General features: G+C 36.8%; 1 protein-coding gene across 1 annotated transcript; it reads right to left on the reverse strand.

Moving 5' to 3' along the window:
* Window positions 1-21,488: 21,488 nt before the first annotated feature.
* Window positions 21,489-106,410, reverse strand: GLRB (glycine receptor beta). Its single transcript, XM_056118896.1, has 10 exons — window positions 106,129-106,410; window positions 104,415-104,565; window positions 81,506-81,612; window positions 79,719-79,786; window positions 62,215-62,444; window positions 62,026-62,108; window positions 59,792-59,932; window positions 54,150-54,302; window positions 35,357-35,649; window positions 21,489-23,924 (listed from the first exon to the last, which is right to left on the reverse strand). Exons 2-10 carry the CDS (start codon window positions 104,534-104,536, stop codon window positions 23,628-23,630), a joined length of 1,494 nt encoding a protein of 497 aa, XP_055974871.1. The 5' UTR covers window positions 104,537-104,565; window positions 106,129-106,410; the 3' UTR covers window positions 21,489-23,627.
* Window positions 106,411-144,179: the final 37,769 nt, after the last annotated feature.

The following is a 144,179-nucleotide window of genomic DNA, read 5'->3' on the forward strand; positions in this document are numbered from 1 at the left end:
TTTAACTAACATGCATGTCAGAGAAAACATAAGTCATACTTTGATTTGGGACCTATTAAGACAGCTAGGACTTACCAGGAACGTATCATGTGGATGCTATTAAATAATAGGAGTAGGGATAAAGGATGCAGAAACAAGAATATACACCAAAATAGAGGTAGAGTATGGAATAAGATTAATTCTAACAAAGGAGAAATTATATTACTCTATACACAAAATACACTTTCTCTCTAATCATTAAACGTATTTGGTTGTTTAGAATTTGTTATGAATAGAAGAAAGTTAAAGACAGTACAGCAACAGATAGGGGATTTGTCTCCATACAGCAGAAATGGGTCAATACTGGGTACCATATAAGGACCCTCGAGCAAGGCTGAGAGCAATCCCTGAGCACAGAGCCAGCAATAATCCCTCAGCACAGCTGGGTGTAACTCAAATTTTTTTTGCTATGAACATAATATAAGATCCGACTCATTTCAAGACTGTGCCTTGACTATTGTATAAATTCTGCTAATGCTATAAACTCACTTGGAAAAACATCATTTGCTACTGCCCATACAACTTAAGAGAATTTCAAGACCATGAAAGAATTTGGAGGCCCATATAAACTTTACCTATATTGAATACCTACTCTGTTTTCAGCAGTTTTATAACATCATAAATATTTTTTTGTGTCTGATACTGCTAATGAGTTCCATACAAGAAATTTTAGCCCACAAAATCCTGGTTCAGTCTTTTCTTTTGGGCAACATTAATTAAGATTTTTTTTTTTAAAAATGACTACGCTAAATCATTTCATGGTTAGACAGCTATTTTTAAAACTGAAATAAACATAATTTTATTATCAGCACAAAAAAGCCAAGTTTGTTGTTGTTACTATGAGTTTTTTTTTTGTTTGTGTGCTGCCTGTCTCCCTTCCTGACCCACCCGCCCCCAGCCTTAAATTAGTGGAGTCACTGGTTTAGTACCTGTGACAGCCTTTTTGCCTCTCTGTATCCTGGAGGGATGAATGTGTTATACTTGTAATCCCCCAAATGTTTTTCAGGTGAAGACATTAAAGTAAAACTTAAAATTAGAAGACATCATATTTCATCTCTGGGTCAAAGTTACTTATTGAAATAAAGAAAAGAAGCCTCCAAAAAACTTACCAACCACCTGAAATTTTGAGAACCTAATTATAAATGAGAACAGTCTTATAATTCATGATGAATTTTAGAAAAATACTTCTGTCAGATTATACACAAGAGTCTAATTGAGATGTGCCATTAGCATTCCTTTGCACTGGAATGTATTATAGAGTATATCTTAGTGACAAGAATCCCTGGTACCATTAGTGGCAAGATAATTTATAGAGATAAATAATTTAGAATTTTCTTCCTCTTATAGGAGAATCTGAAAGAATGAGAACTATTTTCTGTCTACCACTCAAACCCTTTGAAATGTTTTTGCTGGGCTCTGAGTCCTACAGGCAGAAGAATTCCTTTGCCCTGAGGATCAGATATAATGGGTTTTGGATTAAATTGTCAAAATGAAGAGTGTAGTCCTGAAGTCAGAAATTTAAGGCAAAAAAAAAAAATCTAAACCTGTTAAATGTGTCTTTAAAGGGTAGAGATGGGTGTTGTGCTCAGTTTAGTTATTTTCATAAGATTTATTCTTCACAAAACATAAAATTGGAAAGAACTAATAGATCACAGAAGATACAGAAGACAAAATGGGTGGTCTGTGCTCAACCCAATACCTCAGCCCTCACACTTACACAGAAGAATGAAACTGCCCACTTCAAAAGAACAACATAGCTCAGAAAATGACCTGAAGCACTGGAGACTGTCATTCTTTGCCCAATTTTCTAGAAATTATTGAAATTCTCAGAAGTGATGTGGCCCTAGAAAAGTTTCCTCAAGATATGAATTCTTATCTGGGGAAGCAAGGGTGTAGTCAGATACAATTTAATTTAGTAAAACAAAGTCAGATACAAAAAACCTTCCTCATACCTAGTAATCTTAGACTCTTTAACTTTCTTACACCTTATAACTTATCCTACCTGTGGGCCATGCTACAACATGACCAGCATCAAAAAGGAAAAGTCACTTTCAGTTGCCATATTTCTAAAGATAATCTAAAAGATAAAATGACGTACCAGTTCAAACTTGAAATAGAAAACAGAAAATGAATCCCCAGACTAAAATGTTTCTATGAACATTAGAAATGTCTTTAATGTTAAAAATGAAATAAAAATAAATTTATTATATTCAGATAAAAAATAATCACGGACTCACATAACGGCTACTTTATTAGAATAGCTGGATTTAGAACAGCTTTACAAAGTAGGGGTCAAAGGAACCATACAAACAGAAAACTTCTCAAGTAACGTTTTCCACAAGTGCAGACATTCCTAGAAACTAGTTAAACTACTTGCTTCCAATTATGGCAAAGACAAAGTACTGAGAAAGGCTAACATTAGTTAGAATAAAAATGATACAGCTCAAATTTCTCCTTAGATTAGTAAGAGAATTTGGATCTAAAGGCATCACACATGTTCGAAGCAGTCTTTAAATAGTGCTTCTCTACTTACTGTTTGGTATGTTTAGTGGACAAATTCCAAAGACACCTTTAAAGCCCAGCAATATTTCGAAATGATTTCGTAAGTTGTGAAAGGATTAGGAGTAATATTATTAATTTTAATTATTAATTTTAGCAAAACTATGTATTCGATTTACAGGACAATCTCATCTCTGACATATCATTTTAAAGACATGAAAAATAATTTTGTATTCATATTGGGGTATGTAATTGCATACTGCATGAAAGTAATGCAATTTGCTCCAGTTATAGCAAAAAAGTAAAAGACATTTTCTAAAGGTTCTGAAATGGCCATCTTTGAATGGTTTCTTTATGAACAATTAGACTTAACGGTGATTTAGGACAGAGATGTAGGGAGTGGGGTGGAGGTGGCTAGTTTGGGAACCACACCCATCTGTGCTCAGGTTTTCTCCTGGCTCTGCATTAAAGGATCACACCCAGTAGTGCTCTGAGGACCATTTGGAGTATTGGAGACTGAATCCAGGTGATCCTTGTGCAAAACAAGAGCCCTGCCCACTGTACTATCCCTCCCACCACATAATGGTGTTTTAAAGAGTAATAAACTGGACATGAACATTAAGTATTTCATGGCCATTATGGGACAGACCAAGGACATAAACATAGAGTGTGTCTAATTCTTACAACTGCAGACAATTTACTGTTCTATGTGGAAAATAAATAATAGTAATGAGGAATAATGTCTGATTCTCAGTTTCTGAATTGCATCATTTTTGGCATAGAGTAGACCTCGCACATGCTTCTTTTTATTATTTTATCCATGATTTACTGTTTTAACACATTTGTTGATCTCCCTTTTTGTGCTAGGCAATTGATGTCAGAATTATAATGATAAACAAGGCAGTCATGGTTCTTTTTTGTGGGGGGCATTTTAAGTGATATTTTCATATCATTAGGAAGATCAAGAAAGACAGGAAATATGCAATCATACAAGATAGTTATATAATGTGACAAGTAGAAAGAATTAAACAAGCAAAGTGCTCAAGAGAATTGTATCTTAAGGAACAGTTATCAAAGAAGCTAATTTGAAGTTGTGATTTGAGGGAACAGAAGGAAGAACTGTACCTTCTTTGAACTCAAATTTAAGTGCTCAGTGAGAAGCACGCTCCAAATGGACAATCATCATTCCAAGATAACACAGAAAACCCTCGTGTAGTAAAGTAATGTGCTGTTTCTCTGACCACATAACTACAGAATCTCCTTCTGACTTCTAAATGAAATAGAAAGGAAAATGACAGTGTATCTTACATATAGACTCTGTAGCAGAGACCATGGAACGGATTTTATCTGTTTTACATGTAAGCTTCTCTACACAGTGGGTGTAAGAAATTGAGTGGGATCCGTGGTGGGAGGAAATGGGCACTGGTGGAGGGATGGGTATTTCATCATTGTATAATTGAAACCCAAGCACAAAAATTTGTAAGTCTACAACTGTACCTCATGATGTCTCACTAATAAACATTGAAAAAAAAAGAAATTGAGTGGTAAAATGGAGAGATATGCCATCATTTACTGATTTCTTTTGTACTAAAAGTTAAATATTTTAGACTTAAGTTTGGGGGCCAGTGAGGTAGTACACCAGGTTAGGTAATTGCTTTGCATGTGACTGACCTGGATTCAGCCCCCAGAACTCCATATGGTCCCCAGCGCCTGCCAAGAGTGATCCCTAGAAGCTGAGCCAGGAGTGAGCCCTGAGAACTTCCAGGTTTGGCTCCCCCAAACAATAAATGGACAAAAGATTTAGAGTAGTTTCTCTAGGTTAGAGAGCTAGTACAAAAAGTTTAAGTCACTTGTCTTGCATGCTGCTGACCTTGATTTGATTCCTGGCATAGCATATGGTCCCCTGAGCATCACTGAGATTGATCCCTGAACACAGAGTCCGGAGTAAGCCCCAAGCATAGTTGTCCTCAAAACAAAACAAACAAAAACCTACACTCACTCTCACCTTGGGCTGGAGCAATAGCACAGCAGATAGGGCTTTGCCTTGCACATGGCTGACAAGGGTTCGATTCCTCTGTCCCTGTCAGAGAGCGCTGCAAGCTACCGAGAGTATCCCACCTGCACGGCAGAGCCTAGCAAGCTCCCCGTGATGTATTCGATACGCCAAAAACAGCAACAAGTCTCACAATGGAAACTTTACTGGTGCCCGCTTGAGCAAATCAATGAATAACAGGAGGACTACTCTCATCTTAAAACTCTTAAAACATCTTACTCTCATCTTAAAACTCTTAAAACAGTACTACTCTCATCTTAAAACTCTTTCCTTCCTCATCATATATTGGTTCTCTGTTCTTTCATGATTATTTAAGAATGTAACAAGCAAGCAGTTCTGCAGATCAAATCTATGCATTTCCTAAACCCCCTATGATCTTTTCACTCATTTCTTGAGCTCATCTTTCAGCTATGATGTGATTTTTCCTCTAAAAGAAGGTGCTGAAGACTATTTCCTAAGGAGGCTCTTGAGCACTGGTGTGGAGGACATGACAAGGGTAATGTGCTGGCACCGAGCACTGCCGCCATCACTCTGAAGTAGAGCGTTAGTTCCTGAACTTCCCAAGACATCCGCTGGATTTCAGACTACCTGAAGTTGGGCCGTTCCGGCTCCCATGCTCATTCCCTCCCTGACATCTCTAGGCATCTCTCTAGACTCCTTGGGGTTATGTCATCAATTTCTTGCATTTGAATCTGTGGCCAGGTTTTGATACCAGAAGTTTGGCTTAAGTTCCTGAAGTAACAATGCTTGATTCCTCCTATCTTTCTGGAGAACTTTCATGTCTCAGAGAAGAGATGGCAAATGGGTTGCATCCACTCCCCTCTAACTTTTGTTACTGGTACTAATGCCACCTGTCTTGAAGAACTCAGCTGCAATGTCATAATTCTATACCATGGGCTTCAGAAACCAAGAAAACTCTGGTTTACGATCAGGCAAATGGGTTCTAGATGACCAGATAATTATAAAACTCTAAGTAGATAGGCATTTAATTATGAAATTCTCTGTGGGGAATCTCAAGGAAAAATTAAATCCATTTATGTAACTGCTTTAAAATAGAACATTGTTGCCAGTTAAGAAGTTTGGAAAATGAAGGCATGTATCTTCCTAGGTTTGGACTTCATGAATAATTGGGCATTTGTGTGTGTGTGTGTTCAGGTCTTGTACACAAAAACCGAGAGATGGCATGTTTTCTGACACCTGACGACATGGTTAATGTAATAAGAAACTGCCTAATGTGCACAGGGAAAGAATCAATAGTTGCAAACCTGATTATATTCAGTTCCAACCAGTGAGGCCCCAGGGATCTGCAAGTAGGTTTTAACTGGCCTTGGCATATATTCTTTCTATACTTTTCTGTTCTTTTTTTTCCTAGTCATGAAAAGTGAGGGACACATTTCCATATTATTTTTTCAGTTTTTTAACATGTGGCAATGTATAAGTGAAACTATTTTCGTGATATTAAACGCAGTCACAAAGCTGGCGACTATCAGTCCCATGTATTTTCACTGTCTGTTGTGAAAAACTGAAACTCTAGGGCCAGAGAGATGAAGATGGTTGCCTTACCCACAGCTGACTTGAGTTCCACAAACCCCACTTGGAGTGATTCCAGAACAGGAAGCCTGGAGAAAGCCTTAGCCCCTTCAGGTGTAGCCCACAAAATATACATACATGCATACATGCATACATTTTATTTAAGTACTGTCCTCGCATTGTTCTTTGATTTGCTCGTGTGGGCCCAGTAATGTCTTCATTTTGAGACTTGTTGTTATTGTATTTGGCATATCAAATATGTCACGGGTATCTTGCCAGGCTTTGCCGAGTGGGCAAGAAACTCTCGGTAGCTTGCCAGGCTTTCCGAGAGGGGTGGAGGAATCGAACCCGGCTCAGTGGGCTGGCTGCGCGCAAGGCAAATGCCCTACAGCTGTGCTATCGCTCCAGACCTACATACATTCATAAAATGGAAACTCTATATCTGTTAACAATAGCTCCTCATTTCTTTAATCCATGTCCTGACATCATCATTCTAATTTCTGACCCTATTGCTTTGCATGGTCATCTCAGTAATTATACTACTAGGAGTGATCCCTAAGAGATGCATCAGGAATAATCCTGAGGAACACCATATACAGCTTAAAAACAAGCAAACAAAACATGTATTCTTCCTTTTTTTAATAGCACTGTAGCACTGTCCTCCCGTTGTTCATTGATTTGCTCGAGCAGGCACTAGTAATGTTTCGTGAAACTTATTGTTACTGCTTTTGGCATATTGAATACACCACGAGGAGCTTGCCAGGCTCTGCCGTGCAGGCAAGATACTCTTGGTAGCTTGCAGGGCTCTCCGAGAGGGGTAGACATATCAAACCTGGGTCAGCAGCATGCAAGGAAAGTGCCCTACCCATTGTGCTATCACTCCTGCCCCCCTTTTTAGTACTAAATAATATTCCATAGTATGTATAGAACATGCTTTGCTTATCTACTCACTGTCAATAAACATCTGATTGCTTTCACATTTTTCTTATGAATGTGGGTGTATAAATAGATATATCTGGGATCTTTCTTTTAAATCCTTTGGTTTGTAGCAAGAAATAAAAATGATGATTGTATCCTATAAATCCTCCAAAATTAATTTGGATTGGGAGAAGATTAGCATTTTGTGTATTTACAACATTGATACCATTTTACATTCCCATCAACGGTGCACAAAATTCTGATTTCTTCTCATCCTCAGAGATACTTGTTTCTGTTTTCTATGGAAGACATATACTAATGGCTATGGGTTGAAGTCCATTGCATTTTCTTAATGATTTGTGACCCTGGCCATCACTTTCTCATATACTTATGGACTTTTCTTGGATAAATAATCTATTCTGAGCTCATTTTGAAATTGTTTGCTTTTTTGTTTTTTGTTGTGTCCTATGCTTTCTATATATCGGATATGAATCCCTTATTCAATATTTAGCTTGCAAATCTCTTCCATTCTGTGAGTTGCCCATTTTAAGGTTTTCTTTTATTGTTAGAAAAAGCATTGGGAAATACAGAAGTTTGAAACACATTTTCTTATTTTTCTCTAAATATATTTAGTTATTTTTTATAAAAACAGCAACAACAACAACAAAATCCACACCAAGGAGCAACCATTTACCTGTGAACAAATAAGAAAGAAAATAGCAGTAGAGATAGTGCAGTGGGTAGGACTCTTGCCTTGCAAGCAGCCTATCAGGGTTCCATCTCCAACGTCCTATATGGTCCCCTGAGCACTGCCAAGAATAATTCCTGAGCACAAAGCCAGGAGTAAACACTGAGTATAGTCAGGTGTGGCTTCAAAACTAAACAAAACAAAAACCCAAACAAACAAAAAGAGAATAGAAATTTGTGAACCTAGCGCATTTTAAATTTATAATACAATAGAAAAAGTAGTTACTATTTAATACTAGTAATGAGAACAATTAGAAACTATTAGATTAGCTTGAATATTTTAATGATATGGTCATCAGTTCTTTGGGTCAATAGGACATTTTAATTTTAAAAAAAGAGTGATTGTGAAAGTACAATAAGTGGAAATCAGGAATAGTGGTGGAAAACTGAATAAGAGCTATCAGGCACTCACTGGTGACTGATACTGGGAAATTTTTGAACTGAATTTGAATTTCATTTCTAAATAAGAGAAAAATTTATTTTTTCTAGAGAAATAGCAGTATAATAGGAATCCTGTTGACACATGAGTGATAGTAATGAACTTCAATTGCCATTTTAAGGAAGGGAATTGGGGGAAAATTTTGTCAAGCTAAGAATTTTGATAAATCACATAATCAGTAGTGAATTCTTGCTAGTGTTCACTTGATTGATTTTCTACTCCAAGAGCATGAGTTATTGAATAATACACCACAGTGTGTTTACCTGAAATTTACATAAGTCAAAGTTACTTCCATTTTTTTATGTAGGGAGCCTCCCAAGTAGTGCTGAGAGAACTATGTCCAGAAATATTTAGTCAAATGCACAGTGCTAGGGTCCGAGGATGTGACGCAGCTTTGACCCTGTGGTGCTGGGAACCACCAGGACCACTGAATGGTGATTTTTAGGCTACACTATGTCAATTTTAGGATCAAACTTGGACATATGCAAGGCATGTGCCCTACCCACTGCACTGTCACCTCAACACCCAAAGAACTTTAAAAGAAACTTCAGTTATCACATTATTAACATCACTATTTTGACTATTACTGGGATTTATAGTATTTTAAAGATGTCATTTCTAAATTTGTTTTATAAAGACAATGTATAAATATATAGCTATGATGATCATACTTTATAGCATACATAGTTAAATAATATTAAAGTAAGCAGTGAAATAAATAAAGTTTGGTTTCACACATGTAATAGAGATAGGGTGACAAAGAACTTTTATGGGAGTACTATGGCAGGCGTAGGCTATGGCAACATTTTATAGCATCAAAGGCAAATAATGTTATCTGAAAAAGATGAAAGGCCAGTCAAGGTAAAGTTTTATATAAAAAAAATTTAACACTAGCTAAAGTAAAATATTAGAAGCGTAAGTGAAGATACAAAATGAGGCTAAACAGAAAAATTAATACCTATACAAAATTAATGCCAAATACATTTTTCACTAGAAAATGTCAGTCTGAAGAAGTACATTTGAAGAAAGAGATAAAAAAATTAAATGTCTCAATGATGTGAAAGAGAGAGAAAATGAGAGAGAGGAGGGATAGAGCAATTGTACAGGGGTTGGTCACTTCCCTTTGGCTGACCTCAATTCAATTCTCTGGCACCACAAATGGTTTCCTGAACATTGCTAGAAGTGATCTCTGACCACAGAGAAGTACTCGGCCCTTGACTTTTGTCAGGAGTGGCCCTCCAAAAGAGACTGGCATGGAGACTTCGGCATTTGGAGCTTCAGTGTCAGTGCAGAATAATACATTTTTTGAAATAAGCTGAATGTTATAACTGAAACCCAATCTAGCTTGAATAGCAAAAGGTTGATCTAATTTCAGGCTAATTGAATAGGAAGATGCCTGTGATAACAAGATGAAAATGAGCAAGATATGTGAATTGGTCTCTGCCATTCATACATCACACAAAGCTGCTAAAGTCTTTATAATTTTCTAAGTGATAGGATCACCAGAAGCAGCATCATGGATTTTTTTTTAACTCAGTACAGGTTCATTCTTGTACCTATCACCTTCCCACGGAATACGTACTTCCCCTAGTCAGCACCCCTATAAACTGCACCTCTAGTTTCTAAACTTCTGCCATAAGAGATTTTAGCACAGACAGGACAGGAATATCATTTGACTTATACTTTTAAATTTTGTTGGAAAAACTGGGTAGCTAAACAATTAAAAACAAAAACATGTTTAAAATGAAACTGCAACCAGATCTCAGACCATTAGAAAACGTTAACTCAAAGTTAAACGAGCTCAGACTAGTTCACCAACCATCTATATCTGCCCTGCGCCTTTACCCATTTGTCATCTGGCAGGAACCCTTTTCTACAATTTCGACCCAAGAGCCTGACACACAACTTCTGTGTCTCTTAAAATTTCTGGCATGGTAGGATAGTATTTTAATTTAGTGAGGTGACTCTGGGTAGGTAACCTTCCGATGACTCTGGTCTATGGCTATTCACTGGCAATACCAACCTGGGAAAAAAATTTGCATCTTTCACCTTCTACCCCCAGTCAATTCTCTTGTTATATATTCCTATAATAAGTGGGTACTTGTAAGTTGTAATCCAGAGTTCTGATTCCTTATCACGATGACCATCCTGTTATTCGTCGATTGCCTTGAGCAGGTCCCAGTAACGTCTCCTTCATCCTAGCCCTGAGATTTTTAAGAAAGTGCTGTATTCAAGGCTCTTTAAGAGAATGAGACCCATCATTGTTACTGGTATTTGGCATATTGGATACGCCACGAGGAGTTTGCCAGACTCTGCCGTGTGGGCAGGCTACATTTGATAGCCTGCAAGTTTGTCCAAAGTAGGAATGAGATAATAAGATGTCATAATAAGATGTCAGGAGCTGGTATTTATAGTCTCTGAGTCTTGGCCATTGAGGGGATTACATGGCGCCAGGGGGCCAGTTGGTGGGTGTGACCCCCGCCTACTGGAATTTGGAGGATCTGGGTGGAGGATGCTCAGCCCCGATCCGAGTAGGCTTGGAGATCTCAGTCCTGGGGCCCGCTTGCCTTTGTTCCTCTGCCGGTACCTTCAGGTGTGCGGAGAGTGGTCTCAGCATGATGGTGGCTGGTCCTGGAGGTCTTCGGCTGCTGGAGCCCTGGTCAGGGTGGGGAGGAAAGCTCAACCCGCTCCCCTCCAAGCAGCCCCAGCAAGGACAGCCAGGCGCGGGAGCAGGAGACTGCACTGTTCTCTTCCGGGAGCTAGTATTTATAGTCTCTGAGTCTTGATTCCTTAACAAATTAATTGTATTTAAAGGGGGAAGGAGTAATGATAACCATTTGGACAAAAGTGGGTAACCTTAGGACATACCATTTGGAAGTGGAATAAGAAATTGGAGACAGTATTGAGGTATAAGTTCTTGACTTTTGGGGCATGATGCTTTTATGTGATTGATAATATTAGAAGTAAGTTGAATTGGTTTTTTGGTCTGAGGAAGACTGTGCACGTATTGAAATTTGGTCCAGGAATGAACAATAATACTAAATTCAATTTATGAATATATTTAACCTTAATTTACAAATAATAGAGTATGGATGGCAAAGAAAAGATAATCTACCAATCTTAATACTTTAATATTTTATTTTATATGTTAGTTCACAATATTTGATTACACTTAATATTCAAACACCCATCCCACCACCATGACACCTTCCCACCACCAAATTTGGGATGTTTTCATCCCAAGCCCCAAACCCTGTCCCAAACATAACCAAAATAATGTATTTTATATTGTCTGTTATGAAGAACTGCTGAAAATGCATACAAAAACATATTCATATAGGAAACAGTGAGGAGATTGTTCTATTTTGGCAGGAGCCATTAAGACATTCTATAGGATATCACTAAAATGTTTTAAAGTTTGAGTGATGTGAGCTTTGGTGTACATATATGAATATATATATTTTCCTCTATGATTTGTTGCCTACTACCTGAACCCCATCAAATGTGGTGTGATAATTATGGAGAATGGGTAGGGAGTGTCTTATGATGTGTCACGGCCATGTGGGAAGCAGCCTTGAGCGTGGCAACAGTTGGGTTGTGGAGTTTTTTGGCTGCTAGAGTTGGGTCCCTTGGGGCAGGGAAGGCTCTCATGCTCTGGGGTGCCCCATGTGAAACATCCTGGCACAGAGTCTGGTTACATGGTTATGGGGGCCTCATGTTATGCTCCCTTTCGTGAGAAGCATCTGCGAGATCTGGAGGTGGCCGACAATGAGATTATCTGTCCTAATTTACCAATCTTATAAATAAAGATACAGAAAACGTATACATCTCTTAAAAGACAGTACTCAATATCATAGAATCAATACATCACAGACAAAAAAATAGTTTATTCCGTGAATGCCAATATTTAAAATAGGAAGTTTGGGACCACAGAATTAGTACAGTAAGGTAGTTGCCTTGTATGTAGCTCACCCAGGCTTAATTCCCAGCACCCCATATGATCACCCAAGATAGACAGGGGTGATACCTAAGCGCAGGGCCAGGAGTCATCCCTGAGCACAGCCAGCTGTGGCCCCCAAGCAAAAAAAAAAAAAGTTAGAAATATTTTTAATATAGTAGCTGCACCGCGGGTAGGGCATTTGCCTTGCACGCGGCCGACCCAGGTTCAATTCCTCCATTCCTTTCAGAGAGCCCAGAGTATCCCACCCGCACAGCAGAGCCTAGCAAGCTCCCCGTGGTGCATCCAATACACCAAAAACAGTAACAACAAGTCTCACAATGAAGACGTTACTGGTACCTGCTGGAGCAAATCGATCAATAACGGGACAACAGTGCTACACTGCATAGTAGCTGCATTATAATTTATAGAAGAGAAGCAATGCATCATTTCAACAGTGAAAGTCTGAGATAGATGAGGAAACTTGAAGGACTTAATCGCATGCTTTGTGTGAGGGAGGCTCAGGTTTGATCCCGGGCGCCACAGGTTCCCTCAAGCGTGGCAGAGAGGCTGCTAAACACTGAATCAAGATAAGCTACAGGTCACTGCTAGGCTCTGCCTGCAAACAGTAGAAATGGCAAGGCCACAGAGGTAGCAGAGGGAATAGGAAGTTTGCCTTGTGGCTCACCAACCCTGGTTCAATTTAGCACTTTATATGTTCCCCTGATCACCACCAGGGGTCACTTCTGAGTCCAGCGTCAAAAACAGCTCCTGAGGATTTAGGGTTTGGTTCTCCAAACCATAAACTGGTCATAATGGCAACTTTTAGAAATGAGTATTTACCACTTCCAACCTATTTTTAAAAAGTATCAAATTCTGGCTGTATTGGTTATTGAATTAATCATATTAACTAATTCCCTTCATATTAATTTGAGAGGTAATATAAATTTATAGTATTAATTTTAGAAAATTTTTGAACTTACAAAGAGGACCCTGATATTTTAATACCACGGGGATTCTACCTGTAATTCTCTCTTACAGGAAATCATTCCCATGGCCAGTAATTGCTAACATATATACACAAAGATGTTTATTTCAGCACAGAAATAAGAACAGTTAAAAAGCAGACATTTATAGGATGGAATAACCAGGCTATCTATGCAAATAGCTCTTCCTAAAAATAAATATTGCAAATGATGTAATATTATAATAATTTCCTAAATTTAAAAAAATTAACATGGATGTATTTTTTAAAGATAAAATTTGGAGGGAATGCCAATAAAAATATAAGTATACTGATAACCATAGCAACTTCTAGGTACAACTACAGAGAATTAAGATACAGAAATGGTTATGATGAGTATTTTGAATTTGGATATATATTTTATGAGACATTAGATAACATAGGGACATTTATATGTATATATACATATATATGTATCAATTGATGACAATTCTGGAATACAAAGTGAACACCTATTTTACCATAAATTAATCCTCTTTAACTCACAATCATTCTCTGGGTTGAAAAATAATTATTACATTTCCTTCACCAGTTAATTTTTTTCTCACTCCACTCCATCTCTTCTTCTCTCTCTCTTTCTCTCTCATAGATACATATGCATTTAGATATTTAATATAGGAAGATAACTTGAACTTTAAAAAGAGGAACGCTTTTATAATGCAATGATCTGGCTGATTGCACTGGCCAAAATTCATGTGTTGAAACTCTGATCCCAGTGCCATAGTTCTTGTAGGTGTGGTCTTTGGGATAGAATTAGGTCATGTGGAAGGAATGCTTGTGAATGAGATTAGTGCTGTTATAATTAGAGGCCAGATGGTGAGATATCTCTCTTTCTGGCATGTGAGGACACTGCAAGATGGTTCTCTATTAACTGGAAAGTAGATATTAACCAAGAACCTAACCAGGCTAACACCCTATCTGCATTTACCAGCTACCAGAATTGCAAGTAAATGATTGTTGTTCAAGAGATGTAGTCTATTGTAGTTTGTTATAGCTACTCAAACGGATTAAGAAACAGAGGACTATAAAAACTCAAAAACATGATTAAGGCGCAAGAAAATTGTGATCCAAATGCCATACCCTTGCACAGTAAAAGAAAAGAAACAATAATCGCTCTTTAAAAATAAAGTTTCTGGGGTTGGAGCGATAGGGCATTTGCCTTGCGCGTGGCTGACCCGGGTTAGATTCCCAGCATCCCATATGGTCCCCCTGAGCACCGCCAGGAGTAATTCCTGAGTGCAGAGCCAGGAGTAATCTCTGTGCATTGCCAGGTGTGACCTAAACAGCAAAATAAATAAATAAATATATATATATATAAATATAAAAAAATAATAAAGTTGCTATTTAGTTTTGGGTTGAACATCTCACAAACAGTGCAAACAGTTTTCAGAGAGTTCAGATTAGTATCAGGCAAGAGCGAGGAAGGAATGAAACTCATAAAAGGCTTCACAGGGTTTGAGGCGATACGGCCAGGTTTAGAGCAACTGGACCAACCTGCATTTGATCAGGAAGCTACTGTGGGCTCCTGAGTCTCTGATGTAGCCTTGGAGGCCACTAAACAGTCCAGGGTAGCCCCTCCCAAAACACTCCCAGTTAGTTGGTGCCATATCACTAGGAGTGGCATCCTGTGAGTACTGCTTGAGGTATAATGTTAGGGGCCTTTCAGAAGACACAGAGCAAAAATGAAAAGGCCATTCATTAGCAGAGCATTGTCTTGGGAGTGGGAGTAAGGAAAAAGCAGTTGGAATTTGGATCAAGAATGAAAGCTCATGGATCCTGGGATGGGATATCCTAATAAGATATGATACCCTCCAAGCCAAACGCCCCCAGGGAAAGGAGCGACTTGGCTTATGCGGAAGGAGTTAGGTTCGGGATGAATGATGTTTAAGTTTACAAGAATTGACTAACTGAGGGACTAGAGAGGTTGCTAGTGTGACTTTTCTTTCAGAACAATTTGGCGTGTAGAAACACCAGGAGTAGCTCTTCATATACAGAATTATGAAACAGGGTAAGGTGAAGTTCACTTTATGAAGTGGGGCAACATGAACCTGGGTTATGCACAAGAATGGGAGTGCTTTTCAGTGAATAAACATACAAATAAGTAAATGGAACAATGTGCTGAGATTGTTTTTCTCCGCAGGCCATCTGGTTCATATTAATTAGCACACTCTTATTTTACATGATCTTTAAACAAGATTTCTTTCAAAGAGTTCCTAATGTAAACTTAATGTCAAACTTTTCCATATATAAATAAAATAGGGATCCTGTAGGACTTCCAAAGAGCAAAATTACAGTATTACTAGCTTCAAATAAAACACTTGTAGTTATTATACAATACATACATGTTTGCATATGTACATTCATAATATGAATGTATGTGTGGACAGATGTATGTGTATGCAAATATAATATATCAATATATAATTATATCTTCTCAGAATAATACTTGTTATGTGTCAAGTGTTTACTAAAGGTTTCAGGAAATTGAATAAACATGGTGACTATAACATGAAATATATTGCCTTAAAGTGAAATAAATAGTTTTGTAAAGGTTAACTTCATAGATTTTAACATGAGTCCAGCATACAACATATTTTATTTACATATAATTAGGCTAATTGAATATTTTGATCAATTAGGGATAGCAATTAGTTCAATAGTCAGATTAGCAATCTTTCAAGAATTGAAATATAAATAAAAGTACTAATATTATAAATCTATTCAACATAATTTAGTATTCCCTTTGTGTTTGAGAGCTTCAGAATCATGCATTTTTCTGGAAGAGTTATTTTTTATTACTTTATTTGCACTTTATTTTATTAGTACTTTATTTGTCTTTCAAGCACTACCAAAATGTTTAGTTACTTATTTTAGGATAAATATAGAAAACAATCATTAAATCCATTGATTTTGATTTTGATAATGTTATATTATTTTGCCCCTAAGCCAATTTTTAAATTTTGGGGCCACCAAGTATTATTCCAAAGACTCCTTAAAAGAATTTGTAATATGCACTTTATCTAGTTTTCTCATTCTAATTTTATCATGGCAGAGCCTGGAAAACTCCCCGTGGCATACTTGATATGCCAAAAACAGTAACAACAAGTCTCACAATGGAAACATTACTGGTGCCCGCTCGAGCAAATCGATGAACAATGGGAGAACAGTGCTATAGTGCTCCTGATCTAAATGATTATAAGTGTTATGATATCTAAAGGAAATAGGTAATATTTATGCATTTCCATGATGCCAGTGTATATTTCAGTCTAAAACCCATTGCTATTTGGGGTGGATCAGAGAGGTTGGACCAAAGTCTGAGTTCTCAAGAGACTTTATATGGTGCTGAAGATTGAACTAGGGTCTACTACATATAAGTGCTTTCCCCTGTTCTGTCTCTCTTGCCCCAATACCCATGACTTTTATGAAGAGAATCTGAAAAAAATAAAAGACTGTGGTAAACAGTTTTGTATCAGAAATACTATGGCAGGAACATCAAAAGTAGCAGAAGTAGTAAGAGGTAAAACGAGAGAACCATACTTTATTGCATATTTTTTAGGAAATGTCACATGCTTTTTAATATTTAAATTAACTTATTCAAAAATCTGAAACCTTCCTGGATGCTAGTAAACTGATTGGAAACCCTAGGGATTTTTCAATAAAAGAACTTTTGAGCACAAAACTACATGAATCAGAAAAAAAAAGTAGCTGTTTTTGCAGAGGCTCTACTGCAATCAAGCAGAATTAGGTAGGTGGTCCTTCTTAATGACTTCTGTACGATATCCTGTTAATGTTAAGGAACATCTTTGTAGCTGACAAGCCTTAAGATTGGCTAGCATTTAATTCATATTGCTTCAGCCTCTTTGAAAAGCATTTCTTTTCTCTCCATGTAACTGTCCTAAATTTGTCCTCAAGAGGAGATTCCTAATAGCTCTATGGTATGAGTTGGTAGTTCTCAAAAAGAAGCAGACGGGTACTCACAATTGTTAAATATCATGCTTCCTCCAGCCACATTTTCAAAGTAATGAACTCTTAAAAAAACATTTCTTGAGAACATACAATAAGCTGAGCTGAATTTCTCAAAGTCTAACACCATTTTTCTCTTCATCTTGTTTACCGTTTCACAAAAGGCATTTCTGTTCGTGTTATCCATGGCACAGGGCGAGGCAATACTAATTGGCTAATAAAATTCCTATTTGATGATGTAATTGGTAAAAGAACTGGTAGTTTGACTACAATTCTTGCTTACCCTTGCAAAGTTATCTCATTCTGAATTGATATAAATTGAACTGCAAACGCCTCAGGCTGCGAATTGGAATTTTGTGAAAATTGTTTCCAGTTTTCACTGTTTCAAGGATTACAATCAGATAGAAGTTTTCATTAATAAACATTAAGGGAAGTGTGTGACATCATCAGCTTAAAAATTTGCCTTATTGCTCGTTATTTCCTCAGCACTGTTAAGTAGGAAATAAATTTTTTACAATTTAGACTTTAACAGTTTTTACTGCAATGTATATGTATTTTACAATTCTTAACTTTCTTTTAAAGTCTAGCTTTAAAATTCTATGACATTTAGTAAAATAATTTGTATTTACCTGTATTTAAGTACTTATTCTTAAGATGAAATTTTAAAACAATTATTTGTTCTTTTAACCTAACAAAAGGCATCTTGCTCTGGTTTGTATTATACTGGTTTGTTAATTTGAATATTTTTCTTCTGATGTTATTGACTCTCATCTAAGAGCCAATGTTTAAATCATCTTTACAGATTTGGGATAACAAGACCTTTTTACATATTAAAGAATTTACTGAATTACAATATGTTGCTTAAAATTTTACTTTAGAGATGTTAGAAAGAACTGCTTTAAGTGTCATATGGGAAGTTAGAAAAATTTTAAAATATTCTTGAAGTGGATATACATTGACATTTTCGTACTCCCAAATTTCAGTTCTAACAATGAAAAAAAATCATGAATTTTCTCATCATTTTGGGTAATTTAAGATAAATAAAATTACATGAAAGATAAAAATTGTCTAAATATATTCAATTACCTGCATCTATATGTATACATGTAGAAAGCAAAGTAACTTACATATAAAATGTCTCAATAATATATTTATGTGGGGCTGGAGCGATAGCACAGCGGTAGGGCGTTTGCCTTGCACGCAGCCAACATAGCCGACCCGAGTTCGATTCCTCCGCCCCTCTCGGAGAGCCCGGCAAGCTACCGAGAGTATCTCGCCCGCACGGCAGAGACTGGCAAGCTCCCCGTGACGTATTCGATATGCCAAACACAGTAACAACAAAGTCTCCAATGGAAACGTTACTGGGCCTGCTCGAGCAAATCGATGATCAACGGGAGGGCCTTTACTTTTACTTTAATAGAGTATAAAACCAAACTAGAATATGACATGCGGACTATCCATTAATTTTCATTAACAATAAAGCCTAGACAGTATTTTTATATTCCAGATATCTGTGAGGCTTTGGAAGTACTTGACTTCAATCATTTAAAAGGTTAATTTATAATAAACTATTTTTCATCAGAAAAGGGGGAAACAGTAAGTTAGTGACTGCTAAATTACTTACATTTCATATATATGTGCTTTAATTAAAAATGTATTGAAGTTTGTTTTTCTAAAGAAAAGTAAAAATAATCTGTCAAGAAAGACATTATTAAAATAAAAAGTATTTCAAACAATTCTTTGTATATCAAATTATGATATTTTAAGATTTTACATCCAACAGAGTTATTAGTAATATTCATAATGAGTAGCACTGTAGCACTGTTCTCCCGTTGTTCATTGAGTTGCTCAAGCAGACCCAGTAACGTCTCCATTGTGAGACTTGTTGTTACTGTGTTTGGCATATGGAATACGTCACGGGGAGCTTGCTAGGCTTTGCCGTGCTGGTGAGATACTCTCCGTAGCTTGCTGGGTCTCCAAGTGGGGTGGAGGAAACAAACCTGGGTCAGCCGGGTCGGCCGCAGGCAAGGCAAATGCCCTACCCATGTGCTATCGCTCCATAACTTGTGTATGTAGTAAATATGACTGAATGCTTTTTAGACCTGCTTAATTTGAACACTAAATATAATGGCAAGTTTAACTTCAGTGTTCAATAGAAATAAAAACCATCTCAGCAAAATCACTCACTACTTAATAAAAATGTATTAATTAAATTGAGTATGTGAAGAAACTATACTCCAGGCTCCAGGACTGGTTTATTTAAAAGGAATAGTGAAAAAAGATTAACCAATTGTCTCAAAGGAAAGGCACCTTGCTAAACTTATCTGAAGATCAAAATCAGTTTGGTTGCCTTTTAAGATGTGAGCAGTGGGTAGGTGGAGATGGAAACCCTGCAGAGAGAAGCTGAAGAATTTGAAGTCAAATGGAAGAGTCCCCACCGCTTCCCTTTTTGTTATTATCAGGGAGTCAGGATTCATGTTCTTGACTGTGAAACCTGCCAGAGATTGCCCACTTTGAGCACACACGCACACACACACACACACACACACACACACACACACACACACACACACTCACAGTTATTTAGGGTGGGTATGGTGCTGAGCACAGACAAACACATCATCAAGAGGATAAAATCTGCCCTTTGAGTTCAAGGCAGGCCTCCTCCCACTAAGTTATATCTCTGTACCCAAAGAACATATTAATTTTATTTGGCTTGGGGGCCACACTTGCAGGTGCTTAGGGTTTACTCCTGCCTCTGTTCAGGGATCACTACTGGAGGTGCTCAAGGGTCCCTATGTAGTGTGGTGGGGTGGGGGTGGGGGGTTAAAGCAGAGCTGGACATGGGCAAATCAAGGGCATTAACCCTTTTATTCTTTTTGGCTTTGGTTGGTTTACTCTCCCCCCCCCCCCCCCCCCACACACACACATCTGGTGGTACTCAGAGCAGTTAGAAAATTTTCAGCTTAGTTCTTAGGCAATGTAAGGTATTAAATATATTTGAACAGAAGGCTATGGTCAAAAACTTATTTAAAATAAGTGCCATCACTTAAGTCCAATATGTGACATTGTATTATATCCTGAGCCCAAAAACATCTGCATATATAATAAATATATAATTATGATGTAGTTATAAGTTGTTTTATATATATGTATATATATCACGGTCACAGTCCTCCCATTGTTCATCAATTTGCTCAAGCGGGCCCAGTAACGTCTCCATCGTGAGACTAGTTGTTACTGTGTTTGGCATATCGAATACGTCACAGGGAGCTTACCAGGGTTTGCGTGAGATACTCTCGGTAGCTTGCCAGGCTTTCCTGAGAGGGGCAGAGGAATTGAACTCGGGTCAGCCATGTTGGCTGCGTGCAAGGCAAATGCCCTACGAGCTGTGCTATCGCTCCAGCCCATCTATCTATCTATCTATCTATCTATCTATCTATCTATCTATCTATCTATCCATCTATCTATCTATGTATGATTACTGGTAGGAAGAAATTGGCATAATTTTGTCGATTTTTTTTTTTTGCTTTTGCTTTTTGGGTCACATCCAGCGATGCTTCAGGGTTTACTCCTGGCCCTTCACTCAGGAATTACTCCTAGCGGTACTTGGGGGACCATATAGGACTCTGGTGATCAAACTGAGGTTGACTATGTGCAAGGCAAATGCCTTACATGCTGTAGTATTGCTCTGGCCCTGAAACTGGCATAATTTTGGTACAACATCTAAATTAAGGTATTTATCAAGGCAATTTATCTCTTTTTTTCTCTTTTATTTTGGTTTTTGGCCATACCTAGAAGTGCTCGAGGGTTATTCCTGTCTCTGTGCTTAGTTATCACTCCTGCGGGCTGGGGGATCTAACAAGATGCATGCAAGGCAAGCACCCTATTGGTCGTACTATCTCTTCATTTTCCCTCCACACTAATTTCATATACTCTATATTTACAAATTATAAATGCAATAATTTGGCCCACATGGGTACAAAATATTGGTCTTCTCTAGAAAAAGGAGTTTGAAAGGAGAGGTTATTATAATAATATTAAATAAGGGCTGTTAATACATCTGTTTTCCCACATATTTCGGTATTGCACTATTAAATAACACAGTTGAAAATGGGTTCCACTGAGCACTTGATTGTCCACTGGTGTGACAGACTAAGAAAATAGGCAATAAACCGAGACTACTGCCCACAGAAACTAAGAAAGGGTGGGAATGTATGAGGGAGGACCTATGGATCTCAGTGCTTGAAAGGTTATACAGTTTCAGAATGGAAGAATGATTTCCGTGGGTAACTGGAGTAGTGATATCATTAACCAAAATAGAAAATAAGAGAATCTATTGATTTGTGAGAAGAGTTTTTATTTCGTAGACATTGAATTTGAGTTACTGATATTCAGGTTGATATACTGCCAGTCTCCTAGAAACACAAAATATTTAAAGTATTCAGACCACAGCAATTCTGGAGGTAAGTGGCTAAATCTTTAAGATTACAATTATAAAGGAAATGTTAGTGGACATTGATAATACTTTTTTTTTAAGATCACTAATGTTCCATTTGTCATTTTATATATAGGTACTTAATGTTGGGATTGGTATATATATATATATGCTCATATATCTTTATGTGTATTAAAATTGAAGAGGCTAAAATACTATATTACAGAAAGTCATTCACATTATTTTCAACAAATAAATTCCTATATAAGAAATATCTTCCATTTGTATGTCTTGTACTTAAAACACTGCCTTAAAATCAAACTCCCTAATAAGAATATTGCAATTTTGCAAAAATAAAGGATATAAATTAGCAAATATTTTTAATATAAATAAAAATTTGTATAGGCTTAAATCCTATTTGAGACATTTTTTTTCAATCACAGTTCCATTAAAATGATATTGCTCCAGGTCTTTGCAGAATATTAAAGTCCATCAGCAGAGTTACTGTGGCATTATAAAACTGTTCACAGCTAAACTTTCATAACTAGAGTGCTGAAGGATCACAGAGTATTAAATTACAGGTTATTATTTTAAAAACTAGCAATGTGGAAGAATATTTAAAAAATGAAACTCTTAAAAAAGAGCACTGAGTTACATATGCCAATTTGCATCAATAATATCTGACCACATTTTATCAATGAGTTGACCACACAAATACTCAGCTGCAACAAAAGACTCCAAATCATGTAAATATACTTGTTTGAACGTATGTTCCTATTTTTTGAACCACGGATAATGCTATTTTAGCTAATGCATAAATAAAAGGTACACTGACTGCGATATTATTAGGTAACGCAAGTCTTACAGAGCAGAAGGTGCCTATTTTCAGTTTGGAACAAGATCAAAGTAAATGTATATAGTCTAGACTTTTAGCAGGAAAGAAACTATAGAGTTAATGAGGTTTAACACAAACATCATTTAATCTTTAAATGTCTTAAGCAATTTTTAAAAAATAATAAAATAAACAAGAAAAATTCAGAAAAAATCAGTCTTACTTAAAAAAAACTTTTTAATAAATTAAAGAAGTAAAATTCTTAAATGCTTATGGTTTTACCAACTTGTTATTGGTAGTAGCAGGAGACTTTTTCCTCTTGATTTCTTAAATAATATGAAAATCACATATTCATTATCATATTTCAATTTTAAATATTTATGACTTTTTAAGGCACAATTAATTTGTATGCTATATCAACAAATAAAATTCATGAAAATATATTTGATTTTAAAGGTGGGTTAAATAGAATTTTTTTTATCAGAAATAGTTATTCAATATAACTCTCCCTTGTTATGAGACACTAAATTTCAGTATGTATTTAAGTAAATCCAAATTTTCCATTGTTTCAAAAATGCTTGCCGTGTATTTAGTCATCTGGCATTTTGATTACATGGGGGCACACTTCAAAATGAGTTGATTTTACAAATTAGCAATTTTTGGAACTTTATTTCTCCACAGAGCTCACATATTTATAACTGATATTTTTACTACTTACAAAGTTAAAATAATATTTAATATAATTTTGCTAAATCCATGACAATGCCATCTAAAGTTATACAAGAATAGAATGGCTTTCTCTGAATGTTACAAGGAAGAAAATTTGAAATGCTACATATTAGGATGGTGATCACAACAGGATTTGGCGTGCACATCATTTTATTATCTAAATTATCTGAAATAATTGCAATTTACACTAACTGAAGAAAATCGTTTGGATTTATATTATGCAGTATGCTTATATTTCATTAGCAATGAAGTGCTTATATTTCAAAGCAATATGTTTTCTATACATATATACAGCTTTATTAAAGCACAGACATAACAAGATCATGCCATTCAAAATTAAGGTGCCAGGTTTTTGTTACAATCAAATGGCATCCAAAATGCAATATATTGCTATGAAAATGCAAAAATTTCTGCAGATTGGCATTTATGAATGAGGCTGGTCACAATGAGATGAGATTGTATCAAATGGAAAATATTTATCATAAATATATAGACCAATATATAACATTGAAGAACAAGAAGCAGAAAGGAAACAGTGCTCTTGCATAAAGATCAATTCTCTTCGCTGCCGTGGGAATGACAGGTTTGGCAGGTGGAGGCTTCTTGTTGTTCTTCGCCTGAGATTTCCCAAGTCCATTGTTGACTTCAATAGGTTTACCATAGCAATCGTAATTTGATAATTCAAAATCTCTTGGTAAGCTCCCAACAATGCTGAAATCATTCGATCTCAAATCAGACTTGGAAGTGCAAACCTTCTTGCATCGGGTTTCACCAACCTGAATATAAAAATTAAAGACAGAGTACATTAGAATATTTGTTTTTTTAAATTTTTATTAGCTAAACACCATGAAGTACAGTTGTACACTTACAAATTTTTGTGCTTGGGTTTCAGTTATACAATGATCCAGTACCCATCCCTCCACCAGTGCCATTCTCCATTATTTACATTTTTTAAAAATTTTTGTTAATGAAACACCATGAGGAACAGTTGTAGATTTACAAATTTTTGTGCTTGGGTTTCAATTGTACAATGATCAAACACCCATCCCTCCACCAGTGCCCATTTTCCACCACCACGGGTCCCAGTATCCCTCCCACCCCCACCCCCACCCCCATCCCACCCTGCCTCTGTGGCAGGGTATTCCCTTTTGTTCTCTCTCTCCTTTTGGGTGTTGTGGTCTGCAAAAGAGACATTGAGTGGCAATCATGTTTGATCTGTAGTCTACTTTCAGCAAAAATCATATATCTCTTAAAGGTTATTTAGAAGTAAATCTGATGGTTCATTCAGTGAATATTAGAAATAATAGTCAAATATTTTGATCTTCAGATTGCCTTAACCTTTAGGAATCTAAAATTATAACTATATAGGAAGGCGCTTATGGAATAAACTTTTGAGAAGCTATATTTATAATTATAGTAGATTTATATTATTGTGTTATTATTATATTATTGTGTTACTTTATATTTTATGTTGAGGTAACAGATGACAAATCAGACCTTAATCTCATTGCTTCAGGACCTGCTCTCCGTTGAAATAAAAACCCTTTATTTAACCATGACACAGATAATATTACTCTAATATAAGGACTACAGAAATATATTGGTATTTCTAACCTTTATTTTTATGTGGATTTTATTTTCAAATATGTCTTTAAACCACACAAATATGTACTAATTATAGTCACTATGGGCTGGGGCAGTAATACAGTGGGTAGGGAACCTGCCTTGCATGAGACTGACCCCAGTTTGATTCCTCTGCCCCTCTCGGAGAGCCCGGCAAGCTACTGAGAGTATCTCGCCTGCACAGCAAAGGCTAGCAAGCTACCCGTGAGGTATTTAATATGCCAAAAACAGTATCAACAAATCTCACAATTTGTTGTGAGACGTTACTGGTGCCAGCTGGAGCAAATCGATGAACAACGGGAGGGCAGTATCAGTGACAGTGACAATAGTCACTATGATCCTATGATGCTATGATCACAAATCAAATATTTACTCGTGAAAGACATCTCTAGTTTGTTGGATCACTGTATCACTGTATCACTGCCTTTTCGTTGTTTGTCAATTTACACGAGTGGGTTCCAGTAATGTCTCTATTACTCCCAGTCCTGAGATTTGAGCAGCCTCTCTTTACTCATCTTTCTCAAAGATTGGAGGGTCTTTAAGGGTCAGGGGAGTGAGACCTATTATTGTTACTGTTTTTGGCATATCAAATAAGACACGGGGAACTTGCCAGGCTTGACCCATGCGGGTGTGATACTCTTGGTAGCTTGTTGGGCTGTCCGAAAGGCAAAATATATATATGTATATATATGTATATATATACACATATATACAGATACATAAATATATATATTCTCTATGATTTGTTGCCTACTGTCTGAACTCCATCAAATATGGTGTGATAATTACAGAAAATAGGTAGGAAGTGTCCAGAAAGCAGCATGGAGCGTGGTGGTGGTCGGGTAGTGGATGTCATCTGCTGCCGGGGCTGGGCACTTTGGGGCTGGGAGGGCTCTTACCTTCCCACTCTGGGGCGCCCTGAGTGAAAATAGCCTGGCCTGTAGTTTGTTGGATAGTGTTTGATTAACCAGCCTCACATAAAGATACCAAAGAAATAGTGTACTTTTCAGCCAGATCATGCTATGGATATTTTCCCATTGATAAAATCTTAATTATTAAATTTGAACCAAATTCCTACACTGAGCTTCTCTAGTAATCACAAATGCTCTTATAAGTATAAATATAGATTAAACCTAAATGACTTAAAGCAGCATTAGTGATTTTATAAATAATCAGAAAAAAATGAGTTATTCACTCAACTGCTTAACTTATTGTTCTTACACCGGAGTCCTGTCATTTACCTACAGAGTCTTCACTTGGATGTAGTTAGTTATTACAGTTTTCACTCTACAGGAAATCCATACCTACCATTGTAAAGCATAGAACAATTACTTTAGTTATTGCTTCATTCTAAGGTAAAGGTAAAGGCCCTCCCGTTGATCGTCGATTTGCTCGAGCGGGCCCAGTAACGTCTCCATTGGAGACTTTGTTGTTACTGTGTCTGGCATATTGAATACTCTCGGTAGCTTGCTGGGCTCTCCGAGAGGGGCGGAGGAATCGAACTCGGGTCGGCCATTTTGGCTGCTTGTAAGGCAAACGCCCTACCCGCTGTGCTATCGCTCCAGCCCGCTTCATTAAGTTAATAAATTATTTATGTGGATTCTATTCACATTTAGCAGATTGTGAAAATTATGGGTAAAAATTATGCATTATGGAAAATGTAAAAAAAAATATTTTCTGGCAATATACTGTGGATCTAGGATACTATCCTTTATCTGGGCAACCCGTGAGATATATTTGCTGGGTGAGGGACCAGATGACAATTTTCAGAGATAAATAGTAAAGATACCCAAAACAGACTAAGTGAAAAAATAAGTTAAATGATTCATATTCCATCTTTTTATTATACATCTAGGTTATTATGTCACTCTTTTCAATTATGAGCAAGTACTGTTACTCATAATTGTGAGCAACAGTATTCATAACAACTGATGATGCTGTTTTTATGACACTGGTGGAGGGTCTGGTGCTGGATCAATGTATATGTGAAATCTTGTCATTTATGCTAAATCAGGGTGCCTAAAATGAAAATTTAAAAAATTCCTGTTCTTAAGGTAAGGTAAGGTAAAGGCCCTCCCGTTGATCATCGATTTGCTCGAGCGGGCCCAGTAACGTCTCCATTGGAGACTTTGTTGTTACTGTGTCTCGAGAGCCCGGTAAGCTACCGAGAGTATTCGATATGCCAGACACAGTAACAACAAAGTCTCCGATGGAGACGTTACTGGGCCCGCTCGAGCAAATCGACGATCAACGGGAGGGCCTTTACCTTACCTTACCTTACCTGTTCTTAAAGCTTGTATAGAAATTCTGATTTCATTAATCTATGTTTTTATTACATAAATATTGTATAATGCTACTGAGTAAAATCATTTTACAAAGATGTTCATGCAACTATAATTAAATCTAAATAGACAAAGTGTTGATGAGTAGGAATAGAGATTGAGAAACTTCTATAAGTTCAGTCTTCTCAAGCTTTCATAATTTAGAGAAAATATAGAGATCATAAAGTTAACTTTCAAAGACAACACTTGCTATATAGTATAGTCCAAATGGAGACAGGTTCCTTCCTCATTCCATGGGATTTGAGGGAGGTAAGGGGATTGGTGGGAAGAACACTTAGCAGTACTCGGGGCTTATTCCTGACTCTTCACTGAGACATCCTCTTGCTGGGCTTTGGGGACCAGAAGAGGTGCCAGGGATTGAACCTAGACTGGTTACATGCAAGGCAAATGCCTTCCCCACTATACATATCGCTCTGGCCCAGGATTCTGTTTTAGCTGATAGAAGTCAAGCTGGAGAATGGACTCCTCTCTATTGAATTTAATATGTAGCGACAGTTCACCAATTGTGACAACTCAGATTAATTACCAGAGTAATTCTGCCTGAAGAGATAACTATTCTTAATAGAGTTATCATCCATTAGGTCCACAATTGAGTCCCTATCTATTTATTCATAGCGATTAAAATATAAATTATTTAACTGTGCCTTTTGGAAATGATTCATATATATAAACTTTATTTCCAGACATTCCACTTAAATTCCCTGATTTGGAATTTTAAAAGGCCATTTTCCACCCACCACCTATGGGGTCCCAGCAACGAATGTAGACACACACTTCCATGAGCTCACACACATCTTCTCTCAGAGTGCTTCAGTCACATTTAAAACTTCATTTCCCAGTACTCTCTGAGGAATTTGTAAGTCTCAGAAATCTCTGGGCAAACTTTTGTCAATGAACAACACACTGCCTTGATTGGAATAAGAGTTGAGGACAAATTCTATGTATCAAATATCTCCAGTGTCCCCAGACTAAGTGTCTCCAGTTTCAAACTCTGAGACTGAGTATCCCAGCTGTCTTACTACCATTAGAAATTTCTACTCCACAGGTTTAAGATGTGTTGACTTTGCTTTAGAATTCTTCATGCAAAGGAAAGGAGTAATCAGATTTTGTTCAGTAGACTAGGAAGTGTGCCTTTTAATAATTTTTCACTTTTTCACAAATAGGACATATAGGTTATTGAAGAAATTCATTCACTATAAATATTTTATACACAATATTAGCTGTGGTTTTAGTATCTCTAAACAAGCAGCCATATACATATGTCTGTGCATGTTTGTGTATGTGTGTGTGTATGTGTGTGTTAGTGCTAATATATATTATACATATTAAAGCTCAGGAGCCCAAGAAATCCTCTTTAATTCCAAGCCAATTAACTGTTAGTTCAGTGCAAGGACCCAAGGACATGATGCTTCTTTGGCCTTGCAATGCTGGGCGTATTCCCAGCTACCCAGTAAATGCTGGCAGAGGTACAAAGCAGCACTCAGCAATGATCAGGGAACCCTGGATTCTGGGAAGGGAACCCTGACTGAGTGTATGCTAGGCATGTAGCTCACTGCTGTACTAGTTCCTGTTCCCAAATTTATACATTATAACCTCAGTTACATACAAGTGCTTTACTACAAAATTTATATAAACACTAGCAATTCTGCCAACAACATTAATAAGTTAAGAATTTGATCCAAAATGTAGAGAAGTGGAAGATAATTTTTATTCAGAGAAATAATCTAGCAAACAGGCCAGTCAAGAATATGAGTTTCAATGTTAAATTATTATGATTAAAATTATTAAAATTAAAAAATAATACTGATTTTCAGGGAGAAACGTTGGATGATTTACTTTCCACTGATCACTTTGTATATAAGGAGATGTCGCGCGGCTGCGTAAGTGGCCGCACGGTTTGGAAAAAATGTCCTGGTACCCGCTTGCAGGCTCATGGTCACCGGGGTTCCATCTGGAGAATGCGGGACCACAACACCCAAAAGGAGAGAGAGAACAGAGGGGAATGCCCTGCCACAGAGGCAGGGTGGGATGAGGGGATGGGGGGTGGGAGGGATACTGGGATCCTTGGTGGTGGGAAATGGGCATGGGTGGAGGAATGGGTATTCAAAATAAATAAATAATTTTTTTTTAAAAAAAGTAAATTCTCAAAGAGAAAAAAATAAAGAAAGCACTGCTAAAGATTTCATTTAGTTCTACTAAAATTTTAATCATTTAATTTGTTATAACCTCTTTCAGATATATATTTAAAGATTCATATATCTGAAGTGAGTAGTAGTGTGTGTATATGTGTGTAACAACCTCTACCACAAATTTAATTTTTAATGACATAACCCTAATGAATAAGCAATAAGATTAGGTTTCCTACTGAGAATCCTCAGGTTCCTTAAATAGCTAATGATTCATTAACTAGTTGGCTAGTCACATCTCTTATTCATCAGAGATTTAATATAAACACAATTTTCTTTTAGCTAATACCCTTTACACATAATTATCTTACCACATATGTACACAAAAGAATAAATAGTTTATGATAAAATTACTATTTTAAATAACTATAATATCACATGAAGCGCAATTAAGTAAACTGTTTACAAAATAAAACATATACAAATTCTAATAGTGAGGTTAGTGACATTAATGCTTAATTCATAATTTCTCCAATATCTTGCATGTGTCCCATTTACTTTCATCAGAAAAAATGTCATTTCTCAAAATTACTGGGAGCAGAAATAAGGCAGTATGGTAATGAAACTGTCACACATAAAAAATGGTGCAGAAAAAAAATCTAATGATTCAAATTTTAACTTCAAAGATTTTGTGATTCTTCTCAGTATACATTCTACATTCTTCAAGGCAAATCACCTTATTTAATATTAGTTGACTGGGAAACAGGCATGATTTCAATGTAATAAAAATATCTTCTACAGATGATAAAACATAAAGAAATGATTTATATTTACTTTGTCAAATTTAAGTGAATCCTAATTTTAAAAACATAGCATTATCATTAAGAAACAATTATCTCATTCACACATGAACAACAAATTCTGTATTTTAAGTTATTCAAATGTGTATTCCTGTAAATTATTCTGCTTTTATTCATAACACCCTTGCTGCAAATATCACATCTACAAAGTATTGAGAATATGATGATAATCATAACTGCAGGTTCTCAACTGTTCATATTGAATAAAAATAAATGAACAAAGAAAGCAGAAAGCAAATTAGTGAGCAGGTAACAAGTGTGTGGTATGAGGAATCTAAATAAGTATACCAGAATTATGGCATAATTTTTGATATACAAGCAAATTTTTTAATCTTAATAATAGATTTTCATTTTCCCATTTTAAACTTATGCTATCATTTATTTCCTTGAAAGGACAATATTAAAGACCACCATTATTTTCTGTAACCTATTTTACATTGTGCTTTCATTAATGACTATTGTCAGTCTGTCTATTAATAAATGACATTTTATCTGATTGAAAGTACTCAGAAAAAAATTGTAAAGGAAAATACACAAGACCACATTCTGTGTTTTGAAACCAAAAGTTTAACTGTAATTTCTCAACAAAATTATTAAATTAGAATTCCATTTACTTATCCTTTTCCACATGTCAATGTATGCCGATGCCCATCTTATGACTTTATCAAATCAACACATTTACTCTAAGTTGATATGAATGTTAAAGAGAAATTATTCTGAATTCATATCATTTTAAAATCTTTCTTAGGAAGTAAACAGTAAAATAGGTATACTCTTCATTTTGAAATTCAAATATTGACCTGTTAGAAGGACTTTAGTTTCTAGTAATACATTTTGCTTTTCACTTTTGTAAAAATTTTAAAGTGTTATTTTTATTTTTAAAGTGTTATGTGAGCACTATTATTTGTTATACTTTTAGTATTGGGGTTTCGTGAATACAACATTCCAACATCACAGCCTCCACCTGAGTGTCTATTTCCCACAACCATTTTATCAATGTCTTCCACTCCACACATTCCCCGTTAAGATAAATTCAGTTCCCCAGACCGGCTTTCAATTTTTGTGGGAGCAACACCTGAAAAGTGTTCAGGAGACCATGAAAATGTCAGAGATTAAAACAAGGGACTCCCATGTACAGAGACACACTCTGGCCCCTGGGGTCATCTCCTCATTCCAGCAATGAAAAAAATTATGAAAAGCTTTTAAACTTTTATCTAAGTTATGACTTTTGTAACAAAAGTCACAATAGCCTCATAATTTTTATAGATGTGTTCCTATTTAGCAACTAAAAGCACAGAGAATTAAACTTCTTCAATGTGTTCAACTTTTATTCATTAAGCTAATTTTAACACTTAAAAGCTAAACCCCAAGAAACGAAATTCAGTCTAATCAGTATTATATCTATCTTTTATATCTTTGATCATAAATATGTTGATCTGTTCCACAGTACTCTACTCTAATAAGTATCCCTCTGTCAGTACTCCAATTCATGAAATATATAATATTCCAAGATAATTTGTCATTCTTCTCTGTCACTAGAGAAATTCTGCAACAACCCAGATCTCATAATACCACATAGAATGTAGCTATTAGAAACTGAGTAACTTTTCTCCAGAACATATTATTTTCTGCATACAAGTCCCTTAATTCACAATAAAGTGAGTAATATGAATGTTTTATTTCCCAATACCTATAACTTACCTTAATTCTATACTATAATCTTTTATGTATATGAGTATATAATAGCATAATACTCATATTTTAATTAAATGCAACATAATACCTCATGTACACACAACATTTTTTGAAAACGGCAGTTATAGATATGCTAATCACTAATTTCCCTTTTTGAAAAGGTTGTGAAAATACAAAATGAAACAAAAATGAGAAGAGCTATGCCAAAGTCTCAGAAACCAGGGCCAGTGGAGAGGAGGGGGGAGGAAGACCTCATTACTGTTTGTGGAAATATAACTTGGTTCAGTCTCTATGGAAAAAACATTGGAGATTTCCTAGCAGATTAAACAGAACTACTGTATGATCCAGCAGTTCTACACCTAGGTTAGAATCTATCCCAAGAATACAGAAACAGGAAGTGGAAAAGAAATATGGACATGTATGCTCAGTGCAGCACTATTTACAATAGCCAAGATCTGGAAAAACTCCAATGATAGATGGAGAGTAGCAACGGATTAGAGGGTTAGAGCAATGCTTGATGTGCATGAGGTAACAGGGTCAGTCTCCAGCACTGCATTCCCACCTACCCAAAAACCACCTGGGATAGCTGTGGGGACTCCCAGCATAGCTAAGCCAAATATTACAACTATCCTGTGCAAAATATACCTGATATTGGCCCCCATATATCTCTTAGAAGTCTTTCTGATGCCAAATAGGAGATTGTGCTATATTTACACTATGGAATGTGCAACTCAAGAAACAGTAGTCTTCCTTTTGTTTGTTTGAAACTAGAGGATGTCATGCTAAAATAATAAGTCAAAAGGAAAGAACAAGTAATGAGCCATCTCCTTCAGAAATAGAGCACAAAGAAACAAAGCAAGGAAAGAGACAGTGTTCAATGAAAAGAAACTTTTAGATTCTGACAACATATTTGCAAGCAGCGATGCTTACAATGTTCTCGAGATGGAAGTGGAAGAGCAGGGCTAGATGAACCTTGTAGGAAGAGCTGAAATTTGCTGGTGGCCAGCCTGTGTGATACTGTAGTCCTAAGACCTAATCATTGACCCTCTTACCAAAAATAAAGAAGAAGAAGAAACAAAGCAAATACAGGGACCTTCTGCTAACAGAAGGACAGAGGTAACACATAGAGTATTGTACAAAGCGCATACAAAGACTGAAAGATGAAGACAAAGAATTGGACCAGCTCAGGATTTTGGGACCCAAGGAGCAATGCTGTGCTGAGTTTGGATTATTCCTTTCTACCACCTAGATTATGCATTTGTGGCTGAAGAAATAGAACTCACTTAAGAGGTTGACTGAGATGCCTTACATACTCCTAAAGTGGACTTCGAGAAGGTCAAAGAGAGAACTAGGTCATCCTTCCCCCCAGAGTGGTAACGAGGCTGCAGTTGCACATACTAGGGATGGTGTATAGGGCATGGACTTTCACCCCCAGTAGGAGCAAGAAGCTGACCCCACTCTCCCAACGGGGGTTCATGTCAGAGGAGGCCTCAGAGATCTGAACCATTGCCATCGCCGGAGACCAAAGAGGGAATCTCTCACTGCAGTGTAAGAGCAACCCAGGAGAATATAAACTCCCAATTCAGCAGGGAGTTCCTGGCTCCCCTGTGTGGGTAAACTGAACTTCTGTTTCCATCAAAGGGTGGAGCTATCTGCCTTGCCTCTCCGATAAAGTCAGCCAGGTTTAAGCAAGTTTGAGAGTTCCAACACAAGACTTCGGAATCTCAGAGTTTAAATGTGACTTAAAAATGTCCATGTGTTAGTAGAAAATCACACATCATACAAACTGGGGCACATCTGAAATGGAATGATATTTGGGGATGTGGGGGTGGGGGAGTGAGGTCTGCCATGTGGACACAAGGGACACTTCTAGTGATCCTTTGCCAACTTGAACCAGATGTGCTGTTTGAGCCAGGCAGTGCAGGGAACCACCAGAATACACTGGCAGTGCTCAGAGCTCTCCAACGTCACACCCAGAGATATTCAAAGTCTTCAGGGTACACTGTGTGATGCTCTGGAGGTCAAGTAGTACCAAGGTTCAAACCTCAGTTAGGTCTGTGATTTGCATACAACCTAACCCCTGAATATCTCCCTGGCCTCTGCTAGTGAATCTTAAAAATTCCAATCAATAGTTATTAATGCCATGATAAAAAAATTTTAACATTAAGTCAAAATATTATTCCAGAAAATGTTGAAAATTTCCACATGACTACAAAAGAATATCAGCCAGATAGATTTAAGAATAGTAAACAAAAATACAAATATATCATTTATTAGGATATAATGAGAACATTAGTAAGCAGAGGAAACTAAAAACTACAAAACTACTATACGTTGCCTACAAGAAATCCAGCTGAAACGAAACGTTGGATGGGGAGGGGGGGGGGAATGAAAAAAGGGACATGCTAAGTATATGCTTATTTAAGGTCAGGTAATTGTAAATGATGAAAATTATAGACCTAAAGAATTTAAGAACCCACCACAAGATCACAACTAAGAATTTGCAGTTTAGGCTATCGGCTCATAGAATAACTTCACCCAGAAACCAGACCGGCAGGCAGCATCTCATGAGAGCAGTTTGCTTGTTACCTGTCTGAAATATCACAGGTGCCATCTTTATTTAATATTCCAGGTCCACCGAGTAATGGTGGTGAATGAACAGTGTAAAGTAAGAGGAGCTTGGAAGTGAGGTCAAGCAGGTAAAGCTTTCAAGGTGGTGGATGGTGTGACCTATGAGATTCTGTGACATTTATCACACCGTGATCAATGGCAATAGTGTCCTGCTTTACTTGTTTTCTCAGCCACAGAGTGTGAATGAGGATCCCTTTCGGACAAGTGGACAGGTCTCTCTGTAGTTTCAGGATCAACTGGGATGTGTGTCTTGAGGCACTGCTTAGATCTTAAGTCAGTGACAATCCAAGATATAGGATGAACCTTTTCCAGTGCATTTCCAGCTATTCTCCACTGGGCTTGGTTAACTAGGGATATTGTTTCCTTGTGAGCAAACTGATTTATAAATTCTCCAGAGTATCCCTCAAGTGGGCGGCACCACCAGCTTCTTCCGGTGTTGGAAAGATACAGGGATAGCAGGGAGTGAAAGTAACATGGAAAACTGCCGGGTGCTTTATTCACTTAAAGAAGCTGGATTCTATGGAAAATTCTCCAGAAATTGGTAAGATGCTGATATTTTTAATTGTGTATTGAATCTGTTTTGAAGACTTTGTATTAATTTTTGTAAAAGTATATTGTAATTAGTTCCTTTTCTTTGGTGATAGAAAAGAAAATAAGATTGTCACCAATTCTACCTATATATACTTGATACCACAGAGGGAATGGGGGGAAAATCATTTTATTGGATCATTTGATTCTTTTTTTTTTTTCTTTTTGGATCACACCTGAAAATTGTCAGGGGTTACTCCTGGCTTTGCACTCAGGAATCACTCCTGATGGTGCTCAGGGGACCATATGGGATGCTGGGAATCGAACCCGAGGAGGACACTTGCAAGGCAAATGCTCTTTCCGCTGTGCTATCACTTCAGTCCCAGGATCAATAGATTCTTACCTGCAAAGTGCTGATGTGAACCGGTGACCCTGTACCATTCACGGTGTTCTTCTTGGCGGCAGCTCCCCCTTTCCCATCTGCTTGCTCAGCCTTAGCAATTCTGGCTTTTTCTGCTTCAACTCGTTTGGGATTATTCAACATCACTTGGACAACGGCATATTCCACCAGTGAAGCAAAACCAAAGAGAAGGCAAGCGATGAGCCACACGTCAAGGGCCTTCACGTAGGACACTTTGGGAAGCTCAGCTGCCAGTGTTGTGCACTCTGAGGCCAAGCTGAGTACTGAGAAGATACCTACAGAAATAGATATAGGAATTACAACTTTTTAGCTGTCTGAAACATTCTGCAAATGTTTTTCTTAACTAAATCCTTTACTTCTCCCGCAACTTTGCAGTGGGCTCTAAAAACTCATTAGGATCTTAAAAACAGAAAGTGTAGAAGAAAGTATACATTTATAGGTTTTCTTGTTAAGGATGACTGTGGCCAGGGATATTTGTAAATGCTTAAACCTCAAATTTAAACTTAACATTAATTGATATTAAAATAGAAACTGAAACCAATGTGCAAAAAAAAAAAAAACCAATTTGGATCTGATGCAAGTATTAAAGACAGAAAAAGAGTATACGGTATCTCAAAGAAGCTGTGAGTCCTGATAAAGGAGGAGCTTAACTCAGTTTTCAGTTTCATGTTTAATAGCTATGTTGTATAGCTTAGTTTTATCCTATTGAAAACTAAATCAGAAGAGAACAAGGCAATTTTCTGGCAAGGTTCATAACAGAATACTCAATTAGGAAAGGCAAAGAAAATACGTGATTACAGCTTTTCAAAAAAAGATAATCGTCTGCTATATGTTAAATTTAACTGTGTAGAAAAAGCTAACTAGTTATACACCAATTTTAGTCTAGAAACTACAATTTCCAATAGAAGAATTGCAATAATTGATCTCTTTCACTTTTTACTTATCATATTTCCATTCTTCTCTCTGTGTCTTTCTAACCTCTTTCATGTTTTCATAAGAAGGAAGGAGAAACTTGAGACACTGGCACAATCAGGGACACTCTCGCTTGGAAAGAATTCGGGGACAGACTACAGATCAGTGGTAGAATGCAAGTCTCATTGTAAACCAGATCCCAGGAGCCAAAACACAAAACCAGCAAAAAAAAAAAAAAAAAAAACCACAAGGAAATAAAAGTAAGAATGCTGTCATCTAGCCAGCATCTGTGACAGGAGCTACAAGAAGAATCCCACTTTGCCAGAGAATTCTCACTTCATCTTGTCGCTGAGTTCACATACTAAATTCACTTTTCTCTTCCTAAATATGACTGTCTCTGTGAATTAATGAATGCTTATCCTAATTATTAAAGGTGTGTGTGTGTGTGTGTGTGTGTGTGTGTGTGTGTGTGTGCTTGGCTCTCTTTTCCCTTACCTTGAAATAGAAGCACTAACAATCAATGAAAACACTGAAAAAAATAGACTTTAGTTGCATCAAGTTCTGGGAGTTGTCAAATGTTGATTAAAGCATTCAAGAGCAAACTATAGTAGAAAGGCTTTTAGAAAAAAAAATAATGACTTCTACAAATGAAAACAATATTACTGAGATCTATAAAGACTTGATAAGTACCTAATTTACTATAGCAATCGTTATTCTTGGTCTGTAGGAAAGCAAAGAAGTCATTTATAGGACTGTATTTTAAAAAGTTAATATGGGTCTTTTCTAAGTTGGAAGTGGAAAGTAACATAAAAATTCAAGATGTTCTCAATTATTGCTCTAGCTATAGTTAATTATACCTGTGGGCACTAATTTGGCAAACTACTTTTCCAAGAAAATTTTTCTATTTTTCATAAAAAATGTTATGTGCTAAGATGACAACCAAAACCAAGTCTTATTTAATTCTTTGGTACAAAGTATATTGACACTATTCTCCATAATTCAATAGCACTTTGTGCTCATCAACAGAGCAGAATGTATCAAATTATAGTAAATTGACCTCAATTTTTATTTCAGTATATTAGGAACTGGAATTATGACAAAATTGAGAATATTATCAAATTAGAGAAGCTTTCTTGGGAATGCTATTGAATTTTTTCACTTTATTAGGTAGAAAACTTTTGAAAAATTAAATTTTAGAGAAGTAAAATGGCTTTGTCAAAGTGCTAAGAATGTGCAAAGTATTTCTTTTAAAAGATTTGGTTACTATCTAAAATGAAATGAAGGATGAGACTGACCAGAATGAATGAAAACAAGTGAAAGATGGGAAGAGTAGACTAACCAAATAAATGATGGTGGTATAAAAACAGAGCTAAATTAGATAAAAAGCAAGAAACAGAACAGGTGACCGTGACTGAGCACAGTGAACTTTATCAGCCAGTGTCATTTGGAGAGAAATAACTTTGCAATGGTTATTTGGAAGCAAAGATGTCCCTCTAGGATGTAAGAAAAAGGGAACAGAAGGGAACATCATTAGAAGAAGAGATATGACGTTAATGAAATTTTCTGGGGAGAGTGAAAGCATGCTACTGGTCATTAAGTTGGAAGTTATAGTTGTCAATTTTATTAAAATGATCCGAGAGTATTTCGCCCGCACGGCAGAGCCTGAATACCCGTGATGTATTCGATATGCCAAACACAGTAACAACAAGTCTCACAATGGAGATGTTACTGGGCCCGCTCGAGCAAATTGATGAACAACGGGAGGACCGTGACCGTGACCGTGATCATCTCCAAGGTAGAAGAATAGAAATGAAGATAAAGAATGTAAATTCCAATATGGACCTACTCTTCAGAAAAATATATAAAAACAAAATAAATATTTGCTTTTATTCTAAACTAAGAGGTCTGACCTATGTATTTCTTTCAACAAATATTTTAGCATTGTTGCTGGGGGGGGGGGGTGTTTGTTTGTTTTAGGGCCATACCTGGCAGTGCTCAGGGCTTACTCCAGGCTCTGCACTTGGGAATCACTCCTTGTGGGCTCAGATGACCATATGGGATCCCTGCGATTAAAACCTGCTTGGCCTGATGTAAGCCAAGCCCCCTACTGTTTGTACTGTTGTTCCAGCCCTTATCTTAATATAGCTTTCAAATGGAATGACTTCATTGTTGAATAATGAATGCATAATAAAGTTGCTTGTATGTCAATTAATGAAATAAATGACATAAAAAACCTGTCATTCATAAAAAGTGTGATTTTATAATTCTAATATATGTTATAAACTTTCCACATTTAGTGAAATTTGTCTTTAATAATTATCAAGACTTCTTGGTATACTCCTAAAATCTATTTTTAACATCACAATTTGTTCAGATTCTTATTTCACAGTATAAAAATGAATTCTGCAGATTTTAAATATGGGCAAAAGTCATAAAATTGCTATCAATCCTTACAAATGGTGGAATGTCATAAAACTGATATCACTTCTTACCATTCTTGCAATTCCTACAAACGTTGGGTAAATGTAATTTTAGATTTAAAACTTCTTGTTCAGCCAAACTGAGAGGTTAAACTCAGAAGAGACAAAATAATTAACAGCACATACTGTGGAAGCCAAGTACTGATTGCTAAAAGCAAACTGACAAAAGAGCTGAAAAAAGCTATAGAAAAGAAACATATGCCATTTGCCATTAACAAACAACAGAAACCAAATTAGAAAGCAATTGTGAGTATACAGATGCCAGCCACTACCTAAACTCCAAGTGAATTTTAACTCACACTGAAGTAAACTACTTAACAAAATCACCCCCTTACTTTGCCAGCAGGAAGCATTTACTGAAGACACACCTTCACCCCTTCACCCAGGGACCCCTTTCGGATTTAAGAGAATGAAATCTCTAGAAGAAAAAGTTGCAGGCACATAGATAGGGGGCCCTGGTAATGAGATTCTGGGAAATAATAATGCTAAGAAGAAAATATGCTCTCTCTCACACTTTCTCTCTTTTTCTTTCTCTCTCTCTTTCCCTTCACATGTCTCTAAGTTAATTTTATTCAATATTTTGCTTCACTAAAAAGAAAATAAAATAGAGATTAACAAAAATAAAAATTAATATAAAAGTACTACTCAACTCTGCTAGCATGGATTCATTTCATAATGGTATAATTTCAAAGAAAGCTAGGGGGATCTAAAAATATTCTAAATTAAGTAATTTCCCCCAAATTATTATTATTTTTTTTGAAATACCAGTTTTGGGTGGTTGCAGATAGATAGGGGAGCCTAGCAATGAGATTTTGGGACAAAAAAATTAAAAAGAAATTGCCCAGCCATGAAGCAGCCCAAAGGTATAAAGGAAAACAATACACTGAGAGAGAAGTCCTGTGTTCTTTTGAGATGGAGAACCTGACTCACCACCCAGAAGCAGAAAATGAGGCTCCGCCCAGAGAAGGCAGACCCCTAACAAAAGGAGAATCTAAAATCACAGAAAGAATAGGACTACCCTCCAGGACAAGGCTTTCCCTGAGAAAATGCCCAGGTTCACTTTTATGTAGGTGGAGAGCTTCAGGCTAGGACAATTTGGAGAATTGTATAGAATCTCCTCTCAAATACCGTCTTTGCCTCTCTGAAGAAGCAAATGTGTTTCCCCCTTAAAGAGTCACCTCTCTCTCTTTCTCTCTCTTTCTCCCTCTTTCTGCCCCTCTCTCTCTCTCTCCCCCTCTCTCCCTCCTTCTTCCTCTCCCTCTCCTCCCTCTCTCCCTCTCCCTCTTTCTTTTTCCCTCTTCCCCTCTCCCCTCATCTTCCCTACTCTCTCTCCTCCCTCTCACTCCATCTCTCCCTCTTTCTCCCTCCCTCCCTCCCTCTCTCCCACCCTCCCTCCCTCTCCCTCTCTCTTCCTCCCTCTCTCCCTCTCCCCCTCCCTCCTCTTCCCCACTTTCTCCCTTCTCTCTCCCTCCCTCCCTCCTTCCCTCCCTCTTTTCCTCCCTCTCCTTCTCTCTTCCCCTCCCCTCCCTTCTCTCTCTCTCTCTCTCTCTCTCTCTCCCCCCCCCTCCCCCCGCCACTTTCTCCTGCAAGTAAGGGAAAGCAGTGGTCCTGGAATGGCTGTGTGAAAGCTAAGACTCAAAGAGCAATTTTTTCTTTTCTCAAGCCTGAATCCAGGGCTTCCCAGAAACTGGGGTGGTGGGGACCCTTTCCCTGGCCAGACAACACAGGTTGTTTTTGAAGCAGCTTGATGGTCTGTCTTGAGGGGCTGGTGGGACAAGAATTTAAGTGCCATGTAAGCACTTGAAGCCAACTTTTCCAGTCCTGACCCAGATCTGGCCTCTCCTTGGTGACTGAGGTATAAAGAACAGAGATGGAAACTCTATTTCCCCCAGGCCTTTGCTCCCCACTCTCCTGGCCACCTGCAAAGTGATCTTTCTTTTGATCTCTCTTTTGATTTAAATTTTATGTGAGGTTTTTCTCCTTTGAGATCATAAAAACCTACGCCTTAATAGTCTGAGATTAACAGTCTGATTTCTTGGGAACAATTCAGAATGAAAATAGAAAGATTTGTGAGTCTAATTACTATATTAACTGAAAATTTAACAATCTAATGGCAGTAATGTAATCTCACTTTTCTTTGAAACCAGGGAGTACATTCTTGCCAGAAGTAAAAATCAGTCATATTCCAGGACTTATGAAAAATCTGAATTTTCAAAAATCAAACTATTTATATAAAACTCTAACGAATGTATGAATCAGAAATAAATATTTAACAAGGAAATTAGCCTTTTAATTTAGAAAAGACAAAAGTACATTATGGTTGTAGGGTGACATTGCTTTGTCCTTCTTCCACAAGAAGCTTAGGTTTATCTGGTTACACCCATCAATCTGGTTACACCCATCACAGTGCTCCTGAGGCACTTCCGCTCCATTGTGTTTATCTGTAAACAGTCTTCCCTATGCTCTCTTCCCCACCCAGTTAATCAGCTTTCCCCTTAATCAGACCCTTAATTTGTAAGACCAGTTTCCCAGAAATCTATGATTTTATATGTATGAGTGAAATATTGCCTTTCTCCTCTCCTTATGCCTTATGAACAGTTTACTTTAAAGTAATATCCTTTTTGTATAGATACAGGAAGACCGTTAACATTATGCTTTGTAACTTAGGATTTGATTGGCCTTGAATACTATTCACTCCCGGGTATCTGCTTTCTCCACTTAAGCCTCAGTTGCCCTTAGTTCCTAAAACCCCAAAAGCAGGGTCCCGATGAGGGACTGAATGAACCCAGGGCAAGCGGTGAGCTACCCTGGCAGCGAAATGGGCCAGGCCAAAGTGCCACAATTCTTAACTATAAGTTAAGAGTTTGATCATAGACAAATGCTGTCATGATCCAAAGGTAACGACGAGACTAGGATCCTGCTAGGGGTGGGAAAGACTATCTGGCCTGAGCACTGTAGTCTGAGATTGAGATGGCCCTAGGAGAGCAATTCTATAAGTTTAAGATATTTCTTACTGTACCCATACAAAATGATTTATATCATATATGCTTATATGCTAGTCAACAAGGAGAGAAGAGACACACCCTTGGGATTCCGCTCTAGGGTGGGTCCTCCTGCTGAGAAAGGATCTGTCTTAGGAGCGGCTTTCCCTGAGGCTACTCCTATTGATTTCTACCCCTATTGATTGTGACCACACCTATGTGTAATTATTCCCCCAATTCCTCTTGGAGAGAGATATAATGAGACTGTAGATGGGGCATAGGGGAACAGAGACAGAGATGAAGAGAGGATCAGAATAAACTGCTACTAATACCAACCAGCCTGGCCCTCGTTCCTTCCTCCGCCTGACCATCGCCATCAACCTCTCCGGGGTGGGAAAAGGGTGAGACTACCGAACACGTGTGGCGGGAGAGATAGAGCCACCGCCGCTGTGTGCCGTGCCCCTTTTTGTGTGAGTTTACACATATGTTATGTTTCTTGAAGGAATAAATACATTGTATTAAAGTGTACACATTGGAGCTAAAGCAGTACTTAAAGTAGTGTAATGCCAAATGACCACATTTGGAAAGAAGAAAAACCTAAAACCAATGACCTGAATTTCCATGAACAAACAAAAAAGTTGCCTCCCACATGGCGCACCAGGATTTGATCCTTTGCACTGCATGTGATCCCTGAGAGCACCAGGAATGACCCCTGAACACAGAGCCAGGAGTAAGCCATGAGCATTGGGAGTGTGACCCCCCAAAAAACCAACAAATAAATAAAATCATTGATAAAATAAGATAAATGAAAATAACAATAAAATCAAGTCTGATGTCTTGGAAAAAGAAATAACATAAATATATTTAGTTAGAAGATTAAGGGGAAAAAAACCCTCAAAATTTAACAAGATATGAAATGCAACGACTGGAATGGGAAGGAATGGGAGTGAAAATAGATGGTCGGCAACTACACCACCTCCGCTTTGCTGATGACATTGTTTTAATAACACCAAACATCAGCCAAGCGGCACAAATGCTGGCCGACTTTGACCGTGAGTGTGGAAAGGTAGGACTACAGCTGAATCTTACGAAGACAATGTTTATGAGAAACAGCCTCGTTCCTGATGCCCCATTCACTCTCAACGGAACGACCATCTCCGAATGCAACAGCTATGTGTACCTAGGTCGAGAGGTCAGCATAACAAATGACCTGGCACCCGAGCTGCGCAGGAGGAAGAGAGCGGCTTGGAACGCCTTCAAGAACGTCGAAGAAATAGCTAAAAGGACGAAGAACCTCCGGCTCTGGGCACATCTCTTTGATTCCACTGTTCTTCCTGCATTAACATATGCCTCAGAGACCTGGGCCCTATGCAAACAGGATGAGAACGCTATTCAGGTCTCCCAAAGAAGAATAGAAAGAGCTATGCTTGGAATTTCACGTTTCACTCAAATGAGAGAAAGAATCCGGAGTTCTGACATCCATCGATGATCAAGAATCAGGGACGCTGTCTCATTTGCCAAGGTGTCGAAAATCAGATGGGCTGGTCACGTAATGAGATTTAAAGACGACCGCTGGACTAGAGCTGTTACCGACTGGATTCCACGGGATGTCAAAAGACCGCGTGGCCGCCCACCTACCAGATGGTCAGACTTCTTCGTCAAGATCATGAATGATTGGTTTGAGGCCCTTCATGTTCCCGGAGCGAACAGATGCCATTGGGCTACATTAGCATGCGACAGGGACAAATGGAGACATTATTGGTGCCCGCTCGAGCAAATCGACGACTAACGGGAAGTTAAGTGATTAAGTGATGGAATGTAAATTGGAAAATCACCCATTCCAATTATTCAAAGATATGTGGACAATATTAACAGTTTTATACTAACAACTTTCTTAATTCACTTAACACCTAGAAATCATCTGGAATAACTGACCAACATAAGAGGCCCAGATTTTGTTCATAAGATCCCAAGGGGGAGAAAAACAAAGGAAAGGCGGTGAAAGTTCCCACTCTGAAGAAGCCATCCCTTGTCAAGCTGGCATGTGCTTTGCTTGCCACCACAAGACTCAAGGGCTGGAGTGATAGCACAGCGGGTAGGGTATTTCCTTGCACACAGTGAATCCGGGTTTGATTCCTCCATCCCTCTCAGAGAGCCCAGCAAGCTACCAAGAATATCCCGCCCACACGGCAGAGCCTGGCAAGCTCCCTGTGGTGTATTCGGTATGCCAGAAACAGTAACAACAAGTCTCACAATTTGCTGTAAGACATAACTGGTTCCCTGCTCCAGCAAATCAATGAACAATGGGAAGACAGTGCTACAGTGCAAGATGCAAGAGCATCTCCAGGATATACAAAATACTGGTTAAACTCCACAAGAAGAAAACATCCAACCCCATCCAAAAATGGGGCAATGAAATGAACAGAAACTTTCTCAAAGAAGAAATCCGAATGGCAAAAAAGCACATGAGAAAATGCTCTACATCATTAATCATCAGGGAGATGCAGATCAAAACCACAATGAGATACCATCTCACACCTCAGAGACTGGCCCACATTCAAAAGAACAAAAACAACCGATGCTGGCGTGGATGTGGCGAGAAAGGGACACTCCTTCACTGTTGGTGGGAATGTCCACTGGTTCAGCCCTTCTGGAAAACAGTATGGACGATTCTCAAAAAATTAGAAATTGAGCTCCCATTTGACCCAGCAATACTACTCCTGGGAATATATCCCAGAGAGGCAAAAATGTATAGTCGAAGTGACATCTGCACTTGTTTGTTCATTGCAGCACTCTTTACAATAGCCAGAAACTGGAAGAAACCTGAATGCCCAAGAACAGATGACTGGTTAAAGAAACTTTGGTACATCTACACAATGGAGTACTATGTAGCTGTTAGAAAAGATGAAGTCATGAAATTTAAATACAAGTGGTACAATATGGAAAGTATCATGCTAAGCGAAGTGAGTCAGAAAGAGAGGGATAGACATAGAAAGATTGCATTCATCTGGGGGATATAAAGTAACAAAATATGAGATTAATACCCAAAAATAGCTGAAATCAGCACCAGGAGGATTACGCCATAACTTAGAGCCCAGCCGGGTATTCTAGGGGAAAGGGCAGTTCAGATAGAGAAGGGAGCACCAAATAAAGGGTGTTTGGAGGATCGTCCCAGGAGGGGAGATGCATGTCGAAAGTAGACTATGGACTGAACATGTTTGCCACTCAATGCCTCTTTTGCAGACCACAACACCCAAAAGGAGAGAGAGAACACAGGGGATTGCCCTGCCACAGAGACGGGGGGGATGGGGGGATGGGGGTGGGGGGATATTATCCATGGTGGTGGAAAATGGGCACTGGTGGAGGGATGGGTATCTGATCATTGTATAATCGAAACCCAAGCACAAAAAATTGTAAATCTACAACTGTAAAAAAAAAAAAAAGAAAGAAACAAAAAAAATAAATAAATAAAAAGGAATATCCATTAAAAAAAAAAGATGCAAGAGCATCACAAAGCACCATTAGCTCTATTGGTACTTGCAGGAAGAGATTCAAATAAACTCTATAGTTACTTTGTCCCATGCAGACAGCTTGACACAGATCAAGAGACTAATTCTGACGTTGTGAGGGGTTGGTAGGAATATTTTATTTATCAAACAGCATGTCTTTAGACATGCATATTAGAAATTAACTAAATGTCTTTTTCATAAAGAATGATTTTTCTCCCCCTATACTCATGATTGACCAAAACCTACAAACAAGTCAGTTATTCAGATAAGTCCTTAGTAGAAAATTCCTTCAAGGATGGGTCCTCAGTTTGGCCTCAATAACATCTACAATGATTTTTTTTTAAACTAAACTTTGAATTTGTTTCACAGCAATATTTGTCAATGGGAACTATAACAAAAAATCTATAGCTGGGACAGGAGAGACAGTGGGTAGGGTACTTGCCTGGATTGCATACCTGGCACACTATAAGTTCATCTGAGCACTGTTAGGAGTGATCCCTGAGCACAGAGCCAGGAGAAAGCCTTAAACAAATGCAGGAGTGCTCGAAGAACCCAAAACAGAAAGAAATCTACAGCTCTAGTAAGAGTAAATTGTTCAATTATTTATTTCTACCAAAAATAAATGGTTCAATTATTTCTACCAAGAATCAAGAATCTCTCAATAAGTTAACATTGTAACAGAATTTATGGCCACTATCAAAATGTAAAATTAAAAAAATCAGCATTGGGGAATATGGGAAACAACTTGTAGGAATGCAAAGCACATCATCATTTTGATGGTTTTAATACAAGTAAAATGTGTTTTACTATGAAATACATAAGTCGCATTCCTAGGTTTTCACTCACAAATAGTGAAAGCATATACGCGTGAAGAGACTTGTATACCATTGTCCATAGCAATATTATTTATCATAGTCAAAAACTGGAAAAGCCCATAGATCCATCAATTGTGGAACGTTAAAACAAAGAGTGGCATACAGAGACAGGGAAGTACTCCTGGGCAATGAAAAAGAAGCAAATATTCGTTTCTTTGCTGCTGGAGGCCCTCTGAGGGGGACTTGAAGAATCGGTGGTGCCAGGCCAAGCATGAGCTCTGGATTGGAGTGACATCCTCAACCCACAGAACCAAACATTAAAAGATGCACAAACGTGGATGAATGTTAGACACATAAATGTCTTTTCTAGTTTTCTTTTAATGTATGTCTAGAGATAAACATGCTAATGTGATGACTGATCTGACTTTAAACTTGAGATCACTAAAAACCTTCAGAAATCCATGATCTTAGCCTTCAGTCAGAGTATATTTTCCTTATCTACATTCTACTTCCTCTTACTCTTTATGCCTACAATCATTTAGGTCGATCTCACTTAAAATTCGAGACTTTATTTCCTAGTTTACTAAGAAAAGTGTCAATTACAGGCCTACTCTACACTTGTTCTGCTGTACCTAAATACTATTCTCCTCATTCTATGGATCCAAAATCAATACTCTGGGAAACAGAGAAAACCTAGTCCAATGCTTATTCTTATAAACTTCTGTTAGAACAAATCCACACCCAATCAGTTATTCATCATCAAAGCCCACTTTAGTGCTACAGCAGAAAATTCAAGGTGTTGAAAAGAAACGGCATGGCTCACAAATCTGCCATTTGCTCTCCGGCCTTTTGTGGGAATGTGTTGATTCCTGAAAGCAACCACTTTATCTGAGCAAAGATGTCTCTCTCCATTTTTCTAGATCACCAGTCCTTTCCCATCTTTGAAGGACAGTGTTTTGGATCTCAACACCGCTTTGCTTCTGTGTTCAGAGATCACTCCTGGCAGTACCCGAGCTGGCCAATGTGGTACCAGAGGTCAAACTAGGACAGCTGCATGGAAATCGAGTCCTCTACAGATCTAGACCTTATGACCCTCTCTCATATTTTGGTTGGGGGGCAGGTGAGTTGGGGTTGGGGGAGTGTTCCCAACCTGTCCTGAGATGTCCATCAGAGTCCACCAGTAATTCTTGGCCAAGAGGGCCGTTGGTTCAATGCAAAGATTCAGGATGCTCAGCTTCTTGGACCCTGTGGTACTGGGGCTTTCAGGGCCTCATGTGGAGATGCTCAAGAATCTCCAGGGCTGCACCTGATGATGCTCGGAGTCCTATAAAAGCCAGGTCTGGCATATCCTATGCATGTACCCTATTACTGTATCATCTCTCCGCCCCTCCTTGCACACAGTTTGCTTCTTAGTTTGCTTGTTGGTCACACACAGAGGTGCTCAGAGCCTACTACTGGCTCTCTGCTGAGGGATCATCCTTGGGTGGGGAGGGGGGTGAGGGGAACACATAAAGATCCAGAGATTGAATGGGGCTCACCTGCATAAAAGGCAAACACCCTACATTATCTCTCCAGTCCCTTGATTCTTTTACTTTCTTAAATCCTGTATACAACACATATACATTTCTATACTTGTACATATTTCCATATATATATTTCTATATTTCTATATCTATATATGTTTTGTTCTATTTGAGGTTGGCATGCACAGGGACTATTGTGCTCATTTTGACCAGGGTTGGCCTTGGGAGAATTGAACTGGGGATGGCTTTATCTCCTGTCTTATCTCCCTTGACCTCTTCAATCATTTTAATCTTGAAATAGCCACGTTCTATTTACTAACACCTCCATTACTACACCCTGAACCATACCATGACTTTTTCAGCTATGTCGTGAAAATTTCAACCTAACTGCTTCCCTTCCTTTGAGCCTCACTCCATCTCATTCTGCTTTAAAAGCTAAGTAGATAAAGATAAATTGTTAATATGTAAATCAAATCTTGATCAAAAGCTCTCATGGACTTCACAGTTCACCAGAACTAAAGAAGAGACAAATAAGTTAGAAACCTCACCACTGTTATATTTCTGAATTTATCTACTAATTCTGAATCCAGTTTCTTCCAAGGAGAATGCAAATTCATTGAGACTAACAACTTTTCTTGTTTAAATTTTGTGTGATCTCCTGGATATAGCCATATAACCATAACAACACAACGGAAAATATGAGTTCTAAGTGGCAAGTGCTGACACTTTGTAATATGTGTGTGTTAAATTGATAGTAGGGGACTGGGAAGCAGAAGAAATCTGGGATCACTGGTAGAGGGAATTTGACACTGGTGGAGGTATTGGTGTTGACTTGTTGTATGCCTAAAATTCAACCATTAGAAACCTTGTAAATCATGACTCTTTAATAAAAAAAAATTAATTGTGTGATCTCGATAAGTCATCTACTTAAAAAATAGTGCAAGAAAACATACAAACTGCAAAGAAGAGTTCATGTTTCTCATGGTCATTGGGTAATAAACACATTAATTCAGGGGCTGGGATGATAGTTCAGTGGGTAGTGCATTTGCCTTTCATACAGCTGACTTGAGTTGAATCCCTGGCATCCCATATGGTCCCTTGAGCACCACCAGGAGTGATTCCTAAGTGCAGAGCCAGGAGTAAGACCTGAGCACAGCTGGGTGGGGGTGGAGTGTGGGGGAAAAGACCACTTTGATTCAATGGGATTATAAATGAATTTATTTTATTCTATAGGAAACTTTTTATGAACTAATTATATCTTTACCTCTTTGAACATGTATGTATACTACATTTGTTAACTAAATCAAAATTTATAAAAGTAGTTTTAAACTATAGAATAGCGCTATATAAATGAGGTCTATTAGGTCTTGTCATTTTGTTTGCTTGTTTGGTGGTCACACCTGATGGTGCTCAGAATTGACTCCTGGCTCTATGCTCAGGGGCAATTCATAGTGCGTTCAGGGGACTATGTGACCATGTGGGATACTGAGGACCAAACTGGGACAGCTGCAGGTGAGGAGTGTACTGTCACCCCATCTCCTGGTATAATGGGCCTTGAATGGCTTTGTACTCACTTTTTTTCAATTGTCCAAGTCACCCTTGGAAATGCTTCTATCCCTACTAACATATCAAGAGAGGGTGTTAGAAAGGGTGAGATATATTTTTCAACTTGATAGAACTAGTAAACATACAACAGATGTTCAAACCCAGGTTCTACTCCTGTTACTTTTTTTTTTTTATATTTGTGCCATGCCTGGAAGAGCTCAGGTCTTACTCCAGGTCTGAGCTCAAAGATAACTCACGGCAGTGATCAGAGGACCATATGAGGTGTGTAGGATCAAAGCTGGATCTGCCACATGCAACACAATTGCCCTATCCACTGTAATACTTCTCTGGCTCCTAATGACTGATTTTTAAACTATTAATCAATTCTGCTCCTTACAACAGGTCTATTGAACCCTAAGTGACAGTTCATGACTCATATTAGAATCCTTTATGTTGATGAGGACTTAGTGTAAATTCCTTCAAAGACAAGCCAGGATTGAGATGTCGCCTATGTGTTATTTAAAAGTGGACCATTCAATTTATATTTCTGCATGAGAGTAAATTATTTCTAATTAGTAGCACTGTAGCACTGTCCTCCCATTGTTTATTGATTTGCTTGAGAAGGCACCAGTAATGTCTCCATTGTGAGACTAGTTACTGTTTTTGGCATATCCAATACCCCATGGGGAGCTTGCCAGGCTTTGCCATGCGGGAGGGATATTCTTGGTAGCTTGCCAAGCTGTTCTAGAGGGGCAGAAGAATCAAACCTGGGTTGGCAAGGCAAATGTCCTACCCACTGTGCTATCGCTCCATTCCCCCTTCTAACCAGTAATCAAACAAAAAAGATTGTTTGCAAAAAATTAATATTTTTCACAAGTCTAAGAATTTTAATCTATATTTGGGTTTTTAATTCCCAGAATATAAGCTATAGAGTTAAGTCTCATTTCCTAAATTAATTAATCTATTAATTACCACTATCTTCAGAGGAATCAAAGGCCTTCTTTAAATCAATGAACGTTAAGCAGAGCGGCATCTTGAACTCCCGAGAAACCTCAATGAGCTTGGTTATCGTGTGGATATGGTCGATGGTGCTGAATCCTTTGCGGAACCCTGCTTGCTCACATGGTTGTCCTTCATCTAGTGTTCTGCCAATCCTATTCAGGATGACTCGAGTGAACAACTTGTAGATGACAGACAATAGGCAGATCGGGCGATAGTTGCCAATGTCATGGATGTCTCCCTTCTTGAACAGTAGTACGGTCCTGCTGGTTTTCCATTGAGATGGAACCTTGCATTCAGACAGGTAGCGAGTGAAGAGCCGAGCCAGTGTATTGATGAGTACTGACGGCAGGTTCTTCAGGTGTTCAGGTCTGACCTTGTCTGGGCCGGGTGCTGTTTGCTTCTTTACTGACGAAATGGCGTGTCGGATTTCGGAAGGGAGAACGTTGGGAACGACATACCCATCCTGTGGAATTTGGTATGTCGGCAAGTGGACATGGCTATCGAAGAGATTTGAGTAGAAGTCATGGATAATCTTCTCCATTGCCGTTCTGGAGGATGTGATGGATCCATCAGGACGTCGGAGGGCAGTCATCTTGGTCTTATAGTTGGCGAAGGACAGGCGGGCGTTACGAATACTTTTCCCGGCTTCTGCCGCATCTACCAGTACTTCTGCTCTTCTCTCTTTGAGGTCTTCCTTGATCGCATCTCTGCACTGCTTTGCAAGCTCGGACGTTAGCTTGCGGTTGCCTGAGGCATGCGCCAAACCACGCTGGCGAATTAGCTCAAGAGTTTTCGAAGATAGGCGACTTTTTGTGGCTATCTCTCTCTTGGCGTTCCTCGCACATTCATGGAGGTGCTGAACCAGTCGATCGTATTCCTCGTCAATGTTGTCAACAATGGCATCTTCCCATGTTGCCGCAATAGTACCAAAGAGTTCCCAGTTGGTGGTCGTTCTGGGAGTTCTCTTTTTGAACTTTGCAGCCCTTTGAAGGCCTTTGATTCTGTTGAGACGGAAGCGGTCATTGAAGCCCTAGCCAATCAGGGCATTCAAGCCCAATACATCAGGATCCTCCGTGAGCTCTATTGCGGATTCACTACCAGGATCTCACCATTCTACAAAGAAGTGATCGTTGATGTCAAGAGAGGGGTGCGGCAGGGTGATACCATTTCACCAAAACTCTTCAGTGCCACCCTCGAGAACATCATGCGATGACTGGAATGGGAAGGAATGGGAGTGAAGATAGATGGTCGGCAACTACACCACCTCCGCTTTGCTGATGACATTGTTTTAATAACACCAAACATCAGCCAAGCGGCACAAATGCTGGCCGACTTTGACCGTGAGTGTGGAAAGGTAGGACTACAGCTGAATCTTACGAAGACAATGTTTATGAGAAACAGCCTTGTTCCTGACGCCCCATTCGCTCTCAATGGAACGACCATCTCCGAATGCAACAGCTATGTGTACCTAGGTCGAGAGGTCAACATGACAAATGACCTGGCACCCGAGCTGCGCAGGAGGAAGAGAGCGGCTTGGAACGCCTTCAAGAACGTCGAAGAAATAGCTAAGAGGACGAAGAACCTCCGGCTCCGGGCACATCTCTTTGATTCCACTGTTCTTCCTGCATTAACATATGCCTCAGAGACCTGGGCCCTACGCAAACAAGATGAGAACGCCATTCAGGTCTCCCAAAGAAGAATAGAAAGAGCTATGCTTGGAATATCACGTTTCACTCAAATGAGAGAACGAATCCGGAGTTCTGACATCCGTGGACGATCAAGGATCAGGGACGCTGTCTCATTTGCCAAGGTGTCTAAAATCAGATGGGCTGGTCACGTAATGAGATTTAAAGACGACCGTTGGACTAGAGCTGTTACTGATTGGATTCCACGGGATGTCAAGAGACCGCGTGGCCGCCCACCTACCAGATGGTCAGACTTCTTTGTCAAGGTCATGAACGATCGGTTTGAGGCCCTCCATGTTCCCGGAGCGAAGAGATGCCATTGGGCTACACTAGCACGCGACAGGGACAAATGGAGACGTTACTGGCGCCCGCTCGAGCAAATCGACGACTAACGGGAAGTTAAGTGATTAAGTGATTAAGTGATCTTCAAAGGAAATATGTAACATTAATGATAACATGGTATGTGTTTTGATTGTTAAAATACAGACTTTGTCTTTGTGGTTGTTACTGAAAGTGAACCAATGCATTTCTTTATTTCTTATTCAGATAAAATTGTCATTTTCATTGCTTCTTTTATGCTTCCCTATTTTAAAAAATCTGTATTTCATTTAATTCCTCCAATAAGCCAGAGGGGAGGTTTGCATAAGACCTTTTCGATAAATGAAAAAACTGAAATGCTATAACCAGTCATTCACCAAGAGGTTAGATTTATCACTGCCTTATGTATATCAGTTCCAGGTGGAATTCAAAACGCACACACACACACACACACACACACACACACACACACACACTTACATGCACAAGCACGCAGTAATGAAACAAATTAAAGTGCTCTAAGTAAAATGAGTTGCCATAATGTCCTTATTTTGAAATTTATTCACTTTCTCCAAAAGAAGGATTTGTGGTTATTTTCCAAGCAAAGATTTAGGCCAACTCAGATGCAATTTTCACATCTGGCTAATGGTGTTCCTATGCCACAATCTATAAAAATACGACAAATTGGAAAGCCTAGCTAACCAGCCCTTATTTGTCCAAGTCACTACTGATGATACAGTCTACAAAACTTACGTTTAAGAAAATGATGGTGTTACTTTGTTACTTTAAGAAATATAAATCATATGATACCTTTTCTAATTAAGAGTTTTAGGACATAATGTTAATTAAAAATATTTGTGGAAAATGGGCACTAGTGGAGGGATGGGTATTTGATCATTGTATAATCGAAACCCAAGCACAAAAAATTGTAAATCTACAACTGTACCTCATGGTGTTTCACTAAAAATAATAGTAAAAAAATAATAAAAAATATTTAACCAAAATAATTATTTAATTTCAATGTTGATACTATTTGGGATTTTTAGTCATTTGGTTTTCTTGGAAAACTGCACTGTATGTAGCACTGTCCTCCTGTTGCTCATTGATTTGCTTGAGTGGGCACCAGTCACATCTCCATTGTGAGACTTGTTACTGTTTTTGGCTTATCAAATACCCTGTGGGGAGCTTGCGGGACTTTTTCGTGTGGATACTCTCAGTAGCTTTTTGGGATACTCTCAGTAGCTTGCTGGGTTCTCCAAGAGGGGTGGGGGAATTGAAATCGGGTCCTCGTGTGTAAGGCAAACGCCCTACCCACTGTGCTACTGCCCAACTTGGAAAACATAGCGAATGATTTTTTCCTGGAAATCTAAGTAGAAAAAATTAACTTGAAATTGCCAGGAACATAAAAAAGAAAACTGTAGTGTAACACATAGGACAAAGACACTGAGAGAATCTAGTGTACTATCAGATTCTTTTGTTTGTTTTTATTTTTTTAATTTTTGCTTTATTTGGGCCACACTCAGCGATGCTCAGGAGTTACTCCTGACTCTGCATTCAGGAATTACTCCTGGCAGTGCTGGGGGACCATATGGGATGCTGGGAATTGAACTTGGGTTGACCGCATGCAAGGCAAATGCCCTACCCACTGTGCTATCGCTCCAGCTCCCTATCAGATTTTTTGAGGTCAGTCTCAAACAAAAGGAAACAGATTACATTGGGTTCTACAGCTCATTGTTTTGATCCAGTGAATTCATGAAGATGGTGTCCATTATTTTGTTTGTTTGTTTGTTTGTTTTTGCTTTCGTGGTCACACTCGGGGATGCACAGGGTTTACTCCTGGCTCTGCACTCAAGAATTACTCCTGGCTGTGCTCGGGGGACCAATGGGATGCTGGGAATTGACCCAGGTCGGTCGCATGCAAGGTAAATGCCCTACATGCTATGCTATGGCTCCAGCTCCGACATTACCCATTTATGACAAGAGACAGAAGCAAGGAATTCTTTACCCAGGGGCACTCTGGCTGCACTGGCGTCTGGGTTGATCCAGAAAGAAAGCCAGGAGAGAACCACGATGAGGAGGGTCGGAGCGTAGACACCCATCATGTAAAACCCGACCTGCCTCCTGAGAGTGAAGATGACCTCCACACACGTGTAGTAACCTGGCAGAAACAAACATAGGACAGATCTGAGGTTCTCTCCCAAAGGCAACTTCAAAAACTAGTTAAGGACTCTGTGAATTGTTTCACATCTATTGGAAGCAGTTCCAGAAAGGCAACTCGACACCGAAAACTTTTCTTTAAATATATCTAATTTATGGGCAAGCAAAGGATGACATTATGGGCCCTGCCTCACTTGACCTTTCACAGCTTTATTATGACATTGAGAAATAGGTACCACATGCTGCTCCACTGTGGCAGTGTCTCAGCTTTTAAGTCTTTGTTCAGAGACTCGACATCGCACTTCAACTTTTCATTACCCACACAGGTACTCGCAGAGTCAATGGTCTCCGGGAGTCACAAGGAGAGCAGTAAATCAAAGTAGAACAAGCCTTATTAAAGAACATTCCTAGACTGTGCATTGTCTGGTACAATTGTTTGGCAACAGACACTAATTTTTACGTAGAAACGACTTACAAAGGGATTAAAACTTTAACAAGACAAGAATCGCAAGTCAGCATTAGCCAAGATAGGAAGTAGGTGTTTTCAATTAAGTTAACAGATTATTGAGGGCAAATATCTTTTCATTCCTCCTAATACTCTCCCTTTCTCCCTTCCAAGCTCAGAAATGTACCGTAATTGAGGGAAAAGGTGGCACGTTTTTATGAGCAGAAACAAATGCAAAAATTACTTCACAATTTAATTCTAGAGCTGACATGACATCAACTAGTGGTCCAAATTGTTCACAAATTTTGGGCAATCTCATAATAGCCTTTTCTGACTTGGGAAAGAACGTAGTGCCACAAATAGCCTCCTAGTACTGAAATAAAAGAGACATTTCCAGATGGTTGAGGTTATTTTGGAAACATTTCTGTCGTTCAGTTAGCAATTTCAATGCATTATTTAGTGTCTACAACTTTTAATATACTAAACAATTAGAAACTGCCATTCAATAAAATAAAGTTATAAGGTTATGCATGGAAGAACAAGAAGCTAAAAATTCTTTGTATTAAACTAAATTGTATAATAATATGCTAAAAAGTTGAAACAAATAAATAGTGAATAAATATTTGGAAAAGATAACGTTACCTTCAAAAATTTTATAGTTTAAAATATTCTGATCTCATGTCTTTGTCTATTATTTTTTCAAGTTGGAAAGAATATATGCATATATATATTCTTCAAATACCAAAATAAACTTGATATTTTTACATTAATTGTACTAGAGCAGTACTTTCATGCGAAGAATTTTAATACATTTTAAACAAAAGAATAATTATTCACATCCTATCATTAAACTACTCAGATTGTACTGTTTCTGGTGTTAATTATAATCCTTGCAAGGTTAGATGATTTAATGATATTAAAACTAACTAATAAATAAAAAATGGCTGATTTAAATTGAAGTAAATTTTACCAATTTTTTTTTACATTTTAAATTTACAAAAGAAATAGAGTTTTTAAAATTAATTTTCAAATTTTCATTTCAGTACAGGCAATTCTTTTAAATCATGCACAGAGTTAACAATATGAAAGGAAAAACAATGAAAAACACTTTCTCTCTTTTTTTTTTTTTTGGTTACACAGTATTCAACATTCTGCCCAGACAAATAACAAATGTTTCTAACATAGGATCTTATGTGCAAAATTTCCAAAACATAAACAAACACAGACATATTTTGTTACAATGGTTTGCAGAATTTCTTAAAGTGGTATTTAAAAAACTCTTTTGTAATAGCATCACTCACTAAATCTAATTTTATATCCATCTACTAAATGTGAAATGGAAAATGACCTATATTTTTAGGTCATGTAAGTTGTCAGGAATATTGTAACAATTTTCCTGTAGAGTGCTCCATGTCAGGATTTTTTTCATGATTTTACTATGTGTAAACAAAAGCTAAATAACTTGTATTCTGTATTCCAGAAACATGTTTCCATGACATTTTTTAATGAAGTCACTCTCTAGGGGAGCGTCACAAGATTTGGATGCATTCAGCAGTAAAATACATGCTTGGATATTATAGTGATTTGGTCCATAAACTTTTATGAGACACGTCTAGATCTTTTTTCTGATCATTTCCTGGTACTGTTACATTGATGAGAGGCAGGTGGGCAGCTAATTGATATAAATGTTCACTGCAAATTCATTTTAGTTTCTACTTCCTGTGATGTTTTATTTCATTATTTACTTAGAATTTCAACGTATTTTTGTGTTCTTGTTTCCCCAGTTCTCTACCTTTGTGATTTATACCTTTGTGAATTAAAAAAAGCATAATTTTTAACAAAGTTAAAGTTGAGCCATATTTTCTGAGCAAGTCAAAGAAAATAATGATCATCATATCATTTATATGGTGCTCTCTCTTTCCCACTCTTATTTCATTGTTAATTGTTCCATGTATTTTGCATATTCAGTATTTATAACTATGTTTATAAATATTGTCCAAACATTAAAATAGTTTTACCTATATTTTATCTGATGATTCATATAAGTGCTGATTAAAAAAAAAGAAAACTTTTACTGAAATATAGTAAGTGCCAATTATTATGATGTTAGCCACAGGACTTTTTATTGCTATTTTCTGTAACTAATGAGGTATCACTGACTTACATACCCTAATAAAAATACCACAGAAAAAAAACCCCTTTACTTACCATAAATTTTGTAATTCCCCAAATGTTCTCTACCACCGGACACATTTTTTCATTTTTTTTTTTTTAGAACTAACATCAACATGAACTTTGTTTACAACTCTAGATGAAGTTTGAAACCACTAACTTGTATTTCAAATTTATCCAAAACAATTTAGTCTACATTGTGAAGTTTGCAGATGACTTTAAATAGGACTGATTTCACGAGAAGCAGAGCATTGTTGGACTGGACACTCTAACCCAGTACACCAACAAAAAGCATCACGCAAGGATGCTTTAACTCAGTACTTGGCTATATAAAATACAAATAAGCAAAGTGCTTAATTCATTGGATTGTGGTGACAGAATTCCTGACAAGCAGTGCAATGATGCTCAAAAGTGAGACACCCCAAAAGTTATCTTCTACAGATGTGTTTCTTTCAAGTTTAAGTGTTTCATTACTAAAGGGGCTGTAAAAATTCCTTACTGGGCCAGAGAGATCCAATGGTCTACAACATATGCAGGAACCTAGGTTTGATTCCAGGTATTGCATGTTTCTCCCAGTACTTCTGGGAGCAACCGTATAGAAATACAGTGGGAGTAGTTCCTGAGTACTGCTGGGGGTGACCCCCAAACACAAAACTTGAGCACCAAGCTTTGGAATAGTTCCTGAGTACCACCACACATAACCCAAAATAAAAATTTCAAAGATAAAATTAAACAAACAAATGACAACAAAAAGCAACAAACAAAAACCTATATTCCACCAGGAGGATTACTCCATGACTTAGAGGCCAGCCGGGTATCCTAGAGGAAAGGGCAGTTCAGATAGAGAGGGGAGCACCAAATAAAGGATGTTTGGAGGATACTCCCAGGAGGGGAGATGCATGTCGAAAGTAGACTATGGACTGAACATGTTTGCCACTCAATGCCTCTTTTGCAGACCACAACACCCAAACGGAGAGAGAAAACACAGGGGATTGCCCTGCCACAGAGACAGGGGGGGATGGGGGGAGGGGGGTGGGAGGGATATTATCCATGGTGGTGAAAAACGGGCACTGGTGGAGGGATGGGTATCTGATCATTGTATAACTGAAACCCAAGCACAAAAAATTGTAAATCTACAACTGTAAAAAAATAAATAAATAATAGGAAAAAAATTTAAAAAAAAAAAAACAAACCTATATTTGGTCTCCTTAAACCGAATGGATGACAAGAGACATAATGGCTAACAATTGCTTCACTTGGTCCATTTACATCACCTATTTCATGAATTTAATAAAGAAACTGACTCCAAATAATCAATTTCATATCTAACAATATGTTTATGTCCTCTTCACTGATTATTTTAATGGTCAAATTTTAATAATGCTCAGATTTATTTTTAAAAAAGGCAACAGTTTTGTTAGTTCGGAGGCTACACTGGGAGGTGTTCAGGGTTTACTTCTAACTCTGGTCAGGATTGACTCTGGGCTTTGCTTTGGTGACCATATGTAGTGCCAGGGATCTAAGTGGGGTCAGCCACAAGCAAGAGAATTGATATATCTCCTGTACTAGCTCTCATGCCCAAAATGTTATTTTAGTAACTCTATGTCTACTATTTTTTGTTCCTACTAATGTATAAATGTTATCAAATCTGGTCATTTGTTTGAAGATCAACAACACGTTTACATGAATTTATCTCCAAGTTACTAGTGTAACTACTATTGTTACTATTACAATTTATTATAATATTGATGATATACAAATATTCATTCTATCCTTTATTCCAATATCAAGAATACTTAAAATTATAATTTTTCCTTAATGATGTCATGATGGCAGTATCTTAGCTTAAATATCTCTTTGAATTTTATAAATTATTACAAATTATCTTTGAATTGTTTACCTCCTGGTACATAATTTAAATTTTGTGGTAATGTGTTAGTTGCTGAACTAATTATAAGCTTCAATGCACTGATCAAAATTCATTACCCTTTTACTAATATTATAAGTTATATAACACAGATGATCCATAAGCACTCAACAACCTATATTGTTGGTAGATATTAGTATTTTCTTGACTCAAACTAGTAAATTTAAAGTTTAAGCAAATCATATTATAAATGTTTTGAGTAATGTTTTTGTTTCTGCAAAAGAATAATAAATTCAGCGTATGAGGTTAATTTTATGTTATGTACTCTAAGCCAAAAATATTTACTGGTGTTCAATCATTTCACACATTTATTTATGTGCAGGATAAAGATGTGCTTTTTAAGATTTAGAATTTGGTGTAACCACTAGCTAAAAAATGCTTAAAGACAACAGACAAGTTTAATTACATCATTCTTGTCCGTAATGTTTGGCTATAAACTGAATTTTACCAAAGGTAGAATTTCTTGGTAATACCAAGAAAAAAATACAAATACAAAAGAAAAATACAGGAGAGTTTTTATGACTAAAGTGAAAAAGTTAATGCTATATGTTACCAAAAATTATGTAAACTAAAGCAAATCTACTTAATTTTTAAAAACCTTGGTGAATACAAATTTATGAAATATTCAATATGTGAATGTAAAGATAAATTGATTGTAAATATTGAATTAATTTCCTTTTGGGGGGTGGGGGCACATCTGATGGTGCTCAGGGATTACTTCTAGTCCTGTGCTCATGAATAACTCCTGGTGCTGCACTGGGGACCAAATTCAGTGTTGGGGATCATACCACAATCAGCTTTGTTTAAGGCAAGAATTTTAGCTCCTGTACTATCCTTTATGCCCTTAACTTATAACTTGTTTTCTTTTACTCTGCTCTGGGAAAAATTATTATTAAACTGAAGTTTTGAAGTAAGACATAGTTTTAATTTAAAGAATCTTACTTACCAGTGCCTTTGTAGTATTTTGTACAATTACCATATTCAATATCCTCCTTTTTAATATCAAATTGAGGTAAGGCAATTTTTTCTAACTGAACAGGATCCCCAGACTGCCAGATAAATCGTAAATCATCAGTTGTGTAACCGACTACAAATAAAAATAAAAACATTAGTTTGAAACAACTATTAGTTCTGTCTAAATTTTTAACAAACCAAGCATTAAATAAAAATTATAAAAACATATAATATTTTTTAAATTACAGAGCTTCCTTACATGAAATTACTCATAAAAATATAATGTAAAATTCTATTTCTGGGCAGTAATGAAAATATTAGCACAATATTTTAAGCAAAATATCACACATAATTTGCTTAAAAAAGCTAATATTAAATGAATATTGTAAATATCAAAATCCTAGGGTGTTATAAACAATTCATTTTTATCAATATTTTCAACTATCATCAATAAAACAGCAATTTATAAGAGATATATTTTTTTAAAAAAATTAAATTCTCATAAAGTATCCTGTTTCCACAAGAGTACAATAAAATAATTCTTCAAACAAATATCATTATAGCTTCTTAAAGTTTCTCTCTTAGCTTAATCATTTGGCTATAATTCTGTAATCAGATGAGGTTTTGAAGCATATAGGATCCTATCATTCTATTTTAAAGTGCATGGATTTTTAAAAACAATACTATAGAGCATTTTTTAATGTACTTAAGTATAAATACATAATTGGAATTTCTTAAATAAATATACAAATAGAAATACACACACAAATATTCCACATATACAAACACATATATTTACATCTGTAAACTCTTATGTTATAATTAGAAAACAATAAATATTGTTCAAATGTAAAAACCAATTCCACTAAATTTAAGAATAAATTTAGTGGAATAAATAAATAAATAGCAACCACAAAGTAACTTTAGAACCCATCTGACAAGCAAGACATTTTATAAACCTTATTATTCTTTAACTACTGAAACAGTCAAAACATATATGTAGACTAAAGATTGCTTAGGTGGGTGCTAATTTTTCAAGTTTTATTTTCTACTAATTTGGGGGAGATAAAGAATCTGAAGCAGTGCTTAGGGGAGCCTGTGTCACTCAGGGGGTTGCTTTGATGTGTTCTTTGGTGCCAAGGACCTCTCAGTTTACCTCATCAGAGCTAAGGGAATACTTGGCTACATCTGTCAGTGTTGGGTGGGGTCAAATGACGTTAGAGTTTAATGAGGGGTCCCTGTATTATCTCCTCAGCCGTCTAATTTTATATTTAAAAGATAAATATAAGAGCAAAATAAATTGTATACCCATTTCAAGCACTATAACTCATAAATAACTGAAAATGTAAACAGAGAAACTTAGAAAATCCAACTGGGTAAAAACAGTTATCTATAAGTAAATAAAAATTAATTACTGATAAAATTTAGAGAACTTTCAAGATTTTTCTAAACTATGTAGCGCTGTGCTTTGTAGCGCTGTCCTCTCGTTGTTCATCGATTTTCTCAAGCAGGTCCAGTAACGTCTCCATTGTGAGACTTGTTACTGTGTTTGGCATATTGAATATGTCACGGGGAGCTTGCCAGGTTTTGCAGTGTGGGCGAGATACTCTCGGTAGCTTGCTGGGCTCTCTGAGAGGGGCGAAGGAATCAAACTCGGGTCGGCCGTGTCACCTATGTGCAAGGCAAACGCCCTACCCGCTGTGCTATCGCTCTAGGCCCTTCTCTGAAAATGCTTTGTTCTTTTTTTAATCTTAGACAGTATTTCATAATATTTCCTTAGCCTTGTTAACATTTTAAGTCAAAGTTGTTAGCAAGTGGTGTAATTTAGGAGTGTACACCTACGTCATCAAGAACTAGTACAAAAAGAATCATAAGGTCTGGAGAGGTAGTACAGGGGTAAGACTCTTGCCTTGCATGTAGTGGGCCCTGGCTCAATCCCTGGCACAATTATGTGTCCCCTAATCCACTCCAGGAGTGATCCCTGAGCACAAACTCAGGAGTAAGCCCTGAGCATCATTCTGTGACCAAAATACAAATGCAAATGGATCGTAATACAATTTAATGTAGTAACACAAGAACTATAATTGCCCAACATAAATCCTCTGATAAACATTTCTAATCTAAACCATTCAATTTGAACATTTTGTAAAAGATATTAGCACACTGTAATGCCTAGGCATTTTGAAAGGAACTGAATTCCCAGTCATGTATGGTCATTGTACATACAGCTCTCCAACTGCATCTTGCATCGTTGTGTATCCATGGGAAACAGGGTCAAGTCCAAAGGACATGAAAGAGTAATGGATAACCTGGAAGTAGAGACAACAGTCTTACAAATCAGTTGCTATATTTTTTTTGAAATCTATCAAATTTAAGAGGAAAGCACAAATAAAGAAATAGGAAAGGTCACAGTACCTCATGCTGACAAGAACATCTCCATCACGGAAAATAAAAAGGAGGATGTTTTCCTGGGTGACATCATGAAAATTGGCACTTTTTTCATTTGCAAAAAATAAATCAGGCTTCCATAGACATTTATACATTGTGGGATCCACTGTGAGTGCATCTGAGCCCCGAAAATCACTGGGGAGCTTCAGCCTAGGATCATTCCATTTCTGTCTTAAAAAGATGTTAACTCTGTAGTCCTGAAAAAATACATATGGATGTTTGGGTTTTTTGTTGTTGTTGCTTTTGAGAAGATGCATTCAGTAGTAGTAGAACAAAAAGAATTTATAAGTGGTATTTTTGGGGTATGGGGGTCTTCCAACTTCAACCAAGATCATAGCTATCACCATGAGCTTTACTCATCAGCAGTTGAAAATCAAAATCAACAAACAGAATCAATTGTCTCTAACTACCCTACATTTTTTTTTTGCTATTTGGGTCACATCTGGTGATGCACAGGGATTACTCCTTGCTCTGCACTCAGGAATTACTCCTGGCAGTGCTCAGGGGACCATATGGGATGCTGGGAATCGAACCCAGGTTGGCTGTTTGCAAGATAAACACCCTACCTTCTATTCTATCACTCCAGCCCCAACTAGTCTACATTTCTAAAGATATGTCTGTAGTACCTTGCTAACTCACCTATCATCTATAACAATTGCTTAGGTGATCTCTATTTGAAAGTTAATTCAATTAAATTGAGTCACCTGAATTGGTATTTTGATTATACAAAACAGATCAAATAATAGCTAGAAAAATGTGCAAGAGGTAGGCCTAACCATAATTCACTATGATCACTAAAGTCCCTCAATAGCTTGTTAATTTTATTTTTTACCTATCTTTAATATGTGAAAAGATGATCCATATGGTATGTCGTCAGGGCATTGCAAGATAAAATAAAATGTTATAATACACCTATTAGGATGGCTCAAAACACTGAAGATGGAAAAAAAATCAAGTGAGAACATGGAGCAACCGGAACTCATTCATTGCTTGAGGGAATGCAAAACGGTACATGCAGATTGGGAGATAATTTGACATTTCCTTGCAAAATAAAATATACCCTAACCATACTGTCATTTACCCAAAGAGTTGAAAATGTAAGTACAAAGAAACACGTGCACACAGTTTACTGAAAATTTATCACAAATTACCAAAATAAGGAAGTAACTCAACAGTTCTTTGGTGAATAAATCAATTGTGCCAGGCCTATATAATGCAATATTATTTGGTGATAAAACAAACCATGAAAAAACACAGAGGAACCTTAAATATATATTACAAAGTGAAAAGAAATCCAATCTAATTAGACTACTACTATATGATTCCAAGTATATGACATTCTAGAAAAGGCAAAACTATTATAAAAATATCAGGGGGGTTAAAAATATCCACAGTGCTTTCCACAGAGGCTGAATCAGACAGTGTTGCCACCAACAGTTAATGAGGGTCCCTGCTTCACCACATCCCTGCCAGCACTGATTATTTCCAGTGTTTTCAATACATGCCATTCTCATATGGACAGGGTATTTGATTTTCACTTTGATTTGAGTTTCTCTTCTAAAAAGTCACTGTCACTGTCACTGTCCTCCCATTGTTCATAGATTTGCTCATCGAGTGGGCCCAGTAAAGTCTCCATTGGAGACTTTGTTGTTACTGTGTTTGGCATATCGAATACATCACGGGTAGCTTGTCAGGCTCTGCCGTGCAGGCAAGCTACTCTCGGTAGCTTGCCAAGCTCTCCGAGAGGGGCAGAGGAATCGAACTAGGATTGGCCATGTTGGCTGCGTGCAAGGCAAATGCCCTACCGCTGTGCTATCACTCCAGCCCATGAGGAACATTTTTATTTTACAAAATATCTTGTAATGGCAAGAGTATATCATATTTTCTGAGTACCTACCCTATTTTTGTTTTCTTGTTTGTGTTAGTTCAGTACCATGCCTGACAAGCTAATCGTGATGCATTCGATATGCCAAACACAGTAACAATTCTCACAATGTTACTGGGCCCGCTTGAGCAAATTGATGAACAACGGGAAGACAGGGACAGTGACAGTGACATTTACCATGCCTGACAATATTTAGGGGCTACTCCTTGCTTAGCATTCAAGAATTACTCCTAGCAAACTCGGGGAACCATATGGAATGCCAGGGATCTATCCTGGGTTGGCTGCTTGCAAGAAAGTGACTTATCTGCTGTATAATTTCTCTGGCCCCTGAACACTTTTTTTATAAGCCATTCAACCACCCATTTTTGCTCTTCAAGGCAATATCTATCTTTCTCCCCTCCTAATTTTGATGGACTTACTATTTTGTTGTTTCTGAGCTTTGTGAGTGTTTAATTTGAATAGTAGTTCATTATCTGATGGAGTGTGTACAAATAGTTCTCCCATTGGGTAGATATCTTTTTATTTTTAACCATAAGTTCTTTTGCCATGTAAAGTCATTATAACTTGGTGGTCCCATTGTTTAATTTTTCTCTTTTCTCTTTGCCATTGGAATCAAATCATTAAAGCCACTTGTCAGGCTTAATTCATAAAGAATGGCCTGTAATTTTCTATTTTTTCTTGATGTAGAGTTTCCATAAGACCCAGTTATTAGACCACCGTTCATTACCCCCAAACATTAAAACGTTAATTCAAAAAGACTATGCACATCTTTGTTACTGCCGTGCTTAGCAAAATAGCCAGAACACAGAACCAATCCAAACATCCACTGATCAGAACGGATAAAGAAGACATGGTGTCTATACACGACAGAATACTAGGAAGTCAAAAAAAATGGTATATCATGGAGTTCACTATAATTTGGATGGAATTGGAAGGTGTCATTTTATGCAAATAAATCAGAGGGCAAAAGGCACATGCCAGATGATGCCATTTATCTGTGAAACACAAAAAGGGTGTAGAAAATTTCAAATGAGAATAAATACTTGGTCCTGGATAACAGAATTGAGAACGGCAAATGCAGAGGCCAGGGTAGGGGGTGAATGGGAAGGCTTAAAGTTATATAAGGTCATTGGGTAATTTGCTGGTGATAAGATGTGACAGTTATGTGCATTAAAGCCAACACCATTAATATTATTGTAAACATGTGAGGAAAACTACAATAATTGAATTGTTAAATATGTATCTATGGTTGCCAAGAATTAGTAAAAGGCAGAATATAGAGAATTTTTATGGCAATTAAATTCTGTATATAGCTATAATGGTGAATGTATAGTATACATTTTTCAAAACTCATCAAATGTACGATACCAAGAAAAAACTAAGATATAAACTATGGACTATAAGTGATGTGTCAATGTAAGTTCACTGACACTAACAATTGTATTATTTTGATGGGGTAGAGTAAGAAAGTCAATAGGTACTTAGAGATACAAGGGATATGTTTAGAAACATTCAACACTGTCAACACTGTCCTCCCATTGTTTATGGGTTTTGCTCGAGCAGGCCCAGTAACATCTCCATTTCGAGACTTCTTGTTACTGTGTTTGGCATATCGAATACATCACGGGGAGCTTGCCAGGCTTTGCCGTGTGGGTGAGATACTCTCGCTAGCTTGCTGGACTCTCTGAGAGGGGCGGAGGAATTGAACCCGGCTCAGCCGGGCTGGCTGCGCGCAAGGCAAACATCCTACCGCTGTGCTATCACTCCAGCCCAGAGAATAGAAACATTACTTTCTTATTTAATTTTCCTGTGAACATAAACACTTCCACTAAAATGTCTATGTTTTAAAAGATGGTTTAAAATATTATAGGGGACAAAGATAGTATAGCAGATAGAGCTGTTGCCTTACATATGACTGACCTGGATTTGATCCCCATCTCCACATTTGGTGCTGACCCCAAAGAAATGATTTCTGAACTCAGAGAAGGAAGTAAGCCCTGAGAACTACCAGGAGTGGCCCAGAAAAATAAGAAAAATATAACAATCAACCAAAAATAACAAAAAAACCCCCAAAACCATAAAACAATAACAAAAACAGCTGTGAAGTTATATAAATACTAGGCAAAAAAATACTTTGCCATACTTTTAATATTAAACCATTAAATATCAATATCCATTCAATATCAAACTAAAAGGTTTTCTAACAGGTCCACCTGAAAGTTATATGCTTCTCTAAGAAAATATAAAATTATCTGACTTGTCAGATTCAGAATCTGCAAAATTGAATAACTTGGACAAGACTGAAAAATCACAACTGATTTTTGTCTGGTAAAGATGCAAATGAATTCTGTCAGGTAGGAAAGATATTCCCAAAGTTTATTCCTTTATTACCCTGTGGCACATGAACAAGTCTGTGTCTAATTTAAGGATCTAATTTCAAAATTCTTTTACTTCAGTCTTCTGAATTCTCCATCGACTTTACTATTCTATTGGTCTCCTCATCAGTGAGTAAAATAAATAACTGACATGCTCTCCCTCTATTAGGCTTGTTTATTTAACTTTTTAAAAACATCATACATTCCCCCCAAATACAGAATGACTCTGTAAAACAGAAATTCTACTCATAGGTATATGTATATGTGTGTATGTATATATGTGTGTGTACATATATATATATTTACACACATTATATATATGAATTGAAAACAGAACTACAAAAACTACAAGAAGTATTTTTAAAAACTATGCTCATAGTGACATTTAGCCACATACTAAAAGAAGGAAACAACATGAGAGTCTACCAAAACATAAAAAAGATAACAGAGATGTGACATTACCAGATACACTGCAGAATTAATTTATGATATATGTCACAACATAAATGAACCTTGAACACTACAACAAAAAAATAAAGACTAAAGTAGCTTATCCACCACTACTTTATAGAATAGGAACCCAGGACAATAAAATAATCCTTGAGGGGCAAGAATTTAGGTGGTTGACTAGAAAACTGAGATTAAGAAAACTGAAGATGTCATTACACTGAATCAGAAGAGCAAAAGCTTGAGATAGGTTAACAGCAGCAAATTCCATAAAGGGTCTAGTCAAACAAAACTAAACACTTTCAGCCAGTGAGGAACACACTGAAGATTTAAGCACAAATAGTTTTGATACAGCACTGCATGAAAAGCAAGATGGCAGAGGATTAAAAATTGAACAGAGACGGGGCTGGAGTGATAGAACAGCAGGTAGGGCATTTGCCTTGCACATGGCTGACCCGGGTTCGATTCCCAGCATCCCATATGGTCCCCTGAGCACCACCAGGAGTAATTTCTGAGTGCATGAGCCAGGAGTGACCCCAGTGCATTGCTGGGTGTGAGCCAAAAAGCAAAAAATAAAAAAAAATGAACAGAGGACAACTTTTCCTATCAAATGATAGGGATAATAAAAAATTTGATACCCAGAGGGGTCCCTAAATATTATTTGAGTTTCTCTTGAACTCTTCTTGCTTTTAGCTGCAAAAGTGTAAGCTCATGATACCATCTAATTTTTCCATCCTAATTATAATTCATTTCATAAACAGAATCTTTTGTAGGCAACTTGTGTTGGCAGTCTTCAGGGCCCACAAGGACTACACTAGTAGTGTGTTGGGCCATGCAGCACCAGTCTCATGTGAGCTTAGCATAAGCTCTGCCATTTGAACTCTTCCTAACCCATGATATACGGTATTTTTTTAAGTAGCACCCCAGTGTTATATTACAATGAGCATTCACAAAATGTTGCATACTGGTATTTTGTTGCCCAAAATACCACTCTTGGTCATTATCTGTTATAATCCTGCTATGAAACTGTTTCAGAGATGTTTTTTCTTTTAGTTATGTAGCTATTTACCATTTCAAGTCTTATTTTAGTTGCTAATACTTAGTGTTTCATAACTTTACAGTTTAATTACTAGTTTGCGATAATCATTCATCAAAAGATAAAAAGTATAATGTTATATGCTTTAATTAATGTTCTTTGAGTGTTTCTAGGTAATTGCAATTACTGGCATGTCAAATACTCTTATATTAGGATAAATATCTTTGAAACCTACTTATTTTAATTTTCAATTATTCAAGACAATAACAATTGCTCTATCATTTACTTTGTAATGAACAAATTCCATCAGAAACATGCTTCTTTTTATCTGTGGGAAATTACTTAAAATAACTATTTTAAATAGACAAATAGTATTCATTGTTCATTTCAAATAGCTTACTATTAGTCATTATACAGAAAATTAATGTTCTCCAAAATTTGTCATACCAATTAACACCCAAATTAAACTATTTCTTCAAAGCAATTAAACTATTTTACAACCAAACACTGAAACTTGGAAAGCTTCATTACTGAACATTTAATATTAAATATGCCTTAATTCATACTATATTTTGTATTATTAGGATAGCTTTTCTCATTACTTATAATTTTGACAAAACTCTCACATAATCTTCAACTTACAAATTTCCTTTATATTTTTATTTTAATAATAAACACCGAAGGAAATAAATATCAGTTTTGATGGAATTTGGCAGCATTTTAATTAAAATTCTGTCAACAGAGCTGCTAGAAATTTGGTTTTAAAATATTTCAATATAGTCATTTAGTAAATTTAGAGGCATCATTTAAGAATTTGAAGCTATTAAAATTCCAATAAAATTCTGAAGCAAATTTTATTGAATTTTTCTTTATGTGTTATTTTATAAAGTTTTCAGATAAACATTTAAATAATGCCATGTGCATATTAAACATTTTCTAGATCTATACTAATATTGCATATATTTAAAAGAAGTGTCTCTTACATGGCACAACTGTGCCACACAAAGTTATAAAGTTGTAAAATTAGTAGTCTGTGGGACTAGATATATATGCCCAATATATTTCTATTAAGTATGGGAATAAAGAAACTATTTTCTGACATTTTGACATGTTTAGTTATTTATCTAGCATTATTTACACCCAATTTTTGATCAATATAATGACAAATTACTAGAGGAAAAAAATAAGACTTTGTTGTTTGTCATTCTACCTTATTGCCCAATACAATACTCTAGTATATGTGATCAGTCACTAATGTGTCTAAGGAATATTGCTGGAAGGGAAAAGATAGAGAGGAAAAGTAACCGTGATTAATTTTAGGATCTTAAACTAAATTGTTTTTGACCAAAGAGAGAGAAATACTGGACATTTCAAACTATGATAACACAAATTTTCTTTCAAAAAATATATCATGATTATTGTTAGTGGGTGGGAATTTTTAGTAACCACTCACTTACGAAACAACCAATCATTGGGTCACACCTAGCGATGCACAGGGGTTACTGCCGGCTCATGCACTCAGAAATTACTCCTGATTTTCTGGGGCACAATTGTGAATGGGATTGTTTTCTTCATGTCACTTTCTTCTCTTTCACTACTTCCCATGGATTTTTGGGTATTGACTTTACAGCCTGCCACTTTACTATACAAGTCTATTGTTTCTAGGAGTTTCTTGGTAGAGGTTTTAGGGTTCTCTAAGTATAGTATCATATCATCTGCGAATAGTGAGAGCTTGATTTCTTCCTTTCCTACCTGGATGCCCTTAATATCTTTTTCTTGCGTAATCACTATTGCAAGTAATTCCAGTACTATATTGAACAACAGTGGAGAGAGTGGAGATCCTTGTATCGTCCCTGAACCCCATCAAAAAATGGGGCGAGGAAATGAACAGAAACTTTCGCAAAGAAGAAATTCGAATGACTAAAAGGCACATGAGAAAATGCTCTACATCATTAATCATCAGGGAGATGCAGATCAAAACTACAATGAGATATCATTTCACACCACAGAGGCTGGCCCAAATCCAAAAGAACAAAAGCAACCGGTGCTGGTGTGGATGTGGCGGAAAGGGGCCCTCCTTCACTGTTGGTGGAAATGCCAACTGATCCAACCCTTTTGGAAAACAGTATGAACGATTCTCAAAAAATTAGAATTTGACCTCCCATTTGACCCAGCAATACCACTCCTGGGAATATATCCCAGAGAGGCAAAAAAAAGTATAGTCGAAGTGACATTTGCACTTGTTTGTTCATTGCCGCACTCTTTACAATAATCAGAATCTGGAAAAAACCTGACTGCCCGAGAACAGATGACTGGTTAAAGAAACTTTGGTACATTTACACAATGGAGTACTATGTAGCTGTTAGAAAAGATGAAGTCATGAAATTTACATACAAGTGGTACTACATGGAAAGTATCATGTTAAGCGAAATGACTCAGAAAGAAAGGGATAGACACAGAAAGATTGCATTCATCTGGGGAACATAAAGTAACATAATGGGAGACTAACACCCAGGAGTGGCCGACACTAGTACCAGGAATTTTGCTCCATGACTTGGAGGCCAGCCACACGTGTTAGGGGAAAAGGAAGCTCAAATAGAGAAGGGAGCACCAAATAAAGCGTGTTGGGAGAATCCTCCCAGGATGGGAGAAGCATGCTGAAAGTAGACTATAGACCAAACATGATTGCCACTCAATGCCTCTCTTGCAAACCACAGAACCCAAAAGGAGAGAGAGAGAACAAAAGGGAACGCACTGCCACTGAGGCAGGGTGGGATGGGGAGGTGGGGGGTGGGAGGAATACTGGGACCTGTGGTGGTGGAGGATGGGTGCTGGTGGAGGGATGGGTACTTGATCATTTTATAACTGAAAGCCAAGCACAAAAATTTGTAAGTCTATAACTGTACCTCGTGGTGTTTAACTAAAAATAAATAAATAAATAAATAAATAAATAAAATCATCATCAACAACAACAACAAAAAGAAATTACTCCTGGCGGTACTCAGGGGACTATATGGGAAGCTGGGAATTGAACTGGGTAGGCCAAGTGCAGGGCAAACGCCCTACCCGCTGTGCTATCACTTCAGCCCCCATGTTTGGTATTTTCAAGTACGAAAACAGGTTTATAGACAACAGCACTGGAGGCAACAGCATTGGAGAAAGTTTAAGTGTAATAACATAATCGCTTGACAATTTTTATTTATTAATTTATTTAAAAAAATTTTTTATTAGTGAAACACCATGAGGTACAGTTATAGACTTACAAATTTTTGTGCTTGGGTTTCAGTTATACAATGATCAAGTACCCATCCCTCCACCAGTGCCCATCCTCCACCACCACAGGTCCCAGCATCCCTCCCACCCTCCCATGCCCCCCGTCCCACCCTGCCTCTGTGGCAGGGCATTCCCCCCTGTTCTCTCTCTCTTCTTTCGGGTACTGTGTTTTGCAAGAGAGGCATTGAGTGGCAATCATGTTTGGTCTATAGACTACTTTCAGCATGCTTCTCCCACCCTGGGAGGATCCTCACAATCACTTGACAATTTTGAAGAAAAGTATTGACAAGTCTTCATCACCCTGAGAATAAGTTTATTTTTTGTTGCTATGAAAAAAATAACCAACAAATGGAGAGGTTTAATCGGCCATACATTATTTCACAGTCCTGGAATTTAATGTATCAAAATTAGTTTCACTGGACTGAGCCAGTGTCTTTCTGTCTGGTTCCTTATGGAGGCTCTGAGGAGAGAATTCATTTAGGTGCTTTTATGAGCCTGTAGAGGACACTTGCCTTGCTCATCTAATTTCAAATTGTCTTTCCTGAAGTCCACTGATTTGTTCTCTTACCTCCTTTTTCTAAGGAAACTTGTGATTTTATTAAGCCCACAATGATAATCAAAACTTAACCAAATAACAAAACTTTTAAAGATCTTTAATTAATCAGCCATGCAATGTTTTTATGTTTCTCTCCTCGTCAAACAAAATTCATAGTTTTAGAAATTAGAGTATGAGCATTGTGGGAGAATCACTATTTAGTCCCAGGATAGGTCGTATATGAATAATAGGAGAAAAAAATAAATACAAAACCATTTTAAGGCTTCCTTGTTTAAAAGTTTTTTAAAAAAAATAGGAGCCAGAGAGATAGTACAGTGAATAAGGCATTTGCCTTGCACACAGGAGACCAGGTTCTCTCTTCAGCACCAATAATATGGTTCCCCAAAACCACCAGGAGTGTTTCCTGAGCAGAGTCAGCAGAAAGACCTCAGCATTACTGGGCATGGCCCCCAAACAAAAAATAGGAAAATATGTCTATATAATTCTATAATATATCTTGCCAGAAAGTTAACAAAAATAGCATAACATAATGAATATGAAACTAAGGTAATTTTTAAAAGAATGTGCTTAAAACTAACATACTGAATTAAAATCTAAAATTTGCTTTTTAAAACAATAAATATCGGCAGCTTGGAGCAGAAAAGTGAATGGACTATGCGTTGAACCAGGCCATCAAGTCTGCCGGAGGGGAAAGGGTGTTGCCCCATTCGCCCTCTCCTCTCTGGAAAGAAAGATGGCGGTCACATGGGAGCCTTGTGGACAGCAGGTATGAGCCGGGAGTGTGGGGGCGACTAAAACCTCATGGGAAGGGGGGCGTTTCGGTCCGCCCTTCACGCCCTACCGAGGCCACCAGTTGCCCCCCACTAGCGGCTCTCCAGCACGGCCACGACTCCAGAACACAGAAACCAATTTCTTAACTATCTGACTTTCAGTTGAAATACTTCCAGGGTCAATAGGTAAAATAGCAGAAATCCAAAACCAACATTTAATTCTTGAACCCAGTTGTAGAAAGCAAATCACTTCACAATGCTTTCTCAGCATGTCTGATTTGGGGGGGGGTAAACTCTAAATAATAGTGGTGAATCTTTTATTGAAACAATGAATCTAATCAAAGCAGATATAGTGTTAACTAGAATTCATCTGCCTCACAGGGACGGGGAGGGGTGGGGGGTGGAGTTTTATTGGGGTTCTTCATGGTAAAAAATAAGTATTGGTAAAGGGAAATGTATTTGATATTTGCATGACTGAGACCTAAACCTGAAAGCTTTGTAACCTTTCCCACAGTGATTCAATAAATAAATAAAAATTTTAAAAAAACAATAAATATGAGCAACTGCTAAAAACTGGAATTATCTCTTTGAGAATTAACCTAAATATGATTTATATTCTTGACAGGCACTACCACATTGCTCAAAAAAGAGTTAAAGTTTATTATTAAAACAAATAGACAACTATGAAGGAGAAAGTCAGAGAAAGTTTGACATAGTTATGCATTTAAAGGCAATAATAATTAGCATGCATGATTAAACCAAAGAAAGGTAGCACATTGTATAAACAGACTTATTTCCATGAGAGAACTCTAATGTATTTCTGATGAAGCAAAGTGCCTGTGTAGGTATTATTACAATAAACTAGAATTCCCAGTTTTCCCCCTCTGAGTAAAATAGTTCACATTTCAATTATGTAAATACCACTGGTTTAAGTCAAAAATATGACTTGAATGAAAAATAACAAATATTATAAGCATAAACATAGAATAGATGCCACCTGCTTCTAACAAACCTATCTCTCACTAGACTAGAATGTTCTTTCCCCTGTGACAGGCATTCTCAAGAGAGCTGATAAGATTTGAAGTGACTGCTGTAGCAACTTCAAATTAGTATGATTACTTTGACAATTTGGGTGATGCTATTATTACTGTCAATATATACCATTTGATGGATTAATTATGATACCTTCCCAAGGGGTCAGAGCAGTAGCATAGAGGTTAAGGCACTTGTGTTGCATGTGGCTGACCCTGATTTGATCTCTGATCCACATAGGGTCCCCCAAATACCACCAGGTGTGAGATTCAGCACACCTGAGCACCACTGGGTATGCCCCACCCCAGAATGACACCTTCCAAAAATATAAGGTTAAAAAAATACAAATGAATTCTAAGAAATGGGAAATAGGAACAATTAAGCTATAAAAAGAATACATAATCAAGTGGAAGCTGTCATTTTCCTCCACAATAGAATCATGGTTTGTGCACAGATGTAAGATCAACCTTAGATTAACTAGTGATATTTAGCATCTCAATTAACAAAACCAAAACTGAATCACCAGGGGTGGGGGAAATGTTTTCCAAATAGAAACGGTGAAAATTTCTTAACAAAAATCTTGAGGTCTATAACCTTGACTGTTCCTTTGTTTGATCATCAACTTCATACACAGGAGGAATAAGTAGCCCTCTCCTTTCAGGCACTGCCCTACATCTGTCTGCCACCTGACTTTGAGTTATTTATAGTCTCTTAACCCCAAGCTCTGCATCTGCCCCGGGCTTTCTGGAAAATGTAACTGCTGTTTCAGGTAGAAAGGTTTGAATTAGGGAGGAAAATGTCAGCCAATGCTGGAGCTTCCCAAATTTTAGAACTCTGTTATTTTGGTGGTTCTCTGAGAGAAAATTATTCTAATGGAGTATCAATACCAAAAAAACCCAACTCTACAAAAAGCTGCTAATAAACATAAGTGGTCTATTTGCTTCAACATTTTCTCTACTGTAAAACGCTGTATTAGTTGGCAAGTGGGTGCTAAAGAGAAACCATCACTGAGAATTACTATGAAGGTAAGCTACTGTTGTATTATTCTCTGCAATTTTCATGCTTTGGGGGATATAATACAATAAATACAAAATAGATTTACATGCTGTATACCAGTGTGCTTCAACTTTTTTTTGTACTATGAACTGGTACCTGATCCACGGACAGGCAGTTGTAACCAAGACGTTAGATTAGCAGTTTTCAACCTTCCTACAATTGTGGACAAGCACTCACATTGCAACAGGTGGTTGGAGACCACTGCTGTATACAATTCTGTCTCCAAACAAATGTATCTTGTACTTACATAAAATTATACTCTCTGCTTTCCCAAATTCTTGTTTTGGGCTAATTTCTTATTTGTTTTATTTTTAAGAAAAATTCTCTCTGGAATTTACAAAAAAAAAAAAAAAAGACAAGATACATGTTGGCAAAGATGTGGAGGAAAAGGGCCAGTAGGGCACTCCTGGAAGAAATATAAACCGGGAAAGCTGCTAAGAAATGCAACAGGGAGCGTCCTCCAAAAATTGAAACAAAAGTACCAGGGAACACAGATTGTTCAGAGGTTAAGGTTCTAGCTTTGTATAAAGTCAATCTTGGTTCTCTCTTTAGAAAATGCATATGGTCCCTGAATAGCTCCCTGAGTCTGAGTACAAAGTCTTGAGCACCATTGGGTGTAGCTTAAATACTAAATCCCCTCCCCTCCCCACCTACCCCATCCCACCAAATAAAAGGAAATCCCTAGCATATGATCCAGCAATCTTTTCTAGGTATTTATCAAAAGGAAACAGAGCCATTTTCTGCATGAGTTCACTTCAACATTTTTTTTTTAATATCGGGATGGACCTAACAGGAGAATGAACGGCAGCATTCAAATTTATTTGTTTATTTATTTGTTTGTTTATTTTGTTTTTTGGGTTACACCCAGTGATTCTCAGGGGTTACTCCTGGCTTTGCACTCAGAAATTACTCCTGGTGGTGCTCAGGGGACCACATGGGATGCTGGGAATCAAGCCTGGGTCGGCCGTATGCAAGGCAAATGCCCTACCCGCTATGCTATCACTCCAGTCTCCAATTTTTTTTTTTTGAGGGGGCACACATGGCGATGCTTAGGGCTTACTCCTGAGATCATTCCTGATAGTGCTCAGAGAACCATATGTAGTGCTGGGCGTTGAACCCACATTGGCAACATGTAAGACAAGTGCCTACCTGCTATACTATTTCTCCAGATCTAATGGCAATGTTTATTTTTTCATCAGCTAAACTATGGAATCAACCCATGATGTTACAAATTAATGCACCAAGGAAAGATGATGATACACACATACAATGGAATAACTACCTATTCAGCCTTTTGAAAAAATGACAAAAATTCTGTTAGCAACAACATGGTTAAACAGAAAAGACAATTACACTAAGTGAAATAAGATGACCAGAGAAAGACAAATACTTCATGTTATTTATATGTGTATAATGAAAAAAATTAAATTAAATGAAAAGGAAAGAGGTTGTCAGGTGTCTGTAATTGGTGAAATGGTCCAGACTTTCAATCATAAAATAAGTAATGCCTATGGATCTAACATTAAAAGTATTTGATGAGTATGTCTATAATTCCAACTATATAAATAATACTGAATTATAGAATTGAAATTTTTTCTAAGAGCAGAATTTAAACCTTATGTCAAAAAAAGATAAAATGTGAAGTGTGGACATATTATAAACTTGGTAGGAAAATACTTTTACCATAAATCATCATATATATCTGTATACATTCATATTATCATAGACACTTTAAGTAGCTTATAATTTTATTTATATGTCTCAGGAAATGGGGAAAAATAATGTAAGCCCATCTCGTGATTGGAAGGAAAATGAAAATATATTTTAATAATATAACTCCTACTTATATTATGTGCTCCTTTAATTTCTTCTTGAGTCATCACTATCACTTCTGATCATGTTTGTAACAGGCATTGAAAAACAAGTTTTGTCTAGATTCCATCCCCCGAACCCCTAAGAAGACATCTTAATGCTATCTGTAAATCTTAATAGCTTGTGCCTTCCTTAACTGTTATGCAATAAAGTATTAGAATATTTGTTATAAGAAATGAGCAAATCTATAAAAGACTGACAGTCTTAAAATTCAAGTTATAAAATCTGTTTTATAGGGATTATTAAATAAACACTGCTGGAGGCAAAAAATTAAAAGTATGACAAACTGAAACATTACAAATAGTTGATGAGTATGTCTATAATTTCCAATACCTGGGCTTTGTCTGCTCTGTGAAGTGTAAAAAGCAGACCAGTTTTCATAATTCAATTATAAATTATGTGGCTTCTTGGGATAAGATTTTTTAATTCCAAAATTAATTCTGTAGAGTAATAACATTATTCCAGCTGTTATTTCACCAAGTAACAGTTCATTATTGACTTATGGGGTTTATGAGTTTTTAATTTTTTCCTGCCAATTCTTTTATGACTACTTTGATTCACTTTGTGCAAGGTAAAGAACAGAATTTGTTTACCTATTCAATCAACGTTAGAAATGTAAACAATTATGTTTTCTTATAATCGCTATGTGGTAGGTACCTACTGTTGCTGAATTTTCTGTATGTTAGGAGGTATGTTAACATTATTTCTGGCTTTGAAATGTTTGTAGTCAATTAGAGAACAAAAGAAATAACACACAAGAACGTTTACTTAAAATAATGAAGTTGTCAGATTTAACTAACAAACAAGTGATAAAGATGAAAGACCTGGATTGAAAAAGGGCACAAAGTGAGTCAGAGTCACTATGAAGGGCTTTGATGAAAAGATAAGAGGTAAAGATTAGAGAAAAACAGCAGGTCAAAGACTGCATGATAAAAAAGGGCTGGATTTCTTCCCAGCAATAAGTAGTTTGGCTCACTAAGTAATGTGATGAATTTGTACATGAGAGTAAGTAATTATTGTAAAACATTTATTAATAATCCTTAAAGAAATTGTGAGAAAATTCTATCTTTTCTAACTTCTTATCCTCCCTCATGTTTTTAACTCAATAGAATTGTGAGTTTAGGTGTCTGTAATAGAAGTAATAGAAGATGTTCTTTTACTCTTTAATAATATACATATTTATGATTCCTACAAAGTCATAACACAAGTAGATTTATGAGAGAAAAATAATCCTGTTATGAGCTGCCCCAAAATGCAAGACAGAGTAGAGATGTTCCCCACAGTGATAACATCTCACGCAAATATTTCAGCTTGATGGAATCCTTGAAGGCTAAAACAGTACTGAGACCAAATAAATTCTCTGAAAGAGTCGCTTTTAGAAGACAACATCACTTACTCTTGCAAAGTGAAGAACTTCGTTAGACTAATAGCATCTACAAATAATGAGTGCTCAACTGTGTCACGTGATTTATAGTAGTCAATATCTTCTTTCAGAGCATCTTCTAGTGATCTATCTTGCATGTTGTTGGCTTTAACGTGAAAGTCACTGGAAGTAAATTTTGGACTTGATTCCTAAGATCCTCTTCCAAATAATTCTCTAAAACTATTCTCTAACTTCCAATAATTCTCCCAATAAATCTAAAAATTCATTTTTCAAATAATTCTCCAATGCTATCTGAAAATCAAATATTCAGGGGAAATAATTCTACCAAAGACCAAAAAACATTCTCTGTACAGATACAAAACTAGCTACCATAAATTAACCATGATATACAGTCTCTTTTATAACATATTTTTCTGCTTCTAGGAACAAAGGATCAAATACATAGAATCATTATTTCTTTAGTCTGGAACATTAACTGAAAAAAAAAAACTGTCTTTAAACCATAAGTATTTCAAAAAATTTAACTATGGTCCTTTCTCTCATGTGAAGTATCATTTCAGCATGTGGCTTTTCAAAAAGAGAATAAATCTAATAGGCTAGACCTCAAAAAGCAAGAAAACTTTATTGAACATACTTTTGAGAAGTTGAGTGAGAAAAGCATTGCTCAAGAAATCACTAATTGTTCTTGGGGCTGGCTGGATGATAGCACAGCGGATAGGGCATTTGCCTTGCCTGAGGCTGACCCAGGTTCGATTCCCAGCATCTCAAATGGTCCCCTGAGCACCGCCAGGAGTAATTCCTGAGTGCAAAGCCAGAAGTAACCTCTGAGCATAGCGGTGTGACCTACCCCCTCCCCCCCAAAAAAAAATCACTAACTCTTCTTTATAAATCTGTTTGTCCCTAAAATGTAGCTTATAGAGACTTTTTCACTCCTTTCTATTTGGAACCTTCCCAATACTCCTTCCTTCATTAAATGTTTTCTTCTATACGTAATTAATTAAATACTCCTATATGTAATTCATTACTCCTATACTTCTATACGTAATTCATTAAACACTCCTTCCTTCATTAAATGCTTTCTTCTATATGTAATCTCTTCAAGAACCTCATTTTATTTTATAAAAAATATTTTTCGTCTTTACGTTTGACAACTTTCTATTTCAAGTATCACAGAATTCACACATCAGGACACATTGACATTCCTCGGTGGGGGGGGGGGGGGAATGTAACTTTAATCTATTAAATACTTTGAATCCTCAGCTCTATCAAGATATTGCAGGGGGGGTGTGCTTTACAACAGACTGTTTATTGCATAAATTCATTTCCACATTATATCCCATTAGTTGTTGAAAGTAAGTATAATCATTCTCCCACTTCGGTAAGTTTTAATGCAAACAGTAAAGCAAAATTTAGCCAAGTAACAGTACAGCATGCAGTGTACTTGCCCTGTATGTGCCCTGCCTAAGTTTGATCACAGGCACCTCATATGGTCCCCTGAGCTCACAAGGAATTATCCCTGAGTGCAGAGCCAGGAGTAAGTCCTAGCATCCTTCTGATTAATGGCCCCCCCAAACAAAACAAAGCAAAGGCAAAATGTAAGCCTCAAATTTATAGGTATTAAAGTCACTGGCTTAACCAAACCTGGAAATTAGGATATTTTACATTAGGAGAAAGCATATTTTAAGCTTATTCCTTGATTTTTTTTCTTATTTTTCAGTTTCAGTATTGCAATCGCTATCCACCACTTAAATTTTTAATAACAAAATATTAAGTTAATTTTCTTACCATTGTTGTCTCTTGAATGGATCCAAAACTGTTGATAAAAATATTGACTACTACATCAACAGGAATGCCTATGAATAAAAATTTAGCATACACTTAGGAACTGTAAAAATCTTCAACAGAATCTTTATACATCTATGGCTAATTCATTTGCTTTTTATATATTTTAAAAATTCAAATGGAACATAAAATTATATATTTAAAATCTTAATACTCAATATTTTCAATTGTTAGTATATTTCCAAATTTAGATACTAATATAAATACAGATATAAATCAAAACTTAATTATGCTCTTTTTACAATGGTATTTGTTCATAAATATCTAACTCAGATTGTAAAGACTTCTGAAAAATATACTTAGCTTGCAACATCTAAATTGAGTTAGTTCACTACAATTAAATACAAATTATTTTTAAAACTTATTTAAAAACATGATTTAATTTTATATTTTATGATAAATTTAAATTATCTGGAACTTCTTTGATAAGCGAGTATTCTGTACACTTTTATTTACAATTACAATATCATAATTTTAGTTCATAAAAATAAAAAATTTAATCAGACATACATTATAAAGATTCATTTGCCTGACCTGTGGGGGTATAATTTAAAAGTTCACAGAGAGAAACTAAGGTATAATTTTGAAATTTTCCTTTTTTCTTTCTTTACTCATTGTGGCTGGTTGGGCTAACAAAGGCAACGGGAAAATGTGAACTTCGCCTTTGAGCCACATAACCACTGACTGATGAAAAACAGGTGGTGAATCAATATATAGTAGACATGTGACAACCCAGAACACGGCTGTTGTTGAAAGTAACTGAATAGGTCCTGGTAATGAACAAAAACCTCTGTTTTTACAACATAGTTGTATAACTTCAGTTGACTAGAAGCAGCTGCTGACTTTATTTTTCTATTAAAAAAAATAAAGCTTTATAATGTTGATCTGATCTACATTAATACCTGTCTTTAGTCAGCAACAAGGATTAGTTTTCTAGATGAGGTTTTTTTCCCCTATAACTTTTTCTGTCACATAACTCATCAAGAGGACAAAATAAGCATAAAATCAAAGAAGGAAAAAGAAAAAATTGCATGGTTATACAATCTTACAACTTTTATTGCGAGTATAATTATAGTTTTTGAAAGGTATGATATATAGTATTATTTTGCTGGAGTGAAAGCAATGTAGAAAACATAATTTACTCATAAAGTTTCAAAATTCTTTTAAAAACTATACATCACTTTGTAGCAAAAGGGTAGAGGGAAGTGCTTTTTTAAATGAATCTGAAATGCTAACTAACAAGAATTCAAAAGAATCTAAATACTAATCAGAGGTGTTCTTTATCTCTAAATGAGTATATGACAATTCTCCTACAAATTATAATTTTGAAGTCTATATATGATATATATGGAATATATAATGTTAAGTTTATAATACATATATTTATAAATAATGTCTATATATAAAAGCCAGATTTATATCCAAAATCTAAATTTTAATTTATTCAGGTTAAGAGTAACAAATACTTAGAAGACCATGAAAAAGGTAGTCAATTAATTCACAAGATACCATTTTGTAGATTCAGTTTTTAAATAGGAATGATGTAAATTGAATTCATAATTTGGCTTTCTTTTTTCAACATCAAATTGTTTTGATTTGAAGTATATAACAGATCATTTGACAATTTGAAACTGTATTGTTCTGAATGTCACCAAAAAAAGATTTTACATAGATATAATTCATTTTTAATTGCAAAGTATGAAGTTTTTGTTAAAAAAAAAAAAGCAAACCTTTAAAATTTGGCCTTATCCTGGGATCGTAACTAACCAATAGCCTATTCAAGATATTGCTCGTGGAGTTGGCAGGTACACGGGCAAGGTCCTCTGCTGATTGCTGGCTAAAGAGGAAAAAATAATGAACAAGACAAAAATCTGATGAGTATTTTGAAACAGAAGCAAAAGAAATGGTTAATTTTCATTAGAAAATAACTATCTTGAGAAAAGTTGCCCACTGTAGCAAGACTATTCCAGGTAGAACTAAATGAAAATGAATAGAGAATATATACTTATTAAAAAACAAAGACACCTGAGGCTGGAGTGATAGCACAGCAGGTAGGGTGTTTGCCTTGCATGCAGTCAACCCAGGTTCGATTCCCAGCACCCCATATGGTCCCCTGAGCACCACCATGAGTAATTCCTGAATGCAGAGCCAGGAGTAACCCCTGTGCATCGCTGAGTGTGACCAAAAAGCAAAAAAAAAGCCCCCCAAAAGTATTTTTACCACTTCATTTGTCCTTTTCATGATACACAATCTTAAGTACTATGTCACGTTCTTTTATATAAAACCAAGCAGACATCCGACTTGTGGTGAAGTCACATATGTCTCAGTCTATATTAGCATAAATGGAATGACAGCAATGACCAAAAAGAGTCAGTCTACAATTTTTGAATACTGTATTCACTTTCTGACTAATAAAAAAGTGTGTGAAAAAGCATGTGAAATGCCTATAGAAATAGTCATAGATATCACTACACACATAGTTAAGAATCCACATAATGACCATAGTACACATATAAACTATGTTTGTCAAAGAATAAACATCAAATTTTTGAGTGAATAAATAATCCAGTGGAGCACTTGACAAAAAGCATTCTCCATCACCAGATAAATGTATCTGGGTGCTATTAGAAATATGGCACACTGTATTATCTCTCTGGCCCCAGAGCAGAGTATTTTTTTAAGATCTGTCATATATTTCTATTCGAATAAACTATGGATTTTGACTAAAGTAGTAGGGCTTAAGACCTTAAGAAAGCTTTAGAAAATCTTAAAAAAAAATATTTCAGTTGGAGGGTGTTAGCTTCTGTGTAAAAAGCAGCAGAATGCCTAGCATGTGGAAGACCCTGAGTTTAACCCCTGGCACTGTGTGTCCTCATCCTTGCAACATCAGGCACCCTAGGAACCCCCAGGCATTTCTAGGTGTGACCCTATAAGAAGCAAAGCTTCTGGAGGAGGAGATAGTACAGAGAATAAGGAACTTATCCTGTACTTGGCTGACCCTAGTTCCATCCCCATCACCGAATATGGTCCTCACGCACCACCAGGACTGATCCCTACACCCTGAGTCCCATAAGATGTGACCCCAAAACTCAACAAACATTTTTTACAGGAACATCTTCAGAAATGAATGGAAAATGTTCTTTATTTTTCTTGTTTTATTTTACTATTTTACTTAATTTATGGTTAGTATTATATTGGCAATTTGGAGGTAACCCCATATTCACATTTTATTAATTTCAAGCCAATCACAACATTAAAATTACTTGAAATATCTATAACTGTTATGAATTGGTATGGTAAAGTGTCAGTTGCATATAAATGTTGTCCATTTGTACAAAGCACACTCAGATGCAGTGGGCTGAACTTTGCCTTGAAAGCCTCGTTGTGACAATTCTGTTTTCTGTTAATTATAAAGTCTAGTTATCAAACACTCCGAGATGTGACTGATATAAAAAAATCAAACAATACTGGATTAGTAGAGACAACTCTTTCAATTAATATTAGGCAGAATCCAGAACATTTTGAATATAACAACTAGGTAAACCCTGCAAGGTATAGGAGATAATACACATTTTTAAAAAATGTTTATGGTCTTTGTGGCTGAGAGAATTCACAGCTGCAGAGGTTCAGGAATGGTAATGAGATTTTCCAATGCATTACAGGTAAAATTGTAAACCCTTTATTGTCAAGTATCATCCCTTATGAAAAGATAGAAAACACTTAAGAGAAGAGGTTATGTGGGAAAATTGGACATTAAGATGCAATTAGTGTTCTAATCCACCTATAAATATCTTCCTTTAAGGGAGGAAAACAGAATTGATTGACTGCAAAATCCACTTGCAGTGGAGCAATTAAAGATTATTACTCTGTTTTGATTTAAATCCTTCACAAGTACATTCCTTCCAAGCAATAAAATGAGCAAGAAACATTAAACAATTACATTAATTTTTGTAGTTGGGAACTTGCAAACTTGTTTTTCTTTTTTTCCTTGCAGCTAGAATATGCTTCTTTGTATAAGAATTATTTTGCACTGACAGTTAAAAAATAGTAAATGCAGGGACTGGCGCTATAGTTTAGCCAGTGAGGTCCTTGCCTTGCATGAGATGGACCCAGGTACCCTAAATCCCATATGGTCTCCTAAGCACTGCCAGAAGTCATTTCTGAGTTCCAGGTTAGGAATAACCCTGAGTATCTCTGGGTGTGGATAGCCTGGCAAGCTATCCGTGGTCTATGCCAAATAGACCAAATTGATATGCCAAATCCAGTAATAAATGGATCTCATTTCCCTAACCCTGATTATGCAGAGTCGAGAAGGATATGGAAGGAGAAGCTGATAAAACACCAAGGCAGACATGGGCTGCCAAAACGCAGAAAAACAAAAATGATTGTCTGTACTTTTAATGCTCGTACGCTGGCATCTGCTGCATCCATTGAAGACCTTATGGTACAAGCACGAAAGATCAAGTACGACATCATTGGTCTGACCGAAACGAGAAGACATCAATCCCATCATGCTTTTTTCGACACTGGAGAAGAACTGTTCCTTGGAACATGTGATAAAAGAGGCGTCGGTGGTGTCGGTATCCTTGTCAACACAAACTTAGTCACAAGCATTGATTCATTTGAATGCCTAACAACCCGAATCGGACGATTACACTTGAATAAATGTGGCTCAATACCGGCAGTTTATATCTTTGTTGTCTATGCACCAACATCCAGTTATGGTGAAAAAGAAACTGAGAAATTCTACATGGAGCTGGAGAAATTCTATAAAGAAGATCACACCTTCTACAAGATCATTGTCGGTGATTTTAATGCCAAGATAGGACCAAGAAGATCAGTCGATGAACTCCACATCGGAACCCATGGCCTGGAATGGAACGAACAGGGTGACAGACTGTCTGAGTTCATCATGTCAACCAAAACCTTCCATGGTAACTCACAATTCCAAAAGGCTGAATCTAAACGTTGGACATGGGAGTCTCCCGATGGACGGTTCCACAATGAAATAGACCACATCATATTCAATCGGCGGTTTTGCCTAACCGATGTTGCTGTTGTCCCAAAATTCCAAACGGGATCAGACCACCGTCTTCTTCGTGCAAAATTCTACCTCACAGAACGAGGAGAAAAGAATGCAAGGTTTAAGAAGAAGACTCCCAGAACAACCACCAACTGGGAACTCTTTGGCTCTGTTGCAGCAACATGGGAAGATGCCGTCATTGACAACATTGATGAGGAATACGATCGAATGATTCAGCACCTCCATGATTGTGCAAGGAATGCCAAGAGAGAGATAACCACAAAAAACCGTCTTTCTTCGAACACTCTTGAACTTATTCGCCAACGTGGCATGGCACGTGCCTCAGGCAACCACAAGCAAACGTCCGAACTGGCAAAACAGTGCAGAAAAGCCATCAAGGATGACCTCAAAAACAGGAGAGCAGCAGTACTGGTAGATGAAGCAGAAGCTGGGAAAAACATTCGTAATGCCCGCCTGTCCTTCACCAACTACAAAACCAAGATGACTGCCCTCCGACATCATGATGGATCTATCACATCTTCCAGAAGGGCAATGGAGAAGATTATTCATGACTTCTACTCAGATCTCTTTAATAGCCACATCCACTTGCCCACATACCACATACCACATGATGGATATGTCATTCCCAATGTTCTCCCTTCCGAAATCCAACATGCCATCTCGTCGGTAAAGAAACAAAAAGCACCTGGCCCAGACAAGATCAGACCTGAACACCTGAAGAACTTACCATCAGTACTCATCAATACATTAGCTCGACTCTTCACACGCTACCTGTCTGAATGCAAGGTTCCATCCCAATGGAAAACCAGCAAGACTGTACTACTATACAAGAAAGGAGACATCCACGACATTGGCAACTATCGCCCAATCTGCCTATTGTCTGTCATCTACAAACTATTCACTCGAGTCATCCTGAATAGGATTAGCAGAACACTAGATGAAGGACAACCATGTGAACAAGCTGGATTCCGAAAAGGATTCAGTACCATTGACCATATCCACACAATAACCAAGCTCATTGAGGTATCTCGGGAGTTCAAGATGCCGCTCTGTCTAACGTTCATTGATTTAAAGAAGGCCTTTGATTCTGTTGAGACGGAAGCGGTCATGGAAGCCCTAGGCAATCAGGGTGTACAAACTCAATACATCAGGATCCTTCGTGAGCTCTATTGCGGATTCACTACCAAGATCTCACCATTCTACAAAGAAGTAATCATCCATATCAAGAGAGGGGTTCGGCAGGGTGATACCATTTCACCAAAACTCTTCAGTGCCACCCTCGAGAACATCATGCGACGACTAGAATGGGAAAACATGGGAGTAAAGATAGATGGTCGGCAACTACACCACCTCCGCTTTGCTGATGACATCGTTCTAATAACACCAAACATCAGCCAAGCGGCACAAATGCTTGCGGACTTTGACCGTGAGTGTGGAAAGGTCGGACTACAGCTGAATCTTACGAAGACAATGTTTATGAGAAACAGCCTTGTTCCTGACGCTCCATTCGCTCTCAACGGAACCACCATCTCCGAATGCAACAGTTATATATACTTAGGTCGAGAAATCAACATGATGAATGACCTGGCACCTGAGTTACGCAGGAGGAAGAGAGCGGCTTGGAATGCCTTCAAGAGCATTGAAGAAATAACTAAAAGGACAAAGAACCTCCAGCTACGAGCACATCTCTTTGATTCCACTATTCTTCCTGCATTAACATATGCCTCAGAGACCTGGACCCTACGAAAACAGGATGAGAACACTATTCGGGTCTCTCAAAGAGGAATCGAAAGAACTATGCTTGGAATATCACGATTCACTCAAATGAGAGATAGAATCCGGAGTTCTGATCTTCGTCAACGCTCAAGAATCAGAGACGCTGTCTCATTTGCCAAGACATCAAAAATCAGATGGGCTGGACATGTAATGAGGTTTACAGACAACCGCTGGACTAGAGCCATTACTGATTGGATTCCACGAGACATCAAAAGATCACGTGGACGCCCACCTATAAGATGGTCAGACTTCTTCGTCAAGACCCTAAATGATCGGTTTGAGGCTCTACATGTTCCTAAAACGAACAGATACCATTGGGCTACGCTAGCACGCAACCGGGATGAATGGAGACGTTACCGGCACCCGCTCGAATAAATCGATGAATAACGGGGATTAAGTGATTAAGTGATTAAGTGATCTCTGGGTGTGGGCCCCACACAAAAACAAACAAAAAATAGCAAATGTAGCAAAAAAAAAAAAAAACCACTTTTTTTTAAATTCCTCTCAAATACCAAAGACCACATCTCCAAAAGGAACTGAACTTTCATGAATATGCTCCACCAGGCATTCTTTCACTAACTAGGCCAAACAGAGCCTTCAAAGAGTAGAGGCCACTAGAAGCAGATCCCACAGCCCAAATATATCTGGACCTATCACAGCCCCTCAGTCTATGCTCTAAGGTTCATTCTTTTCTAAACAGTTACTCTCCCTTTGAAGCCTCAGAGCTTTTTTCCTTCCTGTATGAACGTACGTAAGCTCTCGAATCTCACCATTCATTTGGGCATTTTCCTTTTTTCCTAGTGATACTATCATGCATACGGTATGAAAATTTAATAAATGTAGATATTTATTTGATGTTATTGTGTCTGCTGTCAATTTATGTCAAACCCAGTTACTATATGTAGAAGGAAAAAAATTTTCCTTTGGTGTCAAACTCATTTTGTAGCTCTTCTGACTCACAATCAAGTGTTATTTAAGAAGGACTGTTCAGGGATTTCAGAATAATTCTCCTTCCTGGTACATGTAATTTCTACTCCTCACGATAGGTCAAGGCAAATCTGTTTTTCAATATTGCCTGTCTGAGATCTTTGCTCAATCAGCCTCCCTTATTTGAAAAAAAAAACCTGATAAATATACTATTTGGAAATCATTGAACAGGCGTATTTTCAACTAGACTGAACCTTAAAAGTGTGGCTTATGACAGAATCATGACTTCTCTTGCCTTCTAACTGCTGCCATATGACAAGTCTGCCATAACTTCCCTATAATAAATGACTATAAGTTCTCTATGACTTCCCTATAACAAAGTCTGAGACTAGCTGGAGAGGTCAAAATAGGAGATTTGGGGATATGTAGCTTAGAGTACTTTAAAAAAAAATCATATCTTCTTAATTATAGTTTACCTCCCCTTTCCAGAAAAGACAAAAGAAAACACCTCTCTCACCCATTTGTTTTTTCCTATTGTTTCTCATATTCTATTTAGACAGTATAAATACACATCACTCCTAGCACATTCCATATCCCAACTCTGCAAAGGAGGTTTCAGGTTTCTCAAAACCTCTGGGTGAAGGTCCATCAACATTTCAAGGAAAACATTTTTTCCTGAGGTTTCTCTAGAATAAAGGACATTTTGTTTCTTCACAAGCTTCTCATTACTGCCCACTGCTGAACCAACCACTGCTGATCCAACAACAACAACAAAATAATCATGATGGCTCAGATCAATTGTCTGGTATAGAACCGAGATTGAAGAATTCACCATAATGCCCATCACTCACTTCATTTTGATCATCAAACTCACTTGGTTAAACAGAAGAGAGATTAACCACAGAATGAGTTGTTTCTTGGTGCGTATGTGCATGCATGTGTGTGTGTGTGTTGGGGGGGGTGGATGAGGGGTGAAAGGAGGAATAAGTGGAAGAGGGAAAGAGAAGGAGAATAAACCAGCATACAAGACAAACAGCGTATGAGCAAATGCAGCAACATGGCATAGGGCAAAAACAAAACACAACATATTAAGAGATTTTTTTTGTTGTTGTTTTAAGGTGGTAGAATCAAATGGAATATGGTCCTCCTGATTCCAAATTTAGCTATCACTCCACCATAGGCTTCCTAACAGATAATAAGCATTATCAATCATATATCATCTGTACATTTAGTTCTTTAGGGCATACATATTATACCTGAAATTCTACTAGTCATTAATTTTTAAAAGTGTCAATCTTGGAAAGTATGAAGTTGCCCCTTCTACAATTTAACAGTGTCATACTTCTCTCTAGTCAGTTGTAAATACTTGTATCTCCACATTTAGAATAAATTCTTATTTATTAGCAATATTAAAATCTCAATATTGGCTGACAAAACTCTCTTGGAATAAAATAAATATACCAAATATGCATTGTTTTTTTGCTTTAATTTTCCGATAGTATATTTTCTTGTCTCACTGCACATAATCTGAAAGGAATATTTAATCAATAGTTCACTTCTTTTTACTAAAAATTCAGAGTACTTTAAAATTTAAGTCACATACCATGTAAAGTTAATACCATGCACAAGATTTTTCTACATCCTCCCATTGTTCATCGATTTGCTCAAGCAGGCCCAGTAACGTCTCCATCGTGAGACTTATTGTTACTGTGTTTGGCATATTGAATACATCACGGGTAGCTTGCCAGGCTCTGCCCTGTGGGCGAGATACTCTCGGTAGCTTGCCGGGCTCTCCGAGAGGGGCGGAAGAATCGAACTCGGGTCGGCCATGTTGGCTGTGTGCAAGGCACACACCCTATCACAGAAAACAGATTTTTTTTTATCTTAGCCCATACTAAGTGACTTAAATTTATTGCTACACATTAAAGTATATCTTAAGAGTCTAGGAGATATGCCACACTTTTCCAGACCTAAAATTACTTGTATGAAGCAAACTTTCTTCTGCCTATAACCATCTTAAAGTGAATGCTAATGTTTACACCAAAGAAGTAGGAATAGAGTTAAATAATTTTAACTGGGTCACACACTTAAGGCTTATTTCATTATTAGTCCATTTACACTCTGTTCAATGTTTTATCCATTGAACTATGCCATTTTATTTCAAGAAACCTATCAACAGTTCTAATATATTAGAAAACAGGATTCATTTCATGGAAATATGATATTAATTTAAGAAAATATCTCACTCTACTCAAGCAGTGTGATCAAATGACTAGGGAAAATAAGGTTTTATATCAAAAGCCTTTTTACAATCAGTACTCTTTTGTTCACTTGCCTAAACCTGAACCAATGTCATTACTAATAAGTAAGTTATGAATGGAATGCCTCAGACTGTATAGCTGTATGATGTAATGTTTTCCAGCACTAAAGGAAAAATCCAGAACTTTCTTTCTAAAGGGAAAGCTCAGTTTTCCATTAACTGTAGAATGTTCTTATTTTACATGACCCTTTAGTGACCATTGCACAGTTTCATTTCAACCTATGTATGCATGAGTATATTGTTTGAATTGCCTCCATCAAACCAGAGGTCTGATTCCAAAGGGATCGTGTTGTTTTCTATAGAGTTATTAATGCACCAACAGTCAAAGATCTCAGACATGAGTCTAGTATGGCATATGGGCATGAGTAAGTTGAGGGTGGAGAGCTCAAAAGCTTTCAGCTGCACATGAACTAAAGTAAACACAGAACAGCAGGAAAAAGCAAAATATGTTAAATGTGTATGTTGTATTATTTCTCCTTTCTATTCTAGAATAGTGAGTCTTTGCACGATTAATTTCATTTAATTTACCTTTAAAAAATGTTCGGGGGGGCTGGAGTGATAGCACAATGGGTAGGGCGTTTGCCTTGCATGTGGCCAACCCGGGTTCGATTCCCAGCATCCTATTTGGTCTCCTGAGCACTGCCAGGAGTCATACCTGAGTGCATGAACCAGGAGTAACCCCTGTGCATCGCCAGGTGTGACCCAAAAAGCAAAAAAAAAGTTTGGGGGGGCCATTCCTGGCTGTGCTTCAGACTTACTCTTGGCTCTGTGGTGAAAGACCACTCCTCGTGGTGTTCAGGGAGCTGGAATCAAACACCTTGCCAGCCAAGCACCCTTCCTACTATACTATCGCTCCTGCTTCTCAGTCTCTTAAGACACAGCTATCACTGGCGCTCTGACAAAACTTTTATGTTGTTCCCTAAAAACAATACTCACAAATGTGCAATGCTGAGAGTTCCTGGACATACATCACAGGTTTATAAGAAACTCTCTTTTATAGACACAAAAGTTCGTATCCCTATGTTCTATTGGGCTGCATTATACAAGATCAGGTTATTGGGCTGGAGAGATGTACAGTGGGTAGGGAACTTGGCAAGCATGCAGCTGACCCAGGTTCAATCCCCAGAGCCCCATATAATTTCCCAAGCTCTACAAGGAGCAGAGTCAGCAGTAAGCCTTGAGCAGCACTGACTGTAGCTCCAACAGAAAAATAAATAAAATAAATAAAGATCCAATTGAATAGATAAACTATTAGAGAGTTATATAAATTTTAAATCCTATTCCCCAAAAAGTTGAAGTAAAAGACATGTAAACAGGGGGCTGGAGCAATAAGCACAGCGGGTAGGGTGTTTGCCTTGTACATGGCCAACCTGGGTTTGATTCACAGCATCCCATATGGTCCCTTGAGCACTGCCAGGGGTGATTCCTGAGTGCAGAGCCAGGAGTAACCCCTGTGCATCGCCAGGTGTGACCCAAAAAGCAAAAAAAAAAAAAAAAAACGACATGTAAACACTGGGTACAAGAATTGGAGTTCCTTCATAATGAAAGGGAAGGGATGACAGTACGTTCATGATTCTATGCCTGTTAGTGGAAAATTGGGTCAGAAATACTGTCGTCCTTACATTTTAAGCTAAAAGTCCAGAACTGTCTTGCGTTCCTTCCGAAATATAATTCTTCCATAAGCACTTAAGAGTTTCAGATGAAAGATGCTACACTGTATCAATACAAAACCTAAAAGGTGACCTAAAATATACTGAACCATTCTTCTTCAAGGTATTAATACAAAGAAAAAGATACACTAATTTTAAAGTCCTGAAAGGACAGTATGGGGTAATTCTTTGCACAAGTTCAAGTCCCGTTTAGTGTAGTAATTGGTCAAGGAAATAATAAAAAACTTTCTTCTTATAAACTTTTATCCATGTATACAGATATATTTAAGGTATTTAAATAGATAGTTCAACAGTTTGAAATAACTAACATCCCTAATCTAGGCAAAAAACCCAAAAGGATGGATGTTCACATGTCACAGTGAGTATATTCACTACCATCCGGTTTCTTTATTTTGCCTTTGATTGGGGGATGGGGGGTGGGAGGGCACTTGTCCATTCATAAATTGAATAAACAAAAAACAAACACTGTCCTCCCGTTGTTCATCGATTTGCTTGAGTGGGCCCAGTAATGTCTCCATTTTGAGACTTGTAGTTACTGTGTTTGGCATGTTGAATACATCATGGGTAGCTTGCTAGGCTTTGCCGTGCAGGCGAGATACCCTCAGTAGCTTGCTGGGCTCTCCAAGAGGGGTGGAGGAATCAAACCTGGCTCGGCCAGGCTGGCTGCACGCAAGGCAAACGCGCTACCATGTGCTAATTTCACTTGATTAAAATTGAGTTAGGCTTCTTTTCTCCCCACCATCCCCTAATTTTTCTCTTAACATGAAATTAGAACAATCAATGAGAAAACGGGACATACTCATCCTAATGGTTCAAACTTAAGAGTTGGCTAATAGCAAAGAACCATCCAAGCATGTTTGTTGCTAAGGGTACCTAAAACTCCTGATTATTTGTAGTCTTTTTCATGAAAAAAAACAAAATCCTTTGGGCCTGATCTTTGAAATGCTTACAGACCTAAACTCAGCACATTCTTTTTATTATGTTATTTTTTAGTATTGTCCAGATTTGTTTCTTCCAACAAGAAGAAATGGACAAATATATTATAGGTCAGTCAAAAACAAATAAATAGGCACCCCCTACAGAAAGAAACTACTACTGTACCATCAAGATCGGTAAATTCTTATTGGTAAATGGTCGAGTAAGAAATACCAGGTACAAAGAAATATATATTGCTATGACATCACGTGTACAAAAGTCATAACTAGGCAAAATCAGTGTAAGGTGATGGAAATCTTAATAATGTTACTTCTTGGAAGTGATTAAATGAGATGTGATATTTAAAAATGTCCTAATTAGAAGACATTATGGTTTAAGTGGCAAATTCAAGAATCTGCACATATGTAATAAAAGCCACTTAGGTTTACCTTTAAACTCACCATACTTCGCTATATATATTCTACCTTAACTTTTCAGAAAATGAGGGGGGGGGGAATCACGTGGAAAAAATTGGGTGCCAATAGGGCTTAACACTATCAAAATTGCAACCCTGGTTTGAATCTCAGCACTACTTATCGTTCCTAGTGCTCCTCCAGGCATAGCCAGATGTGTTTCCCGGGTACCACCAGGTATGGCACGAAACAAAAACTACATGTAATATACAAAACATGAGTGAAGTCATAATAAAGAAAAAAGTATTCCTATTGATGACAGTAATATTGCAATAGGTTTAAAGCAAGTGGCCTCAAGCTAATAAAAAGACGGTCTAGGAATCCAACATCTCATGCTTTACCCTCAATTCTCCTGAGGAAAACTATTTTACCTCTTGTGTGGCCAGTTTCCTTACTATTTGAGGGATGAAGCTTATTGGTTTTTAGGGAGCACATCCATCAGTGGGGCTTATTGCTGGATCTGGGCTAAGGTGTCACACTTGACAGTGCTCAGAGAATCTGTGTGATGCTGGAGATCAATAAGGGATAAGACACATGTAAGACAAGTGCCTTAACTCTCTGACCACGTTACACAGTCCACACAGTGTGGGGCTTGTCTTGCACCCCGCTGGACTCAGTTCAAGTCCCGGTCACTACATATGGAACCCTGAGCAAAGAGACAAAAATATTCCTTGAAACACTGCTAGATGTGGCCCCCAAACAAAACAGTAAAGATTATCTTTCAAATTGTGTTTGCTTCTGATCTATGTTGTGTACACAGGAGCGATAGCACAGAGGGTAGGGCGTTCGCCTTACAAGCGGCCAACATGGCTGACCCGAGTTCGATTCCTCCGCCCCTCTCGGAGAGCCCAGCAAGCTACCAGAGTATTCGATATGCCAGACACAGTAACAACAAAGTCTCCAATGGAGACGTTACTGGGCCCACTCGAGCAAATCGACGATCAACGGGAGGGCCTTTACCTTTACCTTACCTATGTTGTGTTTAGATTATGATTTATGCTTTATGCAGAGTTAACAGAAATGGCATCTAGATTAGATACCATGAATACTAGTGAGCTGAAGAAAGGCATGTAAACACTGTTCACAGAATATAGAAGGAAGAAATGACTCCTACTGGATAGCCACTGTGTGGGCTAATGGGGGGTCACATGTCAAACACACAGAACCTGTTCTTACATGAAGGACGAATGTCACTGATGTTGTATCCATTCTAACATTCCTAATATTTCAAACAGACAATGAAGAGACATCTGTGAAATATGTTGACTAAAAATATGGTAAATACCCCCATGGATAGATATCTTATCAGGAAAAATCAGCTCACAAGATAAAATGATACAGTCTGGAAAAATATAAAATGTGTAAAACTCACTTGACCCATATTTTTAAGATCCGCTAATATCATAAACATATGCAAACTACATTGAGAAACTTTTACAATTTAGAAAACACTTTCCTACATAGTTTCAAATTAATAGAACAAATTCTATATACTAGGGAGAGGTTATTTACATTTTACAGATTATAAAATTGAGGACTAGAGAGGCAAAATATTTCACCTATTTAAGGTCACAAAGCATTAACTGATCTGTTCTGCATAGAACCAAGATCATCAGACAAAATACATCTTTACAGAACATTAAAATTCAAGAATGTGATTCTCAATTACTATGAGAAATTTATATACTTTATTGCAATTCATATCACAGAACAGGGCACTAAGACTTTAAGTAATTTAATCCAAGGGAACATCATGAGCAAAAGTGAACTAGAATTCATTCTCCTGAATTTCAATCCAGTTCTACATCCTAACTCAACCAATTTCACTTAAAATGTTCATTATCAATTTTATTCACTTTCATTTTATTTTGCGTAAGGATTTCAGAGAGCGGGTGGCTTCTGAATTAGGTGTGCAAAGGTACTAACTATGATAACAGTTCCAAGAAAAAAATTCCTGCAAAGAAAAACAAACTGACTTGGTAGGAAGGATAAGGAGGACTGAAACACGTGGAGTGGAATGAGGTATGGCAAATTCTAGGAAGTGGTTATGACTTACACAATAGGACTGACTCACAAGGACATCTAGCTCTCTAGCATGACAAGAGAAGATACTGGAGGTAGGGACCAGAAGTGGACAGGGAAAAAGATGGTCACAGAGAAAGAAATGGTTTGAAATATATCGATCATCATGAATCTCAAAGTTCTCAAGTGTGGTCCATAGATACCTGAAAGTGCCAAAGATCTTTGTTTAGGTCTTAGAATCTACAGGTCTCTAGAATTTATATGTATTATGTTCTATTAGAAAATGTTATTTCATTTTTTACTCTGTCAACATTCATACTTATGGTTCAAAAATAGTGATGGATAAAATTGCTAGCTTGGTAACAAAATACAGAGTGGAAAGATGGAATGGAGATAAGGTGTTTGCCTTGTATAGGGCTATTGCAGGTTTGATTCTCATCACCTCATATGGTCCCCCAAGCACCATCCAGGAGTGATGCCTGAGCATAGACCCAGACAATAATCATTAAGCACAGGCAGATTTGGCCCCAAAACAAAACAAACAGATAAAAGTTTTTAAAGAGTTTCCTTAGAGTAATGTTTTTATAGAAAGAGTAAAAGCATTAACTTAATTTAGTCTAATTTAATAATTTAATTTAAAAAATTAAATCCACATATATTTTAATAATTTATGTGGGTAAAAGGAATATACCCTTTCTACATTACTACAGAAAACAAATCTAAACTATGATAACTGTTGCAAGGAAAAAAATTCCTGCAAAGAAAAATCAACTGACTTAGTTATCTGAGCTACACAATTTTCATGGGACACTACAGAAATGTGATGGTATTTTTGGGTATTTTTCAAATAATTTTTCAAAAGAGAATGAAGAAAGTTCACAACATTGAGAAAGTATTTTAAGTTGCTTCACATTGTTTTAAGTTATTTTATAATTTCAATAATAAACTTTAAAACAAGTATCACAGATATTAAAAATCTAATAATCACCACAAAGAGGTTGTAAGCTTCCCAATACTTTGTTTGACTTTCATGAGATCCAAAGAGAGAGCAAGCAGATGTGATTTATTTTATCTGGTATAATGATACCAATAATGTATAATAAATCAACATTGGAAGATCTGCAGAATCCAGAAACACTGATATATTTCAGATGACCAGTAAATGAAAACAGAAAATTGAGTTTAGGCAAAGGAGTCATTGAAAGTCTAAGATGAGTGAATTTCTTAGCAACTAATAATAAAATGTTCACTGGTGAGATTTCAAAGTTTTGTATCACAAGTAACTTTAAGAACTATCACTAGTTGAAATTCAGCATGACATTAATGAGGAGTGTTCACAATTATTAAAAAGGCTAGTAAGGTGTTCTTCCTTTTCAATTAAATATCTGCATGAGGTCCTATTTACAACACATGCTTCTAGCAGAAAGAATACAGTACAACAAACTGAATGTAGCAGAAGAAAGCCACTAAAGAAATAAGAACTTAAAACAATGTCCCTTCTCAGTGTTTAAATATAATTTTCACAAAAATAATCTATTTTAACATGAAACAATATTGTAAATTTAAGTTGCAATTTAAAAATTTTGTTTCAACATACAATAGGGTATCAGAGGCTTGAGAGGGGTTTAGACATTTGCCTTGCACACAGCTCACCCCCTTACATCCCTGGCATCATTTCTGGCTCTCTGATCCTCACCAGGAGTGATTCTGAGTACAGAGCCAGAAGTAAGTCCTAGGTAGTGCCTCTGTGTCCCCAAACCAAAACCAAATAAATGAAAGTGAATGTGTTCTCTCTTTGGTCTTGGTTCTATGACTTAAAAACATCCAAAAGAAGTTGAGTTCACCTAACGTGACAACTCTAAAATAGCAGGTGATTACTCTTTTGTTCTTCAAAGAAAACCACCACCCACAATGCAATAGATGAAACACAGTACTTTCCATTTTCCCCCCACTGAACCTGATTATGAAATTTTAGCAAACTCCTCCATAATTCTGATCCTCCTGAACAATGGCAAACAAAATTTAGAATAATGTTCCAAGTATGATAATGAAGTATACACATTTTTCCTTCTAAGCTCTGTATTCTAGTCAAGAACTCAAAGTTTTATGTAACAGAACAATATTCTTATTAATATTATTCTCACTTGAATATTTTTATTATTTAAAATATTTAATATGACAAATTAACATCTAACTTGAGCCTCAAAAGACTAGTAAAATCTGTAGAGAATAAGCAGGTAGTTCTCATTCTAAATATAAACTTGTCTAAGCATAGATGATGGGAAGTAAAGCTTAGGCACAAGAGCAGATCAGCCACTTTTTAAAAAAGGGGCTGTTGAAAAATAGAGAGAGAGTATGGGGAAAATTGTCTGCCATGGAGGCAGGGGAAGGGTTGGAAAGGGGAGGTATACTGGGTTCATTGGTGGTAGAGAATGTGCACTGGTGGAGGGATGGGTGTTTGATCACTGTATGATTGAATCTCAAGCACGAAAACTTGTAACTGTATCTCATGGTGATTAAATAATAATTTTTTTAAAAAGGCCGTAGAGCTTTACATTAAATTTAGAATGCAAATTGGAGAAATCTTTAATAGAGCTAAGAAGGTGTATTGGAATCATAAGACACTAAGAAGGCATTGTGAGTCTTGAACATAAAATTAATAAGATGAAAATGAAAACAATATGAAAGATTAATGATTATAAAGAGAGAAAAGTAGGATAATTAGGAAAATATTGTGATGGACACGCTGATAGTAAGAGATGCAATAAACATGACAGATACAAAAAAATTGTATGAAGAGAAGGAAAAAGTTTTATGATTTAGCATCATGCCTGAGTAACTCAAATAATGAGGATGCAAATTTTAAAACCGGGAAAATTAGTTGGAAATGGAAGATCATAAATTTATTGGATTACAAAAAATAAAAATGTTGTGCTATTAAATTTTAACTTTTCAATAGATAATAAAATATGTGTATTTAAATTAATTATCAGATAAGCTTAACTTAGATGTTACAGTAATAATAATGCAGTTTTTTGTTGTACCCATTGTATCCCATTGTAATAATATTTATATCCTTTCCTAATCGGCCTTCATCTTTTTCAGTTCATTTTTCTTAACATTTCTGCTGAGGTGTAAGAAACTGGAACTGAACTGGAAAATCAATTCAACTTATTCATGAACAATGGGTAAGAAAATAAGAATAGAAAGGTGATTATTAATATATTTAGATTAAATGATAACTTTCAATATTTAATATTACAGCATCCCTAACATTTTACTATATAAAATCTATGTATAAAATTGCTTCCACTAAGTGGTGTAAATATCACTCTCCAAAGGAGATTTTAAAAACTCATAAGAGATATAGCATAACTTTAAATGCAATTTTTTTAAATTTGTGAATAAGCTAAAATAATCACATTGCTTCCCAATATGCATATTAACCCAAAATAAAGATATAAATCCCTCTGCAGTGTTTTTAAAGCTAGAATGTTGGCAGTTACAGATAATTTGACGATAAATTAATATAATTTAGAAGATGGGATATGCATAGGCTAGCATTACCAAACACTAATCTAAAAGTAGTAAGATCTCATCAAAAACCAACTAAGGGATTGCTATTAAGCTGCCCAAACCTATAATACGAATCCTCAAAATTGAGAAAAATAAGATGTAAAATGTAACTTGTAAACATATTCATTGTACTTATTTTATCAGATGTTTGAAGTTCAAGTAATTCTTAACAATAGAAATAATACAGTAATGGCAAAAATGGAAGTATGTGCCAAGAGGCTACAGTCAGACTGTAAAATTCAGTACTAAAAAGCGCTATTATGTCTTCTATGACAACATTTAGAAACCGTAAGTAATATCTTGTTTAGTGGGGAAATTTTAGTTTCATTGTACATTCAAAAATTCTAGAAAAGAAAATTAGTATGTTTTGGTTTCATATATTTTACATATACAAATCTATAAATCAATTACTGCATGTGCTCAGATCATTTATATTTGTCATGTCTAAATCTTTTCTTCTTCTTTTTAAATTATGGGCCACAACTAGATGTGCTCAGGGCTTGTTTCTGACTTTGTGTTTAGGGATCACTCCTGGCGGGACCATTTGAGGTGCTGGGGATAAAATCCAGGTGAGTCATGTGAAAGGCAAGTGCCTAACACATTGTACTATATCTAGGCTTCTCTTGAATCATTTCTTTAAAAAAAATCGACATGTTTTTTCCTATGGATTTATGTTGGAAAGGTTATTGTGTGTCTGAAAGAGTATCTTAAAATCTTATTATTCATGAAATTCCAAGCGAAAGTCTATCATTAACAAGACCAAGTTATATTTATTTCACCTAACGGAGCTTTCCAAGACAACGTACCAAAAATAAAGATGTACTTATATTTGGATCAAGATGATATATTTTTAAATTTTTATACATAATATTGTTGTTAACTAACTTTAATGCTATAATTATATAAATACATTAGAAATGTTAAAAATACTGCAAGTTGAAATGTTGAATATTGTCATGTTTTAACTCCCCATCCAATTCAAACTTTCTGTAATAATGTCTTCCATGTAATAATTCCACATGCCAGAGAAGTGTTTATTTCAATGAACCCCATCATCTCTCTCCCCAATCAATTATATTTAGACAAATTCTGTTAAAAATTTCCATCTTAGATCCAAAAATACCTTTCTTCATAGCATTTACTTATTAGTCATGATTTCAGCTATTTTTTTTCCAAAAAAGGAAGTATCTTCTCATCTACATACAGTTTTCAAAAAAAAATTTATGACACTGTTCAATTTTCTTAAAAGTATCTAAGATCCCTTAGGTCTTTGTAATGTGACTTTTAACATTTAAATAAATTACTTTGTGTGTTGGCGGGGATTGAGGTGTAGATTGTGTCACACCAAGCTCAGGGCTTACACCTCCTTCTGTATTGGGGATCACTACTGATGGTACTTAGTTCTGAGGGTAGAAAAAGAGTAAGCTGCAAGCAAGGTCAGCACCTCAGCACCTGTCCTAGCTCTCTGGCCCTGCGATTCTTCATATTTCTCTCCCTTAAATATATTAAGTAGTATTGTAGAGAACTCTCTATAAAAGTTGCTTTAAATAATAGCATTCTATTAAATCAAGATATATAACAAACATTAATATAGCTTAATATACTTAGAATTAGTAAATATAGATTTATTTCTTAACAGTTATTCATTTCTAAGATGAATGTATATTTATTTCATTATCACAATAGCCAATATCTTTTCCAAAGGTGTTTTGAAGAAAAAAAAACCACTGATTTCTTTATTCGATGTTTGCACAAGTGATTTCTAAAACCAAATTAAAACTTATGGTTTTATCTTTTGAGATTCAGTTCTTTATTCCTTCAAAATTATTTGGTATACCAATTCTGTCATTCATATTCACTATTTGCCTCAATTCCAGGATTCTGATTTGGATGGCAAAGAAGATGTTATCGTTTGGTAGCAAGAAGAACATCGTGGAAGGTTGGGGCGAAGATTACTGAATACAGATTTTATAATTTTAGCTGAACGTGCAAATGGTCCGAATAAAATGATCAGCTAGAAATTGTGGGACAACACGTAAGGTGTTTTTTAGAAGTAAATATGTAAAAAGCAATCACAAGCAGAAATTTGTAGAAAATCACTCAAACAAAATGTACAGAACAGTAAGAAAAAAGACCTCAGATTAAGGTTAAGATTCATGTCAAATGTGAGCTACACACAAAAAATATGTATATGTGTCTAAAGACTTAAAATTGCTCTGTAAAGCTTATATTTTATATCTTATTCACTAATACATTTCCTAAAATTTTTAAAGTAAATTTATCAGAAGCCCTATCATTGTAGTACACTGCTTCACCTACATATGAAATTCAATGAAAATAAAATCAAGATACATGATTTTATAGCTTCTCTAACAATATAAATTTTTAAAAATCACAAAAGTCCTAAAAATGTATGATATATTCCAAGCTCAAACTTAAGACTGTACCCTAAAATATTAAGAACTCCAAATCTTTTATGTTTTCCACACTTTGAGGCAATCCCCGCATATGTTTAGTATCTGAAAGGGGAGAATATTACTATAACAGCAATAAGGGGAATTTTCATTTATGTTTACTACACTTATGCAACACAGCACCAACACAGGTATGCACACTTCTAGTGCTTCATTAACTATTCAAAACAGAAAAATAATTCAAAATGTCATTGAACCAACAATTGCACTATAGTGAGGAAAATTATTGTAGGTCCCTATCTAACTTCTCTGTTTTGCAGTTTTAAGTATTCCTCTTAAAGTTCCTCATATTTAATCAACTTAGACAAAATGAGCAAACTGGATCATTCTCTAAAATACAAATAATTTGTTTATTCTTTCACAGTATATTATTATATACTTGGACATTTGTAGATAATGGATCATCTAATGATAGCTGCAGAAATCTCAGTTCTAAAGTTCACTATTTTGTGATAATAAAATCAAAATTCTTAATATAATGCTCAAACATTAATCCAATCCACAAGGCACACCTACTTTTTGGTAAATCAGGATTTTTGTCTATATCACATGGAAAGACTGTTAAACAGCCATATTTCTTTAAATTATAAAATAAAAAATTTAAACCACAATAGAAAATTTCAAAGTATAATTTCAATTACTTTTAAATCCTGTAATATTCGCTTACCAGGCATGAGTTGAGTCATCCACTTGAATAATTGTATATTCGCCAGGAAAGTACCTTCACTTTTTCATTCTTTGCCACATTTAACTTTTAAAACCGGCTAACCTAACTATAAATATGGGAAGTTTAATGTATCCATTTATATAAATCAATTTAAAAAAGCTATAGAATGTCCTCTAAAAGAATGTTATAGACGTATTGTAGTGACATGACTTACTGGTCCCATTTCAAGAGCTCTTCGAATTCATTGCATATGCTATATTTCAACTACATAATCATTGCATATTGTTAACTTTAAGTTAAACTTTTTTGGTGAAAGTACAATTTTTGTGTTTGTTTTGGGACCACACCCAGCAGTGCCCAGGGCTTTCTCCTGACTCTGGAATCAGGAGTCACTCCTGGCCAGCTCAGGGTGTGCGGGTGGGCTGGAGATGAGTCTGTGAGGGGAGTTCATATGGGGTGTCAGTGATTAAACCCAGGCCAGCTGAATGCAAGATAAGCATCCTACCCTCTGTATTATAGCCGTGGCACCACAATTTTTAAAAATTATATTGGTTTTGGGGCAACACCTGTGGTGCTCAGGAGTTACTCCTGGCTCTGCACTCAGGAATCACACCTGGCAGGCTCAGGTGACCATATAGGGTGCCAGGAATAGAACCCTAGTCTGTTGTGTGCAAGGCAAATGCCTTACTGTAGTATTGCTCCACGCACCCTCAACCCCACCCCTTAATTTTTAAAAGCTTCATAAAATGGTTGTACCCCACTTTGGGTGGGGGGAAGGTTTAAAATTTGCTAGCATTGTACAATGAAATGCAGTCATGGAAAAGGGGCTGGGGAAGAGGAAAGAGAATGAAAGCCTTCTCATCTTCCTCTAATATAGAAACTCAACTTACTCAAGACAGTTTCACTCCACACAAAAGTAATCATGACTATACAACATCCAAGAGTTGTGTCACTATGTCAACATTCATCAAATGAAAAATTAGTAAACATAACTAAAGCATCTGAATGTACACTTTAACTTCGGGAGTGTAAGATCTGGCAATGTCACTGTCACTATCACTGTTCTCCCGTTGTTCGTTGATTTGCTCGAGTGGGCCCAGTAACATTTGCTGAAATTCTAATCTCCTGGTTGTGGCACAAAAAGACTGGAGGGTATTGATCACTGCAGATGGCAGCTGCTTCTGAATAGGCACCCATGGATACATGCAGTGGGGCAGATACACAGGGATTGACATGTGTAAACTCATGTTTAAAACTAAAAGTAAAGGCCCAATCTGTTCCACATGAAGAAGTCTGACCTTCATATCAAATTGTACAGCACTGGATTAGGTTAGGCTGTGAAAGCTGAAATTCAGGAGTTATTGCTTACTAAGGAGATTTCCTTCTAGACTTTATGTGACTCTACACACACAATAAGGCAGCGGCAGAGAGCCAAGGACAACAGAACTGAAGAACTGTTCTATATTCTGAGTTTGGGGAGGAGGACTTTGGAAACCTGGTGCTAGGGACATTGGTGATGGGTATGGAGTTGATTGCTGCAGACACGGAACCATCATCAACAGTACTGTACATCACTGTATCTCAATAAATATTTTTAAAGACTTAAAAAATACTGTCTACAAATTTGTCATTTATTCTTACATATTCAGACATAAAGCCCTTCATTACTTTATACAACATATTGCCTCAAATGCATGTTAATGTCTTTGGGTGGAGAAGGGGCCTCCCAAATATGGTTCTAAAGTTCTAGAACCACTTCCGGTTATACTGCAGTTGAGGGTCTAAAATTTAGTCTCCTCGGGTCCTGCAGCAATCAAGAGCACTGGGATCCTGTAAGGATACACCCAACAGCATGCAAAAGATCACACAGTCTTGAGAATCAAACTGGATTTGAGGGCCTGTGCTATCTCCCTGCTCCCCCTCAACTTATTTTCCAGAACACCCACATACCCACAATGATTTATGTTTGTTTACTAATCAGGTTGGCTGGAATAATGATAACTGAATCGTTTCATAATTTCTTAATGTATCGGATTTGATAAATTCCATAGTGTCTCTCTGGAATTAAAGGAATTCTGTATCAGAAAATTTTACTTCAGATCACTGCATATGTTACCTTATTACATTAATGTTGATATTTTGTGAAAGTTACTGATCTAGTGCTATATTGCTTTACTAGGTATTTCAGCTCTTATTCAGTAATAATATTAAAGTTCTTTTCACTTAAAAATAATAGAATCCAAATTATAAAACTCTGGGAGGCGTGGGAAGAGACAAGGTCTTTTGAATTTAGATTCTTTTCCTTCACAAGTCACAAAGGAAATATTAGACATTCTAATTTTTTAAATACGGAGAAATCAAAATTGATCAATATGTAAATATTCTTTTGCCATGCGTAAATATAAACTATAAGTTAGCTATCTGAGTTCTTAAGAAAACTCACTATTAACAGTTTTTAATCAATTTTAAAAAATAATACATGCATAAAACATGAAATCTCAATTTCATATTTTGAGTAAAAAAGATATTATTTTTTAAACCAATCTTCATAAAGATTTGCATTTCACTCTGAGAATCAGCTACCACATTTAAAAATCTTATTTCATGGTGTCATTCTCCATGGAATGAACGAATACTTGCATATTCTGTATCAGAAAATTTGCATATTCTGACATGAAAAATTAGGTTCTTAAGTCTTTCAATAAACTACCTTACTTTGACTAAAATATACAACAGTATTACTCCGTATTAGAGTATAAGACATGGAGAACGTACGATGGGCATAGATATTGCTTCTTTTTCCCCTTCCCTTTCTTTGAAGACTTCTCCTTAGAATAAGCTTCTTCAACCCAAAAAGAAATTAAAATAAAAAAGAAAAGTGCCAACAGAAACTTCATCTTGAAAAGTTAGTTTTCAGAAGATGGATCTACGAGAAAGAACAAGAAAATATTTACATATATAAAGCAAGTGATAACTATATAACTCTTTTAAGCACACACTCATTTCTACCAAATAATCAAGTATATTTGTACATTAAATTCTTATCGCTTGATCCTATATTGTTATATATTACTATATATTTTGTGATAGTTTCATAGTAAATTTTAGTTTAAAGGATTCACAGAAAATGAGGTCCTACTGAAGTGTAAAACTTAAGTATGCAAAATTTCTGAATCTAAAGATATATAAAATCGTATATTGAATTAAGTTGAATATTAATGTGTAGTGAAAGATACCTGGAAGGATGTTTAATAAAATGTCAAAATTTTTATCTTGATCTGATACAGCTGAATTTTTACAATTTCTATACTGTATAGTGCACAGAGTTTTTCCAATGAAAATAAAAGATCATTGTAAGTATTTATGAATTGACAGATATGCAAACTTTAGGACCAAGGGTTTCACACTTTAAACTCATGCTTTAATTTAGACACTAAACACAGCTGTGTTTCACTCAAACATCGAATATCAAAGTTCACGGCTTGGTTTTCCTACTTAGATGATACTAACATTTGCATCAAAAAAGATTTCTGACTTTAGATATTCTGGGCAACATTTACATGAAGCAGCAAGTATGATTTGACTTCCAAATAATCCTCTTAATCATATTTTGATAACATTCTCCCTGCCCAATAAGAATTCCCATCTGGCAGAATCTGCTGCATTAAAAAGCAGAAAACCCAACCCAAACCAAAAATAAATAAATAAATAACTTAAGCTTTTAACGTTGAAACACTCCAACCTCTCCTGAATCCTTCCTTTCCCAGTTCTAAAATGTTTTCGGCCACGTCTAGACCTGTGATCCGTTACTTCCCTTCCCATCTCACCCTTAAAAATTCGTTTCTCCTCTGGCAGGCTCTTCCTTGCCGCTTTCTCCCAGACATTCTTAATGTCCCACATTTAGATTTCAGAGTCCCTAGAGCCAGGCAGGAGAACCTTGGGGGGGTCAAATCCAACCTCAGACTCTCCTCGGCCACTAGGAGCCCTGGGCGCTCCCTTCCCCCACCCCTCGGTGGCATCTGCTGCCGGGCACCTCTGTCCGCAGCAGCAGGTATCTCCCCCACCTGCACCTCCTAGGGGGTCCCTACGCGCGCTTTGAAGGGGCGGGAGAAACTGCACCCCGGCTCCCGATTTTCACCTGCAATCTTTCAAAGGAGAGGGAGGACAGCTGTAGAGACCCCTGCAGAGTCCAACTCCCTGCGAGGGGCCTTGCCCGCCCACCCTGCACTTCCCTCCATCCCCGGCGTGTCCGCTGTCCCCGGCCCCGTCCAGCCCGGGTGTGTGTCCCCCCTCGGGGACCCGGCTGCTGCGGCTGCTGCTGGACGCCCCGCGCCGCCGCCTCCCTCCCCACCCCCGGCGCGCCGCAGTGCCGCCACCCCGGGCTGGCCCGGGTCTCTCCGCAGTGGCATTTATTCCCGTCCCCGACCACCGCCGTCCCCGCCCCGTCCCCGCCGGTCCCTCCCTCCCCAGCGGAGCCCCCGGCACTTACCCCGAGGCGCCCCCGCCCGCAGCCGCCAGACGACGACGCGGCCCGCGGCTCCGGGCCCAGACGGCGGTGACTGCGGGGGGTGCGGCGGGCGCAGCGCGGGGGCAGCTGCGTCCCCGCCGCCCGCGCCACCGCCGAGCTGGGCTGACGCGCCTGCTCGGGCCGCGGAGCCTGCGCCCTGCGCGCCGCGGCCGGGATGCTGCAGCCGCGGCCGGGATGCTGCAGCCGCGGGCCGGGATGCTGCGGGTACCGCGGGGCGCGCTGCCCCAGCCGGGCCAGGGCGCGGGGTGTCCCCGCCGCGCGTGCAAAGGACGTCACAGCTCCTTACCCTCCTGGCATTGCAGAGGTTTGGGGGCAAGCATGGAATTCCCACCCCACTCCACCCCCACCCTCTGGTTTTGGGGGATACCAGAAAAGACGGTGTGTCCAGGGGTTGAGCTTCACTTCACCAGGGTGTAGGGTGTGCAATTGAAGATTCTTTGGGTCCAGGGTAAACAAAAACCTTTCAAGCAGCTAGAATTGCTTGGCATCCGCGTTTGGCAACCACCACCATCACCAAAACACAAAACCAAATAAATAAACAAGAACAACAACAAAATCACAAGAGAATGGTAGATGTTTCCTTCTTAGACTAGATGGACGGAGGACCATTTTTGTGAGTTTGTCTTAGAATCCTTTATCGCTTAGTCACATTTCTATTTTCGATGGTTGATTCTTCAGAACAAACTAACTTCGGTCAAAATGACCAAGACCCATGTAAATCTCTCAGGTAATGTTCTTTTAATGCATGTCATGTAATTAATACGTGTAGGGCATTTTACTAAGCACTTTGGGTGTATTATTTCATCTGACCCTCACAACATTCTTTCCTGCGTCTATTTTGTCTTCCCATTTTGCAGATAAGGAACGTGAAGCTCACGTATGCTAAGGAATTTACTTAGAGTTGTGTACACTGAATGGAATTTACCAGGAACTAAAAGTCTGATTTTTAACATTTCTGAGCCAGGTAGGCTGTGGGCCTTTTCTTACAATGTGTTTATGATCTTTGTTTACCAAAAGGCCTTTCATTTGGTTATGCAACTCTTGGATCAGCGTCAACCCTTCCCATTACCTCCTGACTTCATACTTCATAATTTATCTTTAAATTTAAGAAAGCTTTTTCTAGTGAGCATCATCTAGCATCCCACTGTCCCTAATTCAAAAATAGGGACTAAATAAAAAGAAAATAAAATTTTTCAATTTATAATTTACAGAAGAATATTGAACAATATATATATATACAGATATATGCTTATATAGAGATAAGAGTTATGTTTTACGGGAAATGACGAATAACTTCACAAGTAGTTTTGTTACCTAAGATTATTACTTAATTTAAATAACTGCTATGTTTGCACTCTCTAAACTGGTCATAGTTAAGACTGGATTTTTTTGGCTGTGGGAGTCTGGTTGTGGGCCAAACCCAATAGTGCTCAGGGATCACTCCTGATTTTAAAGTTTATTAATCATTTTAAAATATGTAATATTTAAAAAATAACTGTTGGTCATATAAATTTTAAAAGATGTTTCAGAGAATAAGTCCTATAAGTAAAGACTGTACTGCTTACAACCAAGGGAGTTTAGGAGTTGAAGAAAACTGAAACCTCATTTTCAAAAAAAAAAAATTGAGGGATTACTAAGAGTTTGGAAAAAAAGAATGATCATATTTGGGTAATGAAATAGATACATATTTTATTTACCATTTTTGTAAAATGAACTTATTTATCTTCCTGAGTATTGCCTCTATGCCAACTACGGCTATTCACTTCACAATTTAGATTATTCCAAGTAGAAGCAAATCTAGGTATTTGGCTAGAGATAGGTTTGACTTGGTTACTTTTCCCAAAGGTTGTGATGAAATTCACAATTTTAAATATTTTCAAATATTTCCATAATGATTGTGCAGTCACCCATATTTTATATATAACTGCTTTCTCAATATCTGAAATTGCATGATTAACCAATATTTCAAACCCAACATGTCACCAAAACAGAAATAACATTCATCTCTTCAAATTCTGCTTCATATTCACCCTTCTGATTTGACGGCAATGCCTTCAGGTTATGCTGGCCAAAATATCTGTTTCTCTATTTCCTCTTACTTTCTCATTCCGCTTCACCTAATCTGTCAGGAAACCCTGGTTGTGCTCAAATTATATCCAGAATCTAATATTTTTGGTTTTCATTTTTGTTGTTTTGTTTGTTTTATTTGTACTTCTACCAACTGAACTCAGATGCCATCATCTGAAGCCGGATAATGGCAATAACTTTGCAGATGCTCTCAGGTTCTCTGCCATTGTCAGCTCTCCAGTTATCCCCAGTTATCTTAACACACTAGCCAATTATCATGAGAGTATTAGTAATCAGAATATGTCAGTGCTCGCCCCTGCAATATTTCCTTTGCTGCAGATTCTAAAGCAAGAGCTCAAAATGATCAACAAAGACCCAATTGTTCCACACTCCTCTAAGTTATTTCACCTCCCATTCTTATATATTATGCACTTTATGGGCGATAGCACACGGCCGACCTGGGTTCCATTCCTCCTTCCCTCTCAGATAGTTCGGCAAGCTACCGAGAGTATCCCACCCACACAGCAGACCCTGGCAAGCTCCCCGTGGTGTATTCAATATGCCAAACACAGTAACAGCAAGTCTCAAAATGGAGACTTTACTGGTGCCCACTAGAGCAAATCGATACATCAGGAGGACAGTGTTTTATGGTGGACAGTGCTTTATTATGACTTCAAATATATTATGCAACATATTAATGTTTGGCGGTTCTTATTAAAATGTAAGTTTACTGAGTGGGGGTATTTTATCTCACTGACGTTCAAGACCCAAGAATTATGCTGAACATAAAACAGTAAATCTTGGCCTAGTTAAATAAACTTATTTAAATCTTAGGAGTTTTTTTCTTTTTTAATAAGTTAAATTAAAATGACAATGCATAAACTGCAGGATTTTTGTGAGAACTAAACAGGCTAATTGTGCTCATGCTTGGTATATGGGAGACAGTTCATAGTTATTTTCTTGTACGCATAAAGATGGTACAGCAGGTAAGGTGCTTGCATTGTACATGGACCTCCTGGATTTGATCTCCATACCACATATGTTCCCTAGAGGACTGCCAGAAGTGTTCCTTAAGAACAGAGTCAGGAATAAGCCCTGAAAACAGCAGGTATAGTAAAAACCAAAAACCAAAAAAGCTCATAAACTAATTCTTTTTGCTTCCCCTGTTTTTTTTTAATGAAATGATAGTTTTTATTTATGCTGTTTCCTATGTACTTAGTTTCACCAAGTGTATAATATATTCCAATTTTATTTTACTTTTTAATGAAACTCAAATATTGTGCGAAACTTCTTGTGTTAGATTAAAACAAAATGTTATTGTAAGACTTATAATAATAAAACAAAAAAAATCAAAAAGTTGGGAGAAGAGAGGAACAAAAACTTCCTTAAAGAAAATCTACTGTTGGCCAATCCATATTTGTAAAAGCAATGCTCTGTATCACTTATCATCAGGGAAATTCAAATAAAAAATGAAATTGAGATATTATATCATGCCGGTGAGAATGGTACACATCACAAAGAACAAAAGCAATCAGTTTTGACATGAGTGTGGAAAAAAGAAAACCTCATTTATAGCTGGTGGGTTTGTTGATTTGGTTCAACCTTTTTGAAAAACAAAAGGATATTTCTTAAAACCCTAAGAATTGGGCTTCCATCTAACTCAGAAACTCCACTTAGTTTTATCTATCCCAAAGATCCTCCAAAAAATAAAATATTCCTTAGCCATAAAAAGATGAAGTAAATGTAATTTGCTGCTATGGAGATGTATCTGAAGAGTTTCAAGCTCAGTGAAATAAGTCAGATGAAGAGGGGCAGACACAGAATGATCCCTCTCATATGTGAGACATAAGGAACCATAGTAAGAGAATAACAAATAAGCAAAGACAACAGAACCTAAGAATTACTCTTCAGAATTGAGCCTATCACGGTGTGGGATGATAGAGGGAGACAGGTTGAGAGAGGGTCACTCTGGTGGAGTTTGGTGTTGGAACATTTTGTGCCTGAGACCCTATATTTTTACAAAAAGATTATTATAAATCAGTGACTGAAGTAAATATAATATAAAGTAAATAAAATCTAGCAATAAAAAATATCGCTGGAGCGATAGCACAGCGGCTAGGGCGTTTGCCTTGCATTGCAGGTGGCTGACCCAGGTTCGATTCCCAGCATCCCATATGGTCCTCCAAGTACCGCCTGGAGTAATTCCTGAGTGCAGATCCAGGAGTAACCCCTGTGCATCGCCGGGTGTGACACAAAAAGCAAAAACATAAAAAATCAAAATCAAAATATTTCACAAAAAAATGAAAGAAATCAAATATTAGAAGAGAGTTATTTCTCTTACCAAATCACTTGTCCATGTACGTAACACTTGTTTTCTCTGAACATTTAAAAAGCATTTAATTTTGAATGTGTAAGTCTCTCTCTCTTTCCTATTTATCTATGAAGAGATTATGTCAAGTCTTCGATGATAGGTTGGTTGCAATAATTATTAATGAATTATTTAACTAAAAACTTCCGGCTCTGCTTCATGAGCTGGAGGAGAAGGTAACTGGGATAGAGAAAGGATCATTAAATCAATGATGGTTGGAGGGATCACTCTGGATGGGAGATGTGTGCTGAAGTAGATAAAGGGCCAAACAGGATGGCCTCTCAGTATCTGTATTGCAAACTATGATGGTCAAACCTAGAGGGAGAGTAAGAGGGAAATTGTCTGTCATAGAGGCAGGGGGAGGAGTGAGATGTGGGGAAGGGATACTGGTGACGTTAGTGGTAGAAAATGTACATTGGTGTGGAGGTTGGGAGGGATACTGGTATCCGTGGTGGTGGGAAATGGGCACTGGTGGAGGGATGGGTATTTGATCATTGTATAATTGAAACCCAAGCACAAAAATATGTAAGTCTACAACTGCACCTCATGGTGTCTAATAAAAATTTAAAAAAAGAAAGAAAAAAAGAAAATGTACATTGGTGGAGGAAAAGGGTGTTTGATCACTGTATGACTGAGACTCAAACATGAAAGATTTGTAGCTGTATCTCATGGTGATTCAATAAAAAAAGGAAGGAAGGGAGGGAGGGAGGAAGGAAGGAAGGAAGGAAGGAAGGAAGGAAGGAAGGAAGGAAGGAAGGAAGGAAAAAATAAAGGATGAAGGAAAGGAAGGGAGGAAGGGACGAAGGAAGAGAAGAAGGGAGGGAGGGAGGGAGGGAGAAAAGATTAGAACAAAAGATGAGTGTAATGAACCAGTGAATAATGTTAAGTATTGTTCATTCTGTTCATTCTGTTAAGTAATATTAATCACCTTGTTTTAAAAATGAATCACCTTGAGATTCAATTTCAAAGTTTGTTCATGATTTGTTCATTCATTATTTGAATTCATGGTTTGAATTCATGATCTGTTCATTCATGATTTGAATTCATTCATTTATGTTTTGAATTCATGATTTGAATCACCTCGAGAAACACAGTTTCAAAGTTGTTCATTCTATGACTGAAAGGTCATAGAATGTTCCAGTACTCATCCCTTTAGCAGTGTACGTTTCCCACCACCAATGTCCCCAGTTTCCTTCCTGCCACCTGATATTAATCAACTTTATAAGAGAAAAATATTTATTAGGAAATGTTGATGACTTGCCAGTCATAATATAGTAGGATAATTAAAATAGCATTTGGTAACCAAAGATCACCTTCTTAAGTTTTCTGACATAACAGAATTATTCTTAAAATTTTCTCCAGCGCCCTAATTATTCTTAACTAGCTATAAAACAGAGAAACTTTTCTTTTATTATTTACTAGTTGAAGAAATATCACCTATACTTAAAATTTGTCAAGATATCTTTGCAAGTTTTTTCATATCCGTGTTTGTGAAGAGAAACCAGAAACCCAGGAAAGAAAATTAATTTATGAAGTGTAATAGAATTGGAAAGGAGGGCAGGATTATTTCATCTTTAATATTTCCTCATGGCATTCAGATTTGTCTCTAATTTCATAGGTGGGTAAAACTCTGTATTCAGACACAGACATCCTTGTATAGAATTCTGGCTGCAGATGAGGATATTGAAATTAAATAAACTGTGTTAATACTATATCTAGATTCTTGTCTCCAATCTCAGGTTGATGCCATAGATCAATATGTGAACTGTTTTCGACTAGAATGTTTTCCTTCACCATACTACTAGTAATATTATCATTATCAGTGGGTGAGTAGTAATTTCCAGATACATAAAAGTGTATTAAATTCATTATCTCCTCAAACAACTCGATGGGATAAATATTATTACAATTACAATTTATAGACAAAGATACACAGAAACATCATGTAGCTATTCCAAAATGATTTGGGTAGTAAATGGTTGGAAGAATTACTTGCCTGTCAATGTCTGATTCTGAAAATTAAGCCCAATAACTACTTTTGTGTAAGCTTTATATTCAGTTGCATTGATATAAATGTTTCTTTATTTACATTTTTGAACATGCTTCTCTGATTTATCAAATATAAGAAGCAATTCAGTGCAAAGGTCCAAAGGTCTTTTGTATCTACCAATCCATCATCAGCCTTACTTTGGAGAAACTTTGTCTGTGATGGGGTTATGTAAGGTCAAAGTTGATACCAAGTGGCCTGGATATAGTACAACATACCTAGCATCCACCCAACTAGAGCTCATTTCCTAAGATCACATGGTGCCCCAAACATTGCAGGCGCAGCGCAGGAGGGCCCTAATCACTGCCAAGCTGGCCTGAATATCCCCAACACTGAAGGACCTTTTTAGAATTACATCATCAGGCCCTCGCTTTGAATCATTCGCCTGAATGACCAAGAATCACCTGTGGGTTCCTGAGGTCTCCTGAGCACTGTTTGGGAGACATCCAAATTATTTATCAAGATTTTAGTATTTATCAGAATATTCACTGCAAACCCACATGATATATTACAGTTGTTAAACTAAACCTATATTCTTAACAATTTAAGAGAAAAAATATAGTCAACTTCTTCGTACATGACATGACACTAATAATTGAAATAAAAGAATATGTCTTAGAAAAAAACTGACAGCTATTAAAAGTTTAGAGTTATCAAGTTTAGTCCCATATCAATTATATCCAAGTCACTGGTTGTAACCTAAGCCCTCCACATTCGGCATAGATGTTACTCATTAATTGCCGTCCTCAGATCCGATAACATGAGTTATTTATTCTTTCATTTTATAGTTAGTCTAGTCTAGTCAGCTCATTGGGACCTTAAAAGCCAAAGGATCTTCTAAGACAAAAACAATTCTTGTAATAGAAGCGATGACTAAGACGTCAGGCTCACAAATCTTGTAGTAGAACAGACTCTTCCAAAAGGACTCACAGTTTTCACCAAGGCTCAGCAATTTATATGCCCCCTTTTTGACAAGATTTTCATCTTCAGCCCGGGTGTTATTGCAGCTCCTAAATGAGGTCCTGCTATCTTTTCAACAAAGTCCAGGATTTAGGTCTGAAGTGTGCATGGCCACACATTATCTCCCTCAGAATCAAAGCATATATATGCTTTGGAAAGCAATCCAAAAATGTTCTCTTTAGAATCTTGCCAACAATGTCAATTTCTATTTTTTAATCTTTTAATACATAGGCAAACATTATTGAAGAAGGATTATTGAATAACATTAAGAGGATATTTTTTTAGATTTTCTGCCTTTATTTTTTGGACAGGTGGTAGATTGGGCCACACCTGTCATCTCAGGTCTTACTTCTGGCTCTGCACTAAGCGATTGCCCTGGCAGTGCTCAGTGGACCATATGCAGTGCCAGAGATCAAATCCAGGTTGGATGCTTGCAAGGAAAACACACTGCACGCTGTACTATCCCTCTTGCCCTGCTCAAGGTTTTCTAAGAAGCTAGAGTAAGCAAAAATTTCAACTTAACAATTATTGATTCTAAATATATGCCTAGGTGAGGGAATTCTTCATATTTACCAAAGCAGGAACTTTGTTTTAGACTTATGTAAATGATGATAAATGTAATCAGGTATATTGCTTTATTGGATTTGGAGCGATAGCACAGCGGGTAGGGCATTTGCCAGGTTCGATTCCTCCATCCCTCTCGGAGAGCCCGGCAAGCTACCAAGAGTATCCCGCCCATTCCTCAGAGCCTGGCAAGCTACTCGTGGAGAATTCAATATGCCAGAAACAGTAACAACAAGTCTCGGAATGGAGACGTTCTGGTGTCTACTCGAGCAAATCTATGAACAAAGGGAGGATAGTGTTACAGTGCCATATTACTTTATCAATTATTTTAGAAAGAGCATGTGAATGAATTAAGTTCCAACAAATATCAAAAGCGTCATATAGGAAGAAAACTATGAGATTAATCAAATGACTGTGATTTAAAATTCGACTTTCAAAAATCACTATTAACAAATGTAAGAGACTTGTAGTACAGAGTGTGGCTAGAAAGATCTAACGACAATAACGTTATTAAGTTAAAGGATCATATTAAATGAAGAAAGGGCCAGTCAGATAGTACAGTGGGTAGGTCGACACTCATCTTGTGTTCAATCCTCAGGTTCGATTCCTGGTACTGTACATGGTCCTTGGAGCATTACCAAAAGTAATCCTTGAGCACAGAGCCAGGAGTAAATCTTTACACAGTTACGTCTGGCCCCGAAATAAAAGCTAAATCATAACCAAAAAAAAATAAAACCAGATTAAATGAAGACCATGGAAGTAAGTAGAAATAATTAAATCTAATATATGTTCTGAAAAGATAATCAGCATTCTTTGATCGTAGTCATACAGATACCGGTAGAACATGCATTATGACTCAGATTTTCTTAACTAACTTGTAGTTCTAACAGAGAGTGCAAGTCACATGAAAATCAGCAGAATATAAGAGGGTTTAACCATTGTCAGTAACTGTTGAAAGCACTAGTTGGATGGTAGTTTTGAGCATTAACAAATTTACTAAGAGTAAGAGTAGAGGGCAGTGTGCCTAGCAAAGAGAATAATAGGGTCTTGAAGATCAAGGACGGAACAATAGTTCAATGGGTAAGGTGAATGCTTTGCAACCAATTAAACCAGATTTGATCCATGGCATCCTATATGGTCTCTTGGGGCTGCCATGACTAATTTATGAGCACAGAGTCACGAGTAAGCCCTTAGCAAATCTTGGGCATGGTCCCCACTCACTCCCCAAAAGAAAAGAATAGAAAATAAAACATGAACCAGACGAATGAATTCATATTTTTCAGTCGAAAGCTATGTCAACCACAATATTATTATCACTTTTATGTGTACTATGGGGTTACATGCATATGAACCTCACAAATAAGAGAGTCTAGTTTCATAAGAGAAGCGTCCCATGCTTCCTGAGGAATGTGCTATAAACTGACAGGAAATAAGGGTGGAATGGAGGAAAGATTCTCATTGAGATGTTGTCTGAGTTATGTTTTGTGAAATTAATATGACAGATTGACCAAAAGATTTAAAAAATTCTTAAAGGATCAAGGAACTACAGTAAACACATCAAGAATAAATGAAAAAGAGTTTTACTTTGTTGCATAGCTCAGCAAAAGAGTACTGACCTTGCAGGTATTGGGGTTGCAAATTTAATCCACAACACAGCTCCACAGCACTGAGAGTCACACAGCTATGCTGCTGTTGGGATCTCTGGGGTCACAAGTGAAAGATTTTGAGTACACTGCAACCCAGAGTGAGTGAACAGGGAAAACAAATGTGTGAATACAGCAACATCAGGTATTACCCTGGCCATAACATCATTATCAAGAACAGAGGAAGAGGAAAGAGTAAATTTCCAAATATTACCAAATTACCAAATATTTTTGGTCTTCACGAAGCGTGCCGGTCTCACTCATATGAGATAATATCTCATATGTTGTTTTTATTTGCATTTTCCTGATGATAAGTGATGCAGTGCAGTTTTTCATATACATTTTAGCCTTCTGCTTATCCTCTCCGAGGAGTTTCTGTTCATATTTTCTTACTAATTTTTGATGGGGTTGATCTCACTGCCCCTGGTCGTTATGTATCTTGGATATCAGCTCCTTATCCATTGAGTGGTAAACAAATATTCTCTCCCAGTTCATGGTGTCTCTATTTTATTTTGACTTTTGTGCATGGTGATAGAAAGGAGTCTGGATTTCTTTTCTTTTTTCTTTCTTCTTTTGGACACTGGTTTTCCCAGCACCATTTGTTGAATAGGCTTTTCTTGCTCCACTTCATAATTTTTGCTCGTTTATTGAAGTTGAACTGTCCACACATTTGGGGATCTGTCTCTGGACTTTAAATTCTATTCATTATTATGAGACTCTGAATAGTATGGTACACCAGTACCATACTATTTTGATTATTAAAGCTTTATAATATGTTTAAATTTCGGGGGATACAAACCTCTCATCTTGGTTTTTTATCTAGGATTCCTTTAGCTATTCAGAGGAAGATAGTTATTATTTCATATAAATTGTAACATTGTTTGATCTATGTCTTTAAAAAACTTCAAGGTATTTCTTTTTTTTCGAAGGTATTTTAATAGGAACTATGTTTAATGTTATAATACTTTAAGCAAGATTGTCATTTTGACAACATTAATCCTTCCAAAACATGAAGAGAGTATGTGTTTCCATTTTTTCTTGTCCTCTAATTTCTTTTAGCAGGGTTTTATAGTTTTCTATGTATAAGTGTTTCACCACTTTTATGAAGCTGATTTGCAGATACTTTATTTTCTGAGTCAAAATTGTGATATATTTTTCAGTTTTCTCTTACTTCGATTGCATTATTTGCTTGTAGAAAATTATGTCTGACCTAGGTTTGATCTCTGGCACTGAATATGATCCCTCTCAAGCCCTTCCCTGAGCAGAGAGCCAGGAGTAAACCCTGAACACCACAGGATGTGCCCCATTTCTCCCCCAAAATCATAATAATAATAAAATAAAGTACCCGTAAATTGATCCAGGAAGTTACTTTTAATATTTAAGAATTTTAACTTTTTCTGATAAAAATTTGCTAAAAATTTGAATGTCCATAAACCTCTGTCTTCAACTGCCAGTTGGCTCTATAGCCAAAATATTTGTTAAATAAATACCTGAGGTAAACAAATGCTGATAAAGATGATACTGAAAAGAAAGCATGTTTTTGCACAAATTATTGTTATTCAAGGAACTGTTATATATATATCAAAAATATAAACTGGAATCAGTGACTCACTAGGACCTTGATATTGGGACAGGAGACAGTAGTTAGCAAAATGTGTATATATATATAGATAGATAGATAGATAGATATGTACATATACATTAGGCAAATTTGTATTGGAAATATTTAAAGAGGAAGAAAACACATATATATATCTAAGATTTGCAGTTTTGAGCATCTCTAGAGAATTTTTCCATTTTGTTTATGAATATTTTATTTAAATTTTAAAAATGTATATATAGTATATATGTGTACATGTTAAATTAAACCATACAACAGTAAGGCCAAAATTTCTAATTTTCTTACTATAAATCTTAATCCATTGATTTTTAATCTGAAAATTTTTTCAGATAAATGGTTTATTTAAATTTTTAAAGTAGAAATATGTTTCTATTCTGATGCAGAATAAAATTATATATACATCAGGAAATATGTACATTGGTAAATATCATACTTGAAATATGTCTAAACCCCTTAGAAATGTATGGTTTTTAGGTTTTGTTTTGAGAAATAATTTATTGCTACTGCATATTCATGTGCATAATTCCTAAGGAAATATATTTAATTGATTGGTTTAATTGTTCCCATTTGAAGACAAAGACAGGTGTCTCCACCATATGTCAAATCAGGTGCAGAATTAGAATGGAAAGATTAAAAGCAATGCAAATTTTAGTAGGCTAGTTAACGAATATATTTTAAAATTTATGAGATATGGCATTTATTGCAGTTACACTGATTTCATTATGGACACTTAAATGCTGCTTTTAACAGATTTGTAGCTTCTAATGGAAATTGATCTGAAAGATGACAAAAAAAAAACAAGAAGGAAATATGCCAAAATTTAAGAAGGCCAAAAATTCTACAATGTTAACGTGTGAATAAAATCTTAGTAAGTCTAATATTGTTTCTACTGTTTTTGAAGTAATGTATTTAATTTATTTCCCACTGACAAATAGACACAAATACATTATCCTGAATAAGTCGCTTTTTCACAATTTATTATGATAATATTGTGTGAATAAACAGATAATTGTTATGAGTTATACTTGGCCAGATTCCAAATCCTTTGGAATTTTGGTTTGGGGCCATACCTGGTGTACTTAGGGCTTACTCCTGGCCCTGTGCTCAGGGGTTACTTCTGGCAGTGCTTGAGGGACCATATAGATGCTGAGAATAGAACTCAGGTCGACCACATGCAAAGCAAGCACCCTACCAGCTGCACTCTAACTGTGACCACAAAAAATTTGTTGTTATAATACATAGAGCTGGAGCGATAGCACAGCGGTAGGGCGTTTGCCTTGCACGCAGCCAATATGGCCGACCCGAGTTCGATTTTTCCGCCCCTCTCAGAGAGCCCGACAAGCTACCGAGAGTATCTCGCCCTCACGGCAGAGCCTGGCAAGCTGCCCGTGACGTATTCGATATGCCAAACACAGTAACAAGTCTCACGATGGAGATGTTACTGGGCCCGCTAGAGCAAATCGATGAACAACAGGAGGACCGTGACCATGACCGTGATAATACATAGATATAGGTATATGTCCTTAGCTAAATTTAATGTGAAAAACTTTTTGTTTTATGCTGGGGGCTACACCTAGTGATAATCAGGGGTTACTCCTGGCTCTAAACTCGGGAATTATGCTGGTAGTGCTGGGGGACAATATGGGATGCAAGGATGTCTTTACTGTGTGAAAGGCAAGCATCTACCCACTATACTATTTCTCTGACCCACGTGTGAAAACATTTATATGAAAAAGAGTTAATATAGTCTTCTTTTCTTCAGGTATATATTTCTGTGCTTAAACAGATATCAATGTAAAAGTTACTGTTTTGTGGTAGTTTGGGGACACTCAGGGCTTGCTCCTGGCTTTGTGTTTTGGGAATCACTCCTGTTGAGGCCCCAGGGAACTATATAAAGTGCCTGGGATTGAGTGTGGACCACATGTCAGGTAAGTGCCCTACCCACTGGAATGTCTCTCTGGATCCTAAGTAGTACTTTTTCTAACTTGTTGTTACATGCAAAAAAAAATCTAAAAATCAATGAGATTCTAGAAAATGACTTTTTTTTATGAATAAGTACTCTTCATACCCTTATTTAATACTCTGTGTGTTATTGGATTATTGAATTAGGAGGTTAGAGATAAAGGTTACACTTTAAGCAGAAGCAGGATATTACACAATCTTCTAAAAAAATTCTCTTTTACTAGGAAGTTTTATGGGGACTCATATCTAGGCAATGTATTTTATGAGAATTCAACCTGCATGGTGGGAAAGAAGAAACCAGATGAAGAAATTGAAGTGATGATATCTCAAATCATGCCTCTTCTGAGAAACTGTCCCTGTCTGCTTTAGAATCACAGCACTGGGGATGGTGCCATGCTCTTATCTAACCTGCATCCCCTGGGAATGATCTGTGGCAGAGGAAAGGGAAATCAGCAAAAGAATGCAGCTTGTTACTCATTCAATAAGAACTTCCCTTACCGCTGACATGTAAGCATAGTCAATCTTGAGTCACAGTTTACCAATCCATTGTCTGCCACCCAACCAACTGGTGACAATAGATTTTTAAACACTCACCACCTGCTAAGACAGTCTCCCAGATACAAGGCAATAAAAATCAGTTCTCAAGATGATGTAAGAAGGCATTTCAAAGAAATTAGAAGGGGGGGAAGGATGTTTAAATTAAAAAACAACATATTTGAAAATAACAGAGTTAATGATGGGAACCAAAATAGATTGCTCCAAACAAGTCATTAGTTGGGAAAATCAAATATTGGAATCCTCACAAAAATGAGAGGATGGCAGTGATGGGTTGAAATACCCTATTAAAAGGATAATACTAGATTGAAATAACAAAGTCCAGCTGTGAGCTTTCTATAAGGAACAAAGAGAACCAAGAATTGCTTGACAAAGGGTCTGAAAATAAAATGACTAAGGATGTTTTAAACACTTGGTAATTTAACATATCAGAACATTGTATGCCTATGATCCTATTGAAACATCCTTGTAAATAGTGGTTGTTTAAAACAACATTTCAAAATAAATATATTATATAAAATAAAACAAAATATCAAATAAAGTTAGATGTATACTGGAAATTTTCTCCATGTTCGAGAAACCTATGAGAGCATCTTTATCTGCTGCTACTCTTCCTTCCTTTTATTTCCCAATGAAGCTTGTTTAACTTTAAAGAATGTAAATATATAATGATGAAAACTAAATTTGAGACTTCTAAAGAGCTTTAAACTTTTTGCCTTTGCCCTTACAAGGAACAAATCAATTCATTTCCTTAGACCTATCAGAGAATTTAATTTATAGGACAAACTTCCACCTGAAGTTTCAGACAAGTAGATGAATCTGAATCTCACAGGAGAGGAAACCCTTGAGCCACAAACTGGCAGGAATTCCTAGACAGTAATTTTGACAATTTATTGAAAACCATTCCTGGGTAAACTGGAGAAAGAGCTGATGATTCTGGCAGGGAAAGAAGAGAAATTCTTATGAATTTTACCCAGAGCCTTATCAATAACAAAGACATACCCTTCCACAGCGTGTTTTCAAAGAGCTGGAGGAAAGAGTGTTCTCTTCTCAAGCCCTTGAGGGTCCCTCGACTCAGGAGAGGAGAATATGTAGAAGAAGTTCATGAGAAGATCAGAGATCAGAGAAAAAGGTCCTACTATAAACCAGTCTTAATAAAAAGTTTATAAGAACACTCTCTTTCATGAGTACCCTAACACCGCAATGAAGGGCTCCTTTAAAACAAAAGTGAAAACACAGATTCTTTCCAAGGAGAAATACTCAGGAGACCAAAAGTCAAGAAAGGAAAGAAGAATGCAAGAAAATACTCAAACCTTTAGCAATTATGGCTGCAGCAAACAGTATGTAAAGTCCAATCCTAATTAATTCAACATAAAATGTGACTCTAAAGCCAATTTATGCCCATTCCTATTATCCAATAATAACAACAATAGTTAAAAAATAAAATACTATCTTCTTTAATTAAAAATTACAAGGCACGTTAAACATCTAGAGCTAAAAGGAATAAAGAGGCAAAGCAAGTATAAGAATCATACTAAGATATGACATAGATGTTGGAATGATGAAACAGAATTTGAAATTACTATGACTTATGTGTTGATGGCTCCAATGAGGACAGCACAACATGCAAGAACAGCTGGGTAATGTAAGCAGATGGAGAGTCTGAGAAAAAACATTAAATGCTACAAATCATACAAAACAATACCTCCCATGAACTCAACAATAGGCTGGATACAACATAGAAAGAAATATACCACCTAAGAAAATTGTAGCAATCTCAAATTCTTGTGTATCATATTTATGGATAACATGTGTATCAAAGATCTTATTAAAAATAAAGAAGTCCCAGTGAGATAGTACAGTGGGTAGGGCTCTTGCCTTGTATTCAGCAAACCTGGGTTTGATTCCCTGTACCCCAGATAGTCCCCGAACCCTTCCGGGAGTGATTCCTGAGCACCACACTAGGAATAAGCCCTGAGTGCTGCTAGGTTTGATACAAAACCAGAAATAAAAAATCCTATATACATGATGGAAGATTTCATATGCCTCTTTTAGAAAGTGTCAGACAAGCAGACAAAAATGTGAAAGGTAAAGAATGTGTTTGGTTTTATTTCTTTAACTATTTTTTATGAACAAAGCATTGAATTCTTTTGGTACCTGAGTGAGTCAATAGTGACTAAATTACAACAAGCCTGAATTCAACCTCCCTGTTTTCTGTCCTCCCTTCTTATTTCTTGTATATTGTATAGCTTGGAAGCATGGGATGCTGAGAATACAATTAGAAAGACCTATTAACACAAATGGTCTACTACACAGACAATTTTGTAGCAATTATAATAAAGATAAAAGTTGATGATGTATATTCAATAGATACACTTAGCCAAACTTCACATTTTTTCCCCACAGCAGATAATGACTATTTTGAAGGCCACATTATTATTTCAACTAATTTCAAGAAAAAGTACATATGTATGTCACATTTTTGAAATAAAATGTAATAAATTAGAAATTAAGTTTGAGTTGCTATAAACATACACTCAAGTATAGGATCTACCAACAACTGAAAGTTTATTCTAAAGAAAGTAAGAGTGAAAGAGAATACCTGTTTTTTTTTCCCACTTTCATCAGCTTCCACTTATAACCATTATATTTTTGGCATAATTTAGAGTTATTTTTCTTGTGATTTGCTTTATTGTTTGCATTAGTTACTTATAAGAGAAACTGTACAATAATTCTTTTTCACTATATACCTATTTTGCTTTCCATAATAGCCTCAAATTTTATTGACTGCCTTAATATGCAAAACTTCTTAATAAGGAGTTAAGTGTTCCCTTGAAAATACTAATAACATATTTATGTAGTTATTTTTGGATGGACATTAAATATCTTGATTATTATTGTGAATAAGTCTGCTATGAAAACAAGGGGTTTATCTTTTTTTGTTTTTTTTCAATTAGAATGTTGATAATACTGGTATGTATATCTAGGAGTGGAGTTGCTAAATTGATGTTCGAACCTCTCTTCCCTAACTAAATGAACAGAATGAGTTTGCATTACCTATTTGTAAAAATATAGAAATGCGGATTTTTCAGGCATTCTTCAGAAGAAAGCTCATGAGAGTTGCAAGAGATATTTAGCTGCTATTTAGTTGTGTTTTGAAGAGTATTTTCTGATGTTAAGTCTGTCAGATTTTCTCGGCATCTCATATTGAACTTTCTGTCATAGATGTTGAAAAACATTTTTCTATAGTAAAAGTAAATTGCAGTGCCAGATAATGAATATTTGCCAACAATGCTCTATAAACAAATGCTTTATTTTGTCATGTAGTCTGAAAGCAATGTTAGATGATTCCTGGTTTTGGCTGTGTTTCAAAAAGGCAAGTGACATGTGCATGAGAAACTATACTTAATAGTATTATAATCCACAGAATCTCAATAAATAGAAGCTTTAAATTTCAGAATTAACAAAATCAAATGAGATGATGGACTTGTCCATAAGCTCTAGGTTGTAAACTTAGAATCAGTTTCTTCAGAATTCGGTTACCAATGTGGTCAGTATAATTCTGGGTTATAATCAACCAATGAGAGAAACATTCATGAAATATAAATAGTGGAAGCATAGTGGAATCCACCACTGTTTAAGTAATTATAGGCAATCATCAGTATTTGTGACTGGGTGAACTAAATTTGTCCAATTGTATAAGTTAGTTAGAAAAGTTATTTGCCTTTATCATTAAGTTAATTTATCTAAATATCTTCATGTTGACTCAAATTTTTTAATTAAATGTATTATTTTGTTTAAAACTTTAGGGATAAGACTAGTGTTAGTAGTGGGGAGAACCATGATATACAAGTGACTGTTTTCTTCTTCAACCCACAAGTAACAGATAATACATATAATAAATACAAAACACAAGAAAATTTTTTTTCCTCAGTGTTGGGCATCACATCTGGTAGTCCTCGGGGCTTACTCCTGACTCTGAGCATGGAGATCACTCCTAGCAACTCAGGGGACCATATGGGGTGCCAGGGATCAAATCTGGGTTGACTGAGTACAAGACAAATTCCCTACCCACTGTATTATTATTCCAACATCAAAACAAACATATTTTAAAAGAGAAATTTTTCAATGAATATCATATAAAAATGTAATTTGAAAATTCAATCTATGAGTAATAGGAAATATTAGAAATTTTGAAAGGAATATAAATAAGGAATCGGAACGTCAAGAGAATTTGAGAACTGTATTAAAAATGGACAAAAGTGACATAATAAATGAAGAATTAGACCACACATCTCAATTGAAATTATTCAATACTACAAAAATATTGACACTTTTCAAATTAATTTTTGAATTCAAAGAAATTGTAAAAAAACTTAAATATTTTTGTGAAACTCAACTCTGTGTATTTTTATTTGGAATGTGGGGGCACACCTGGCATTGTGTGTGTTATTCCTGGCACTGTGCTTAGGGGATTTGCTCCCAGCAGTGCTCGGGAACCATCCCTTGCTGAGGATCAACCCTGGAGCTCTTGTAGGCAAATCACGTGCTCATTGAACTATGTTTCCAGCCCACAGATTTATTCTCAAATGTAAATTGAGAATAATACTATAAAAATAATTGCACAAAGGCACAGGGCACTAAAATTATATCCCATGTTTATTGGGCGGAGCAATAGCACAGTGGTTAGGGCATTTGCCTTGCATGCAGTCAACCTGGGTTTGATTCCTCCATCCCTCTCGGAGAGCCCAGCAAGCTACTGAGAGTATCCCGCCCACATGGCAGAGCCTGACAAGTTCCCCGTGGTATATTCATATGCCAAACAGAGTAATAACAAGTCTCACAATGGAGATGTTACTGCTGCTCGCTCAAGCAAATCAATGAACAAGGGGAAAGCAGTGCTACAGTGCTACAGTTTATGTATTAGAAGCACTAACTTTCTTAAAATAATCAACTCAAAGCTTTACCCAGATTCAGGCAACATCTATCAAATATTTCAATAGGGTTCTTCAAGAGAACAGAACACACATTACTAAAATTTGTATGGAACCATATGAGTTATCAAGAAGTCAAAGCAATCATCAACAAAAGGAAGACTATGGTTTGACAGTAGGTAGAAAAGTGCTTGCCTATGAGTTAAATTCCAAAGCACTATAAACCATACAAACAAACAAACAGAATAGATGGAAGGCATCATGCTACCTGACTATACTACAATCCTGTAGTAACCGGGGCTGGAGAGATAGTACAGGGGGTAAGACTCTTGACTTGCATGGAGCCAATTTAGGTTTGATCCCGGACACTGTGTAAGTTGTAGCAGTCCTGGTGGGAGTAATCTCCATGTACAGAGTCAATAGTAAGTCCTCAAGATAGCCAGGTATGACCCGTGTACCTCCCACCAAAATGAGTTGTAATAATCAAAAAAGTATGTTTGGGATAAATGTAAATTAAAAGACCAGTGGAATACAATTGGGAACTAAAACAACAAGCTAATTCATGACAAAGGAGCTAAGAAAGAAGAATCTTTTTCCAACAACAAATATACTCGGTAAAATTGCAAAGTCACGTGCAAATAAAACTGGGTGAATCTCTCACACCTTGTACATGTTAACTCAAAATGGGCTCTGGACTTTAGATGTTAAACTTGAAACCATAAACACATCAAAGAAAACATAGGTAGCTCATGACACTGGCTTTAATGATGCATTTTGTGATTCACCTCCACTGAAAAGGGAAACAAAAGCAAACTGACAGGTGTACATAAAAAAAAAATTGTACCACAAGATAAACTGCATTAAAACAACAAGACAACCAACTGCATGAGAGAAATGATTAGAACATCATGCAACTGTCAGAGGGCTAATCTCCAACACTCACTAAACTCAATAATAACAAAAATCTAATTTGGTTTTCAGCACACATGGATTTCTAGTATTGTGAGGTACCTCTCTGAAAAGCCCCAAGCACTACCTAGTATGCTCCAGAAACACCATGAGCTACAGCCTCTGGAGCTCACATTGAATCACTAGCCTGGTTTGTTGAGAATCACCAGGAGGGGTGCTGAAGCTCCCTGGGAGCTATTTGAGAGACTCTTACAAAACTATAACCAGTAGCATAAAAAATATGAGAAAGAGCTGAATACACACTTCTCCAAAGAAGGCAAGAGATGACCCAAAGGCCCCTAAAAAGTGGTCATTGTCACTCTCAGAAAAAATAAAAATCAAAATGACAATGCCAATCTGGTCCCCTAAATTGGCTAGAAGTGATCCCTGAATGCAGAGTCCGGAATAAACTCTAAGCACAGCTAGGTGTGACCCCAAATCAACACCAAAATGCAGCACCTATGTGCAACCCAATCACATCTATTTGGAAAGATGAAATCTAGTCTTTTTCAAAAAAATATATAAAACTGAAGAAGGATATGCTAAGTGAAATAAGTTAGAAACACAAATATCAGATCGCATTTATAGATGGCTTATAAACAAAGCAGTGGAACAGATAATGTCCAGTGCAAACTAATCCTTAGACTGGCACAGAATTAAGGTTACTAAAAAGGAAATGGGTTGAATAGATTCAATGGACTGTGAGGAAGAGATATCATTACTTACAATGGGCATGGCATGGCATTTTTACCTTGAAAACATATAAACAGGGTCTGGAGCAAGAGCACAGCAGGGAGGGAGTTTTCCTTGCATGTGGCTGACCTGGGTTCGATTCCCAGCATCCCATATGATCCCCTGAGCACTGCAAGGAGTACTTCCTAAGTGCAGAGCCAGGAGAAACCCCTGTGCATCACTGGGTGTGACCCAAAAAGCAAACAAAAAAAGAAAAGAAAATATATAAACATTATACTCTTGTAAACTAATGCTACCTTAATATGAAGTAAATTTAAATAAAATGAAATTTAAAACTAACATTTTAATTTACCAGTTAAATGCATCAATATTCAAACAATATTTGATGCATCAATAATGTCGTAAGTATTCTTCATTGTGGAAAAAAATTCCCAGAATAATATTTTTGAAACTATCATAGTAGTTTTCTCAGCACAATTGACATTTTAGATCAGATATTTATTGTTGTTGAAGATAGTCATTCACATCTAAGGAAATTTAGCATTCTTGATTCCATATGACCGTGGGACCTCAGAGTCAAGTAACAAGCTACAATGTCTTCAGAAAGTACAAATTCTCCTAGGTGAACTGGAAATTAATCACTCCTGGTTGAAGTCACTTAAACATCGATAAAGAGATCAATGAGTCGGGATAGATGGTCTAGAAGTCATTTCATTAGTTTAGATAAGCAAAGAAAAAGCCATTTGCTTCTGTCTATGAGTTCATGGATTTCTTATTTGGAGTCACTTCTCTTTCACACAAAGTTACTAATTGGGGACCTTCCAAAAGCTCTGCCCATAGGAAAGATTTTCCTTCACATGCTAAGCTTTCCACTAGTGGTATCCAATTTGACTTTTTCTCAAAGTAAAATAAATTGTATTTTCTATTTAACGTGGTATAAAAATGGTATAATTTGTCTTTTAATTATTTTCTTTTCTTTTTGGGTCACACCCGGCGATGCACAAGGGTTACTCCTGGCTCTGCACTCAAGAGTTACTCCTGGTGGTGCTCAGGGGACCATATGGGCTGCTGTGAATCTAACCGGGGTTGGCTGCGTGCAAGGCAAATCCCCTACACGCTGTGCTATCTCTCCAGCTACTTGTCCTTTATTTCTAACTTTCTGAACCCATTAGTACTGAATCTTAAATCTTTGGGGCAGGGTGGTGGAGCATCCCAATGGGTAATTAGCATTAATTCTCACCCAACCTGCTTCAGTTCAATTAAAGGGTCCCAGGATGTGGTGCTGGTTGGGCCTGGCAGTGTTGGGGATTACCTGGACCACATGGGCAGTGCTCAAAAACCTCCAGGGTCCACTCTGGTGTTTGGAGGACTATGTGATGCTCAGTATTGAACTCCAGTTGGGCCCAACTGACTCCCAAAACTTCAAGTGTTTATCAATGTCCATTATAAGTAAGTGTGAGCAGTTTATGATCCTCTTTTCTCCTACTAGGAATGAATAGATGCATTAAATCAATAGCCAGATAACTTGCCCTGTTATTCTACTCTAGCAAAGATAACCCTAGCTGGCCCAAGCGTTGTAACTGGGGCTACTACTGTGCTATATTTGTAGCAGCAGGCTGGCACTCACCAACGAGGCAGCAGGCGATCCAGCTTTGAAATTGCTCGCCTGCATCTACTTTTTGGAATATTTCTGTCACCAAGTACTGCAATTTGGCTCCCCCTGAAGCACTCTCTAAAATAAAATTTAGCTTGACAGACATTTGTTAAGAAGCACACTTAGGACTCCACTGGTTCCCCGAAAAGGAAACAGGATTGGGCAGAAAGAGGATGTATTGTAAGGCCAACCTCATGAAAACGTTTGTGTATTAGAAGTCTGCAGCTGACTTTCAAACCTTTCAAAGTTGTCCTGAGTTGGGGTAAGGGGCTGATCTGATACCGGATGCAAACTAACCACAGGAGCAACTGTGATTAAGCAAGCCAGTTTTCTTTGGTTGAAGTAAACCTCATAAAGGGCCAAGGACTGAAAATCACCTCCAGCAGCATTTTCGGCAGTGGAGAGAAAATAAGCTCCTGGTTTATTAAGAGAAATAAGAGCCGTACATAAAGGCATTGTGTTGTCAGAAGTTTGTAAGGTTTTCATTCATTAACATAACATTGATTTTATTTCTTCAGCTTTATAATTGTGTTGATATTTTATCATGTCAGGGATTTTTTTCTTTAATATTACCGATATTGGTCATATATGAAAATGTGTGAATATTGACTATTTAAATTGGAACTTCGATTGTGATTGCACTTTTATTCTTTGTGATCACACTTCATCTATGTAATAAATTCAAATGAATATCTTTACAATACTGAGTTTTACAATACTTTTCAATGCACATAAATATTCCTTCATTTGTAAACAGGTTTTTAAATATAATAATATTTGCATTCTAGATAAAGTCTTTGAATGTAGTTTCACAGACATTTTTCTAGATATTGGAAGTTCGCGGATATTATAGCAATGACATCATTTTTCCATTTTATTTTTACTTTTCTTGGCAGAAAAAAACAATCTTTGTATAAAGAACTCATATCCAATTTCTTGTTAGTACATTTATTCAATAATTATTTTAAAGTTTTTTCTATCTTCTAGTACACAATGATTGTGAACAATAATTATTTTATTATTCTTTCAATTATATTTATATGCTTTCTCTTTTCTACTGAGCAGTGATTTTTTTAGTCCAAAGTTGAATGAAATATTTAGTGAACATCCTTATTACTAATTAAGAAGAAATATTTTGAGTATCCATCATTGTTTCTGTTGTTTCCTCTATGATTATTTTCTAGATATTTTATAAGTTATTTCCTTTTTTGTACATAATATTCCATATTTTCCTCATAAGTATTGAATTGTGTTGAACGGTTTTTCTTTAACTATCAAAATAGTCATGGATTTTGTTACTTGCCCTGATTTTTTTTTTAGTGCAATTTATACCAACAGATTTTTCAGCGATTAACTGTACATCGGGTGCGTTCAGCATAGCGGTAGGGCGTTCGCCTTACAAGCGGCCAACATGGCCGACCCGAGTTCGATTCCTCCACCCCTCTCGGAGAGCCCGGCAAGCTACCGAGAGTATTCGATATGCCAAACACAGTAACAACGAAGTCTCCAATGGAGACGTTACTGGGCCCGCTCGAGCAAATCGACGATCAACGGGAGGGCCTTTACCTTTACCTTAACTGTACATATGGGAAACTCACTTCATAAGTATACGTGTGTGTGTTTAACTAGCTAAGATTTTACTAAGGATATATATATATATATATATATATGTTTGTAAGTGGTCTTTAATGTTACTTTTTATAATTTTTTTGGTAGAATTTAAAATGGAAGGTTGGATTTTTTTAAAAAATATTTTTTGGAACTTTTTTTTTTGTTGTTTTGTTTTTTATCTTTTTTTTTATTAGTGAAACACCATGAAGTACACTTATAGACTCACAAATTTTTGTGCTTGGGTTTCAGTTATACAATGATCAAGTACCCATCCCCCCACCAGTGCCCATCCTCCCCCACCACAGGTCCTAGCATCCCTCCGACCCCCCATCCCCCCCCCCCGTCCCACCCTGCCGCTGTGGCAGGGCATTCCTCCCTGTTCTCTCTCTCTTCTTTTGGGTACTGTGTTTTGCCAGAGAGGCATTGAGTGGCAGTCATGTTTGGTCTATAGACCACTTTTAGCATGTCTCTCCCACCCTGGGAGGGTCTTCACAACACCCTTTATTTGGTGCTCTCTTCTCTATCTGAGCTTCCTTCTCACCTAGCACATGTGGCTGGCCTTCAAGTCATGGAGCAAAATTCCTGGTACTAATCTGAGCCCTTCCTGGGTGTTAGTCTCCCGTTTTGTTGCTTTATGTTCCCCAGATGAATGCAATCTTTCTGTGTCTATCCCGCTCTTTCTGACTCATTTCGCTTAACATGATACTTTCCATGTAGTACCACTTGTATGTAAATTTCATAACTTCATCTTTTCTAACAGCTACATAGTACTCCATTGTGTAAATGTACCAAAGCTTCTTTAACCAGTCATCTGTTCTCGGGCACTCAGGTTTTTTCCAGATTCTGGCTATTGTAAAGAGTGCTGCAATGAACAAACAATTGCAGATGTCACTTCGACTATACCTTTTTGCCTCTCTGGGATATATTCCCAGGAGTGCTATAGCTGGGTCAAATGGGAGATCGAATTCTAATTTTTTGAGAATCGTCCATACTGTTTTCCAAAAGGGTTGGACCAGCCTGCATTCCCACCAGCAGTGAAGGAGGGTCCCTTTCTCGCCACATCCGCGCCAGCACCTGTTGCTTTTGTTCTTGTGGATGTGGGCCAGTCTCTGTGGTGTGAAATGATATCTCATTGTTGTTTTGATCTGCATCTCTCTGATGATTAGTGATGTAGAGCATTTTCTCATGTGCCTTTTTGCCATTCGGATTTCTTCTTTGCGAAAGTTTCTGTTCATTTCCTCGCCCCATTTTTTGATGGGGTTGGGTGATTTCTTCTTGTGTAGTTTAACCAGTACCTTGTATATCCTTGAAATCAACCCCTTGTCGGATGTGTATTTGGTGAATATTCTTTCCCATTCTGTAGGCTGTCTTTGTATTTTGGTCACTGTTTCTTTTGAGGTGCAGAAGCTTCTTAGTTTAAGATAGTCCCATTTGTCTATCTCTGTTTTCACTTGCTCGGCCAGTGGCGTGACGTCTTTGAAGATACCACTAACTTCAATATCGTGGAGAGTTTTGCCAACTTTGTCTTCAATAAACATTATGGATTCCGGTCTGATGTTGAGGTCATAAATCCATTTCGATCTTACTTTTGTGCATGGCGTTAGGCAGAGATCTGAGCCCACTTTTTTGCATGTAGCCGTCCAGTTTTGCCAGCACAATTTATTAAAGAGGCTTTCCCTGCTCCATTTCACTTTTCTTGCCCCCTTATCGAACTTTTTAAAAAAGTTCCTAGAAGAACTTTCATCTGGTATTATTTCATACTTATATTTCTTCTCTAATGTATAGGAAAAATAGTGAAACTTTATGAATCTAACTTCTAGAAACCAAATGATAATCACTCCCTGTTTGATCAATGAATATAATCTACAAAGTCATATATTTAATATGTTCTTTGGACTGTTGTGGTAGAAGGAATGATATATAGTGATTTTCTGAAACTAAAGAGAGCCTAGGTCGAAAGGTTCAGGTGACTTATTTGAGTCTTCCTTCGTGGATATATGTATTTTAAAGAGAGGAAAGATTTTTTAAATCAATGTTAAGTATTAAATATAAAAATCTCAGCTTTCATTAACTCTAAGCGAAGGGAGGTTCATGGAGTTATAAAAGTTGATGATGGTGAGAGAGAGTTGATCAAGCATATTAACAGTAGCTTTCATGAGTAGATAATATTTGCAAACAATACAACACTTTAAATTTATCATTATTTATTCTCTTTACCTTTCTCTTTTATGGTGAAAAATATTGTCACTCTCACTGTTGCCAAACGTAGCTACCTTACAAGACAGGCCATAGGGAAAGTCACTCGGTCACTTTTTCAGTACAATCTGAAGTCTTCACATCAGAAAGAAGAGCCTGTTCTCTTTTTTGGATTTCCACCTCTTCCTTTTTTTGAAGAGAAAGGGGATTTCTCCTTGTTCTTTCATTGTCATTGCTTCCCCTTGCCACATGGTGTCTCTGTTAACAACTGCTCCTCCACCATCAGCTAGGAGATCAGGTTCCTAGAGGTCCAAAGAAAGGTTCCCTCTGAAAACTATGTGAAACAAGAATGCCCATTGCTTGGATTTGCATAACCCAGCTACTTGCGTTTAACTGCGTGAGCCACAGTGGATCACCACCCAGATGTCAGGAGAACTGTTTCAAAAAGTCTTCAGAAATAATCCTTGGAGTCAAGAACATGACCAGAATTGACCTTTTATACCTCCCATAAAGTCAAATCCTTCTTCCACCACCCCACACAAAAGAACGCTGCTTCTCAGGTCACCAACCTAAACTATCGGGATTGTTAGACTACAAACCTTCTCAAATCCAAAAAGGATCTATGGAACCCTTCCCTAGCCGAGGAAGCGACTTTGCTTGCTCAGAAACATAAATCTACCTTCAGCTATCAAGGGGACACTTTATCCTCCTAAGGTTTACTGAGGTAGCTTTCTTTGATCTCCTTAGATCAAAGAAATAAAAAACCAAGCAAACACAAAAGAACTTTGAGGAAGTTATTGAACATCTTTCTTTCTGTTCTAGTCAGCACAGGTCTGAAAAAAAATAATTTGTCCTAATTTTTCTCAAAAACCTCATCTCTCTAATTACTTCCCTGTGAGTTTGCTGTCCTATTATAAATAACACTATTTTAAAACTTTTACCTTTTTGACTTTGAAAGTATGATGAGCAAAAGTATTCACAGTATCCTCATAAAGAGCTCATGATATAATAATATAGCAGGATTTTATTTCCAAGGGCTCATGAATTATTCCTTTTAATAAATTCCAAAAATATAATTAATGGCTTAGATCAAGCATGAAGACTCAAGTTTTTCTTTTAATTTGTGTTTAGTCAACTCTTTCTGTTTTTTCATTTCTACTCAATTTTTTTCCTACTTTGGAAATTGTTTTTGTTTCCTATTATCAATTAATAGAAAATTTTTTTTAAAAATTAAAAATAGTTAATTCTTTAAACTTCAGATAATTGGAAGGATTTACAAAGGCTAATTTATTCTACCTCTCAACACCTTTATATATAGTATGTTGATTATTCAATAGTTTTATTGACTTCTAAAATAACTGGGTATCTATTTACCCCCTTCAGTATAATCTTTAGAAAGAAAAGCAGAATTTTGAAAAATCACAGTGTCCTCCTGATTCTTCCTGATTCTGGGAATCTTTGCTTGTGTTGTCTCCATCTTTAGCTATAACACAAAAGTTTTGTACAATACAAAGAAACATTTGTGAGGCACACAAATGAATCTTGGACATGAGCAACTTGCTGCAGAGATGGCTCTGGACTTTGCAATGGGCCACTGGGGGCAGGTGCCGTCCCTCTGCCTACCCTCTAGGATTCCCAGAGGCCACCATCTTCTAGAACTCAGTGAATAGCTCCAGGTACGAATGTTGGTGGCAGGAAATGCCAGGCCTCACAGGACAGGGGAGAAGTTGGTCCTTCTCTTCCCCCTCACCCCCGTCCTGATAGGATTCTGAGAATACACTCACACCCTGCCACCATTTTTACTTAAGCTCCCACACGGCCATGATCCAGAGACACACAAATGAATCTCGGACACGAGCAACTTGCTGCAGTGATCTCTCCAGACCCTAATTATTAAAATTTTAGAATTCCTAGAGCATGTGTCTACATGAGCAGCAGCGTGACATTATACTGGATCCATAACAAGCAATACAAAGCACATTGTCTAGCATTGCATTTTTGCCATGAGTGTTGGTGGGAACTGGGCTCAAATATTGAAGGTAGCCAAAGTAGAGAAAGAGAGTATTGTATAAATTGTCTGCCACACAAGCAGGGGTAGGTGTGGAATAGGGGACGGGAGGGGGGGATACTAAGGACTTTGGTGGTGGAAAAACGTGCATTGATGAAGGGATTGTTGTTTTATGATTATATGATCAAAGCTCAAACATGAAAGCCCTGTTACTGTACCTCAATAAAAATGGGAAAAAAAGAGAAACATTTGTATCAGACACTTTCAACAAAGTGCTATTTCTAAAGATAATCTCTTCTATTAATTTTGTATGCCAAGGCCGCAAATATATGTAAAATGTATGTAGATTAAATTGATTTCTTTTGCATTTTTCATAAAGGCCCTCCCGTTGATCATCGATTTGCTCGAGCGGGCCCTGTAACGTCTCCATTGGAGACTTTGTTGTTACTGTGTCTGGCATATCGAATACTCTCGGTAGCTTGCCAGGCTCTCCGAGAGGGGCGGAGGAATCGAACTCGGGTCGGCCATGTTGGCTGCGTGCAAGGCAAACGCCCTCCCCAATGTGCTATCGCTCCAGCCCTGCACCATTATTTTATGGAAGATCACATGTGTAAATTCTGCTTCATTATAGGAAAAAAAACTTACATGATTCTCTTTTAATTACATGAACCACATAACTTCTTAGGTAGAAATCTAATAGCATTCATGGAATCAGATCTATGAACCTTGAAACCACATGATAATTCTTCAAACAAGAACTGATGATGAGGAAGATGAAATTCAGGCAACTTTAAAAATCTGTCCAAAATCAGGTAGGTAATCAATTCCCCAACCTGCCAAAATCTTTTATAGCCACACCAACACCCGACCATTGCAGTCAAGTCAACAGCTCAAGTCCACTGCTTCACTAATAACTCTCTGTTAGTGAGTTGAAAAATATCAGATACCTGGTGCCTAGGCTGAGGATTCTGGGTTTTTCTTGGAGTAGAGGTGTGAAGACTCCCTGATCCTCAACCCCACACTTCTGGAAGACCTGGCGTCCACGCCTGCTCTCACAGTCACTGCCTTGACAACTCATTGGCCCATAGACCCCGAAGTTCTCTGGAATTTGTGGCCACATAGACACCTCTAAATTCCTCAATACTAAGTGCTAATAAGAACATACCAAATTAGATGAGAAAGTAATAGAGAAGTTAATTAAACAAACAAAACAAATTACACAAAGTTTCAACTAGCAACAAAGAGCTTAATACAAGGACTTAAAATCCCCTGGTAAGATACAACTATTTTCATATTAAAAAATTTTAATTTTTCTCATGTGTATCAACATCGAGTTTAATATTGGGACTTTGTTACCTAATCAATTCCAACCCCAGAATTGTATCAACAGTTTTGTATTTTGTTTACAATAATTTAAAAAAAATCTGTCCAAAATTAATTAATGATTGAAACTGTATTAAAAACTAGTTTTTCTGAGGCTAAACCTAAGTTTATTGCTTTTAAATGCTAGCAATTTCCATTTCAATAAATTTATTTTAATATAGAATTACTGCACTGTAGCACGACACTGTCCTCCCGTTGTTCATGGATTTGCTCTAGCGGGCCCAGTAACATCTCCATTGTGAGACTCATTGTTAACTGTGTTTGGCACATCTAATACTTCACTAGTAGCTTGCCAGGCTATGCTGTGAGGGCGGGATACTCTCAGTAGCTTGCTGGGCTCTCCAAGAGGGGCAGAGAAATTGTGGAGGAATCGAATCCGGCTGGCCGTGCTCAAGGCAAATGCCCTACCACTGTGCTATCGCTCCTGCCCAAACACTGTTCCTTCTGTTGTTCATCAATTTGCTCGAGCGGGCCCAGTAATGTCTTCATTTTGAGACGTGTTGTTACTGTGTTTTGACATATTGTATACGTTACGGGTAGCTTGCCAGGCTTTGCCGTGCAGGCGAGATATTCTCAGTAGTTTGCTGGGCTCTCCAAGAGGGGTGGAGGAATTGAACCCTGCTCAGCCGGGCTGGCTGCATGCAAGGCAAACTCTCTACCACTGTGCTATCGCTCCAGCCCAATATAGAATTAAATACAAATAAAATATTCTTGATATTAAGAATTTTATGACACATTTAAGAACAAAAGAGCTGTAACTGTGGGAAAATACTTTGGTAGCGTTGATAAATTGTAAATATTTGAAATGAATTTTGAAGGGTATAATCAAAGAATGAAAGAAACATTGACAGTCGGCCTGTAATTCAGTTCCAAGTCTATCTTGTCCCTCTGTCGCTGACACTTGGAGAGTTCCACTTCACAAGTTTCTTACCAGCTTCCTTGCCTTAACTTCCATGAGGTTGTGCCAATAGTAGGAAGCAGAATGATGGAGATACAGAAGAAGGAAGAGAAGGAAGGACTTGGTTGCTGTTTGTTGGCTGGGACTGTCACCATCTCTCTAGCAGTGGCAGTTAGTTTCAGCATTCGACCTTTCTTTTTCCCTGTTCCGTCTCAGAGATTATCATCCAGAGTCAGGCAGTGCTGTGTACTGAGATCTGCTCTACCTTATTCTCTTCCCAGCCCTGCACTGGCAGCTACTTCCTGCTCTTCCTGCATGTGCTACGTGTGGCTTGCTTTAGCATTTCCCATTGCCCCTAAATCCTCCAACACCTACGTAGCAAATTTCCTATATTAAATCTCCCCTATTTAAAAGTTCGACCCTGACAGATAAGATAATCCACTTTAAGAGAAAGACAGCATTTCTTTCTTTTTAATATTGAAACTTTTATGTATCTCTACAAATAGCCTGGAAAAGAAAAAGGAAGAGTTGGAAAATTTAATGTTAAATATTTACCTTCACTACAAGTAAGTAATTATAAGAAATAATACATCTTATGTCAGAATCAGACATTAAGGTCCAAGGTCAGTATACATCGCAGAAATAAGGCTCAGTAAAGTTGTCTTTAAAAATTCCTTAATAATTCATTAGTGAATATAAGTATTGCTATGGAAAATACTAAGTATAAGCTATTTCTGTAAAATGTGTATAAATATATAATCAATATTTTAATAGTAGCCATGTAAAATATAATTTAAGTAACTAGTTTTAATCATTTGTGGTTGAAATTAACAGTTTAAATGCAATGAAATGAATTAAACGACTTGTAGATTTTTGTGTGAAGATATAAAGTTAAATCTTTATTATGTTCTTTATAGTTTTGGAATCCAAGAAAATAACTTAGCTAGTCAAGTTTCAATTGTCAATTTGAAATACAAATTCAATTTCAAATACTTATTAAGCATGGGGTGTATGTGCTAATTATAAATGATTTAACTGCTTCTTCAAAGCACATCTATTTTACAAGACTATCTAGAACTTAGCAGCTATAATGAATTGAACACATGCTCTTTATTTTCTATTAATTTACAGAATATAATAGTGCTTCAGAAATACTGGTTAAAGCCTTATTCTCAAAGTATTATTATACTCATCATACTGATTCATTACATAATAAAGGAATTTTAAAATATATGTTTGAATTCAGGGTTTTGCGTTTGAGAATTGCATTAGGAAGCTAGTGTATTTGAGAATTTGTCTATATCGTTTTAATTATGGTGCCTAGTCTTTAAAATGTATATGTGTGTATAATATACACACACATGTGTTACCATATGAATACATAAAACACTAGCTATACTTTGATTGCTTTGGGGCCATACCTGGTGATGCTCAAGGGTTACTCCTGGCTTTATACTTAGAAATTACTTCTGGTGGTGCTAGGGGACCATATAGGATGCCAGAGATTGAACCAGGATCAACGTGCAAGACAAATATCCTACTTGCTGTACTATTACTCTAGCTCCAAGACAGCTATTTTTTTTTCAAGTGAAATCCTGTGACTTCTACAAATGCAACTTGTTAATAATTTTTGGTTTTAGACAATTTTATTTTTTCTTAAACAATATATAAAGATGAATACATAGATAGAGATTTATATTCAGTGCTGCTTTCATGTTTATTTTGGTTATGTTGTTTTATTAGCATTTGCTTGCTCAAGATTTTAGAAAAATAATTTTCTTGAATCAATGTTAATGATTATTGAAAGCAAGTGACTTGTTTATATTACACAAAATCAGAAAATTAGAAACATAGCTATGTACATTTATAATTTTCAATTACTAAAATGTAGTCTTCTCCTTCAATGGTTTTGGTGACTGAAGTGATTTACAGTAACAGTGACAATTTTACTGGTGAAACAGTTCCTATTCTAGTCCAAAAGCATGTGAATCAGAAGCTGTACCATCAGCTGTGTGACAACGCAAGCTCCAAATTATTTTCTCATAAACATTCAGAGAAGAAGTAAAGTGGTTATTTGAATAATCTTTATTGGTATATGAAAAATCTTAATTGCATCATGTACTTTGCTTGGCAAAACTTTTGAACTGGAACACCAGCTGCCTAATTAATGAGATTAGTTCAGAAAATCCACTAAGCTTCAGACTTGAAATACAGGGCTCCTAATTGCATTAGGAAGCTAGTGCAACTAATAGTATCCCCAAATTACTGTTCAGGGCAAAATGAAACAATTTAACCCTTCCATTTTCTTCTCTTCTTCATTGCCCATCACCTTATTCTACAAACTTGTGCATCTCAGGGCACCGGGAAACTCAGGGTTCCCTCTAGCACCCTGGCCAAGTCTGCCCTCCATAGGTATCTCTCTGCATTCTAGTATATCTTCTGTCCATTCATTCCTGAAAATGTTCTTTAAAATTTTAGCAAGCAGCCACAGCCAAAAGTAAGCATTCAGGGAGAAGAACGATAGTATAGCAAGTGGGTCATTTGCCTTGCATACTGTTGACCCTGGTTTGAGTCCCGGCGTTCCATATGGTCCCCAAGCACTGCCAGGAGTGGTTCCTGAGTCTACAGCCAGGAGTGACCCCTAAACATGGCTGGGTGTGATCCAAAAGGCAAAAAATAAATAAATAAAAATTTTAAAAACGTAAGCATTCAGATAAAAGAATTCATGTGTAAAATATAAATTAAAAAAAAACAGGACTTTGCAACATAAAGGCAAGAAATTCTATTTTATTTTTTCTATTAGATATAGAAGTCCATACACATGAAAAGTTTACTCAAAATAGAACAAATTCTTTTTTAATTAAGTTTTTAAAATTCAATTTTATTAAAAACATCATGATTTACAAAGTTGTTTGTTATACAGTTGTTTGGAGCATTGATTATTCCATCAGTGTGACCTTCCCTCCACTATTATCCCCAGTTTCTCTCCCAATCCCAATCTGCTCTTCTTAGGTACATAATAAATTTACTTTATGTTTTTTATTCCAATAGAACTTTAAGAACTGGTAAGTAGAATGATCAGAAAATAAATTGTAAGAGTCAATTAGTGATTACTTTATGATTATGACCTATTTAAATAAGAAAATTAAGGTCTCTTAATACAAAACAGTAAAACAATATGCCTATTCTTAATATATATGTTTTTAACTCTGAAATGTAATGTATATTGCTTTAAATTTATTTTATACTTGGACCTCATTATGGTAATAATCACATCTCACCTGCCATTAACAAAACTTTTAAAGCAATTCCATGTTAATACATTTTGGAGTTTACATGGAATAGGTAAGGCTTACATTTGTCAATTCTGAATGGTGAAATTTTAAGTAGTGCAGTCTACTAGTTTGCAAGCATGGTAAGAGTGTTTGCATTCTTATAATGTATTCATGTACATATATATTTAGTATCAAGTACAATGCCTTTTAAAGAGTCATTTTAAATATAGCAAGAGGAGAAACATCTCTATATTAACAAAGTTAGAGTCTGATTTTTTAACTTTAAATCATTTCTTCACCAATTCAGGCACATAAATTGTAATCTTTGAACTGAGAAAGCTACTCTAGAAGAAAACAAACTTTACTCTTTAGAAAAATACATGAACCATTATATTCATAATGTTATTACATTATAATGTTATAACATAATATAATGTTATATTATAATATAACATATAATATATAATATAATGTTACAACATATTCATAATGTATTTTTTGTTTGTTTGTTTGGCCTCCACAAATTATATTGAATTGTAACCAGTTAAGTTTGGAATTTTGGCATGATTTTCTAAAGCTTGAGCCAGATTAGCTTATTTTATTTGGATCCCTGATTTATCTCAAGAGTTGGAAATCAGGGCTAGCCCATTTGTGAAACTTTCTAATTGCCTTCAGAGCCTGAACTTAAATCTATACATTTTTCAATAGAATTGATCATTTTACCATCTTGGCTTCTTATAAAGAACTAAATATCCACCTTCAAGAACATATATATGTATATCATAACTCAAACTATAAACTCAAGGAAAACTAACCATCCTGTTAATTGGTGCGTGCATAATTTTTATTGTCACAAGAAATTGGTTACGGAGGAAATAATTGATGGAACATCATGAATTCACATAGATGAAGTAAGGTTTTTCTTCAAATCAGGTCACAGTTAAGAACTCTATAACAAGGAGAAGTGAATTTCTTTTCATAGGATCTTAAGAGAAACTAAAATACTTCAGGTTGGTATAGGAAATAGTGCATTCATATTACTAACTTTAGTTTTGAAAGTGGGGTACCCTCATATATTCTGTAGTTGCAAGTGTGGTCATCTGGTTCTACTGTCCTTGTTAAGCATTGTGTTTCTCATATCGAGCAGATAGTATTTACATGATTTGAACAGCACTTCAAGGTGAATGACTGTCAGAAATTTCCATTTGTTGCTTTTTTTCTCCAAGGTCCACACAATGATAAGCATAGAAAACGAGTTACTTGTTTAATTATACAAGATAACCTGGTATATTAGAAACATCGTCATTATCTGAGCACTGAGATGAATTTGCAAAGAATTCTATTGTTGTTCTGGTAATAAATAAAAAAGAAAAAGTTCAGAGACAGTTATGATCTCTGTATTTCAAACAATTAGGCACATTGCACTATGGTGAATCTGTCAGGATGTTAATAAAGACTCAAAAATTACCTCTTCCTGGAATTGTAATGCCTTTCCATATACACCAAGTATCCTGCGAATAAAGGGGATTATAACTTAGAGGATCTGGACTAGATCCCAGGTATGTATTTCTCAAAACTCCATATGAGGCAGGTCCATGGAATAGTGATAGCACAGCGGTAGGGCGTTTGCCTTACACGCAGCCAACATGGCCGACCTGAGTTCGATTCCTCCGCCCCTCTCGGAGAGCCCAGCAAGCTACTGAGAGTATCTCGCCCGCACGGCAGAGCCTGGCAAGCTCCCCGTGACGTATTCGATATGCCAGACACAGTAACAACAAAGTCTCCAATGGAGATGTTACTGGGCCCGCACGAGCAAATCGATGATCAATGGGAGGGCCTTTACTTTACTTTACTTTACTTTACTCTTGAAAAATATTACCAAGATATATCTACAATGTTAAAAAATGTTATATATCTACAATTCCCCTTATGACGGATACATCATTGATAGGAATCAAAATATAGTGAGACTAAAATTATCATTCAAGTATAAATTGTCATATATGTCTAGTGACCATCTTATTTGAGTAGGGTTGCTCTGGTTTGCATGAAAGTTGTTAACACATTATTATAAGGTACCCAATGTAGAATCTGAACTGAAAGAAATTAATTCAGCAAATACACGTTTACTCTGCATAATCAGTTTGTTATTTTAAGGAGACATATCTTTGAAACTGGAGAAGCAAATAAATATTTTTAGGTAAATACTCAGAATGGAATATATATATATATATATATATATATATATATATATATATGTGTGTGTGTGTGTGTGTGTGTGTGTGTGTGAATTTGTGTGTCATCCTTGCGCAGGGACCATGCTATGCCAAAGCTGGAGCAATAGCACAGTGGTAGGGCATTTGCCTTGAAAGTGGCCTACCAGACTGACCCGGTTCAATTCCTCCGCCCCTCTCTGAGAGCCTGGCAAGCTATTAAGAGTATCTTGCCCACACAGCAAAGCCTGGCAAGCTACCCGTGACGTATTTGATATGCCAAACACAGTAACAACAAGTCTCACAGTGGAGACATTACTGGGCCTGCTCGAGCAAATCAGTGAACAACAGGAGGACAGTGACAGTGACAGTGATATATATATATATATGTATATATACATATATATGTATATATATACATATATATATCTTCATTTTTGCAATAGGAAGAAATAGGTTCTTGGTGGAAGGGAGAAGGAACAAAAATAACATTTGGATATCATAGTTATTTCATTAAGGTAATATGAAATGGTGGCATTCAAACCTCAGCCTTGCATTCCAACTTTTTATTCTTTAGTGATTAGTTTATTTCATTAAAGCAATTTATATTTAATTTTTCAAAGAAGTGTTCTATAAAGATATATTGAAAAATATATCTAAAGTAAGTATCACAGCAAATTTTTTTGCACTTTTTTTTTGGTCACACCAGGCGTTGCACAGGGGTTAGTCCTGGCTCATACACTCAGGAATTACTCCTGGCAGTGCTTGGGGATCCATATGGGATGCTCGGAATCGAACCTGGGTCGGCCACATGCAAGGCAAACGCCCTACCTGCTGTGCTATCTCTCCAGCCCCCATCATAGCAAATTTTAAGTCAACAAATTCATTTGACAATTCACCAGAAAACTTAGAAAATCCTTATTTGATTGTTTTTCTTCAGAAAGATTTGACTTCTTTGTTATTAGAAAGCATCTTAAAAGTGACAATTTTAAGGTGGTTATATTTTCTAAGAGGGAGTTAAGAAAGTTTAAACAGTTTCTCACTTCATTTCATTCATTTTCATTCATCATCCTGTTATTCGTCGATTGCCTCGAGCAGGCCCCAGTAACGTCTCTTTCATCCTAGCCCTGAGATTATATTCAAGGCTCTTTAGGAGAATGAGACCCATCATTGTTACTGGTATTTGGCATATTTGGTGCGCCACGGGGAGTTTGCCAGACTCTGCCCTGTGGGCAGGCTACATTCGAAAGCCTGCAAGTTTGTCCAAAGTAGGAATGAGATAATTATTTTATAGAAGAGATTCCAGCTATTATCTAAATTATCACATTTAGTATATATAAAAGTTGTATTCAAAGGCAATCTGGTTTGTGTGGCACATAGAGGGATGACATTAAATCATAATAAAACATGAGATACACATTTGTTAATATCTAACTCCTTGGTAAATGGTAGATATTTTATTTTGATTTATAGCAACACAAATTTTACATCTAGTTAATAATTTTGTCTCATATGCAAAATTCATTTCAGTATATTTTTTTCCAGAATTACCATGTGTAAAGAAACATTCTCACTTCATTTGTGAACAAATAATTGTTTAGAACCAAAAGGATACATAATAATCCTGATAAAAATATTTTATGATATCTAAGGACATATATAACAAATACTCATGAAAACTATCACAAGGTATATTTGCAATAAAATTAAAAGCTGTAATTTTTGACACTTGTGTCAATGTGTGATAAATATTAAGATAAGACTGACCTATCAAGATGCTCCCTTCAAGCGTTAATATTTATGCTTGGTGTGATTGTATTAGCAAACCTATATTCTTGGCCTATGCAGGGAAAGTACATGCTGAATAATACGAGTCTCACATAGCAGAAACCTAAACTTGAAATATCACCGAATTGGATTTTGACGCCAAAGCAATGTTGTGAGAAGGAACAGAAACTCTCCTGTATCAAGAATGGAGGATGTTGAAATCTCCCTTCCTTCACTGTTATCAGGTAGCCTGTTAAATGGTATTTTCCTAACTGTGGCCTGAAGGGATATTCATTGCTCTTGAATGGAAGAGGATGTGATTCATTCCATGCAGATCACTGTCATCTTGTTCTTATGCACATCAAATAAAAGTGGTGACCTAGAGCTACAGGTGTGCTAGTAAATATTTAACAACTGTTTTTCTAGAGTGGAAAAAAAATCCACCTAAGATTTACTCCATTTTCCTATACTCATAAAATCCTCTCCTTCTGTCTAATATGACATTCCTGATGATGGAATTGGGAAGAGATATATGGTATCATCAAATATATGGAGATAGATAATATCACCAAAAATTCTCTAGTGCTGTCCCCACAGACACAATATATGAAATTTACCTAAAAATTTATATTATCATGTAATAGT

The sequence above is a fragment of the Sorex fumeus genome, unplaced genomic scaffold, assembly GCF_029834395.1.
Source record: "Sorex fumeus unplaced genomic scaffold, SorFum_2.1 ptg000039l, whole genome shotgun sequence".
In the NCBI taxonomy this organism is placed as follows: Eukaryota; Metazoa; Chordata; class Mammalia; order Eulipotyphla; family Soricidae; genus Sorex; species Sorex fumeus.

What these genes read in the sequence shown, in the direction of transcription:
- GLRB (XM_056118896.1), bottom strand. Translation starts at nt 104,536, where the DNA reads ATGAAGTTTCTGTTGGCACTTTTCTTTTTTATTTTAATTTCTTTTTGG. An exon ending in GATGTTCTTGTCAGCATGAG is followed by an intron (nt 62,109 to 62,214) that starts GTACTGTGACCT and finishes CTCTACTTCCAG; the next exon opens with GTTATCCATTACTCTTTCAT. An exon ending in TTCACATCAGCACTTTGCAG is followed by an intron (nt 23,925 to 35,356) that starts GTAAGAATCTAT and finishes TTTTATATTCAG; the next exon opens with GTTGGTGAAACCCGATGCAA.